This window comes from Anomaloglossus baeobatrachus, chromosome 4, assembly GCF_048569485.1.
Source record: "Anomaloglossus baeobatrachus isolate aAnoBae1 chromosome 4, aAnoBae1.hap1, whole genome shotgun sequence".
Lineage (NCBI taxonomy): Eukaryota > Metazoa > Chordata > Amphibia > Anura > Aromobatidae > Anomaloglossus > Anomaloglossus baeobatrachus.
The window spans coordinates 27833195-27977373 of record NC_134356.1 but is presented as its reverse complement, the minus strand read 5'-3'; the positions used below and the strand labels follow the sequence as shown (position 1 = coordinate 27977373).

General features: G+C 45.5%; 2 protein-coding genes and 1 long non-coding RNA gene across 3 annotated transcripts in view; 1 reads left to right on the top strand and 2 right to left on the bottom strand.

Annotated features, from left to right (window-relative positions):
* Window positions 1-25853: 25853 nt before the first annotated feature.
* On the bottom strand, window positions 25854-27691 carry LOC142301113 (E3 ubiquitin/ISG15 ligase TRIM25-like). The gene has a single exon (XM_075342132.1). It carries the CDS (start codon window positions 27593-27595, stop codon window positions 25997-25999), a length of 1599 nt encoding a protein of 532 aa, XP_075198247.1. The 5' UTR covers window positions 27596-27691; the 3' UTR covers window positions 25854-25996.
* Window positions 27692-65388: 37697 nt separating this feature from the next.
* Window positions 65389-122184, top strand: LOC142301112 (uncharacterized). Its single transcript, XR_012752692.1, has 3 exons — window positions 65389-65474; window positions 83271-83321; window positions 122073-122184. It is a non-coding gene; the product is annotated as an uncharacterized LOC142301112 (long non-coding RNA).
* A 21302-nt stretch (window positions 122185-143486) lies between these two features.
* LOC142303016 (E3 ubiquitin/ISG15 ligase TRIM25-like) overlaps window positions 143487-144179 on the bottom strand; it is a 1145-nt gene continuing 452 nt past the window's right edge. Inside the window, exon 1 of the mRNA XM_075344117.1 lies at window positions 143487-144179. This exon is cut by the window's right edge and continues 452 nt beyond it. Within this exon, the coding sequence (XP_075200232.1) occupies window positions 143687-144179 (493 nt within the window). The 3' untranslated portion in view covers window positions 143487-143686.

The window sequence follows — 144179 nt, the reverse complement described above, 5'->3', positions numbered from 1 at the left end:
GTAATGTCCCATATTGCCCCATCTTGTAGTAATGTGCCGATATTGCCCCCATTTTGCGGTAATGTGCCCATATTGCCCCATCTTGTAGTAATGTGCAACATTGCCCCATCTTGTAGTAATGTGCCCATATTTCCCCCATTTTGCAGTAATGTGCCCATATTGCCCCATCTTGTAGTAATGTGCCCGTATTGTCCACTGTGGTAATGTGCCCATATTGTCCCCTGTGGCAATGTGCCCATATTGTCCCCTTGTAGTAATGTGCCCATATTGTTCCCTTGAGTAATGTGCCCATATTGACACCATCTTGTAGTAATGTGCCCACAGTGTCCTCTTGTATTAATATACCCATCCCATATTGTCCCCTTGTAGTAATGTGCCCATATTGTCCCCTTGTAGTAATGTTCCCATATTGTCCCCTTGAGTAATGTGCCCAAATTGTGCCCTTGTGTAAATGTTCCCATAGTGTGCCCCTGTGGTAATGTCCCCATATTGTTTCCTTGTAGTAATGTGCCCATATTGTCCCCTTGTAGTAATGTGCCCATATTGCCCCATCTTGTAGTAATGTGCACATATTATCCCCTTGTGGTAATGTGTCCATATTGTCCCCTGTGATAATCTGCCCATATTGTCCTCTGTGTTAATGTGCCCATATTGTCCCCAGTGGTAATGTTCCCATATAGTCCCCTGTGGTAATGTGTCCATATTGTCCCCTGTTGTAATATGCCCATGTTGTGTCCTTGTAGTAATGTACCCAAATTATCCCCATGTAGTAATGTGCCCATATTGTGCCCTTGTATTAATGTGCAAATATTGTCCCCTTGTGTAAATGTTCCCATATTGTGCCCTTAAAGTAATATGCCCATATTTTCCTCTGTGATAATGTTCCCATATTGCCCCCATCTTGTAGTAATGTGCCCAAATTGTCCCCTTGTAGTAATGTGTCTATATTGTCCCCTGTAGTAATGTGCCCATATTGTCCCCTGTGGTAATGTGTCCATATTGTCCCCTGTGATAATCTGCCCATATTGTCCTCTGTGTTAATGTGCCCTTATTGTCCCCTGTGGTAATTTGTCCATATTATCCCCTGTTGTAATATGCCCATGTTGTGTCCTTATAGTAATGTACCCATATTATCCCTATGTAGTAATGTGCACATATTGTGCCCTTGTATTAATGTGCAAATATTGTCCCCTTGTGTAAATGTTCCCATATTGTGCCCTTAAAAGTATTGGACTCTGTGGTAATGTTCCCATATTGTCCCATCTTGTAGTAATGTGCCCAAATTGTCCCCTTGTAGTAATGTGTCTATATTGTCCCCTGTAGTAATGTGCCCATATTGTCCCCATCTTGTAATAATGTGATCGTATTGTCCTCTGTGGTAATGTGCCTATATTGTCCCCTGTGGTATTGTGCCCATATTTTCCCCTGTGTTAATGTGCCCATATTGTCCCCGTGTAGTAATGGTGCCCATATTGTCCCCTTGTAGTAATGTGCCCATATTGTGCCCTTGTAGTAATGTGCCCATATTGTCCCCTGTGGTAATGTGCCCATATTGTGCCCTTGTAGTAATGTGCCTATATTGTCCCCTTGTAGTAATGTGTCTATATTGTCCCCTGTGGTAATGTGTCCATATTGTCCCTTGTGATAATCTGCACATATTGTCCTCTGAGTTAATGTGTCCATATTGTCCCCAGTGGTAATATTCCCATATAGTCCCCTGTGGTAATGTGTCCATATTGTCCCCTGGTCAATGTGCCCATGTTGTCTCCTTGTAGTAATGTACCCATATTATCCCTATGTAGTAATGTGTCCATATTGTGCCCTTGTATTAATGTGCCAATATTGTCCCCTTGTGTAAATGTGCCCTTATTGTCCCTTGTGGTAATGTGTCCATATTTTCCCCTGTTGTAATGTGCGCATGTTGTCCCCTTGTAGTAATGTGCCCATATTGTCCCCATCTTGTAGTAATGTGCCCATAATCTTCCCTTGTAGTAATGTGCCTATTTTGTCCCCTTGTAGTAATGTGCCCATAGTGCCCCATTTTGCAGTAATGTGGCCATATTAACACCATCTTGTAGTAATGTCCCATATTGCCCCATCTTGTAGTAATGTGCCGATATTGCCCCCATTTTGCGGTAATGTGCCCATATTGCCCCATCTTGTAGTAATGTGCAACATTGCCCCATCTTGTAGTAATGTGCCCATATTTCCCCCATTTTGCAGTAATGTGCCCATATTGCCCCATCTTGTAGTAATGTGCCCGTATTGTCCACTGTGGTAATGTGCCCATATTGTCCCCTGTGGCAATGTGCCCATATTGTCCCCTTGTAGTAATGTGCCCATATTGTTCCCTTGAGTAATGTGCCCATATTGACACCATCTTGTAGTAATGTGCCCACAGTGTCCTCTTGTATTAATATACCCATCCCATATTGTCCCCTTGTAGTAATGTGCCCATATTGTCCCCTTGTAGTAATGTTCCCATATTGTCCCCTTGAGTAATGTGCCCATATTGTGCCCTTGTGTAAATGTTCCCATAGTGTGCCCCTGTGGTAATGTCCCCATATTGTTTCCTTGTAGTAATGTGCCCATATTGTCCCCTTGTAGTAATGTGCCCATATTGCCCCATCTTGTAGTAATGTGCACATATTATTCCCTTGTAGTAATGTGTCTATATTGTCCCCTGTGATAATCTGCCCATATTGTCCTCTGTGGTAATGTACCCATATTGTCCCCTGTGGTAATGTGTCCATATTGTCCCCTGTTGTAATATGCCCATGTTGTGTCCTTGTAGTAATGTACCCATATTATCCCCATGTAGTAATGTGCCCATATTGTGCATTTGTATTAATGTGCAAATATTGTCCCCTTGTGTAATTGTTCCCATATTGTGCCCTTAAAGTAATGTGCCCATATTGTCCTGTGTGGTAATGTTCCCATATTGCCCCCATCTTGTAGTAATGTGCCCAAATTGTCCCCTTGTAGTAATGTGTCTATATTGTCCCCTGTAGTAATGTGCCCATATTGTCCCCATCTTGTAGTAATATGCCCGTATTGTCCTCTGTGATATTGTGCCCATATTGTCCCCTGTGGTATTGTGCCCATATTGTCCTCTGTGTTAATGTGCCCATATTGTCCCTTTGTAATAATATACCCATATTGTCCCCTTGTAGTAATGTTCCCATATTGTCCCCTTGAAGTAATGTTCCCATATTCTCCCCTTGAGTAATGTGCCCATATTGTGCCCTTGTAGTAATGTCCACATATTGTCCCCTTGTGTAAATATTCCCATATTGTGCCCTTGTAGTAATGTGCCCATATTGTCCCCTTGTAGTAATGTGCCCATTTTGCCCCATCTTGTAGTAATGTGCCTATATTGTCCCCTTGTAGTAATGTGTCCATATTGTCCCTTGTGATAATCTGCACATATTGTCCTCTGAGTTAATGTGTCCATTTTGTCCCCTGTGGTAATGTGCCGATATTGTCCCGTGTGGTAATGTGTCCATATTGTCCCTGGTCAATGTGCCCATGTTGTCCCCTTGTAGTAATGTACCCATATTATCCCCATATAGTAATGTGTCCATATTGTGCCCTTGTATTAATGTGCCAATATTGTCCCCTTGTGTAAATGTTCCCTTATTGTGCCCTTGAAGAAATGTGCCCATATTGTCCCCTGTGGTAATGTGCCCATATTGTCCCTTGTGGTAATGTGTCCATATTTTCCCCTGTTGTAATGTGCCCATGTTGTCCCCTTTTAGTAATGTGCCCATATTGTTCCCATCTTGTAGTAATGTGCCCATAATCTCCCCTTGTAGTAATGTGCCTATATTGTCCCCTTGTAGTAATGTGCCCATATTGCCCCATTTGGCAGTAATGTGCCCATATTGACACCAACTTGTAGTAATGTGCCAACATTGCCCCATCTTGTAGTAATGTGCCCATATTGCCCCCATTTTGCAGTAATGTGCCCATATTGCCCCCATCTTATAGTAATGTGAATGTATTGTTCCCTGTGGTAATGTGCCCATATTGTCCCCTGTGGTATTGTGCCCATATTGTCCCCTGTGGTAATGTGCCCATATTGTCCCCTTGTAGTAATGTGCCCATATTGTCCCCTTGTAGTAATGTTCCCATATTGGTATACTATGCAGAGGCGGTTTCTGCACCTAACCGTGCAATACCTTATAACTGGGTTTATAGGTCAGCTTTTTGTATGTTACACTGTCTCTTTTTTGTAATGCCTGCCCCTTTTCTGGGATTGTAATTTATGCACTCAGCTTGCTTTTAATTAGCGGTGGATGAGATCCGGGTGCACCTCTATTTAGACGGTAAGGTCTCGACCATTGCATTAGACCCGTAGAAGCACAAGGGTGTGCGAAACTGCCGTCGTCCATTAGGGGGCTTACACTCGGCCCTCACCCTGCTACTTTTAACTGCAAATGATGATGGAATAAAGCACTTTGGAAAATTGGATGGTGTCTGGCGTGGATTTCTGCTTCCGGACAAATGTTCCCATATTGTCCCCTTGAGGAATGTTCCCATATTATGCCCTTGTAGAAATGTGCCCATATTGTCCCCTGTAGTAATGTGCCCATATTGTCCCCTTATAGTAATGTGCCCATATTGCCCCATCTTGTAGTGATGTGCCCATATTGTCCCCTTGTAGTAATATTGTCCCCTGTGATAATCTGCCCATATCATCCCCTGTGATAATGTGTCCATATTTTCCCCTATTTTAATGTGTCCATGTTGTCCCCTTGGTGGGATAGCTTTATGCTTTTTTTGATCAAAAACAGTGTTTACTAAGTACCCTATGTTTATATGCACTATGCTTTTATTTAGTTACAGCAGGGTATGTTTTCACAATTTTTTTTTTTTCCTTGGTTTCTCTTAGTCTCATGGCCAGTGTGAACATGGTCTCACAAGTTCCATGTATACCATCTCATACTCCGGCTCACTTTTTTGTTTTTATGTAGTTTTTTTGTATTCAGTACAAACAGGGAGTGGCCCCCTTCTCAGCGAGCTGGACATTTCATTCTGTGAATCCCCCTGACTGTGTGTGTCCTGTTGGGACCCGGTCGCTCTCAGCCCTTAGCCACATTGAGGCCTATTTTAGACCCATGGTAAGGTTTTAATATTAGAGAGTGTAGGTACTATCCCAACTGGGTACACCTTGACGTTTGGTGGGATAGCTTTATGCTTTTTTTGATCAAAAACAGTGTTTACTAAGTACCCTATGTTTATATGCACTATGCTTTTATTTAGTTACAGCAGGGTATGTTTTCACAATTTTTTTTTTTTTTCCTTGGTTTCTCATGTTGTCCCCTTGTAGTAATGTGCCCATATTGTCTCCTTGTAGTAATGTGCCCATATTGTAATCATCTTGTAGTAATGTGCCCATATTGCTCCCATTTTGCAGTAATATGTCTATATTGCCTTCATCTTGTAGTAATGATCCCGTATTGTCCTCTGTGGTAATGTGCCCATTTTGTCCCCTTGTATTACTGTGCCCATATTGTCCCGTGGTAATGTCCCAATCCTGTAGTAATATCCCGTTATGACAGTGTTCACATACAAAAAAAAAAAAGATTTTTCTCACCTTTCCTCCGTTCCCTCGGTGCCCTACTTACCTGCTTCTTGCATCCGCAGACACCTAGACCCCGTGTGGGCCGTGACAATTACTTTCTGGTACACGGGGCCGCCGCTATCAGCGTTTTCCTACTGGGGAACGATTTGCAGCACTGCTCTCTTTACATCCTTACTAATGGCAGCAGTGCCAGACAATTAGGGTACACCAACGGGCCACGTTAGCTGCCGGTCTCTGATTGGCCGGCGGTAGCTGTCATTAGTAAAGCTAGGTACAGGCGTGCTTCTCTGAGCGGTGCCGCAAATTACACTCACCGTAAGACACTGCTGACTGCGGCGGTCCCGTGTATGTACCGAGCCGCAATAGTCATGAGATGTCTGCGGGCCGCAAGAAGCAGTCTCAGGGGCCGCATGCGGCCTGCAGGTTACGTGTTTGAGACCTTTGCTCTACATGATACCCACCCTATTACTTGATGTTTGGTCATCAAGGTAAATTACCAGTGGACCTAGTTCATGGGGAAAAGGTGTCTGCGGGCCTCAAGAAACAGCCTCAGGGGCCGCATGCGACCCGCAGGCTACGTGTTTGAGACCTCTGCTATACAGGATACACACCCTATTACTTGATGTTTGGTCGTCAAGGTAAATTACCAGTGGGCATTCATATATATGACTCAAGGTCTAGGGAATATTTCAATTGTAAACAGACGTTTTTTTCCCATACAAAATATATTTATTAATTTAAAATACAAGTAAATATCACACCGTTTGGTGGAAAGTGATACAGGACTATATCAATTCGTCTCACGGTGTTTTACAGAATCCTACAAACCCAGGCCCTGGATACCAGGGACAAAGCTGACATCGACAAACCGGACAAATTGATACAATATAGGTAGAGTACAGATTCACACATAGGGACAAGGTGTCATATATAGATAGACAGGACAATAGGTAGCCGGACCTAACTTTCAGACTGCAATAAAGGTCTTCAAGCAGTAATGAACATTGCACAAATATAATTATCATTGAAGACGATGCAGTCCTTATAGGTCTATACGATGTCCAAGTCCCTTCAGTAATAGAGTGAACCAGCAGCCATCTACATTGGATGAGATCTGTCGCTGCCATGAAACGCTGTCTTGCAGAGTATCACTCACCTGATTCATCGACTTTTAATGAGATATCCGAGCTGGAAGTATTATCCGAGTTAAAGGGGTGGTTCACCCATTTTTATATTTTTCACTATAAATTCAAATCTCTATTACAAGCTACTTATTAATTACCTTCTATTTCCAGTTCTGGCGCTGAGCGGCGCTGTCCTGCTCGCTCAGTACCGGTCACATGACCCCGGGTGCTGTGACCTCTGGCATCTGCTGATGTCACATCAACTTCCAGGTTCTAAAAGTTGACGTTACATCAGCAGCTGCCTCTGATCCTGAGTGACTGGGCTGTGGGCACCATGAGGAGAAGGAGAGGAGGGTTTACTAACCCATCCTGCAGCTGTGTGCAGGGCTGGCATCTGGAGCGAGAGGAAAGGGAGAGGAGGAGGCATGTCAGGTGAGTATATTATCGCATAGGAGGTGGGAGTGGGAGGATGAGCACAGCGTCCCAGACTATTTTGAGGTAAACGTCTGTGTGTTCTCTAACTTCCCTCATGCTTCCCCCACCTTCCTGATGACTCACTAGTGCTGGGGAAGTCCCGTTGTTATGGTGACCACCTCTAGCCCAGTTCAGTGGCTGGCTACTAAGCTGTGTGTAGTGTAAGTGATGAACACCAGTGGTTAACCTCTTCCTTACCCAGGATAAGGACTGCACCTTGTGAGATGAAATACCCTGTAGCGACTGAAGCCTCAGGGGCGCTACACAGACAAAGGCAGAAACAGAAAACAGAATTTATGCAACGTGTGAACATGGCTTTATAGGCACAAATAAGCAACGTATCATATAGTGTCACTTATATAAATATAAGAAAATTCTGGCTTCTACAACTATGAACGAATAGTCCAGGGCATCTGCTGAATGATCCTTACTGACAAATGGGTGTGGTCAAAATTTGCTGCAGCATGCAGCGCGCCACAGAGTTTGTCCCTCTTTCCTTTCTTCAAAAGTTGGGAGGTATGCAAATAGGGTATTTACAGTGACATACATAAGGGAAACCTAATTAAGGGAAAAGTGTACAATGAAAGGAAAAAGGTAATAGGAGAGGTTGGTGGAAGATAGGAAGTGGGGAGACTGACTAACTTGGTATGCTACCTTTATATCAGTCACACAGTCAAACATGGCCATACAGTGCCCATCCCTGTAACACCTCCACATAATAGTAGCATCCAATTAGGTCACAGTCTTTTGATCTGTCCAGGAACATGTACATGGCTGCTGATGTCAATGCTCTCCTGAAGATGGCTCTCTAAAGTCCAGAATGGGTTAAAGCAGGGGTGGGGAACCTCCGGCCCGCGGGCCGCATGCGGCCCGCCATGACCTTTTATGCGGCCCCTGGGCACATTCCCGGGGGCTGTAGTGCTGGGGCCGCCAGCCCTTTAAATGACCACATGCACTGTTTGGGAGAACCAATGGGCTCTCCCGCTGTCCAGTAGCGTAATCAGCTGTGTGTGCCCGCCCCTCTGTCCCCTCGTGCTGTGTGTGTGCCCGCCCCTCTGCCCTCCGGAGCGATGTGCCCCCCCTCTTTCCCCTCGTGCTGTGTGTGCCCGCCCCTCTGCCCTCCGGAGCGATCTGCCCGCCCCTCTTTCCCCTCGTGTGGTGTGCCCGCCCCTCTGCCCTCCGGAGCGATCTGCCCCCTCTGCCCTCGGCGCGATGTGCCCGCCCCTATGTCCTGTCGTGTGGTGTGACCGCACCTTTCAACTCCAGAGCGATTTGCCCGCCCCTCTGCCCTCCGGCCTGCACTGTCTCCGGCGCTGTGTGTGCGCGCCTGCCCTCTGCTCCCCGTCCAGTACTTTGTGTACCCTCCCCCCAGAGTTGTGTGCAACGATCAGTGCTGTGTCCCTCACCCCATGCTGTCTATCACCTCAGGTTTGTGGTTCCCCGGTAATGTCAGGGCTCTGCAGGTGCTGTGTGCAGAGCCTTGACATTACTGGGGGGCAGTGCTGTGTGCCCTCCCAATGCTGTGCATCACCCCCAGTGTTGTGTTCCCCCAGTGATGTCTGTGCCCCCCTCAGTGATGGCTTTGCCCCCAGCTCCTCTTGTGATGTGTATGTCCCCCAGCCCCTCTTGCGTTCTGTATGCCCCCCAGCACCTCTTGCGTTGTGTATGCCCCCCAGCCCCTCTTGTGTTGTGTATGCCCCCCAGTGTCTCCTGTTGTGTATGCCCCCCAGCCCCTCTTGCGTTGTGTATGCCCCCCAGCCCCTCTTGTGTTGTTTGCCTTCAGCGTCTCCTGTGACTTATACATCACATTGGAGATGCTGGGGGCATATACATCACAGGAGACACTGGGGACATACACAACACAGGAGGGGCTGTGGGTATTTACATCACAGGAGGGGCTGGGAGCATATATAGCTCCTCATGTGATGTATGTGCCTCCAGTGTCTCCTGTGTTGTGTATATACAGCAGTCCCAGCGTTTCCTTTCTGTGGTGTATACGTCAGTCCCAGCGTTTCCTTTCTGTTGTGTATACGTCAGTCCCAGCGTTTTCAATGTGATGTGTATGCCCCCAGCCCCTCCAGTGATGTATGTGCCTTCAGTGACTCCTGTAATGTATGTGGAGCAGTCCCAGTGTCTCCTATGTGCTGTGTGTGCCTCCACTGTCTCCTATGTGTTGTGTGTGCCTCCAGTGTCTCCTATGTGCTGTGTGTGCCTCCAGTGTCTCCTATGTGTTGTGTGTGCCTCATCTGGTTTTTCACCTGGCCCCCTTTTAAGTATTTTCCAACGCTTTTATTATGTTCATTTTATTTATTATTTTTATTCCACTGTACACCCATTTATTTATGTGTATATATATATATCATATTTGTTTTTATCATCTGAATTAGCGATCGGATCGACGGTCTCCTTGCCCGTCGTTTTCTTTCACAAGCAGTACCTTCACATCAAATATGTCTGTTTCATACATTTTATACCCCCTTTTTTTCTCTCTGACCACGATCACACCATTTATTATAGGTTCACCCATGTGCATATGTGTATACACCTTTGGATCCCCTTCAGTATAGAATGCATTTTGTTCTAAATACACCCCATTTCAAATTCACTTTGTTTTTCCCGACAATTCTTTTTTCCCCCAATAATACAATGAGTATATTTAAAAGACAATTTTTTAATATTTCATTTAGCCTTCATGAGTCACAAACCGGAGCATATTTGACTCCTGCACAAGAAATCTATAGAAAAGCAGGAACGCCTTCCCTCCCTACACTTCACTCCAGTGAAACATCCAGTTTTTCACACCCCTGTCTCACTCCAATATGACTCAGCAGGGATGTCTTCCTTTCACTCCACCCCTGTGAAATATCGGGGTCTTCACATCACTGTTTCACTTCAGTATGTCTCCTTTCGAGCTTCACATCCCTTTTGAGCTGACATCTCCTTCCATTTGGGAGAAATCGCTGACTCCCCTCACACCGCGCGTGCGCACTATAATTTTTCCCACGGTCTGAACCCATTTGACCCTTCACTGCAGGGAATCCGCTCTCTGTGCGAGCGCTCCCCTTTGGTTTTTGCCTGCGGGCGCGCTACCCTTGTAGATATCTAACAGTTTATTCACGTTTCTCACATCATCCCCGAATATAATGGGGTTGAAATCCCAGAGCGTTCACTTACATTTATATATTTTGTTCACTACAAAACCGGGTAGATGAAGAATCTTTATGTCATCCCTTGTGAGCCTCTCTGTTCTGGTATGTTTCTAGAGCAGAGTAATGGTGAATGAGGCAGATTCTTTATGTTCTTTTCGATACCTCTCCTGTAGGTTCAAGCCCCTCGTTTCTCTTTTCCAAAAAGTCCCCCCCCCTTCCCCCTTTCTTTCTCCCGAAGAATTACAATTATAGAGCACACATAAATGAATACACAATTTCTGATAAAACAAATTTTATTTTATTTCATTCTATTCTATTTCATCATGTTTCCATTATACATATATATATTTTTTCTCATATGATCATCTCACTGTATCACCATGCTGATCATGAATCTTCTTTCATTCATCAAAGCATGCAAGATTTGCATGCAATAAATAATAAATAAAAAATAAAATTTTTTTCTTTTTCATCCCTCTTCCTTCCCTCCTCCCCCCCCCCCTTTTTTTCTAATCATGACGTAGATCCACTCCTCGTGTCTATGAGTCATGGGGTAATGAGGTCATTTTCAACAGTATGGCCTCTCCGTGCAGTCTCTATTTAAACCCTGTTTTTTTCTGTATTGGTATATTTTTATTCCCTGAAGAAGAAGGCAGTGTGCCTTTGAAACGCGTTGGAATTGACTCAATAAAAATATCTTAAGGAATCTTCAACGGTGTGGTTCATAGCGCGGCTGAAAAAACCCGTCCTCTTTCATCTCCGTCTTTTCAGTTACCACTTCTGACGGGGCCGCAGCTGGAACCAGCTCAGCACTCCCATACGCTATCATAGGGGTTGTGACTGTCACAACCGGACCAGGTGAGTGCATCTCTCTCTTTTTTCTCATACCCTAAATATCGGGTAAGACCCTATTGCGCCCTTGTTTTCCCACTACAGATTGTGTCAAGTCCTTTGGACATCGGGATTTGGACATACGGACCAGACCCCATCCTTCCAGGGGAAGCCGGCAGCAGAGGGATCGCCAGTGCCTATTGCCGGGGAACGGCATGGATTACTACAATAACCGCCTGTCATCCAGAGAGCGCCTAATCCTGCAAACGGTCGGTGCCCCGGATGACCCTAATATGGAGGTACACATGGATTCAGGAATACTCTTTTCGGAGGAAGATACTATCCGTATGAAAAAACTGTTCCATTCCTTGGAGGACCTCATGAAGGAGGAACTACATTACAGCCTTGATGCCAGATTCCTCTCCATTTATATGGATGAAGGACTCTGTCCAAGAGGACTCCAGATCCGGAAGGATTCCCCTTTCCCGCAGGACCCATCTTTTTCAGATAAGTGGAAAAATCTTTTCAAGAACTGTATGCAGGGTATGCTATTATGCTTGCATGAAAAGAGAACCAGTATAGCCATGACTGCAACAGAAAAAATTGCAGATCTTTATAAGGAGCTAGCTCCATTTGTTTTACATTCGGACTATAGAAATCTGAATTCCGCTCTAAATACCCGACTATTACAGTTAGAGCAGGACACAATCATCAGGAAATCTAAAAAACTTCAGAGGGATAGACAGGAGGATGGTCGAGCTGGCCCAATTCACTCCAGGGAGGAATCAGCTCCTAACCCGAGAAAAAATAGTTTTAGGAGGCACAGCTCGTTGTCCAATAATACATACAATAATAAAAGTTTTGTAAACAGCAGGTTTCATAAACCCAACAGAACTCCGTCAATTCATAGCTCCACCCCAGGTAGTAGCATAGCTATATCTGAGAGCATAGCTATATCTGAGAGTGTAACAGCTGTTTCAAATTCCAACCCTGGAAAGCAAGATAAAGTCCCTGACGGGATTGATACATTAGCCGACGAAGTATTCTTAAAACTGAATACCTCCAATAACTATAAAAAAGTTTTGATTGCCCACCCTATTGACTCTAATGGGCCTGCCACTACTTGCTCCACGGACCCGGTCCCCTCAGACCCTGAAGCAACACGAGCACACCTTGCTAGGATCAGACTCCAGATAGATAAAATAAGGAAAGAGAGGGCTCTGATGGAATCAGAGGAGAATATTGCTATTTCCCAGGAGAAGGATTTCATTGACCTCCTTAATTTATCAGTCCATGATGACCCCATTCTCCTGCCTGACACACAGATAGTTGCATGCGCATCCGGCATCCCGGTGGACAAAGAAAGGATCATTATAGATAATACAGGCATGTCTCAACCGTTAGTGCCTTTTTTACCGTCGGCCAAACTTCAAAAAAATCTGATCACGGATTTTTTAATGCCAAAATCATCCACCAAAAAAAGAAAAAGCACAACAGAGGAACTAGAGCGGGATCCAAATTTAAACAAAAGGGAAAAAAAGGCCCCGTGAATAACACCAAGGACAGGGTCATCAAAGACCCCAATGAGCCCAAGGTGACTAATTCTATTTTTAATCTTTCTAACTACAGGCTCCAGAAGGGGGAAACCCAGGTTTTAAATAAAGGGTTATCTTTTTGCCCTTCATATAGTTCCAAGGATTTTGATTTATTTTTGGATGTACAGAATTATATCAGGAAATTAACCCTAAAAAGACATTTCCTCATGAAAGGGGACATTCCCCCCATCACCCCCACGGAGTCAATCCCTTTCTGCCACACCACAGTCAAACCCAAATCAAAGTTCTATCCGACAGAGAGCAAGGGGCACTTTCTCAAGACCTTCTGTGATTTAGTTTTAGCAGACCTTAAGAGGGTTGTGGGTCAAAAAAGACAATTTAAATGTAATCTATCACACAATGAGAGAAAGGCTCTCAAATCCCTAAAAAATAATAAAGACATTGTCATCCGAGCAGCCGATAAGGGAGGTGGTGTAGTCATACAAAATAGGAAAGATTATTTCAAAGAAGCCTACAGAATTCTATCAGACCCGACCTACTATGGGGTGGTGAACATTGATGAATATAACCGAGCTGTTTCAGCCTATAAAGAGCTAATCCAAAAGGCTGCAGATCAGAACATATTAAATACTGCTGAAAAAAGATTTCTATCAGTCAAAAATCCACCCTTGGCATTTTTTTACCACCTGCCCAAAATTCATAAGAACTTAATCAATCCCCCTGGAAGGCCCATTATTTCAGGCATTGGCTCACTGACAGCCAATTTAGCTCATTATATTGATATATTAATACAGCCGTATGTTCTTGGTCTCAATAGTCACCTTAGGGACTCGGCACAACTCATAGAAAACCTGGGGAGTATCCCATGGAAGGAGTCCTATACATTCATAACCATAGACGTGGCCGCATTATATTCAAATATACAACACCATTTGGGTCTGACCTGTCTCTCCTTTTTTTTGGATAGTGACAACAGGATCCCCCAAGTCCAAAAGGAGTTTATCTTAGAAAGCATGAGTTTCATCCTATGCAATAATTTCTTCACCTTTGATGACAAATTGTACCACCAACGCCTTGGCACGGCAATGGGGTCTAAAGCAGCTTGCTCATATGCAAACCTCTTTATGGGTCTATTCGAGCTGGTCTTTGTAAGAAACGACCTGTATGGGAATAGCATTGTTTTATATAAAAGATTCATTGACGACCTGTTCATCATCTGGGACTGTGACCACTCTGATGCCAGGATTTTCCTAGACAACCTGGATAAAAATGACTGGGGTCTAGCTTTTTCATCCACCCTACATAAAGAAGAGATTAATTTCCTAGATTTGACTATCTTTCATTCTAATGACAAGATTTGTACTAAAACTTATTTCAAGAAGGTGGATGCTAATGGGTACATTCACTACAATAGCGAACATTATGACAAATGGTTACAAAACATCCCTTTAAATCAGTACAAAAGGATTAGGAGGAATTGCTCACAGGATGCGGATTTCAGGGAACAAGCAGGGACCCTCAGAAGGCGTTTTTTGGAAAAGGAGTACCCCAAGACTTTGATACAGAAGGCCTTTCAGGGGACTCATAGACTTAAACAGAGTGATCTCATTATACCCAAGATGGACCGGTCTGTTCCAGAGCCTGCCCACAACAAGAAGTCATCAGATCTTACTTTGAATTTTATAACCACATACAGTAGAGACAATGGGGTCATAAGGAATACGTTGTTGAAACATTGGGACATCCTGCAGAATGATCCCATCCTCAAGCCCGTTCTGCCCATCAAACCGGGTGTCACTTTCAGGCGGGCTCCCACAATCAAAAATATTGTAGCACCAAGTCGCCTGGGGACAAAGCCGGTGGGTCCCAAGGTCACCCTCCCAGATGGATCATACAAATGTGGCACAAAAAATTGTTTGTGCTGCAGAAGTATTCAGCATAAGAAAACCACTTTTTGCTCCCTAGGGGGCTCTGAAATTTTTCATATTAAAAACCATCTAACTTGCCAATCCGATCATGTAATCTATTTAGTAGATTGCATGTGCGGTAAACAATATGTGGGGAGGACCAGCCAGGCCCTCCATAATAGATTAAATTCACACCGCCATAACATTAGGATAGGTTTTATGCTGCATGGCCTCTCGAAACATTGTACGGTTCAGCACAATAAATCTTTAGATTTTAAGATCACCCCCATCGAGCAGATTCCTCCGAATATCAGTAATAGGATGGAGGTTTTAAGTAAGAAGGAGACCTTTTGGATCCACAGGCTGAACACTCTGAAGCCCTTTGGACTAAATGAAGTTACTGACCTTTTTTATTAAGTCCTTTTATGAGCTCCTCTTCCTCCAACCTATGTCCAAAAGCTAGTTTTTATTGTATCTTCAGGGATTACTAGATTGTTGAGTTTTTTCAACATTAGGTACATTCTTGGCACCCAATAAGAGTTTTTTCCATCAAAGGGGATAACCCCCCCCTTTTTTAAATATGGAATCAACCCTCAGGTTCTAAAATATCTTTTTATGTAATTTTTATGTATGTATTTACATGCATGTATATGTTTGTATAATTTATACTTGTACGTGCGTCCAATTCAGATCCTTGTAAATATTTCACATACCTTGTTTTTATATACCCAGTTTTATCCTATGGGGCTTATTATTACTATTATTATTATCGTTATCATCATCGTCATCATTATTTTTATAACAGATACTCATCTGGTTTTTCACCTGGCCCCCTTTTAAGTATTTTCCAACGCTTTTATTATGTTCATTTTATTTATTATTTTTATTCCACTGTACACCCATTTATTTATGTGTATATATATATATCATATTTGTTTTTATCATCTGAATTAGCGATCGGATCGACGGTCTCCTTGCCCGTCGTTTTCTTTCACAAGCAGTACCTTCACATCAAATATGTCTGTTTCATACATTTTATACCCCCTTTTTTTCTCTCTGACCACGATCACACCATTTATTATAGGTTCACCCATGTGCATATGTGTATACACCTTTGGATCCCCTTCAGTATAGAATGCATTTTGTTCTAAATACACCCCATTTCAAATTCACTTTGTTTTTCCCGACAATTCTTTTTTCCCCCAATAATACAATGAGTATATTTAAAAGACAATTTTTTAATATTTCATTTAGCCTTCATGAGTCACAAACCGGAGCATATTTGACTCCTGCACAAGAAATCTATAGAAAAGCAGGAACGCCTTCCCTACACTTCACTCCAGTGAAACATCCAGTTTTTCACACCCCTGTCTCACTCCAATATGACTCAGCAGGGATGTCTTCCTTTCACTCCACCCCTGTGAAATATCGGGGTCTTCACATCACTGTTTCACTTCAGTATGTCTCCTTTCGAGCTTCACATCCCTTTTGAGCTGACATCTCCTTCCATTTGGGAGAAATCGCTGACTCCCCTCACACCGCGCGTGCGCACTATAATTTTTCCACGGTCTGAACCCATTTGACCCTTCACTGCAGGGAATCCGCTCTCTGTGCGAGCGCTCCCCTTTGGTTTTTGCCTGCGGGCGCGCTACCCTTGTAGATATCTAACAGTTTATTCACGTTTCTCACATCATCCCCGAATATAATGGGGTTGAAATCCCAGAGCGTTCACTTACATTTATATATTTTGTTCACTACAAAACCGGGTAGATGAAGAATCTTTATGTCATCCCTTGTGAGCCTCTCTGTTCTGGTATGTTTCTAGAGCAGAGTAATGGTGAATGAGGCAGATTCTTTATGTTCTTTTCGATACCTCTCCTGTAGGTTCAAGCCCCTCGTTTCTCTTTTCCAAAAAGTCCCCCCCCCCTTCCCCCTTTCTTTCTCCCGAAGAATTACAATTATAGAGCACACATAAATGAATACACAATTTCTGATAAAACAAATTTTATTTTATTTCATTCTATTCTATTTCATCATGTTTCCATTATACATATATATATTTTTTCTCATATGATCATCTCACTGTATCACCATGCTGATCATGAATCTTCTTTCATTCATCAAAGCATGCAAGATTTGCATGCAATAAATAATAAATAAAAAATAAAATTTTTTTCTTTTTCATCCCTCTTCCTTCCCTCCTCCCCCCCCCCCTTTTTTTCTAATCATGACGTAGATCCACTCCTCGTGTCTATGAGTCATGGGGTAATGAGGTCATTTTCAACAGTATGGCCTCTCCGTGCAGTCTCTATTTAAACCCTGTTTTTTTCTGTATTGGTATATTTTTATTCCCTGAAGAAGAAGGCAGTGTGCCTTTGAAACGCGTTGGAATTGACTCAATAAAAATATCTTAAGGAATCTTCAACGGTGTGGTTCATAGCGCGGCTGAAAAAACCCGTCCTCTTTCATCGCCGTCTTTTCAGTTTCCTATGTGTTGTGTGTGCCTCCAGTGTCTCCTATGTGCTGTGTGTGCCTCCAGTGTCTCCTATGTGTTGTGTGTGCCTCCAGTGTCTCCTATGTGTTGTGCGTGCCTCCAGCGTCTCCTATGTGTTGTGTGTGCCTCCAGCGTCTCCTATGTGTTGTGTGTGCCTCCAGCGTCTCCTATGTGTTGTGTGTGCCTCCAGCGTCTCCTATGTGTTGTGTGTGCCTCCAGCGTCTCCTATGTGTTGTGTGTGCCTCCAGTGTCTCCTATGTGTTGTGTGTGCCTCCAGCGTCTCCTATGTGATGTATATGATTTAGCAAATATTATTATCACAAAGAGTTGACTGTGCTTCAGACCGAGACAGAAAAGCAGTTGTGAGAAGAAACATGATTAGTATCATCCAACATCACAGCCGCACCAAAGAGAAGCCGCTCCGGCCGCCACAGTAGGGGTGAGTTAATTGTTTGACCAAATATAGCCGGGTAATTTTCACATTGATAATTCTGTGCGGCCCCCAAAGGTTGGTAGAAATTTTCAAATGGCCCCCGGCTGAAAAAAGGTTCTCCACCCCTGGGTTAAAGGATCAAGAGACTTGACAAAGCTGTAGATCCTGTGGATGGCATCCTGGTGTTATAGACAAGGTCTTCATGTCACAAGGGTAAGGACAAGTTTACACTTCATTTGGGCTGTGGAAACTTGATGTCCACCTGGACAATGGCTTACCTCCCACATGCCACAGGAGTTATGTACAGATGTAGATTACATGAGGCCACAGGCAAGATGTTCAATTCATATGTAGATGCACTTTTTGCTCAGTCAATAGAACCAAGGAAAATACACTACAGTACATACAATTTCCTTCCTCCCAGGTTTACAGTCCCCCTCATAGGGCATGTTTTTTTTTTTTTCTTCGATGTAGACCTTTGAGCTTTGTTAAAACTTAGAGCTCATGGATTCAATTGTTTAGTTCAGTGATTCATATTACACATATTGTCCATGTTGGCTTCCAACACGATCACTGTGTAGTCCTATGTGACTATATCCTAATGTGTAAACTCGCAGAAACTATTTGTAAACTCGCACCATTTTCCACGACGCTACGGGTAGCGGAAAATGGTGCAAAACGTACGCCACTCTTTTCGGACAAACTTCTGATTATTTTTAACCCCTTAGATAAAAGGTTTGGTGTCTACGAACTTGCACCGACCTGAGGCATCACACAGACATCAGTTTTACCATATAGTGAACACTATGAATAAAATATCTCAAAAACAATAGTGCAATCGCACTTTTTTGTTTTGCAATTTTTGCGCATTTGGATTTTTTTTGCCGTTTCCAGTACACTATATGATAAAACTCTTGGTTTCATTTAAAAGTATACCTCGTTCCGCAAAAAAAGAGCCCTCACATGACCATATTGACTGAAAAATAAAAAGTTTCGTCTCTCAGAAGAAAACTGGCAAAACCCCCAAAAAACAGCGCAAAATTGGCCGGTCGTCAAGGGGTTAATCATTGCCAACATGACCAACGCATTGACATTTCTTTGCTCTGTACCCACTTTAACAATTTTTGTTCTGGGCTTTTTAATTCTGCTTCAATAAACTTTTACACTTTATTTGCTGATGCTGGATTTTTTCAGCTTCTAATTTTTCTGCTTCCAGTACCTCTGCTACCAATCTCCTGTCTGTTTGCAGCTTCCAATATCTCGCCACTGGTCTCCTGTCTGCCTGCAGCTTCAAGTACCTTTGCTACTTGCTTCCCAGCTTCTAGTATACCTGTCGCGGGCAGAGGAGGGGACGCCGCGCTCTCCCACTGCTCGGGTCCGGCTGCCGCTGCAGCTGCTGCGGCCTGCTGCTGCTGCTCGGTGGCTCGAGCGATGGGCCGGATCCCGGGGACTCGAGCGGCGCTCCTCGCCCGTGAGTGAAAGGGGATTGGATTTTTGGGATAGTTTATTGTCCGTGACGCGACCCACGGTTGTGGTGATTGTGTGGACACCACCGCTGCTCTGTATGGGGATCCCGGGAGCGATGACAGGGAGCAGCAAAGATGTTGGTTCTCCCCTCCGTGGGTAGGGGGTAGTTGTCCCGGGGCCCAGTGATGAAGTGGGTGATGCAGGGCTTGGTGGGGTGCAGGGACGCGGGGGCAGCGCTGTGCCTCACGGCACTGTGGTACTCACTCAACCTGAGATGATGACACAGTTCTCGGTAAAACACACGGCTGGAAAGACGGTACCCACGGACGGCTGCAGTTGCTATTCCCCAGTAGTTGACGGTGACGGTCCCTTTTCCTGCACCTAAGTTGATGTTGGTAGCGATGGGTTCCCACCGGTAACCCGCTCCCCGGCTTGGATATGGGACGGAGGAGCCCTACTTTGCCCGCAGGCGCTGGCCCTGAGAAACTGGTGCCCTGGCGGTGGCGGTGTCTCTCTCTAACGGTTGGTCTGTTGCCTTCAATCGGGACTTGGTTGTTGGGAGACCCAGAGGTCCCCTTCACTGACGGATTTGGCAAATTCACGGCGACTCCTAGCCTTGCCGGGATCCGAAAGGCCCCTGCCAATGGTGCTGGCTTCTCTTCGTATACCGTTCCGGTACCGCCGGGCCACCACCCGTCCGCGGTCCTTTCGGCAACCTCCAAGCAGCCTCCCCTGCAGACAGTCACCGCCGTCTGCTGACCTTGCTGTCGCTCAGTCCGGGGCACACACCCGGACCAACTTCAGGCTGTCTTAACTGTCACTTTCTCTGTTACTTCAGCTTCTCTCCTTTGCTCCTCTACCACTTCACTTCCTTCTACTTTCACTTCCCTAACTGAACTGCTGAACTCTTCTCTGACTAGACTCATCTCTAGTCTCACTTCAACTCCAGCTCTCACTAAACTGCCTGGTTTTCCCACCTCCAGGGCTGTGAACTCCTTGGTGGGCGGAGCCAACCGCCTGGCCCACCCCCCCTGGTGTGGACATCAGCCCCTGGAGGAAGGCAACAAGGATTTTTGGTTAGCTTTGGTGTTCCTATCTGGGGTGTAGGGTGTGGTGGTGTTATGACCTGTGACCCCTGGCTTGCCCAGGGCGTCACATACCTACTACCTGTTTCCCGCATGCCTTACCTCTCTTCTGTACCGACGCCCATGGCCTGGGTGACCTTGGAAGATCCATCTCACGAGGTGATCCTAAACAGTATGTTCTACATGAAAAGTGCAATATAGCAAGGACAATCGTGTGCATCTTAAAATAAATCTGCAGAAATTCCTTTAAAGACAACAACCATAAAGCACCACTCTAATGTTTTATTGTAATTCACCTCTGGAGTGGTATCACTGATGTAAGTTCCCTTGCTGTAGTAGAATATTTACCAACTGCCGTCTTCTGCTTTTCTTGGTGCCACTTCAGTCTGCTCGGCGAGCTGTGATTAGCCGGATCACTGCAGTGTTTGCTGAGCGGACCAAAAATCACTTCTCATTGTTAAGTCCACATCCATTCCCTCGCCTCTCCTGTCTCACCAAAATAAGAAACCTTTAGGGCTCATTCAGACGACCGTTCCGTTTGTCCTGTTCACTTCCTGTTTTTTGCGGACCTACTGACAGGACCATCTTTTCAATGTCTTTTGTGTAGGATCGGTTGGTACACGAAAGCACTTCCATGTGCATCCGATCCTACAAAAAAACAAATCGGATGCCGTATGTCCGTTCCATTATTATGGAACATATCCTATTCTGTTCCGTAATAAAGGACCGTGACTCAGTACAAGTCAATGGGCCCGCAAAATCCCTGGAAGCCACACGGAAGCACTGCCATGTGACTTCCGTCAGGTGCTTGTGCAGTCTGTGTCCCGCTCCCTTGCCAGCCCCGAGGCTGCCCGGACTGTAGTGTGTCCGCAGCTGCCCGCACAGCAGTGTCAGCATATGGCCGCACTGCAGTGCGAGCAGCTGCGGGGATGATGAGAGTTGCCGTCAGGAGATTAGTAAACTTCATTACCTGCGGTGATTAAGTCCTGCACTCCTGTTGCCAGCGCTCATCACTAACAGCCGCATTCTCACATCACCTCTTGCGGGCGGCCCGAGACTGACAAGCGGTGATGTTATGGGCCGCTCGCGGGAGGTGATCTGAGAATGCGGCGGGCATAGAAGTCAGTGACCAGCGCCGACATCAGGAGTGCAGTGGCTTCCATCACTGCAGGTAATGCACCTAGTTAAGCTCCTGATGTCAGCGCTGGTCATGCCCTGCAGGGACCTAGGCTGACCTAATGATGTTAGCTCAGGTCACTGCACTGCTCTCCCAGCCAATGTGTAACATTCTGTTCTTCATTGACTGGGACAGTGAGTATGGATCGTCATGGGACCCCTTATTGGATTATGCCGGACCCGGATTGTTGTGTTTTTTTTTTTTTTCAATAAATTGGTGAAAGAGGGACTGTATTGGGGAGTGTGTATTTAAATAAAAAAAAAAAAAAAATAGTCAAACAAATTTTTATTACTGACTGGGTTAGTGATGTCGGGTATCTGATAGATGCCGTGACATTAGTAACCCCAGGGCTTGATGCCAGGTGACATTACACAACTGGTATCAACCCCATTTGCCACCGAACCAGGGCATCAGGATAAGCTGGGGAAAAGCACCAAGATTGGCACATCTAATGGATGTGCCACTTCTGGGGCAGCTGCGGCCTGCTATTCTTAGGCTGGGGAGGGTCCAAGAACTGCAGACCTCACTAGTCTGAGAATACCAGACCACAGCTGTTCGCTTTACCTTTGCTGGTGATCCAATTAGGGGGAAGACAACACGTTTTTTTTTTTAATTATTTATTTCATTTAAAATAACAGCGTGGGGGTGCCCTCAGTTTTGGATTATCAGCCAAGGTGGAGCTGCCAGCTGTGGTCTACAGGCGGCAGCCGTCTGCTTTACCCGAGCTGGCTACAAAAAAAAAGGGGGGACCCCACGTTGTTTTTTTGAATTATTTATGTTTTTGCTAAATACAAGGCTAAGAACCCTTTAGTGCCATATGAAAGGCACTAAAGCCCGCTTTACATGTTACAATGTATCTTACAATGTGTCAGCGGGGTCACGTCGTAAGTGACGCACATCCGGCATCGTAAGGTATGTTGTAGCGTGTGACAGCGACGTGCAATTGCGATTGAACGAAAAAACGTTCATCGCATGCACGTCGTTCATTCCTGACGAATTGAACGTCCGGTTGTTCATCGTACCCGGGGTAGCACACATCGCAGTGTGTGCCCCCCCGGGAACGATGAACAGATCTTACCTGCGTCCTGCAGCTCCCGGCTGGCAATGCGGAAGGATGGAGGTGGGCGAGATGTATACGTTCCGCTCATCTCCGCCCCTCCACTTCTATTGGAAGGCTGCCGCGTGACGTCGCTGTGACGCCGAACGTCCCTCCTACTCCAGGAAGTGGACGTTCGCTGCCCACATCGAGGACGTATGGAAGGTAAGTATGTGTGACGGGGGTTAATAGTTTGTGCGGCACGTTCAACAAATTGAACGTGCTGCACATACGATGAGGGCGTTGCAAATCGCATACGATATCATATGCGAAATTGCAACGTGTAAAGCAGGCTTTAATGGTGCAAGATTACAAAATGCTGGGGAGTGGGATATTATATAGGTCTCTATTGTCTTTCTATCCCTCTATTCATTCATTCATTCCTCTATTTATCCCTCTATCTCTGTCTCTATCTATCCATCCCTCTATCTATATCTATATCTATCTAGCTGCTTCTGTGTTTTGCGGTCTGCAAAAAAAACGGAAGTCACACGGATGCCACACGGATGCATCCGTATAAAAACAGGACCATTTTTGCGGACCGCAAGAACGGGACGGTCGTGTGAGTGTAGCCTTAGAAACATCCAGTTTCTGGGAAGCTCCAGACATGTTATACAGGAAAAGGAAACTTCGCTAACTGAACCTTATGTTAGTCTGGGAGCTCTTCCCTTATTTTCAGGGACCCGGCTGTGATGGCTACCTTTGGCCTCCAAAAGATATACCTGTGACCCCTACAATATCTAAAAAAAACCCATAAGGAGCCACGCAACAAAGATAGAATATTAGGAAAAGAAAATGTCAGTTTATTATCCCGGTAAGTTTTTAGGTAACAAGAGGAAGAAAAACACAAATCACTAAAATAATAGAAAAACAGAAATATCACAGAAGTAATAAACATGGGACATGCAATCAGCAAACTTTGGCCACTTCTCGTTAACTATGTGACCATTTTTGAATATATTTTTTTTAATGTTAGTTGTCAGTAAGTGTGCCAGGGAAAAGATACAACTAAGAAAGGGATTTTTTAAACATGAGTGAGATTTTAACCCCTTTATGACATCCGTCATACATTTGTAGCACATACTGGGTGTGGGTGTGTGGGGCAAGCTGAAAAGCGGAGTCCAATCGATACAGAGAAGTTGCCTACAATATTATAAAGCTGGCATCTATCTGTATCAGCAGCAACTGGACCTAGCTCTGCTCTTTGCTGTTAACCATTTAGATGCTGCTGTCATTTTCTTACAGCAGCATTTAAATGGCTTGGTTCTCCCATCAGGCCTTTCTCATTGCAATCATACAATGGATGACTTAATATGGCAGCCGTCCTCCTGCCCAGCCCCGTATGTATGACGCGTCCTGCGTCAATCACAGAGAGGCCTCCATTGCACTCCTGCACAGACGCACTTTGATCTGCCTGGCTGAGGGCAATGCAAAAGTACTGTAATGTGCAGGCGCGAGAAAAGGTCAGAGACCACCCGTGCATATGCACTACAATACTTTGATCTGCCCTTAGCAGAGTAGATCAAAATGAGGTTTCTCTGTGAATGATGCAGGATGCGTCATGCACACAGGGCTGGGCCGGAGGATGGCGACCGCAAAAGAAGGAGGCTCCGGATCGAGACCAGCGACATCTTCAGACCGGACCAGCCCCTAGGTGAGCATTATAAAGGTGTTTTTTCTACAGAGTGGCCTGGGCTCTTATATACAGTATTCTGGAATGCTTTACATTAGAGCTCACTGGTGGTGGCCACAGCTCATAAGGGAAGATCCTGGTGACAGCTTCCTTTTAATCATTCCACAATACCCCAATTAAAAGTAAAGAAATTTTAAAAAAATTAAATATTCCGTATATCCACGTCTGCAAAGTTCAGTTTATCAAAATATAACCTGTACAGTGAATGTCATAAATAAAAAAAAAATACAAAATCTCCAGAATTCTTTTTTCTATCTCTGCACTTTCCAAAGAAATGAAAACAAAACAATGCGCCCGAGTCCTCAAAGCTTTATACCAGAATTCTGACATAAAAAAAACTTTGAAAAGTCACAAAAATTTGGGACAATGTGAGGCTGCGCTAAAGGTTTGGAGGTCTCACGCCAGCTGAGGTCTGAGCTGGGCAGGATGAGGGAACGTGGCAACCCCCGCTCGTCACACTCCTGACTAGTGGCAGCGTTTCTTATGCCACTAATCGTACTCCACTTTTCAGATACGCTCTAAGTGATTCAAGAGGATCTGACTCCAGCACAGTCCCTCATGAATACTGATGTAAAAAACTCTGGTCTTGAGGAATCGGGCTCATTGGCAGGTGTAATAATAATACTATTTGCGAATATATCCAATTAGAAATGTAGTATAGTTCTCCTGATAGCCATGTCTTTTACCTCATGTACAGGGCATTTTAGCTTAGGTATCCATGTTTATGACAACAAACAACTGTCACTATATGAGTGGACATAAGCATGGATACCTAAGCTGCAATGCCCTGCACATGAGGTAAAATAGCTATATCAGAAGAAGTATACTACTTTTCTAATTGAAGGTATTTACTATTGTTATTACACCTATTACATATTGGGATAGGGTCTTGGAGATGAGAATACCCCTTTAAGTAAGTTACATAATCTAGAAAATTTTACGAAGAAGTGAATCTTCCCACTAAAATGAACAGTAATAATCCTGGGGTAGAGATGAGCGGACCCGTTGAAGTGCGAGTTCGGTGGGTTCAGCCGGACTTTATTTAAAGTTCAGTTCGGGACCCGGACTTGACCTTAGCCCCATTAGAAGTCACTCATTGGGCAGTTCAGGTCTCTGTTCACATACAGCCAGCGATAAACAGAGCACATCCAGGGAGGGAGGGAAAGTGGGTTTTAATATTTTTTTTCCCACACACTGCATCCGATAACGCTGTTTTTACCGCCAGTGAGAGCCATTCAAACACTACAAGAGGCTCACGCTGGGCCGAGCACCGAGCGTACCCGAGTACAGCGATGCTTGATCGAGTGGTTAGCATACGTCAAGCCACCGAACTCCAACACTGATTATTTTTGTAAAGTCCACGTTCAGTACAATCTACGAACACCGAACATTGGGTTTGCTCATTTCTATTCTGGAGAATTTACCAGATTAGATTCCACAAATCACATCATCTGTTTGTTTGAATGTTTATTCCATGAAATAAAAAAAATTGTTTAAAAGAACTGAAGTCCTCAGTGGTTGATACCTTTTAATGGCTAACTGAAAAGATGGTAATAATTGCAAGCTTTCGAGACTACTCAGGTCTCTTCATCAGGCATGGTATAACACAAAATCTGAAGAGTCACATATTTATACACAACAGGACATAGAATGGGGCCATTCTATGTCCTGTTGTGTATAAATATGTGACTCTTCAGATTTTGTGTTATACCATGCCTGATGAAGAGACCTGAGTAGTCTCGAAAGCTTGCAATTATTACCATCTTTTCAGTTAGCCATTAAAAGGTATCAACCACTGAGGACTTCAGTTCTTTTAAACAAATTTTTTTATCTCTACTGGCTAACACGGTACAAAGATATATTTTACTTGTATTCCATGAAATGTCACCAGTTTCTGGGCAAATTTCTAACCACAAATGTTATTTAGGAGCAGATTCTCAGCACACTAGCTTCTATATTAACTCCAGCTACTATGTTATTTACACATAATGCAACATGAAGGGGCTCAGAGAAGGCGGCAGTGAAGGTGTATAAGTGTCCGATGGGGTCACACAACTCATAAAAGGATACCAGCCCGGCCTCATAATCCAGACAGATCCTGACTCTATCACTAGAGATATTGTGAGGTAACCGGATCTCCTTACTGTTATGTATCACTGAATACTGATCATTACACCTCAACAAACTCCACGACTTGTTATTATTTCCAATGTATGAATGATATCCCTTCCTCTCTATACTGGGATAACAAATCCCCACCCTCCAATTCCCTAATCTTCTGCTCTCCACATTCCAGTAATGTCGTCCTGAGGTAAATCCCCTACTGCTCATCACCTGATTACACTGGAATCTCTCTGCTGTTTCTTGACGACGCTGGTTCTTCTGTGTCCAGGTTGCAGTTTTCAGGTCGTCTGATATAATTATATAATTACCAGCTGAGTTTACATCCAGTAATATAGAAGGACCCTCCACATAGATCCCAGTCCTTGTAACTGTTATCACCCCACGTAATGTGTGTAATGTGTGTAAGATCACAGCCACATCCTGGTCATCTCCATCATGGAGCTGTTTATCATGTCTCCCTGTGTCCTCATTACCTTCCTCTTCAGGATCACACAAGTCACCGGTCTCTGGATCGTGTAAGACGGCCAATGGATCAGTCATGTTACTCAGCCTCTCAATATGCCTTATCTTCCAGAACAACTCGTTCTTTTTTATTTCCAGCTGATGGATCAGAGCAGGCCGTGATAGTGACTCTTCCTTTACCTGCCTGGAGATCTCACTCAGGACCTTTTTCTCCAGGTCGTCCACCCGTCTCCTGATGTCTATACACAGGGCAGTGACTCTCTCGGCTTCTCCAGCAGGTTTTTCTTGAGCTTTTCTCCAGTGCTCCTCCAGACTCCGGACTCTTTCATCAGTCTCCACTCTCTTTGTTGTCAGTTTCTGGAGATCATTTCTGAGTTTCTCCTTTTTCTTCTCTGAGGCCTCATCTAGCATCTCGACCAAGTGTCCCCGATGTTCTCCGGCCAAACTGCAGGACACACAGATACAAACACCGTCCTCAGTGCAGTAATATTCCAGGATCTTCTTATGGACAGAACATTTCCTTTTCTCCAGAGAAGTGCTGGGATCAGATAAGACATGTTCTGGTGATTTGCTGTGAACCCTCAGATGTTTATCACACAGAGAAGCCTCACACAGCAGACAAGATTTAACAGCAGGTACCGGAGAGTCCACACAGTAAGTGCAGCAGATCCCGGTGATCTCCTCTTGTTCTTGCTTAATAACCAGGAATCGTTCTGCGACATTATGAAGATTTATGTTCCTCATCAGCGCCGGCCGCTCCTGAAACTCTTCTCTGCAGTCAGGACAGGAATAAACTCCAGACTCGTCCTGTGTATCCAGCACACGATCAATACAGACCCGGCAGAAGTTGTGTCCACATCTCAGCATTACAGGGTCCTTAAAAATAGATGAACAGATGGAGCAGAGCAGCTCGTCTCTCAGATCAGCAGACGCCATGGCTGACAGAAGGAGGAAGAAAGGAAACTGCAACACACCAGAGTATGGTTTAGACTAGAATGTATGGGCTCCTACCAGGTTAGTGGGTGTGACCGGCTTGGTTGGTGGGAGTGGCGATGTTTCCTCCCGTCCACAGTAATCATGCACCTCCTCTCCTCCTGGGGGTCTTATCCCCAGACCCCTGCTTCTATTATAAACAACTATTCTATACAACTATCCTTCTATTATAAACAACTGCATGACCATGAGGAATTAACAGAATAATGATTATTCCATCTGGAAACGTCAGGCTGCATTTTGAACACACCCCTATCACCTGATAGAAATGACATCATACCTGGAAGGAGCCCATACAGTCTATCATCTACCATCAGAGTAGTGATTCATCCATTAACTTAACCCTTTAGTGGAGCATTTTTTAAAAAAACGATAACTTTTTAATTTTCCAAACAACGTAGCCATAAGAGGGGTTGTTTGCTGTTAATGGAAAAGAGCAATTCTTCCATTTTTGGGGGGATTTGTTTTAGGGTATTTAATCTGGTCGAAACATTTGAAACTTACAATTTCCAGCTTTGACAAATATTTTTTAAAAATTTGATGTGCTGCGAATTGATTCACAGTAAATCACAAGTGCTGCTAAGCCTTTAGGCTATGTGCACACGTTGCTTTTTTTTCAGCGCGGAAAAAAACGCACCCTCTGGCAGAGGGGAGAATTGTAAACAATGCTTTTTGAGAAAAACGCATCGAAAACGCATGCGTTTTTCATGCGGTTTTCATGCGTTTTTTTAGGTGCGCTTTTAAGACTTGTCAGTGTAAATAAAGTTGGTTGAACACAGACCTTTGGAAAAAAAAACCTGTGATGTCATTTCCTTCTCCACATTCTGTTTGGATAGATGGGAGGGCTTGGAATGGAAGGAGCACCATTTGAATTTTGGAAAAGTTGAAATAAACTTCGCGCACCATGTCACATTAGCAGGGCCCCTTGGGTACCTATACGTCAGAAAACCCCCACAAGTGACCCCATTTTGGAATCTGCACCCCTCAAGGATTTTATTCAGGAGTATATTAAGCATTTTGAATCCACAGCTACTTCCCCCAAAATGTTGCTGTAGCAACAATATTCTCACTTTTAGGCCCGTTTCACACGTCAGTGAAAAACACTGACGTTTTTCACTGGCGTGTAAAACACGCACATGTCCCTCCGTGTGCCGTGAATCACGGCACACGTGGGTTGTCTAAGTGCAATCCGGGCTCTGTTCTCCGTGGCCCGTGATTGCACTCAGTAATCATCTCACCTGCGCCCGCTCCAGCTCTCCATGGTGCTGATCGCTCCCGCGGTGCAGCATCCGGCCGGTGCTGACCCCCGCAGCAGCTGCTTCCGGGTCGGCTGTGTCGCGCATCATGAATATGCGCGACAATAATGAGCCGGCTCAGAAGCAGCAAGCTGCACGGGCTGCAGAGGACATCGCTGGACGCTGGGTGAGTTAAAATGATTTTTATTTTAAAAGCACGTTTTTTTCTGGCACGTGTTTCACGGACCACACCACTGCGTGGTCCGTGGAACATCAGTGATGCCAGAAAAAAATGGACATGTCTCCGTGCGGCAATCACGCACACGCGGGTATGCCGCACGGAGACACGTGCAGTGAAAAATCACTGACGTGTGAGCAGACCCATTGATTATAATGGGTCTGCGTATGTCAGTGATTCTGGTATGTTTAAAAAAAAGCACAAACGTACCAGAATCACTGACGTGTGAAAGAGGCCTAAGGCTATGTGGCCATGATCCAGCGACACGGCGTCTAGTACACAGTGTCAGCCTTCCTGCAGCTGCCCATGCCCACGATTTGGGTTCAGGCTGCTGTGGAGCTCTATGCTACCTGCAGAGAACACTCTCGTCTCCGCAGCATAAATTGACATGCTGAGGCTCGGGAAGCCACGCCACCGGTCAGTTTATGCTGCGGAGAAAAGAAGCACAGTGGGTATGGGATCTCCAAAAATCCTTCCACTGTGCTTCTACTGCACAACGCAGCGTTATGGACGCAGGGAAAACACTCAGCGCCCATAACACTGCAAACCCTGATTGTGGGCACACAGCCTAAAAAGCGTCAATGGATGAATGGATGTCAAATATATATAACGTCCCACTCCCCTGCATATTCTAAGCTGGCACCTTTAGTACCTTTCATGTGGCACTAAAGGGTGCCTAGCTTAGTATTTATCCAAAAAAAAAAAAAAAAAAACAATGAAAAAAATGGCGTGGGGTCCCCCCTATTTTTGATAGCCAGTCAGGGTAAAGCAGACAGCTGTAGCCTGCAAACCACAGCTGGCAGCTTCATCTTGGCTGGTGATCAATTTGGAGGGCTCCCCAGGCTTTTTTTTTTTATTTATAAATAAAGAATTAAAAAAAAAAAACCGTGAGGTCCCCCCAAATTAGATCACCAGCCAAGGTGAAGCTGACAGCTGGGGTCTGGTATTCTCAGGGTGGGAAGAGCCATGGTTATTGGACTCTCCCCAGCCTAAAAATAGCAGGCCGCAGCCGCCCCAGAAGTGGCGCATCCATTAGATGCGCCAATCCTGGCGCTTCGCCCCTACTCATCCCGCGCCCTGGTGCGTTGGCAAACGGGGTAATAAATGGGGTTGATACCAGATGTGTAATGTCACCTGGCATCAAGCCCAGCAATTAGTGATGTCACGGCGTCTATCAGATACCAGACATAACTAATTGACAGTAAGCAAAAGCAAAAAAAAATGACAAAAAATTTTTTATTAGAAAAAACACTCCCCAAATCATTCCCTTGTTCTCCAATTTAATCAAAAAATTTGAAAAAAAATGGGTCCGCAGAAATCCATTTGGACGTCCCACGTCGCCTCTGGACCTTCTAGAATATGGGGGCACGTTCAGGGAACGTATCCCCCATTTTCTAGGAGGGCAGACCCTCCATTTGAGGAGAGTGGGTGCCAAAAATCTGCACCCACTCTCCAAGGGTCACAGCTGCAGAGTGCGAGCATCCAGCACAGCTCTCTGAACACAGTGCTGGCTGTCAGCTGCTCTGCACATGTCACCGGCCGGCGTCTGCTGTGAAGGAGGAGGGGGCCGCGGGGGATCAGCGCTGCAACCGGACAGGTAAGGGGGAATACCGGGGGAATAGGGGGTGACCTGGCAGGGCCTGGGGGGCATTTTTCTGTCGCATGTCTCAAGGCACATGCGACAGAAATCATAGGAGCAGGGCGGCCGGTGCGCTACTGTGCGCGCGGCCATGTTGGATTTTCGGGAGGGGGGTCGAGGGTCGGGGCGGGCACTTTGGAGACACCGGGGGCTTTCCTGGACTTTGCCAGGAAGTGAGGTCAACACAAAACCTCTTGACCTCACTTCCAGGTAAATGCCTGCGTTCTGGCATGCCGACAAAGCCCGCGGACCGCAACAAAAAAGCAGCTCACTGCGGTGTAGCTGCGTTCTGACCCACATAATTGATTTAATGGGGGAGAGAACGCAGCTACAACGCACAAAAGAAGTGACATGCTGCTTTTCTTTCCGCACCGATTTTTGGCATCCAAAACGCTGCGTTCAGAAACGCAGCGTGTGCACTGATTTTTCGGCTTTCTCATACACTTTCCTGGGAAAGCTGAACGCATGCAATTTGCCACTGAAACGCTGTGGTTCTAAACGCAGCGTTTCCGCGGTAAAAAACGCAACGTGTGCACACAGCCTTACTCAAGCTTTAACCCCTTTACCACAGGCCGATTTTCTGTTTTTGATTTTTGATTTTTGCTTTTTGCGCCCCTTCTTCTGAGAGCCGTAGTTTTTTTTTCCCGTCTATATTGCTATATAAAGGCTTGTTTTTTGCAGGACGAGTTGTACTTGTAAGGCTGCTTTCACACATCAGTTTTTTTGCATCAGGCACAATCCGGCTCAAAAACCTATGCAACGGATGCGGCGACAAAAACGGATCCGTTGCATAAGTTTTTCCATGCGGCCCGTCCGTTTTTTGACGGATGCGGCTTGATACTGAGCATGCGCAGTTCAAAAAACCGCATCCGGTGGCAGGATGCGGTTTTTGCTGCAGGATGCCGCATCCATAGGCTTGCATTGTAAATCGCGCCGGATCCGGCGCGATGCGGTTTTTCACCGCAGACAGAAAACTCTGCATGCAACGTTCTATCCGGCCGCCACATCAGTTAAATATGCCGCATCCGGCAAAAAACGGACGTAACACAAGGCCATGCGCACAATCCACCGCTAATGCAAGTCTATGAGGAAAAAAACGCATCCGGTGGCAAAAAAAAAACGGATGCGTTTTTTCTGCAAAGCGCCGGATTGTGCCTGATTGCAAAAAACTGATGTGTGAAAGCAGTCTAAGTGAAACCATGAGTTTTACCATACACTGTATTGGAGGATGGCAAAAAAATTCCAAGTGAGGAAAAATTGCAAAATAAGTGCGATTGCACGATTGTTTTTGGGATATTTTATTCACGGTATTCACTACTGTATATGTTAAAACTGACTTGTCGGTGTGTTGCTTCAAGTCGGTATGTTAGTAGATACTAAACATGTATAGGTTTACTTTTATCTAAGGGGTTAAAAAAATTCAGAAGTTTGTCCCAAAAAAGTGGTGCACTTTTTGCGTCATTATCAGCTACCCATAGTGTTCTCATTTTTTGGGATACGGGGCTCAGTGACGATTTTAATGGTACCAATTTTGCGCAGATGCTAGATTTTGATCGCCTGTTATTGCATTTTGCGCAAAATTTGTGATGACCAAAAACGTAAGTTTGATGTTTGGAATTTTTTTGCCTCCACGTTGTTTGTCGATCAGGTTAATTTATTTTATATTTTGATACATCTGGCATTTCTGTACGCAGTGATACCAAATGTGTGTACATTTTTTATCCATTGAATGTTCAATGGGGCAAATGGGGGGTGATTTGAACTTTTAGTTTTTTTATTTTTTTAATGTTGTAATACTTTTTTTTTAGATTTTACTAGACCCCTTAGGGGGCTATAAGGATCAGCAGTCTGATCGCTTGTTCATTTTTGTTGATGAGAGCTGCACAGTTCAGATCAGCAGAAATGCTGCGTTCCTGTTACAGGCGCTGCTCTGCTGGCTGTAACAGGAACTACGTCATGATAGCAACAGGAGTCATCACATGATCTGTCGCTACCATGACAACCATCGGCTCACTGGTCCTCCGATGGCGGCAGGGAAAAGGGCATTGCCCCCTGTGGCAATTTAAATCAATTTAAGGGGTTAACAGGCGTGGGTGGATCCGTGATCCACTCACGCCTTATTATCGCACATGTCTGCTGTTCAAATCTGCAGACATGTGCAGAGATCGCCACTGGGTCACCACAGCACCCAGTGGCGATTACCCCTCTATGATTTAGGAAATATCGGTACATCCTTGGTCGTGAAGGGGTTAAAGATGTGTAAAAGTCTTGTTGAGGAGAGCCATTGAATTAAATACTTAATTAACCTCTTGATGGGATTGTAGGAAATATGTCGATTTGCCTTACATAATTCAGTTCTCAGATCATACACATGACACAGATTTAAGGATGGCTGCCATTTCCTGTTTTACACACCTTTCCTGGAATGCAAGGAATGTCCAGATGTAAGAAGACCACCATATAAAGAAAAGACCCACTGGCCAAGCTACAGGACCAACCCACAGATCAGATGACACCATGGATTCATCCACTGACATCAGATTTGCCCTTCAACAGCAACACGGATCTCCCCATTGGCTAGCCCATGAACTGTCCCACTAAATTGGCATATCCGAAGTTGTGTACGCCCCTAGCCTATATCAGAGGCCGCATGCTTCTCGGTCTGTTTGGTGCCATCTTTACTGTGATCAAGAAGAGATTTCACATCCGACTGTGTCTGGCATGATTTCTTTACGCATGCACTTGATCCACACCAATTAGGCCAGGCAGTAGGCAACTAGTGATCTCTGGTTAAGAGTTCACCCTAATGGTCTTAAGTCTTCTAGGATTGTATTCAATCCCTTTTAAACTCTATAAGGCTGGGTTTGCATGTCCTGTAGTCATTTGTTATGAATGATCCGTTAGAGATCTGTTTGCAAAAACGTTGTGCAAAGACAATGTCATGACCATGCTCTGCTGGCCCGCTGTCCTGTAGAGCCAGTTTCTAGTCTTTGCTCTGCGAGACAGTCTCCTGCAGAGCTGGCTTTCCCCTTTTGGTCCCCTCCGGGTTTTTGGCCTCTCTCCAACTTTGTGGGAAGGGTCCTCCGGACCTCGATTTGGACTCCTCTCTGCTTTATTACGGAGCAGACGCTTTATTGCGTCGCCACTGATATTTCTGGTTTCGGCGAGTACTCGGCTCTGATCTGCTCATTTCTTCCCTGATCCTATCCCGCTACCCCTCTCCTCCTCCAACTCTCTCGACTTCCTCCCTCTGCCCGTGTCTGCATTCCCTGATCTTCGTGTGACCCCCTCCGTCTCATCCCCTTATTCCATTCTGCTCATCCCGGTGTTCTGTCCTTCTTCCTCAGTTTACCTCCCTCTGTATTACTCACGTTCTCCACTCGTTCCCATCCCGGTTTACTTAGTTCATCCCTACCTACTGACTGACTCCCTTTGTGTACCGACTTCAGCTTGTGCTTTGACTCTGTCTCGGTTTTCCCTTTTGCCCTGACATTACCTCTGTGCGTATCGACCTCGGCCTGTTTGTTTACTCTCCCCTAGGTTCTGCGCCACTTAGAGTTTTCTTCTATTAGTTCCTGTCAGGTTGTGCTTGGGCAAAACATGGTGGTTTAGCCCAGAACTACATCAGGTTTAGCATCATACACAACTTTTTGTTCATTGTTAGATAACGGATGTCGCCTGGATCCGTTTTTTACATGTGGAGTCTATGGACAACAGATCCATTAACGGATTGCTATTTATTGTGTATTTGTAATGGATCTGTTAAGAAAACAACGGATCCATTAAAAATGCAAGTACAATAAATGTCTAAATAGCCATTTGCTAACTGATCCATTGTCCATAGACTTCACATGTTAAAAAACAGATCCTGCAGAAATCAGTTTCCCATCAGATTTGTTATAACGGATAACTACAGAACATATGAACTTAGCCTAATTCTAACAGAACCTTAGAAATAGAGATGAGCGAACCTCCCGATGTTCGGTTTGGTCCGTGTTCGCCGACTTCACCTTGTGTTTGCTGAACGGTTCGACGAACATATCTGAAATCCATTAAATTCAATGGGATGCAAAACTAAAGGCATAGACAACACCTTTATGGGGGTCCAAAAGCTGTCAAAACAGCTAAAACAGTTTAACAGTCGAACAGCCATTAACTTCCTAGACTATTAATATAAGAAATATTGGATTGACAGGTGACAGGAGTAGGCCTGTTGATCTGAGAACCCTGCCACTACAGACAGATACAACTTGGAGACCCATCTTGGAATCTCCACACATCAAAACATTAGAGGCAGACAGCAGGACAGTTGCATGAATTGCCCCACAGTACCCATAGTGTCTTAGCTCTGCAGTCAAGCATGGGCCATACAAGACACATGGTTTGGACCAGCATTTGCTGTTTTTAAATCAAGAAGTAGATGAGTGCCATGAGTAGGCCTGTTGCTCTGAGGACCCTGCCACTACAGACAAGATACAACTTATATAACCTAAAGGTTACCGGAGCGTAAGTGTGGGTGAAGTGCAGTGCCCAGCACTGCGGAAGTTACTTTCAAAGTGTAGGAGGAGTGCGAGCCATGGCCGTGCCACGCACTACACCTGTACTTTGAAAGTGACGGTGACTATTGTAGTGTAATGTAGCCAGGGCCGGTATACGTGGGCAAAGGATGTAATCCTGCATCGGCCCTGGCATGCTGCTGATAGATGGGAAAGAGTGTATAGTGGAGTGCGTGTGGAGCTATCAACTTGTGGTAATGGGACGTCGCGGCCGTTAGGCAGCCTTTCTGGATTGTGTTCACACCATGTGATGTTATATTCAGCATTGCTACAGATGAGTCCACAACGGTTCCAAACCTTAAATATTTTACTAAACACGTTTTAAAGGAAAGGTGTCATAAAAAAAAAAAATATTTCAATATCTGAAAAAATGTAAAGTATTAATGTTTTGTTTAAATGTTATTTGTTTTTAATTGAGCAAATTATAAAAGAAAAATTAAAAAGTTTGATATTTTCTACTCAAACAGTAGGGGGAGCAGCTGCTGAAATCCTACAAATCCTATAGAAATCCTACTGTAGAACTAGCTCAGATTACAGCTGCAGTAAAAGTGGGCAGAATCTGCTCTCCTGTGTGTGATATCACACCTCCCCCTCCCAATCTGGGTGTTTCCAAAAGGATAACAGAGAATAAAGTTTAGGATCACAGTGCGGAGCCATTTTGTTGGTGACCATAAATTTCTAAGGCTATGTGCCCACAGGAGATTAAACCTGCGGATTTATCTGCGGAAAATCCGTGGATTTTCTGGATTTTCTAGATAAATCCGCAGGTTTCAGCAAGTACAGACACTCCCCATGTTATCCTATGGAACATGGGGAGTGCTGTGCCCATGCTGCGGATATGTGCAGCTGCGGTACATGCTACGGATGTCCCGCAGCTGCACGTAATTGCATGTCAATTATTTCTGCGGAAATACCTACGGAAATACCGGCCCTCCACTATAGAGATAGAGACCGGGACTTCTGCAGGTAAGTCGCACGAATGCCCGCAGGTTTACCGTAGCTATTTCGCTGTACTACCGGCGAGCAGCTGCGGGAAACGTGCTGATGTACCTGCGGATATATCCGCAGGAACAAGCTCCCGTGAGCACATAAAAAGTCACCAAGGACACCTGCATAGTGCTCCCGACATAGCGCTCTGCACGCCCTGGTACAGCAATGCTCTTCCGCATGCACGCCCAACCGCAATATTTTGCCATACGCACGCCCGCATTGCTCTGACACATGCACACACACAATGCTCTGCCACACGCACACCCACAATGCTCTGCCACGCTCACACACATAATGGTCTGCCACACGCACGCCTGCAATGCTCTGCCACATGCACGCACACACACAATGCTCTGCCACACAGTCGCACACTAGCAATGCTCTGCATGCACGCACGCAATGCTCTGCCACATGCATGCCCGCAATGCTCTGCCCCATGCACGCACACAATGCTCTGCCACACACACCAAGTAATGCTCTGCCATACGCATGCACACAATGCTCTGCTACACGCATGCCTGCAGTGTTCTGTCACACGCACGCCCACAGTGCTTCACACACAATGCTCTGCCACATGAACGCCCGCAATGCTCTGCCACACACACGCACACCCGCAATGCTCTGAATGCACGCACGCAATGCTCTGCCACATACATGCACACAATGCTCTGCCACATGCACGCCGCAATGCTCTGCCCCATGCATGCACACAATGCTCTGCCACACACACGCCCGGAATGCTCTACCACACGCACACCCGCAATGCTCTGCCACACGCACGCACACAATGCTCTGCCACACGCATGTCTGCAATGTTATGTCACACGCACGCCACAATGCTCTGCCACACGCACACACACACACAAAATGCTCTGCCACACGCACGCACACAGTGTGTGTGTACAGTGTGTATATACTGTGTGTGTGACCGAGCACCCAGCATGAGGGCGGTGGAGCCAGTGTGTGTATATACTATATACTGTGTATATATACTATATATCTTCTGTATAGTGTGTATATACTGTGTGTGTGACCGAGCAGCATGAGAGCAGCGGAGCCAGTGCATGTATATACTATATACTGTGTGTACAGTATGTATATACTGAGTGTGACCAAGCAGCATGAGGGAGCCGGAGCCAGCGTGTGTATATACTATATACCGTGTGTACAGTGTGTATATACTGTGTGTGTGACCAAGCAGCATGAGGGAGGCAGAGCCAGTGTGTATATACTGTGTGTACAGTGTGTATATACTGTCTGTGTGACCGAGCAGCATGAGCAGGCGGAGCCAGTATGTGTATATACTATATACTGTATGTACTGTGTGTATATACTGGCTGTGTGACCGAGCAGCATGAGGGAGGCGGAGCCAGCATGTGTATATACTATATACCGTGTGTACTGTGTGTATATACTGTGTGTGACCGAGCAGCATGAGGGAGGCAGAGCCAGTGTGTGTATATACTACGGTATATACTGTGTGTACTGTGTGTGTGACCGAGCACGCAGCATGAGGGCCGCTGCGGCAAAGAGAGTGGGGGGGAGGGTAGCGGCGGTACGGGGAGAGCGAGGGGGTGTCATTGGAGATGGTAGCAGCGGCCATAAAGGAGGTGAGTAACTGTCGTTACAAAAATCATATCCATGATGGCAGCCCCCAGTGCTTCAGTAAAACTAGAATTAAATAAAAACTAACTAAACAGTGAGTTTAATTTTGTATTAAAAATACTTGATTTCATAATCACTATTATTAATACAAAAATAAAAAACACGACACCTTCCCTTTAAACATTGTTCTGTTTTGCTGATAGCAAACCTTATCATTAGTACACATATTACATACTGTGTACACTTAACATAAACAATGTGGTCTTCAGGGGGTTGCAGGTCACAGTCCACCTTCTTACATTACTTCCCTCTTTGTCCATGTGGAAATCTGTAACACAATAAAATCATGCAATATAACTAACAAAAAAAATCTCTATCAACTCTTTTCTTCTCCGGGGTCTTGATGATTTCTTTCTTCTGGCAGGACCGACCTAAATCTCTGAAAAAAACAATCTGTGTTCTAAAAAATAGGCCTGTGGACCAGCAATTACCCTTCCAGTGCGAGGTCACAGTCCTTTGCCAGAAGCTGTAATGAAGACCACCATGTGGTTTTGTCCATGTCTCCCACCTGCCGCAATGGTGGTGGTACAGTCCTTAAAACTGTTCATCCATAAAGAATAAAACATGTCCCGACCAGTACATTGGGTCATCCGTCCACCCTCCCTTCACTTACGATTCACGTGACTTGGCACAGTCTCTTACAGCCTACTTTACACGTTGCAATTTCGCATACGATATCATATGCGATTTGCAACGCCCTCATCTTATGTGCGGCACGTTCAATTTGTTGACCATGCCGCACAAACTATTAACCCCCGTTACACGTACTTACCTTCCATACGACCTCGATGTGGGCGGCGAACGTCCACTTCCTGGAGTGGGAGGGACGTTCGGCGTCACAGCGACGTCACGCGGCAGCCGGCCAATCAAAGCGGAGGGGCGGAGCTGAGCGGGACGTAAACATCCCACCCACCTCCTTCCTTCCGCATTGACAGCCGGGAGCTGCAGGACGCAGGTAAGATCTGTTCATCGTTCCAGGGGTGTCACACACAGCGATGTGTGCTACCCCGGGTACGATGAACAACCTTCGTTCATTTTTTGAGAAATGAACGTGCGTGCGATGAACGTTTAAACGTTCAATCGCAATCGCACGTAGCTGTCACACACTACAATGTACCTTACGATGCCGGATGTGCGTCACTTACGACGTGACCCCGCCGACACATCGTAAGATATATTGTAGCGTGTAAAGCGGGGTTTAGAGGTTGTTTAGGGCAAAATCCATAGGGGTAGGGTGTAAATGGGCAAAGTCTATGGGAGCAAACTTCAAACGGCAGTTTGGAGCACACTTCTTGAGAGCTGCGAAGTGCAAGTCCTTCTCTGAGGAGGTATCCTCCTACAGCCCAGATGCCTCAAAGTCCTCCAAATCCAGCCGAGGGGGCGCAACAAGCCCAAATCTGGGAGGGGGGCAAAGAGCACACCCTAAACCCCCCCCCCCCAAAAAAAACAGGCCTAGTCCAACCACAAGGGCAGTATCTCCTGCCCTTTAAAATTTTATCCTCAGGGTCTCTTCCAGCCAATGTGGCATCTTGCCCAACCAAGGGCCCTGACAGCAACTCGACTGGCCCCAGTTCTTTCTTTTTCAAAAGGGAAAGAAACTAGCCCCCTTTCAACTTGGCCATCGGCCAACAGTGGAACAGACAGGGGTCAGCAGTCTGGTTCAGAAGCCCTCTTTTTGCAGAGGAACTAGGGAATGTGGGCTTGGTCCATTTCCACAGCTGATCCGGGTATTCATTCCGCCCATGGTCCTCTCAGGGAATGTTGCTGCTGATATAAAATAGTTGTGTTGTCTGGTGCCAGTAACATTTATGGAAGTATCAGGCACAGTGCTGATAGGGGCGGCACGTTGCTGGTACTCGTGTTTGGCCGCATGGAGATCCGAGCCACAGACACCCCTCGGGGATGGGGTTACAGCAGGCTCTTCTTGGCGACGGGTGTCCCTGCGGCTGACAGACGGGGTCCTCCTGCGCTGCAGGCTTCGCTGTTCCTGCCATCCTTCTCCTCCCACCTCTTGACCTCCTCTTCAGTGGTGGGCTGGGTTACCCCCACCGCAAACCACCCCTTGCAGCACCACAACACTCTTCCCCCACATACAGGGTCTGTAAATAAGTGGAGAGGGTATCAGTTTTCAGGGAGAAACCGAAGACGGGGCACGGGACCGCAACTTATCTGGCTCCAGTGGATTGGAGGGTGGGGGGGTTCTGGATGGCTGACTCACTGGGCAGGGGGAGGACTTCTTACTCTGATTCCTCTTCTTTCTCCTCTGGCTGGCTCCAGAAGACTGGCTCCAAGGGGGGCATTTCAGGGATGTCCTCAGGGGCGTTATCTCTGCCAGCCTTTTGGTGGGGAAATCAGTCCTCGCAGACAGTCCCAGCGCTGGGCCTCAACTGCAGTGAGGTCTGGATCCAGCGCTGGGTCTGGCTATACCACCCCCACATTACATGTATGGAGGACGCGCTGTCTGTGCCCGCTGCTCAGGGAGCATGATGGTCACCTGCTGCCCCAGGGGTCATCAACCGGATGATGTCCACCAGCTCCACCTCACTTCCAGCATAATTAATTTTCTCGTCTCCACTTAGCTGATCAGGGCAGCAAGCTGCTACTTCTGCTTCTGACATCAAAATGACGTCGGCCCCTGATGTGACCCTATGTGTAGTGTAAGTGATGAACACAAGTGATTAACCTCTTCCTTACCCGGGATGAGTACTGCACCTTAAGTGAGATGCAATACCCTGTAGTGACTGAAGCCTCAGGGGCTCTACACAGACAACGGCAGAAACAGAAAACACAGAATTTATGCAACGTGTGAACATGGCTTTATAGGCACAAATAAGCAATGTATCATATAGTGACAATTATATAAATATAAGAAAATTCTACGACTATGAATGGGCATCTGCTGAATGATCCTTACTGTCAAATGGGTGTGGCTCGGGGTGTGGTCAAAATTTGTTGCGGCATGCAGCGCGTCACAGAGTTTTCTTCAAAAGTTGGGAGGTATGCAAATAGGGTATTTACAGTGACATACATAAGGGAAACTTAACTAAAGGAAAAGGGTAAAATGAAAGGAAAAACGTAATAGGACAGGTTGGTGGAATATAGGAAGTGGGGAGACTGACTAGCTTGGTATGCTACCTTTATATCAGCCACACAGTCAAACATGGCCCATACAGTGTCCATCCCTGTAACACCTCCACATAATAGTACCATCCAATCAGGTCACAGTCTTTTGATCTGTCCAAGAACATGTACATGGCTGCTGATGTCAATGCTCTCCTGAAGATGGCTCTCTAAAGTCCAGGATGGGTTAAAGGATCAAGAGTCTTGACAAACCTGTGGATGGGTCATGGTGTTATAGGCAAGGTCTTCATATCATAAGGCCTAAGGACAAGTTTACACTTTATTTGGGCTGTGGAGACTTGATGTCCACCTGGACAATGGCTTATCTTCCAAATGCTATAGGGGTTATGTACAGATGTAGATTATAGCGTCAGCAACGGGGACAGCTTGGTATTTTTCAAGAAATATGTTTTGACACAGTTCTGTAAGGCGCACAGTAGCCATTGTTGTTGACATGTAATCCTGTTCATGACGCCAAAAATGGAGCACCCCACGGGGCCTTGGGAATACTCATCACCGGGCCAGTGAGGGTCAGGGGACATCACGGGTGGCCCTGCCCGGTTTCATGACCCCGAGGTGATCACAAAGGGATGAAGGGGAAGATTGATGGGGATGATAGGGATGAAGGGGTTGAGGATATTGGGAGTTGTCTCGTGACGCCACCTGTGGTGTGTAGCCAGGGATTAGCCACCACTGTATATAGTGACACTTATATAAATATAAGAAAATTCTACGACTATGAAGGGGCATCTGCTGAATGATCCTTACTGTCAAATGGGTGTGGCTCGGGGTGTGGTCAAAATTTGTTGCGGCATGCAGCACGCCACAGAGTTTGTCCCTCTTTCCTTTCTTCAAAAGTTGGGAGGTATGTGTGACGCCCCAGGGGTGATAATCCTTTTCGGGGACGCCACAGGTCTCAACAAATGAGGTAACAGGTAAGGTCAGTTTTTAAATATATGTATCGTGACGCCACTCATGGCTTGCGGTCAGGAATATGGCTGACCGCCGCTGCAGATTTTGTGAGCTTCTGGGGCTGATAGGGTCTGCAGCCAGGTGGTGTGGCCTCCCGTGAGTGAGGCAGGCCCCAGGGGCTCAGGTGTGTAGAACAACAGGTCCCAGAATAACTCAGGCAGAGTCCAAAAGTCTTTAACTGCTTTTTACTCACACTTCTGTTGTTATTGTGAGGTAACTTGGGCGATGCTTCAATAAACCAGGTGAAAACCAGGAGTTATTTCAGGCAGGTCTGAAGGTAACCATTACCTTGCCTTCCTAGCACTTCTCTGTTCGGATAACCACTGACTTGAATTACCGTGGGGTCTATCCAGGGAGTCGCAACTGCCTTTTCTCCCTGTTTGAACCGTTTACAGGCAGCGTGAACCAGGTGAGATGGCTTCTGGCTCTATCCCCTTATGGGTCCCTGCGTTGCTGCTGAGGCTCGGACTCTGTGAAGGTTGGTGAGGTTCTTGTAGTTCCCCTCACTGGCAGGTTTTAGCAGCTAGTTAAACTTGAGGCTACTCTAGGGACCTGTTCCCCGTACATGCCTAGTCACCGGCAGTCCCCGTACTCGACTGACTCTCTCTCCGTCGTTTTTTTGACTGACCGGTAACCCTTCTTCCCCACTAATGGCTACTCCACGCGCGCAGGGTCTGACTAGTGTGTGTGCGTCTGCGTCTCCTAGCAACCGTCGCTCACCACTACCAGACTGGCTCGCTTCACTCCTTTCCTGACAGCCTCTGCACTTTAACCTCCAGCCCCTCCACTACACTCCTTGATAAGAATTGAAGGCCAGACCCCTCTAGGGACTGCCCAAGGGTCCCATCTAATGGTGTGGGAGACCTGGTTGTCATGTGTCTGTGCGTACACACCTCTTTCCGGCCTTTAGAACTACCTGGTAGCACTGCCCAAGCATGAGTGCAGTACTCAGTGGTGCCTGATCAGGTCAGGGGTACCACATATGCAAATAGGGTATTTACAGTAACATACATAAGGGAAACCTAACTAAGGGAAAAGGGTATAATTAAAGGAAACAAGTAATAGGAGAGGTTGGTGGAAGATAGGAAGCGGGGAGACTGACTAGCTTGATATGCTACCTTTATATCAGCCACACAGTGCCCATCCCTGTAGTACCATCCAATTAAGTCACAGTTTTTTTATCTGTCCAGGAACATGTACATGGCTACTGATGTCAATGCTCTCCTGAAGATGGCTCTCTAAAGTCCAGAATGGGTTAAAGGATCAAGAGTCTTGACAAAGCTGTGGATGGCATCCTGGTGTTATAGGTAAGGTCTTCATATCACAAGGCCTAAGGACAAGTTTACACTTCATTTGGGCTGTGGAGTCTTGAGGCCACGTCTCACTAAGCGACATCGCTAGAGACATCGCTGCTGAGTCACGGTTTTTGTGACGCAACAGCAATCTTGCTAGTGATGTCGCTGTGTGTGGCATCCAGCAACGACCTGGCCCCTTCTGTGAGGTCGCCGGTCGTTGCTGAATGTCCTGGACAATTTTTTGGTTGTTGCTCTCCCGCTGTTGAGCACACATCGCTGTGTTTGACAGCGAGAGAGCAACGATCTGAATGTGCAGTGAGCAGGGAGCCGGCTTCTGCGGATGCTGGTAACCAAGGTAAATATCGGGTAACTAAGCAAAGCCTTTGCTTGGTTACCCGATATTTACCTTGGTTACCAGCATCTGCAGCTTCTAGAAGCCGGCTCCCTGCTCCCTGCACACGTAGCCAAGGTACACATCGGGTAACTATAAGCAATGCGCTCTGCTAGTAACCCGATGTGTACCATGGTTACGAAGCACAGCGTCGTTACACGGTTCGCTGGTGGCTGGGGGCTGATCTCTGATCTCTCTGGAGATCTGCCTGTTTGACAGCTCACCAGCGACCCGTGTAGCGACGCTCCAGCGATCCCTGCCAGGTCAGGTCGCTGGTGGGATCGCCGCTTAGTGTGACGGTGCCTTTAATGTCCACCTGGACAATGGCTTATCTTCCAAATGCCACAGGGGTTATGTACAGATATAGATTACGACCACAGGCAAGATGTTCAATTCACATGTAGATGCACTTTTTGCTCAGTCAATAGAACCAAGGGAAATACACTACAGTACATACAATTGCTTTCTTGCCTTCCAGGTTCACAACCCCCCTCATAGGGCATGTTTTTTTCCTCTTTGATGTAGACCTTTGAGCTCTGTTAGAACTTAGAGCTCATGGATTCAATTGTGAGTTATAATAATAAGTTTTATTTCTATAGCGCCAACATATTCCGCAGCGCTTTACAATTCAGAGGGGGCATGTTCAGACAATATGAGACAATACAATGTGTGTCACTTTCGATTTGACCCCACCGACATCGCACCTGCGATGTCGTAGTGTGCAATGTACGCCTTAGATTCATATTACACATTACACATATTGTCCATGTTGGCTTCCAACACAGTCACTGTGTAGTCCTATGTGACTATATCCTAACATGTGTAAACATGCATAAACCATGTGTAAACTTGCACCATTTTCCGCGATGGTACGGGTCGCGCGGGAAAATGGTGCAAAACATACGCCACTCTTTTCGGACAAACTTCTGATATTTTTTTTTAACCCCTTAGATAAAAGTAAACTTATTCATGTTTGGTGTCTACGAACTTGCACTGACCTGAGGCATCACACCAACACATCAGTTTTACCATATAGTGAACACTATGAATAAAATTTCAAAAACAATAGTGCAATCACATTTTATTTTTTTTGCAATTTTACTTCATTTGGAATTTTTTTGCCGTTTTCCAGTATACTGTATACATACTGTATTCCAGTGTATGGTAACACTCTTGGTTTCATTTAAAAGTACAGCTCGTTCCGCAAAAATCAAGCCCTCACGTGACCATATTGACTGAAAAATAAAATGTTACGTCTCTCGGAAGAAGAATGGCGAAAAAGGGGTAATCATTACCAACATGACCAACGCTTGAAACGCATTGACATTTCTTTGCTCTGTACCCACTCTAACAATTTTTGTTCTGGGCTTTTTTATTATGCTTCAATAAAGTTTTACATTTTATTTGCTGGATTTTTCAGCTTCTAATTTTTCTGTTTCCAGTACCTCTGCTACCAGTCTTCTGTCTGACTACAGCATCCAATATCTCGCCACTGGTCTCCTTTCTGCTTCCAGTACCTCTACTACTGGTCTTCCGTCTGCATATGGCTTCCAGTATCTCTGCTAACAGTCTCCTGTCTGCCTGCAGCTTCAAGTACCTTTTGTTACTTGCTTCCCAGCTTCCAGTATACCTATTACCTGTTTCCTGCCTTCCTTACCCTCTGCTGTACCAACGCCCATGGCCTGGGTGACCTTGGAAGATCCATCTCACCAGGTGATCCTAAACAGTATATTCTACATGTAAAGTGCAATGTGGCAAGGACAATCGTGTGCATCTTAAAATATATCTGCAGAAATTCCTTTAAAGACAACAACCATAAAGCACCACTTATTTTATTGTTATTCACCTCTGGAGTGGTATCACTGATGTAAGTTCCCTTGCTGTAGTAGAATATTTACCAACTGCCGTCTTCTCCTTTTCTTGGTGCCTCTTCAGTCCTGCTCTGCGAGCTGTGATTAGCCAGATTACTGCAGTGTTTGCTGAGCGGACCAAAAATCACTTCTCATGGTAAAGTCCACATCCATTCCCTTGTCACTCCACACCCTGTTCCCTGTCTCACCAAAATAAGAGACCTTAAGGCCTAAGCCACACAGCGTGAAAATCAGAGCGAGTGGGATGTGATAAAACATCGCATTCCACTCGGACCAATATTAGCCTATGTGTCAGCACCCATGAGCAATTATTTTCTGAGCCCTAATCGGACCAAGAAAACAATTGCAGCATGTTGCGACTGTAATGCGATCCAGGTTTTTCCTCGCACACATTAAAGTCTATGGGGCGAGAGAAAAATTGCACTGCACCGGTGTAACGTGAGTGCAGGGCGAGAATGACAATAGCCGGCTACGGAGGAGAGAAGGTCCCTTCCTCCCCTTCGCAGTGCCGGCCCGCCCCTCCTCAGCACTGGCCCGCTCCTCCTCAGTGCCGGCCCATCCACCACAGCTGAAGTCTGAGCGCATGATCGGACCTCAGTCGCAGTGACACTTGCATTTTTAGTTAAAAGAAAAAGGTTTTGGTACCGTGTTAGCCAGTTGAAAAATTATTGATTGCTCTCAGTGAGAGAAACAAAATTAAAATTTTGTAGTTGTGATATATTTTATTTTAGTTAGCTATTAAAAGGTATGATGATGTTATAAAGCAAGCTTTCGAGACATCTCAAGTCTCTTCCTCAGGCATGGTATCCATGGTATCCATATACCATGCCTGAGGAAGAGACCTGAGATGTCTCAAAAGCTTGCTTTATAACATCATCATATATTTTATTTTAGTTAGCCATTAAAAGGTATCACAACTACAAAATTTTAATTTTGTTTCTCTGACTGAGAGCAATCAATAGTGACACTTGCATGACACTCGGCTCCTGCTGTGCTGCCAGTGTGAGCCGAGTGTCATGCGAGGATTGCAGTAGATCCCCGTGTGGCCCTGGCCTTAGAAGCATCCAGTTTCTGGGAAGCTCCAGACATGTTCTATGGGAAAAGGGAACTTGGCTAACAACCTTATGTTAGTCTGGGAGGTCTTCCCTTATTTTCAGGGACCCAGTTGTGATGGCTACCTTTTGCCTCCAAAAAAAATATACCTGTGACCCCTACTCTATCTGAAAAAAAAAAAAACCACAAGGAGCCACGCAACAAATATAGAATACTAGTAAAAGAAATGTCAATTTATTATCCCGGTAAGTAACATTAGGTAACAAGAGGAAGAAAAACACAAATCACTAAAATAATAGAAAAGCAGAAATATCACAAAAGTAATCAACATGGGACATGCAATCAATAAACATTGGCCACTTCTCATTAACTATGTGACCGTTTTTTAATGTTAGTTGTCAGTAGGTGTGCCAAGGAAAAGTTACAACTAAGAAAGGGATTTTTTTAACATGACTGAGATTTTAACATCTGTCATACATTTGTAGCACATACTGGGTGTGGGTGTGTGGGGCAAGCTCAAAAGCTGAGTCCACTTGATACAGAGCAGTTACCTACATTATAAAGCTCGCATCTATCTGTATCAGCAGCAACTGGAGCTAGCTCTGCTCTTTACTGTTAACCATTTATATGCTGCTGTCAATCACTTACAGCAGCATTTAAATGGCTTGGTTCTCCCATCAGGCCGTTCTCATTGCAATCATACAATGGATGACTTAATATGGCAGCCGTCCTCCTGCCCAGCCCCGTATGTATGACGCGTCCTGCGTTATTCACAGAGAGGCCTCCATTGCACTTCTGCGCAGACGCATTTTGTTCTGCCTGGCTGAGGGCAAAGCAAAGTACTGTAATGTGCAGGCGCGAGAAAAGGTCAAAGACCGCCCGCGCATATGCACTACAATACTTTGATCTGCCCTCAGCATGGTAGATCAAAATGAGGCATCTCTGTGAATGACGCAGGATGCGTCATGCACACGGGGCTGGGCAGGAGGATGGCGACCGGAAAAGAACGAGGCGCCGGATCAAGACCAGCGACACCATAGGACCAGACCGTCCCCTAGGTGATCATTATAAAGGTGTTTTTTCTACAAAGCAGCCCGGGCTCTTATATACAGTATTCTGGATTGCTTTACATTAGAGCTCACTGGTGGTGGCCGCAGCTCATAAGGGAAAACCTGGTGACAGCTTCCTTTTAATCATTCCACAATACCCCAATTGAAAGTGAAGAAATTAAAAAAAAAAAATATTCCGTATATCCACGTCTGCAAAGTTCAGTCTATCAAAATATAACCTGTACAGTGAATGTCATAAATAAGAAAAATTCAAATCTCCAGAATTTCCATTTTTCGATCTCCGCACTGTCCCAAGAAATTAAAACAAAACATTGCGGCCGAGTCCTCAAAGCTTTATACCAGAATTCTGACATAAACACTTTGAAAAGTCACAAAAATTTGGGACAATGTGAGGCTGCACCAAAGGTTTGTGAGTTTTGGAGGTCTCACGCCAGCTCTGACAAAGAGGTCTGAGCTGGGCAGGATGGAGGCATGTGGCAACGCCCTCTCGTCACACTCCTGACTAGTGGCAGCGTTTTTTATGCCACTAATCGTACTCCACTTTTCAGATACGCTCTAAGCGATTCAAGAGAATCTGACTCCAGCACAGTCCCTCATGAATACCGACGTAAAAATCTCTGGTCTTGAGGAATCGGGCTCATTCATACCGTAGGTGTAATAATAATACTATTCGCAAATATATCCAATTAGAAATGTAGTATAGTTCTCCTGATATAGTCATGTCTTTTACCTCATGTATAGGGCATTTTAGCTTAGGTATCCATGGTTACGACCGCAAACAACTGTCACTATATGAGTGGACATAAGCATGGATACCTAAGCTGCAATGCCCTGCACATGAAGTAAAATAACTATATCAGAAGAAGTATACTACTTTTCTAATTGAAGGTATTTACTATTGTTATTACACCTATTACATATTGGGATAGGGTCTTCGAGATGAGAATACCCCTTTAAGTTACATAATCTAGAAAATTTTATGAAGAAGTGAATCTTCCCACTAAAATGAACAGTAATAATCCTGGGGTAGAGATGAGTGGACCCGTTGAAGTGCGAGTTCAGTGGGTTCAGCCGGACTTTAAATGAAGTTCAGTTTGGGACGTGGACTTGACCTGAGCCCCAGTACAGGTCTCTGTTCACATACAGTCAGCCACAAACAAGAGCACATCCAGGGAGGAAGGGAAGGGGGGTTTAATCTTTTTATTTTGTACACGCTGCATCTGATAATGCTGTTTTTACCCCCAGTGAGAGCCATTCAAACACTGCAAGAGGCTCGCGCTGGGCCGAGCACTGAGCGTCCTCGAGCACTGAGCGTACTCGAGCACAGCGATGCTTGATCGAGTGGTCAGCATACTTTAGTAAAGCCCCTGAACTTCGGACACTGATTATTTTTGTAAAGTCCATGTTCAGTACAATCTACGAACCAGGGCTGTGGAGTCGGAGTCGGAGCTCATTTTGGTGGAGTCGGAGTCGGTATAAAATGCACCGACTCCGACTCCTAAAATATATAATAAATTGGGGACAGTAGTGCAATGCAGAATGTGCTGAATATTTTACTAAATAATATTTAGTATAATGCTTATATTTAAGTTAAAAATTGATTGTAGTACAACGTGAACATCAGACATTTAATCATTTTTATGATACAATAATCAAGATATTTGGATAGAACATAAAATATTTATTGGAATACAACTTTAGAACACAAAAAACTAATAAATTGTAAATATGTAATACAATATGTAATAAATATATATATATATATATATATATATATATATATATATATATACACGCACACAAGATATATATGTAATCTACTGTATATTACATAGTGTATTACATATTTACAATTTTAGTTTTTTGTGTTCTAAAGTTGTATTCCAATAAATATATTTTATGTTCTATCCAAATATCTTGATTATTGTATCATAAAAATTATTAAATGTCTGATGTTCACATACACATGTTCATGTACTATAATACATTTTTCACCTAACTATAAGCAATATATGTAGGAGTCGGAGTCGGAGTCGGTGCAAGAGAAATTGAGGAGTCGGAGTTGAAGGTTTGGCTTACCGACTCCACAGCCTTGCTACGAACACCGAACATTGGGTTTACTCATCTCTATCCTGGAAAATTTACCAGATTAGATTCCACAAATTACATCATCTGTTTTTTTGAAAGTTTATTCCATGAAATGTCTCCAGTTTCTGGGCAAATTTCTAACCACAAATGTTATTTAGGGGCAGATTCTCAGCAAACTAACTTCTACATTAACTCCAGCTACTATGTTATTTACACATAATGCAACATGAAGGGGCTCGGAGAAGAAGGAAATGAAAGTGTATAAGTGTCTGATGGGGTCACACATCTCATAAAAGGACAACCGCCCGCTCTCATAATCTAGACATAACCGGTACTTATCACTGGAGACCTTGTGAGGTAACCGAATCTCCTTACTGTTATGTATCACCGAATACTGATCATTACACCTCAACAGACTCCACGACTTGTTATTATTTCCAATGTATGAATGATATCCCCTCCTGTCTATACGGGGATAACACATCCCCACCATCCAGTTCCCTGATCTACTGCTTTCCATATTCCAATAATGTCGTCCTGAGGTAAATCCCCTCCTGCTCATCACCTGATTATACTGGAATCTCTCTGCTGTTTCTGGACGATGCTGGTTCCTCTGTATCCAGGTTGCAGTTTTCAGGTCGTCTGATACAAGTATATGATTACCAGCTGAGTTTACATCCATTAATATGCTTGCAGGACCCTCCATATAGATCCCGCTCTTTACACCTGTTATTACCTCACATAATGTGTGTAATGTGAGTGAGATCACAGCCACATCCAGGTCATCTCCATCATGGAGCGGTTTATCATGTCCCTTTGTGTCCTCATCACCTCCCTCCTCCTCAGGATCACACAAGTCACCGGTGTCTGGTTCCTGTAAGACGGTCAGTGGATCAGTCATGTTACACAGCTCCTCAATGTGTCTCATCTTCCTGGACAGCTCGTCCTTCTTTATCTCCAGCTGATGGATCAGAGCAGACAGTGACAGTGACTCTTCCTTTTCCTGCCTGGAGATCTCACTCAGGACCTTCTTCTCCAGGTCATCCACCAGTCTCCTTATGTCGGTACACAGGGCAGTGACTTTCTTGGCTTCTCCTGCAGGTTTTTCTTGATCTTTTCTCCAGCGCTCCTCTAGACTCCGGACTCTTTCTTCAGTTTTCTCTCTCTTTGTGGTCAGTTTCTGGAGAACATTTCTCAGTTTCATCTTCTTCTTCCCAGAGGCCTCATGCAGCATCTCCACCCGGTGTCCCCGATGTTCCCCAATCAAACTGCAGGACACACAGATACAAGCAGCGTCCTCAGGGCAGTAATATTCCAGGATCTTCTTATGGACAGAACATTTCCTTTTCTCCAGAGAAGTGCTGAGATCAGATAAGACGTGTTCTGGTGATTTGCTGTGAGCCCTCAGGTGTTTATCACACAGAGAAACCTCACAGTGTAGACAGGATCTAACAGCAGGTACCGGAGAGTCCACACAGTAAGTGCAGCAGATCCCGGTTATCTTCTCTTGTTCTTGCTTAAGAACCAGGAAACGTTCTGCGACATTATGAAGATTTATGTTCCTCATCAGCGCCGGCCGCTCCTGAAACTCTTCTCTGCATTCAGGACAGGAGTAAACTCCAGACTTGTCCTGTGTATCCAGCACACGATCAATACAGACCCGGCAGAAGTTGTGTCCACATCTCAGCATTACAGGATCCTTAAAAATAGATGAACAGATGGAGCAGAGCAGCTCGTCTCTCAGATCAGCAGACGCCATGGCTGACGGATGGAGGCAGTAAGAAAACTGCAACACACCAGAGAAGGGTTTAGCCTAGAATGTATGGGCTCCTACCAGGTTTGTGGGTGTGACCGGCTTGGTTGGTGGGAGTGGCGATATTTCCTTCCGTCCACAGAAATCATGCACCTCCTCTCCTGGGGTCTTATCCCCAGACCCCTGCTTCTATTATAACAACTCCATGACCATGGGGAATTAACAGAATAATGATTATTCCATCTGGAAACGTCAGGCTGCATTTTGAACACACCCCTATTACGTGACAGAAATGACATCATACCTGGAAGGAGCCTATACAGTTTATCATCTACCACCACAGTAGTGATTCCCCTTAACTCAACCCTTTAGTGGAGCATTTTTTCATTTTCTCCTTTCAAAAACCCATAACTTTTTCATTTTGCAAACAAGGTAGCCATAACAGAGGTTGTTTGGTGTTAATAGAACAAAGCAATTCTTCCTTTTATGGGGGGGATTTTTTTTAGGGTATTTAATCTGGTCGAAACATTTGCCATTTACAATTTCCAGCTTTGACAAATTTCTTCAAAAATTTGATGTGCTGCGAATTGATTCCCAGCAAATGACAAGTGCCGCTAAGCCTTTACTCAATCTTTAACCCCTTCACTCCCGGGTGATTTTCAGTTTTTCGTTTTTGTTTTTTTACTCCCGTTCTTCTGAGAGTTGTAGTTTTCTTTATTTATCCGTCTATATTGCCATACGAGGGCTTGTTTTTCGCAGGATGAGCTGTACTTTTAAGTGAAACCATGAATTTTATCACATAGTATACTGGAAGATGGCAAAAAAAATTCCAAGTGAGCAAAAATTGCAAAAAAAGTGTGATTGCATGATTGTTTTTGTGGTATTTTATTCACCATGTTCACTATATAGTAACATTGATGTGTCAATCTGATGCCTCAGGTCGATACGAGTTAGTAGATACCAAACATGTATAGGTGTACTTTTATCTAAAGGGTTAAAAAATTCAGACGTTTGCCCAAAAAAAGTGTTTTTTTTTTTTTTTTTATTCCTCCCCTACTTCCGAGAGCCGTAACTTTTTTATTTTTCCATCAATCTTGCCACATGAATGCTTGTTTTTTTTCAGGACAAGTTGTACTTTGAAATGAGATCATGATTTTTACCATAAAGTGTACTGGAATATGGCAAAAAATTCCAAGTGCAGAAAAATTGCAAACAAAAATGCAATTGCGCAATTGTTTTTGGGGTATTTTATTCATGTGCCGCCCCTGGTAAGCAGCCGAGCTGCTGTGATCCGGGTTCGCTGTGGCTCGAGGGTCTCCGGACCCAGGGTCCTGCGGCAACTCAAATGTGAAGGAGGTATTTACAAGGGATAAAGAGTTTGTGACGCCACCCGTGGTGTGCGGTAAGGGAGTACCGCCGCTGCCGTTGGGAGTACCTGGGGTGATGGAATGGGGGCAGATAGATGACGCGACCCTCCACAGGTAGGAAGGCCCCGGGACTCTAGGAGTGGATTGTTGTGGAGGAGGACAGGCTGGCCGGGGGCAGGGGATGCTCAGATACTCACTCAGACAAGAAATAGACACTGACAATGTGGTAAACCAAGGCTCTGGATGCCGCTGTCCTCTTGGGGGAGCTCGTCCGGGTATCCATCCCCTGCAGCACTGCCTAGTGGTTTTGTCACCTGCCTCCGAGCACAGTATTTTAGAGTGTCCAAGTGGTCCGCAAGCTTGGAGCTTACTGGGCCCCGCTCCCTACTATGGTCAGTAAAGGAACTTGCTCTCAGGAGCTCACGCTTGGGATTTCAGTGGGCTGCTTTTCTTGGAAATCCCTATCCCCTCGTTGCGCTAGTGCTCCCAATCTCTGAGCTTCATGGGAACAGTCCATAGAGGCCCTGTCCTCCGCAGGTTAATTGCCGGGTTGCTTGAAGCTTCTCCCCGACCTAGGGTCCATGTACCCCGACGTGCCTTCGGTCCCGGACCGGTTACTAAGTACTCCTGTGCCGCCTGTTCCCCTAAACTAGGCCGAGCACCCTTTTCCAGTACCCTGCGACAAGGTCTCTGACTCCTTTGCTCCAGAACCACCGTTTGTGACCTAGCCTTTGTCGCTGTAGGGAGCTCCGTCTCCCTCGGCTCCTCACTCACTGAGGGCTTCTCAGAAAACTCCTCCCCGGGAGCCACACGCTCCCCTAGCTCCTCACTACCCGAGAGCTACTCCAGACTGTCCTGTCTGCTTCCTCCTTCTCTCTGACTTCCCCCCTCCCAGCAGCCTGTCTGACCCCTAGGTGGGCGGCCTTATTCCTGCTTAGCAGCCCACTGGTGTGCCTGACAGGGTGTGGTGCAAGGTGTGGCTAGGATTTTGAGTGCTGGTGGAGGCAGTACTGCAAGTTGGGAACCCAGAACCATGGGAGGTTGAGTTCTGCACTAGGAGAGAAAGAGTGTGCAGTACCCTGTGACGCCCTGAATAGTCCAGGGGCGTCACATTCACTGTCTTCACTATATAGCAAAACTGATGTGTCGGTGTGATGCCTCTGGTCGGTATGAGTTAGTAGATACCAAATATGTTTAGGTTTACTTTTATCTAAGGGGTTAAAAAATTCAGAAGTTTGTCCAAAAAAGTGGCGTACTTTTTGCTGCATGGTCTGCTTCCCGTAGTGTTCTCATTTTTTGGGATATGGGGTTCACTAATGTCTTACCTTTTGCGTCTTGAGCTGACAGTTTTAATGGTACCATTTTTGTGCCGATACCGAATGTGTGTATATTTTTTTTTTTTACCGTTAAATTTTCAATGAAAGGTGATTTGAACTTTAAGGGTTTTTTAAATTTTTTAAAACTTTTTTTTTAGATTTTACTAGTCCCCCTAGGGTGCTATAATGATCAGCAGTCTGATCGCTGGTTCATTCCTGAAGGTCAGAGCTGCACAGCTCAGATCAGCAGAAATGCTGCGTTCCTGTTACAGACCCTGTTCTGCCGGCTGTAACAGGAACTACGTCGTGATAGCGACAGGAGTCATCAAATTACCTGTCGCTACCATGACAACCATCGGCTCTTCGTGATCGCGTCACCGGGCCTCTGATAGTGGCAGGGAAAGTTGTGTTCCACCCTGCGGCAATTTAAATCAATTTAAGGGATTAAAAGGCGTGGGTGGATCACGGATCCACCCACGCCTGATTATCGCACATGTCCGCTGTTCAAATCTTCAGACATGTTGTAGGGATCGCTGTTGACTCATGCAGCAGTAGACGGCAATTACCGCTTCATAATTTAAGACATACCAGTACATTCTCAGTTGTGAAGGGGTTAAAGATGTGTAACAGTCTTAAATCTTCTAGGATTGTGTTGAATCCCTTTTAAACTCTATAATGCCTGCCTTACACGACACGACCGATTGTGCGATTTCACAATTGATCGTACCCGCCCCCGTCATTTGTGCGTCACGGGCAAATCGCTGCCCGTGACGCACAAAGATATTAAAGCACCATCACACGTACTTACCTGCTGTGCGACCTCGCTGTGGGCGGCGAACATCCACTTCCTGGAGTGGGAGGGACGTTCGGCGTCACAGCGACGTCACATAGCCGCCGGCCAATAGAAGCGGAGGGGCGGAGATGAGCGGGACGTAAACATCCCGCCCACCTCCTTTCTTTCGCATTGCCGGCGGGACGCAAGAAAGCTCTGTTCATCGTTCCCGTGGTGTCACATGGAGCAACGTGTGCTGCCACGGGAACGATGAACAAGCGGCGCCATGTTTAATAAACAATTTTATGAAACCTAGCGACGAGTACACGACTCACGATTTGTGAGCGATACTGCGTCGCTAGGAGGTGTCACACGAGACGACATCGTGTACGATGCTGGATGTGCGTCACGAAAACCGTGACCCCAACGATGCATCGCACGATCGGTCGTCTCATGTAAACCTCGCATAAGGCTGGGTTCGCATGTCCTGTAGTCATCTATTATCACAGATCCGTTAGAGATACGTTTGCAAACAAGTTGTTCAAACACAACTTTTTTCTCCGTTGTTAAATAACGGATGTCGGTCAGATCCGTTTTAACATGTGGAGTCTATGAACAATGGATCCATTAACAGATTGCTATTTATTATCTATTTCTAAAGGATCTGTTAAGAAAACAATGGATCCATTACAAATGTAAGTACAACAGATGGCTTAATAGCAATTTGTTAACTGATCCATGTTAAAAACCGGATCCTACAGAAATCAGTTTCCCATCTGATCTGTTACAACGGATGACTACAGGACATGTGAACTTAAGCCTATTGCTCTGATGACCCTGCCACTACAGACAATATACAACTTATATAACCTAAAGGTTACCAGAGCTCACAGCTGTGAGGCCTGGAAAACTTAGGGGAGCCTTTAAGAAAGCCTTTCAGAGAGCCTTTAAGTTTCTTGGAGCTCCCAGCTGTTGGAACATCTGTAGACTTTGGACTCTGGTACCAGTGTACAGCCTCCAGATGTCTGAGTAGTTGGGAACTCAAGGAACGTTAAAGGCTCCCTTAAGGCTAGGGCCCCACTTTGCGTTCACCTACTTGCAGTTCTGAACGCACGTTTTTGCCTTAATTGATTTGACCAAAGTTGCCTTTTCCAGAACTTTAGCGCTGAAAACGCATGCGTATTTGCCGCGTATTTGATGCGTTTTCTGCGCTTTTTTCCTGCGTTTTGACCTGCGTTTTGATAGCTGCGTTTTGAACATCAAGACACAGCTTAATAAAGTTTAAGCAGTCAAACATAATGAAAAAAAAAGGAAATATTTATTTCATCAAATTATTGCGGTAATTCAATATTTAACAGAAAAATAGCAATAATTTAATAATTTTCTTTAATTTAATTGTCGGACTATGTGTGTGTGTAAAGGGACATATGAAATCATTATTTTAATGTCCAAAACGCATGTTTTCTGCACTGGAAAAGCAGGTAAAACGCAGGAATTTGAAGGAAGCTTGGTTTTTGCCATTTCTCATTGACTTCAATGATAGCAAAACACACCTAAAATGGCAGAAACAATTGACATGTTGCTTCTTTGAACGCATGGTTTTTGTCACAAAATATGCAAATTAAACGCAGCGTTTTAAAACGCAAAGTGTGGTCGGAAAATCCACATTTTCCATAGACTATCAAGGAAACGCAAAACGCATGCCATTTTGCATGAAAACACTGCAGCACAAAACGCTGCAGGTAAAAACGCAAAGTGGGGCCCTAGCCTAAAGGCTCCCTTAATGTTACCGGGTTGAAAGCTGCAGCGAGACCCGATGGCTGTGAGCTCTGGAAAAGGTTACCGAAGCTCACAGCCACCTGGCAGCTGTGAGGCCCTTTAAAGTCCCTTGAGTTTCCAGCTGCTAAGACATCTGGAGGGAGACACTTCTGCACCAAATCTGCATTTTTTTAAGTTTTTTTTTGTCAGGGGATGCAGATTTGTTGCTGAAATTTATACTAGAAATTCCTGCACCTTCTGGAAAATGTCATATGACTTAGGATATATAAGCCAACCAGAATCCTAATTTGCTGACACTATGTTTTGGGGTGTTGCCCCTCATAAGTGCAAAGTATGAGATCTGATTAGGGTAGGTGAGAGGCTAAGACTGGGATCTAAGGGGTATGACTTAGGATATATACTTTTAGTATGGCTACTTCCAATAGGTGGCACTAGAGTTCAAGTCCTCTCCCTCTCTGAAGAGGCAATTTGCATGGTGGATCTAGAGATGTGAGATGACGTCTCTGGTATTTGTGCATTTCTTGCCTCTGTCATAGACTTAATATCATGTACTGTGCGGTCTCTCTCAAAATTAAGTTGCTGGAAACTTTGCAGTTCCTCTAGAGAATCCTGTGTGTTAAGCTTTTCCAAATTGCAATGTATTTTTTACATGCCGCTGTATAGGAAAGATAAACTGTGCACAGTTGTCCTGGGGCTCCCTCTAGTGGTAGCTCATGAGAAGCTGTCTGGGAAGTAGTAGTGCTAGGACTCGGCATTTTTTGCCGTACGTCTGATACATTACAGGAGAGCTCGTATTTTACAGACTCCAATTCTCCATAACTTTCCATGTGGGTTTGGTAGAGCCTTTATCTCTTTCACTGGGATATGGATAAAGTGGATAAAGATCTATGTCTTGTTCATCTGTTTGTACGTCTTGCAAGGAGCGTGGAGGCTTCTCCTCAGACATGATACGTCACAGGTGGAGCGACTCTGTGTAGTGATGTGCGTACTTGATTACTAGCAGGGTCAGTGCGGAGGGATTGGGGGCTGTGGTGCCTCACACACACTGATACTTTGTGTGCTGTGCAGATGCTGCGCCTCCTGGTGCTGAGTCTCGGTGGAAGCTGTAATCTGGGTTTACAGTTTATCTGGCTGATGTCTTTTTGTTATTCTGACTCCACAACTAAGCTGTACTTTTCTGGCCCTTGAGCCACCATTCTGTGGGCGCTCGTATGTACCGTTCCTCACACGTAGAAATGTCCTCAGATAGCTTATACCGACTGCAGACTTGAGTATGGAGATTCCAGAAGAAGAAGAGGTTTATTTTCCAACTGAATTCTTGTATCACGCGCAGTACAGAAGGTGAAAAGACAATTCTTAGCCAGAGCTGCAGAGATATGCCCTTACCAAGATGGCTGACAGACATAAAATGGGGAAAGAGCGCGGGGTTACTGACATCAGAGCAGCTACAGGGAGAGAGGGAGGACAACCTGCAGAAGAAGGCAAACCTATTGCATAGCAACACAATGAAGATAATACAATAGTGTAAGATTCCCAAGTCGTGGGACAGGACAAGAACTGTGAGCTCTTTACCAACTGATGCGTCTGCTGGCAGTTATGGGGTTAGGCAAATTTAGTTGTGATCAGAGGTAATCTTTGTATATCTATACTATTTATATACACTACAATATAATTATATATTTTTTGGTGTTTTTCATACTACGTCACATATTAGGGCCTGAGCTGCAGCACCAGAGAACGACCCTTACACAGTGTATGAAGCTGCGCTGTTCTGTGCTCTGTACGCTGCGCACATCTGGCTGCAGTAACCAGCTAACCAATGGAGGGGCCACCGGATGTTGGACCATCAATCTGGACAACCCCTTTAGTCCAAGTTCTGGGAACTCTTTTTCCCAGTCAAAATTACAGAGCAATATCGTACCCCTGACATTGTTCAGCTCCATTTTTCTGCAATGAAAGGTGTCAATGTTTAGAATATAAGTGAAAACGAAGGTCATGTCCCTTCACCCATCACAAATGAATAACATTGGTGACTTTTATCAAAACTAATACAATAGAAAAGTAGAGCAGAGTACCCCTGTAAAATGCTAGTTTCACAGAAGAAATTAAAAAAATGTGCTCCCCTCCGAACCATTCCAGTGATGTGCGCACTGTGTCTACCGGCGGTCATGTGACATTGTTATGAGATAAGTGTGTGGCGCCCCAGACCTGGTCAGGCACCACTGAGTACTGCACCCACGCTGGGTGAGTGCAAACAGGTAATCCTAAAGGCTGGAATAGGGTGTGTACACACAGACACATAGTGACCAGGTCTCACACATACCCTTGAGGGGACCCCTGGGTAGTCCCAAGAGGGGGCGTAGCCTCCACATCCAATCATGGGGTGCGGTAGAGAAGCTGGTTGCTAGGTTGCAGAGACAGGCACAGTGGGGAGGAAGTAGTGAGTCAGTCTGAAGTGAGGAAGCAAAGCGTGCAGTCACTAGTCAGACCCTGCACGTGTAGTGGCTGTTGGCGGGGGAGAACGGTGACCCACTAGTCAGCCTGAAAGACACCTAGTGAAGAGGTGATTGAGTACGGGGACTACCGGTGACCAGGCCCGCACGGGGAAACAGGTCCCTAGAGCAGAAACCCATTTACTCGGTCTGCTAAACCTGCCGGTGAGGGTGCTGGATGTGCCTCACCAACCATACAGAGTCCGAGCCTCAGCAGCAATGACGGGGCCCATAAGGGAGATCGAGCCTGGAGCCATCTTACCTTGGTCCACGCTGCCGGCAAACGGGCCAGAAAGGGGAGAAAAGGCAGTTGCAACTTCCCTGGATGATTCCCGCAGTACTTCAGGTCAGGGGTCATCCCAAACAAGAAGGGCTAGGAAGGCGAGTTGACAGTCACCCCTGGACCAGCCTGAAGGATACATGGTTCACCCTGGTCTATCTCAGCATCGCCCGGGTTACCTCACAGAAAACAACTGAAAGTGTGTAAAAGCCGTGAAAAGACATTCTGGACTCTGTCTGAATCATTCTGCGACCTGTGGTTCTACACACACACCCGAGCCCCTGGGGCCAGACTCAGTCTCTCGGGAGGCCATACCACCTAACTGCAAAATCCCTCAGCCCCAGACACTTGTTAAACTGCAGTGGTGGTCACCCATCCTCCTGACCGCAAATACCGAAAGTGGCGTCACGACTAAGATAGTAAAACCTAACCTACCTGTTGTCCTGCTGAAGGAGCACTGTGGCGTCCCCGAACAGGATCAGCGCTCCTGGAGCGTCACAAGTGCTGCAGTTAGTTAGTCCATTATTATTATTATTATTTATTATCCATAGCTGGATCTTACAGAAACGTGAAAACTGCAGACGATGACCGCCGGGAGACATTTCACTGACATCGCTTGAGTCATATTACTCCAGGAGGTAAAGAAATTTTTTTATGTTATCTGGGGAATTCAGCACTTAAAAAAGGGTTGTCCACTTGTGCTTAACCGATTGTCAAGGGCCGCATTCCCTCTCACTGCCTAGCCAGAATGACCTGTTAACCTGACCCTATATGCCATAAATACAGTATCAGGATCAAGTTTATTACATGCATAAAGTCAGGTTTTCCCCTACAATAGAAGTGTTCACTATGAGAAACTACAGCTTTTAAAATGCCCTGAACAAGAGTTATTATTCCTATCACTGTGTGCCAAATTTGGGAATGTGGAGGGCAACCAAAACATAATGTAGGTAGAAGCATAAAGAAACCTATCACAAGCAGGAGGCACAGACAACTCTATATTGTGAGTCAGGAGATTACAATCACAAAGGGACACAAGATCTATCACTGTCACTGATCTATAACTGACAGCCCCTAGATGACTACATCAGGGGATGAAGAACCAAGATGCAGACCATTGAGCAGCCATATATCGCACATCGCCTCACGCAGCTATTCACAGGGCATGTAGAAAAGCCTCTACAATATTTTTTAATACGATCCTGTCCTCTACTATGTAGGCACAATAGGCAAAACATGGCAAGAGTACATTTATGTGTCACTATGCTTTAAAATTTTTATTTTAAGGGTTTTGTACAAATCGTTATATGCAAACCAAGGCCTCATTCAGTTGCCTGTAATAGAAGCGCGTTTTAGAATCCATATAACAAGAACAAGGCCCATTTTATGACCCAAACTAAGAGGATCATACGTATCTGTGATACTGTTAGTTCGGCTCAGCACATTAGCAATCAGATCTGTTATCTGTCATAGAGATTGAATAGGGAATGAATGGAGCGGTCACCGAGCGTACATACTGCCGCTTTATTGTAAAAGCTGGTGGTGCTGATGGTTCGAGTCTCTGCAGTTGGGCTCCACTAATTAATAAATTATCACATATCCTGTGGATAACTGATATATTTTTTTCACCAGATAAACCCTTAATGATTTATTGGTGTAAGAAATGCGGCTTCATGTTCAGTGATCTCCACTTTATAGCCAGTGCTTGGCCCAAATGTAAAATGGATCCTCCATATATTGTTGTTCTGCTGCTTTAGGACATTGGTGTCACATTTGCAGTGGAGATACCATGTGGTGAACTAAGTTGGCTCATCTGTATTCAAACTATTACTATACTAAAAATATATACAGTATACCTCATATATATTTTGTATATGTATTTTTTTGCACATAACATTTTATACAGGGTGCAGCCAGGCCCTTTTATGTTGGAGTTGCATAACGGAGTCCCCGTCCCTGCATGATGCACATAAATAACGGGCAGCCCGCCTGGTCGAATAGTATGGGCGTGTAATAGGCTGCTGACTAGGTTACAATGCACCTGCAAGTGTGAACGACGCCCTATGCAAGTTACTAGCATGCAATTTTATCATCCAGCGATCGCCCCTCCATGCATCATTCCCAAGAAGACTCATGGCTGTACTAGCTCAAAAAGATGCTTCTACTAAACACTGAGCAAAGGGCCTGAATACTTATGACCATGTGATATTTCAGTTTTTCTTGTTTAATACATTTCCAAAATATTCTACATTTCTGTTATTTTTTTCTGTCAAGATGGGGGAAGGGGTGCAGAGTGTACATTAATGAGAAAAAAAAAAAAGAACTTTTTTGAATTTACCAAGAGGGTGCAATGAAACAAAGAGTGAAAAATTTAAAGGGGTCTGAATACTTTTCCGTACCCACTGTATGTGCTGGTATTTGCCCCTTTATATGCTAGTACATGCCTAGTCATGTGATATATCACGGTATACTTGTTAATGGGTTATAGTGATCTTAGTAACAATACATACACGTGAAAAATGTGATAGATCTAAATATGCTCTTGCATGGCGCTAATGACCATCAGTAATGAGGTCTGAGCTGCCACTCAATAAGGAACGGTGGTTATACTGTGCCCAGTTAATATACTGGATTTCTGATAACATGGTGGTCATGAGAAACAGTGGGGTGCCCATGCCACCTGATAGTATAGGGAGCATAAAAAGTTCCCATTTCCTGGCAGTAGACACATGCAGATAGGCAGAGGAGCAAAAAGCTGTGGAGTCTAGGAGAAAAGGCTGCTTTCACACATCAGTTTTTTGGCATCAGGCACGATCCGGCGAAAAAATTGATGCGACGGATGCGGCGAAAAAACGGATCAGTTGCACCAGTTTTTTCCATCAGTTCCTTCAGTTTTTTGACAGATGCGGTGTGATACTGAGCATGCTCAGTTCAAAAAAACGGATCTGGCTGCCGGATCCGTTTTTGCAGCATTACGCCGGATCTGGCATCCATAGGCTTCCAGTATAAAACACGCCATACGGCGCCGGATCTGGCGCGATCCATTTTTTTTGCCAGACACAAAAACGTTCACTTCAACGTTTCATACGGCCGCCTGACAAGTAAATTTTGCCGGATCTGGCAAAAATCGGATGAAACGCAAAGTCATCCTGCACAATCCAGTGCTAATGAAAGTCTATGGGGGACTGCAGTGGTGACACCATGACTGCAACGCATATCGCTGCGGCCTGATGCTGGACCGGGGGCGGGGGGAGTACTGTCTACGTTTGTGATTTTACGTGCTGGGAAAGGTTTAGGGATCACTTTTCTATAAGTGGAAAACTCCTTTAATGACAGCTGTATAAATCTTTATACCGTGATCTACCCTTCGTAATGGCTGAAAGTAGCGGCTGTTACAGTCATATAGCTATCAGGGTACAGGCAGGAGCCGGTGGCGGTGACTCCGGCCTCATAGTACTCGGCTATGCTACTAGTGATTTTTAATATTCAGAAAATGCCACCTTCATGTGCTCAATGTGCTGACTACACAGGATGAAAATAACAGGATCTGTCACCAGCAACTCATGTCATCATAACAGCAAATGGATCCAATTGTCAGAGTCAAGACAACAATCATTTACTAAATGGAAGCAGAAGCAGCAATCGGCTGATCATCAGGAGATCTCGCCTAGGGGGAATATACTGTATCTATATCTTCTAATAATTAAAACCAAAGCTGAGCCTGTTGTACACAGGGGATATGTTGGCTGTTTTCTGTAGCAACTGCCTTTCACCCCTCCACGACCAGCCGATTTTGCGCTTTCCGTTTTTATTTCGCCATTCTTCAGAGAGACGTTACTTTTTATTTTTCAAGCAATATGGTCATGTGAAGGCTCGTTTTTTACGGAACGAGCTGTACTTTTAAATTAATTCATGAGTTTTACTATATAGTGTACTGGAAAAATGGCAAAAAAATTCCAAATGCGGAAAAATTGCAAAAACTATTGTTTTTGAGATATTTTTTATTTTCTGTGTTCACTCTATGATAAAACTAATGTATCAGTGGGATGCCTGAGGTCAGTGTGCATTAGTAGACACCAAACATGTATAGGTTTACTTTTATTTAAGGCGTTACAAAAATCAGAAGTTTGTCAGAAAAAAGTGGCGTACGTTTTGCGCCATTTTCCGTGACTCGTAGAATTCTCATTTTTTGGGATCTATGGCTTAGTGATGGTTTATTGTTTGTGTCTCGAGCTGAGGTTTGTAAACGTTTTTAACGTAACAGATGCTACGTTTTGTTCGCCTGGTATTGCATTTTGCGCAAAATTTGTGACGACCAAAAAACGTAATTTTGGCGTTTGGATTTTTTGACGCTACGCCGTATTCCGATCAGAGTAATTGATTTTATATTTTGATAAATCAGGCGTTTCTGAACGCGGCAAAACCAAATGTGTGTATATTTTTAGCCCTTTAATTTTCAATGGGGGGGGGGGGGTGATTTAAACTTTAAGGTTTTCTCTTTTTTTTTTAATTTTTCAAAACGTTTTTTTAAACTTTTTTATTATTATTATCTTACTTGCCCCCATAGGGAACTATAAGGATCAGCAGTATGATCGCTCATTCAGTTGTACCACAATCTCCAACGTGTCCGTCACATCAGTCACAAAACAGATTGTGACTGATGGAAAAAGACGGAAGTGTGAAAGCAACCTTATGCTGGTTTCACATCAGCGTTTTTCTGCTGCACTGCCAGATCCGGCACAAGTACAGTACAGTTCAATACACTTCACAGACAGTGCGGCAAGCCCCGGTCACATGCTGTCACATGCTCCGGTCACATGACCGCATGTGCCCGGAGCTTGCCAGTGAACTGTTTTGAACTGTACTACACTTATGACGGATCTGGCAGTGCGGCAGGAAAACGCTGATGTGAAACCAGCCTTAGGCCTCCTTCACACGTCCGTGAAAATCACACACGTTTTTCATGGACGTGTCAAAGGTGTGTATTGCCCTCCGTATGCCGTGTTTATGGCACACGTGTATTCTCCGTGTGTTATCCATGATAACACACGGAGAACGGGAGTTTTCTGCTCACCTGTCCCTGGCGTTGCTGTCCATGGTGCTGATCTTCGGTCTCCAGTCCTGCCGACTCCCCGCTGCTGCTGCTTCCGGCCCGCAGTGGAGAAAATATGCAATGAGCATAATGAGCGGGGGTTGGAAGCAAGTGCCAGCAGCGCTGGAGAATGTGAGTACAGAAATTCTTTTTATTTCACAGGCACGTGTGTTTTCTCCGGTGCGTGTCACACGGATCACATCCATTTGGTCCGTGTGACACCCGTGATGTTGGAGAAAAACGGACATGTCTATGTGTGGAGCACACGGGGACACGTATGCTCCACCTGTACACACGGTCCATGGCAATCATTATTATATTATGGCAAAACACGCACGTGTGCGCAGACCCATTGATTTTAATGGGTCTATGTGTGCCCGTGTCTTTGGCTCGTGAGGAAACGGACCAAACACGGACCAAACACGGACCAGAAACACAGACGTGTGAAGGAGGCCTTAGGCAGTTTGTGATTAAGTGTGTTATTCTCTGCGTCCTCTGAGGATTGTTAAGTGTACTTTGCTGCCATCTACTGGTCCTTGTGTGCATTTGAAAGTCAGGTGTTCATTCTCCTCACAACCAGCTGCCATGGAAACGTCTGGGAGGAGTCTGCCACCTCAGAGCTGACACATCCAGTAAACTGGATCAAACAAGTCTAGTCAGGAGAGAGGGAAGAAGCTCCCACAATCTCTATTCCAGCCCATGCTGAGGGGACATATTTTTTTTTTCCATAAAATGGCCTCCACAAAGGAGTGAAGAGTCCTACAGCCAGGAGAGATAAGGCCGAACATGTATGTACCCTCCTCCACACTGGTTTTCTATGTGCTTCCAGCCATTACCAGTGTAATGTGAACTCTATGCCATTAAGGCTATGTGCGCACGTTGCATCGGAGTACCTGCAGTTTATTCTGCACGTTTTCCTTCCCTTGGTTTTTGACCAAATGGCTTTTGACCATTTTTTAGCGCTAAAAACGCATGCGTTTTTACCGCGTTTTTAGTGCGTTTTTAGCGCTTTTTACCTGCGTTTTCACCTGCGTTTCTGCAGATGCGTTTTTGAGATCAAGACACTGAGAAATAAAGTTGAATTAGTCAAAAAGAATGAAAAAAGAGAAAGAAAGTATAAAATTAACTTTTAATAAAATTATATGGTAAATTATCAATTTTAATGTAATAATAGTGGTTATGCACATTTTAACAGAAAAATAGGTAAAGTTTATTATTTTTTTACATTTAAATTTTCGGTTATTGTGTGTGTGTAAAGGAACATTAGAACCCATTAATTTTTGATCAGAAAAGCATGCGTTTTTGGAGCCAAAAACGCAGTTGAAAAGCAGGTAAAAAGCATGAAAAACGCAGGAATTGTGATTTTGGTTGCTTTTTGCCATTTCTCATTGACTCCAATGTTAAGGAAACGCTGCAGAAATGGCAAAAACAACTGACATGCTGCTTCTTTTTCAGCATAGTTTTTGACCACAAATATGCAAATTAAACGCTGCAGAAAAAAAAGCAAAGTGCAGACAGGATTTCTGCTTTTCCCATAGACTTTGCTGGAAATCAAAAACGCATGCGTTTTTGCCCAAAAACGCTGCTGCCAAAAACGCTGCAGAAACGCGGTAAAAAACGCAACGTGCGAACATAGCCAAACTCTGTCTGCCCTACCCCCTGCAATAGGGAACGGTAGCGCCAAAACCGTGAGTAGTTAGATACCACAAGTGTGTGACTACGGGGAAACCGACCCATGAAGGTCCCTCCATCAAAGAAATATTACCCGGACTGTGCAGAGTATTATCTCCAACAGCATGTGAGGGGAACTGTACTCCAACCACCCTGAGAGACCCAAACTTGCTTGTATAAGGGAATGTGCCCACGATCAGTACCTGCTGCGTCCTGGACGCTTCGGGTCCTGACCTACGGGGCCACTAGTCTCCTCTGCAGGAGAACGCAGGTAATCGCAGCTGCTCTGCTTGTACTCATGAACAGGCTTTGGCGAGCTGCGTTCTCTCGCTTGTGTTCTTCCTATGGAAGCAAAGAATTGAAATGATGCGGCCTTGGAAAGGCACATGTCAGTTTTCGCGGCAGGCCACACGCACAGTGGGCATGGGATTTCTAGAACTCTCATCCACTGCTTGTACTGTACATCACAGCGTTTTGGATGCAGCGAAAACACGCTACATCCAAAACGCTGCAAATACTGATCGTGGGCACGCACCCGAAGAAGGCACTGATACTTTGTGTATCCTATAGAGTGAACTGCTGCCTATTTGCCTTTAACCCCCTTCACCCCATGGCAATTTTTTTTTGTTTTTCTCTTTTGCCCTCCTTCTTCTGAGAGCTGTAACTTTTTTTATTTTTCCATCAATCTTGCCATATAAGGGCTTTTGTTTTGCGGAATGAGTTGTACTTTTAAGAGAAACCATAAGTGTTACCATACATTGTACTGGAAAACAGCAAAAAAATTCCAAGTGTGGGAAATTTGCGATTGCACGATTGTTTTTGGGCTATTTTATTTACCATGTTCACTATATGGTAAAATGGAAGTGTCATTGTGATGCCTCAGGTTGGTACGAGTTCATAGACACCAAACATAAATAGGTTTACTGTTATCTAAGGGGTTAAACAAAATTCTGACTTTTTGCCCTCTTATTGCGCCATTTTTCAAAAACTGCAGCGCTCTCATTTTTCGGGATCTATAGCTCAGTGACAGCTTATTTTTTGCGTCTCAAGCTGACATTTTTAATGGTACAATTTTTGCGCAGATGATATGTTTTAATCGCCTGTTATTGCATTTAGCGCAAAATTTGCAGCGACCAAAAACCGTAATTTTGCCATTTGGAATTTTTTTGCCGCCATGCCGTTTACTGATCAGATTATACAGCCAGCAGAGGGCTGTCTCTAAGGCCGGAGTCACACTTGCAAGGGACTCGCGTGAGTCTCGCATCGGCATCACCTGGCACGGCCCTACACTCTCCAGACAGGAGCATCTCAGCTGCATAGAAATACATGCAGCCGACCCACTCTTGTCAGGAGAGTGTGCAGCCCTGCCGGGTGATACCAGTGTGAGACTTGCGCGAGTCTCTCGCAAGTGTGACTCCGGCCTAAGAGGAGAGGAGCTTTTCTGCAGATCAGAGCAATGCTGCTCTGCTCTATAGAATGGAACAAGCGATCAGACTGCTGATCCTTATAGTCCCCTAGGGGGACTAGGAAAATAAAGTTGAAAAAAGTTTTAAAAAAAACCCCAAAAACCTAAAAGTTCAAATGACCCCACATTTGCCCCATTGAACATTAGATGGTTAAAAAATATACACATATTTGGTATTGCCGCGTTCAGAAACACCCAATCTATCAAAATATAAAATCAATCTGATTTGTAAATGGGAAAGCATCTAAAAAATGCCAAATACCAAAATTATGTTTTTTGTTTGACACAAATTTTACGCAAAATGCAATAACAGGCGATCAAAAGGTAGCATCTGTGCAAAAATTATATAATTAAAAATGTCAACTCGAGATGCAAAAAAGAAGCCGTCACTGTGGCCCATATATAAAAAAATAAAAACACTACGATTTTCGGAAATGGCGCAAGAAGTACACCACTTTTTTTTTGGGAAAAAGTCTGAATTTTTTTTTAACTCCTCAGATAAAAGTAAACCTATACATCTTTGATGTCTACGAACTCATACCAACCTGAAGCATCACACCGATATGTCAGTTTTACCATATAGTGAACATGGCGAATAAAATACCCCCACAAGAATTTTGCACTTTCACTCTTTTTGAAATTTTTCCGCACTTGGAATTTTTTTTGCTATTTTCCAGTACACTATCTGGTACAACTCATGGTTTCACTTAAAAATACTACTCCTCCAGCAAAAAATAAGCCCTTATATGGCAAGATTGACGGAAAAATAAAAAAAACTACGGCTCTCGGAAGAAGGGGAGCAAAAAACAAACAGGAAATTGGAAAATCGCCCGGGGGTACCCTGTTTTCTCCTTCAGTAAAGTGTTATCTTTGCAAGATCACCTGTGTGTCTGGCTGCTTAGAATTGCGCAAATATCACAGGCGATCCAACTTCTGCACCCAGACACCATCTCCATAGGAGCACCCCCGGGTACATTATGAAACGTTGATGCAAATATGGAAAAAAAAAAAATGTATGTTTGTATTTTTTAACTGCTTATGTTTCACATGAAGTAACCTGTTGAATGATATCTCTACTTTATTAGAATATCTTTTCTTGGGTTATATGTATGTAAAAAAACAACAACAAAAAGAGGAATAAAAAACCTCCATAAGGCTAGTTTCACACTTGCGTTGAACGGTATCCGTTGCATTGCGTTGTGTGACGGATGCAACGGAAGTGTTGCATATAGTGGCACAACGGATGCAACGGATGCTGCAAAACAACGCAATTCGTTTTGTTTTGTTTTTTTACAGTTTTACCGTCTGCAGACTACTGTGAACGATCAGCTGATCACTCACAGTAGCCGGCCGCCGGGTGATCAGCCGATCACTCACAGTAGCCGGCCGCCGGGTGATCAGCTGATCGTTCGGTTGCCGACAATGTGTGCGGGGGGCGGAGTGCGAAGTGGGTGGAGCCGAGCGGGGCCATGGCTGAGGACGTCAGTGCCGCGGGGACTGCATAGCTGGGGGACAGGTGAGAGTGTGTGTGTGTGTGTTTTGTGTGTGAGGGAGGGAGCGGAGCCGAGCGGGGAAGTGTCGGGCTCCCGGCACACGTAACCAGGGTTCCTTGGTTACCCGATGTGTACCCTGGTTACGGGTGGAGGGAGCCAGAGAGCATGCGCAGTGAAATCCAAAGGATTCCGCTGTTCAAAAAAAGTTACATGGTGCGTTCCTTCCGCCCGACGCAGCGTCAAAATAACGACGCTGCGTCGTCCGGCGGATGCAACGCTGACACTTGCGTTACAGTGCGTCATCCATACAAGTCTATGGAGAATAGCGCAGTGCGTTACCGGACTGCGCTATTCTCCATAGTGACGGACTCCGCTGAACGCAAGTGTGAAACTAGCCTAAGCTAAGCAAAAACTCACAGACTAATGGCAGAAGATGTAAACTGCCCAAGGCCAAAAAGACTAATGCACTGCCAGGATGCAGCAAGACCTCCATTAAATGGAGACATCACAGTTGCAAAGGGAGATGGTAAAATTGCACACTTGTGGCTTGCATAGGTCACTGTTCACACATGCAGACACACAGTATCTGGTATGCAGCCTATTAGTTACGCCCATCACTGTAGATGCAAGCGGGCTGCGCCAGTACTATATATGTGCACCATGCAGGGACAGTGACTGTAATATGCAAGGTCTAACATAAAGAGGCCTGGCTGCTTCCTGTATAAAATATTCTGTGCAAAAGAATAAATATGAGGTATTGGTAGGTAATATGGCCATAGTACGGTAAGCCCACAATCCACGTCACGGATCCTCATTTTTGTGGGTTCCTACACTAATATATCGTGTATATATAGATATAGATATATATATATATATATATATATATATATATATATATATATATATATAAACAACAAAAAGAGGAATAAAAATCCTCCATAAGCTAAGCAAAAACTAACAGACTAATGGCACTATTTAGTACTTGCGCAGCCCGCTTGCATCTACTGTGATGGCGTAACTAATAGGCTGCATACCAGATACTGTGTGTGAACAGTGACCTATGCAAGCCACAAGTGTGCAATTTTATCATCTACCTTTGCACCTGTGATGTCTCCATTTAATGGAGGTCTTGCTGCATCCTGGTAGTGCATTAGTCTTTTTGGCCTTGGGCAGTTGACATCTTCTGCCATTAGTCTGTGAGTTATATGTATGTAATATAATGTATTTTATATGAGATTTATTTATTTTTAATAGTTGAGGACATTGTTATATACCATGGGTGAAATAAGTACTGAACACATCACATATAGTATTTTTAAAGTACTAACTATTTCTAAAGCTGCTATTGACATACATTTCTTACCAGATGTTGGTAACAACCCATCCAATCTAGAAAAAAAAAAAGGGACCAAAAAAACGGACCCAAAAAAATACAACGGTAATTATTAGTAATGCGGGCGTCACACGGTACGATCTATCGTGTAATCGTACCCGCCCCCATCGTTTGTGCGTCAAAAGCAATTAGTTGCCTGTGGCGCACATAGTCGTTAATCCCCCATCACACGTACTTACCTCCCGGGCGACGTCGTTGTGGGCGGCAAAAATCCACTTCCTGTATGGGAGAGACGTTAGGCGTCACAGCGACGTCACATGGCCGCCGGCCAATAGAAGCGAAGGGGTGGAGATGAGCGGGACGTAAATATCCCGCCCACCTCCTTCCTTCCGCATTGCCGGCGGGACGCAGGTAAGCGGTGTTCATCGTTCCTGGGGTGTCACACGAAGCGATGTGCTGCCTCGGGAACGATGAACAACCTGACGGTCGATTTTTTTTTTTTTTTTTTTTTTTTTTTTAAACTGAGCGACGTGTCAACGATAAACGAGAAGGTGGGTATTTCTGCTCGTTCACCGTCGCACGTAGCTGTCACACGCTACGATATATCAGACGATGCCGGATGTGTGTCACTACCCGACGGCATATCGCCTGATATATCGTACCGTGTGACGCCCGCATTAGACGAAGACAAAATCACCAATCAATAATAAATGCAAAGTATCATTATTATTATAACACCATTAATTTTATGGCGCTTTACAAATGAAAAAGGGTATACATAAAAACTAGTACAACAATTATTAACAGTACAAAACAGACTGGTATAGGGGGAGAGAGGACCCTGCCCGCGAGGGCTCACAGTCTACAGGGAATGGGTGAGGGTACAATAGGTGAGGACAGAGCTGGTTGCGCAGTGGTGTACTGGACTGAGGGTTATTGTAGGTTGTAGGCTTGACGGAAGGGGTGGGTCTTCAGGTTCCTCTTGAAGCTTTTCACGGTAGGAGAGAGTCTGATATGCTGAGGTAGAGCGTTCCAGAGTATGGGGGAGGCACGGGAGAAATCTTGGATGCGATGGTGGGAAGAGGAGAGAGAGGAGCAGAGAAGGACATCTTGTGAGGATCTGAGGTTGCGTGCAGGTAGGTACCGGGAGACTAATAATGAATACATAATTGTAAAACCACTACATGTAAAAAGATATACGTAGAAATGTATATAAAGCTACCAATAAATCCAACTGTAGCAAGTGTAAGCAGGTAACTGGTAAGGGACATGCATCAATTAAATAACATTAATAATATACCATGTAATGTCACATATACAGCACATGAGGTAGAATATTTATTTTATTTATTTATTATATATGTTGAAAAAGTATGCACAAGTGAGGTACTATATTTCATTTATGTAAATAATGCCATATTCACAAGGTGTAATACCCAAGGAGTGCAGTAGATGGCATTGCAATATAGTATATTGTGTGGCCGCAGACAAAGACACCAACCTCTATAATCAATGTATTATAGTTTGTTTTTTAAATGTCAACAAGAGTCCAAAAGGGTCATATACATCATAGAAAGCTCTCAATAATTACACTGTGTTCCAAATTATTATGCAAAAAGAGTTTTGGAGTGATAAGGTTAGAAATTTTTTGTTTGTCATTTAAACTCATTGATGGTGATGTGTGTCAGGGCTCTATATATCACTGAAAACAATTGCAGATACCTGTGCAAATTAGTTTGGCAAGTGTGTCCAAATAAAGGCAATACTACTTAAAGGGAAGGTGTCGTGCCCAAAAAAAAAATTGCAATAACTGAACAAAATGTAAAGTATTAATGTTTTAATGTTTTGTTTAAATATTATTTGTTCTTAATTGAGCAAAATATAAAAAAAATAAAAAAGTTTGATTATTTTCCACTGTTAAACACTAGGGGGAGAAGCTGCTGAAATCCTACAGAAATCCCACTGTAGAATTCTCATTACAGTTGCAGTAAAGTGGGCGGAGTCTGCTCTCCTGTGTGTGATGTCACCTCCCCCTCCTAATCTGAGTGTTTACAACAGATAAGAGAGAATGACATGTAGGGACACAATGCAGAGCTATTTTGTTGGTGACCACAAATGTCTAAAGCTGGTGTCACACATAACGACGACGACAACGACGTCGCTGCTACGTCACCATTTTCTGTGACGTTGCAGCGACGTCCCGTCGCTGTCGCTGTGTGTGACATCCAGCAACGACCTGGCCCCTGCTGTGAGGTCGCCGGTCGTTGCTGAATGTCCAGCTTCATTTTTTGGTCGTCACTCTCCCGCTGTGACACACACATCGCTGTGTGTGACAGCGAGAGAGCGACGAAATGAAGCGATCAGGAGCCGGCACTGGCAGCTGCGGTAAGCTGTAACCAGCGTAAACATCGGGTAACCAAGGGAAGACCTTTCCCTAGTTACCCGATGTTTACGCTGGTTACCAGCCTCCGCTCTTGCTGCCAGTGCCGGCTCCTGCACTGTGACATGTGGCTGCAGTATGCATCGGGTAATTAACCCGATGCATACTGTAGCAAGGAGAGCAAGGAGCCAGCGCTAAGCAGTGCGCGCGGCTCCTTGCTCTCTGCACTGTGACATGTAGCTGCAGTACACATCGGGTTAATTAACCCGATGTGTACTGTACCTAGGAGAGCAAGGAGCCAGCGCTAAGCGCGGCTCCCTGCTCTCTGCACATGTAGCACAGCGACGTTATGATCGCTGCTTCTGCTGTGTTTGACAGCTAAGCAGCGATCATAACAGCGACTTACAAGGTCGCTGTTACGTCACCGAAAATGGTGACGTAACAGCGACGTCGTTGTCGCTGTCGCTTAGTGTGACACCAGCTTAAAGTGTCACCACATAACGCTCTGCACGCCCCGGTCCAGCAATTCTCCGCTGCATGCACACACACCTGCAATGTTCTGCCACATGCACGCCCGCAATGCCCTGCCACACGGATGCACACAGTGTCTGTGTGTACACTGTGTATATACTGTGTGTGTGACAGCACCCAGCATGAGGGCAGCGGAGCCAGCATGTGTATATACTATATACCATGTACTGTGTGTATATACTACATACTGTGTGTATACACTATATACAGTATGAACGCTGTGTATATACTGCATGTGTGACCGAGCAGCATTAAGGAGGCAGAGCCAGCGTGTGTATATACTATATACCATGTACTATGTGTATATACTATATACTGTGTGTACACTGTGTATATACTGTGTGTGTGATCAAGCAGCATGAAGGAGGCAGCGCCAGCGTGTATATACTATATACTGTGTACATATACTATTCACTGAGTGCATATACTGTATACCGTGTATACATTGTGTATATACTGTGTGTGTGACCGAGCAGCATAAAGGAGGCGGAGCCAGCGTGTGTATATACTATATACCATATACTGTGTGTATATACTATATACCGTGTGTATATATTGTGTGTGACCGAGCAGCATGAAGGAGTCGGAGCCAGCATGTGTATATGCTATACCATATACTGTGTATATATACAACATACCATGTGTACAGTGTGTATATACGGTGTGTGTGACTGACCAGCATGAAGGAGGCGGAGCCAGCGTGTGTACATACTATATACCGTGTATTGTGTGTATATACCTTGTGTATATACTATATACCGTGTGAACACTGTGTATATACTGTGTTTGTTACCGAGCAGCATAACGGTGCAATGCTCTGCATCCACGACCACCCGAAATGCTCTGCCACACGCCCGCAATGCTCTGCTGAACACTCACCCACAATGCTCTGCCACATGCACACACGCACAAAATGCTCTGCCACATGCACGCACGCACAAAATGCTCTGCCACATGCACGCACGCACGCACACAATGCTCTGCCACATGCACGCACACAGTGCTCTGCCACATGCACGCTGACACAGTGCTCTGCCACATGCATGCTGACACAGTGCTCTGCCACATGCACGCTGACACAGTGCTCTGCCACGCGCACGCTGACACAGTGCTCTGCCACGCGCACGCTGACACAGTGCTCTGCCACGCGCACGCTGACACAGTGCTCTGCCACGCGCACGCTGACACAGTGCTCTGCCACGCGCACGCTGACACAGTGCTCTGCCACGCGCACGCTGACACAGTGCTCTGCCACGCGCACGCTGACACAGTGCTCTGCCACGCGCACGCTGACACAGTGCTCTGCCACGCGCACGCTGACACAGTGCTCTGCCACGCGCACGCTGACACAGTGCTCTGCCACGCGCACGCTGACACAGTGCTCTGCCAGCACACACACAAAATGCTCTGCCACATGCACACATGCTTTGCCAGCACACACAAGCACGCACACACATTGCTCTGCCACCGCACACACATTGCTCTGCCACCGCACACACAATGCTCTGCCAGCGCACACACAATGCTCTGCCAGCGCACACACAATGCTCTGCCAGCGCACACACAAAATGCTCTGCCACACGCACACACACAAAAGCATACACATGGACACACAATGCTCTGCCAGCACGCACACACAATGCTCTGCCAGCACACACACACAGTGCTCTGCCATACGCACACACAATGCTCTGCCATACGCACACACAATGCTCTGCCAGCACACACACAAAATGCTCTGCCACACGCACACACAATGCTCTGCCAGCACACACACAAAATGCTCTGCCACACGCACACACAATGCTCTGCCAGCACACACACACAATGCTCTGCCACATGCACGCACGCACAAAATGCTCTGCCACATGCACGCACACAATGCTCTGCCACATGCACGCTGACAGTGCTCTGCCACATGCACGCTGACACAGTGCTCTGCCACATGCACGCTGACACAGTGCTCTGCCACATGCACGCTGACACAGTGCTCTGCCACATGCACGCTGACACAGTGCTCTGCCACGCGCACGCACACAGTGCTCTGCCACGCGCACGCACACAATGCTCTGCCACGCGCACGCACACAATGCTCTGCCACGCGCACGCACACACAATGCTCTGCCAGCACATACACACAATGCTCTGTCACACACACACAAGCACGCACACACATTGCTCTGCCAGCACACACACAAAATGCTCTGCCAAATGCACACATGCTTTGCCAGCACACACATTGCTCTGCCACCGCACACACATTGCTCTGCCACCGCACACACAATGCTCTGCCAGCGCACACACAAAATGCTCTGCCACACGCACACACACAAAAGCACACACATGGACACACAATGCTCTGCCAGCACGCACACACAATGCTCTGCCAGCACGCACACACAGTGCTCTTCCAGCACACACACACAATGCTCTGCCACACACACAAGCGCACACACACAAAATGCTCTGCCACACGCACACACAATGCTCTGCCAGCACACACACACAATGCTCTGCCACACACACAAGCACGCACACACATTGCTCTGCCAGCACACACACACAAAAAGCTCTTCCACACGCGCACACAATGCTCTGCCAGCACACACACAAAATGCTCTGCCACACGCACAAGCACACCCGCTGCGGCCGGGGAGGGAGGGGGGCCGTACACTACTCACACACAGGCAGACAGGTGACAGGCCATGGGGGGAGAGCGTGGGGGTATTATCAGAGACGGTAGCATCGGCGGCAGGGGGAGGGGCACCGGTACACTACTCCCCACGGGCCGAACGGGTGACGGGGAAAAGTTCAGCACACAGCATGACCGCGGTGAGCTGCAAAAAGATGGCGCTGATCTCCTCCCTCTGCTGTGATCTGGACAGCCCAGGGGGCGCGTCCATTTCACAGCAGGGAGCTCTCCTGTAATAAGCCTAGGGGTTGGATTCCGACTATCAGAGTCTATGCACAGGGGCTGCCATAAAGCAGTGAGTAACTGTTGTTACAAACACAGCAAATCCAGCATTGCAGCCCCCAGTGCCTCCAGTAAAATTAGAATTAAATAAAAACTAAGCAGTGATTTTAATTTTGTATTAAAAATTCTTTGATACCATAATCACTATTTTTAATACAAAAATAAAAAACCACGACACCTTCCCTTTAAGAAGGCTGTTCCACATTATTAAGCAGCCTACATTTTTTGCCAAAATGGGAAAGAAAAAGGATGTGTCGGCTGCTGAGAAGCAACAAATTGTGGAGTATTTAGGTCAAGGCATAACTACAATCAACATTGCCAAGACACTTCATCGTGATCATCGCACAATCAAGAAGTATGTAGCTGATTCACAGCACACACGTGTGCGTGCTGATAAAGAAAAATGGAGGACTCTTTCCAACAGGCAACTGCGTCAGGTTAAAAGAGCAGCTGCTAAAATGCCTTGTCATAGCAGCAGACAAGTGAAGCTGCTGGTGCCTCCAACGTCCCCCGAACAACAAGATGCAGGGTCCTTCAGAGGTTTGCAGCTGTGCGTAAGCCATCCTGTCGACCACCTCTATCCACTGATCACAAGCAGAAACTGCTCGAGTGGGCCAAACGATACATGAAGACTGACTTCCAAACTGTTTTGTTCACCGATGAGTGCCGGGCAACGCTCGATGGTCCAGATGGATGGAGTGGAGGATGGCTGGTTGATGGACACCCAATGAAAACACGGCTAAGGCGCCAACAAGGAGGAGGTGGAGTAATGTTTTGGGCTGGAATCATGGGGATTGAGATTGTCGGCCCCTTTAGAATCCCTGAAGGGGTAAAGATGAACTCCATAATCTATGTGGAGTTTCTAAAACCGCACTTCCTGCCATGGTTCAGGAGGAAGAACCGTGCATTCCGCAGCAAGATCATTTTCATGCATGATAATGCACCGTCTCATGCTGCAAATAACACATCTGCATCTCTGGCTGCTATGGGCATAAAAGAGGACAAAGTTATGGTGTGGCCACCATCTCCCCCTGACCTCAACCCCATTGAGAACCTCTGGAGCATCATCAAAAGGAGTGTCTATGATGGCTGGAGTCAGTTCACATCTAAGCAGCAGCTCTGGGAGGGTATTCTGTCCACATGCAAAACAATTGAAGCACAAACCATCCAAAACTGACAAATTCAATGGATGAGAGAGGTTCAGAAGCTTCTTTCGAACAAGGGGTCCTATGTGCAAATGTAACATCACCTAGAATTAAGTTTTGACTTGAAAACTGTTTGATTTCATTTTGTAATAAGCTGATAATGCTTATAATTTCACAAGTGACCATTTTGGTTTTCAAAATAAAAATAAAAAGGTTGAAAACTCTGCTGTGCATAATAATTTGGAACATGCATTTTGAGTGCATTTTGAGTGTTTATTATTTTTAAAAATATACTGTTTTCATAGGCTGTTTGATCAAAAACATTTCAATTATACTCGAATAGTAGATGACTGGAAAATAACAATGACTGCAATTCATATAGTTAATTTAGGAAAATCTGAGAAAATATTTTTTGCATAATAATTTGGAACACAGTGTAATTCATATACCCCATAATAATTAGAATCATAAATTTTATGTGGTATATAAAGTTTTTTTTTTTTTGTAGATGCTGATTTACCTAATTGGTGGTTCAGTAGTGTCCGTGTATAGTGATAGACGGTGGTCCCTCCACCCCGACGCACATTTTGCCCTGCTTCTTTATGGGGTGTGTCGGGGTGGAGGAATTCATGGTTTAAACATAAGTGCGAACTAATAGAATTATGCAGTGATCAGCTGTAATCCATAAGGGGTACGGTGCCTGATATTCCCATCTGGAGGTGACGTCATTTGCAAAGTGACTTCTAGCTGTGGCGACTGTTATGATTCAGTGACCGAGGAGGATCAAAAAGAGGGCAAAAACTAGGAAATCCAGAGAGTCACCAGAGTGGTTGGAAACTCAGCTGACTGCAGACCTCACACTGATGACACAACTAGAAGTAGCCATGGGACGAGCCTACAAAGACCTACTCGCCTTGACACAGCCGGAGAACTAATTTTTCCTAAAGGGCTGTCTGCAGCCGCGCAAATCCCTAAAAAAACCAACACACCTGATAGGAAAAAAGCTGAGACCAAACGCCCCTCCCCCACTATATCAGTACTCTGGTGTTACTGGGATCCGAGCAAAATACTTATATATAGAGGAAGGACTAATATTAATCCCAAACATGACAAAACACAGATACATTGCAGAATATGGAGCAAGGTACACAGACATTCCCAGCAGGGAATGATCCAACTCCACCCAAAACTCCACAAGCAAAATCAGGAAACAAGCCTTAGGCTGGGTTCACACATAGCGACAGCGATAACGACATCGCTGTTACGTCACCTTTTTCTGTGACGTAACAGCGAACTAGTAAGTCGCTGTTATGATCGCTGCTTAGCTGTCAAACACAGGACGCAGCAGCGATCATAACGTCGCTACATGTGCAGGGAGCCGCGCACACTGCTTAGCGCTGGGTCCCTGCTCTCCTAGCTACAGTACACATCAGGTTAATTAACCCGATGTGTACTGCAGCTACATGTGCAGAGAGCAGGAGCGGGCACTGGCAGCGAGAGCGGCGGAGGCTGGTAACGAAGGTAAATATCGGGTAACCACCTTGGTTACCCGATGTTTACCCTGGTTACAGCTTACCGCAGCTGCCAGATGCCAGCTCCTGCTCTCTGCTCGCTTCATTTCGTCGCTCTCCCGCTGTCACACACAGCGATGTGTGCGTCACAGCGGGGAGAGCGACAATAAAAAAACGAACCAGGGCTGTGTGTAACGAGCAGCGATCTCACAGCAGGGTCCAGATCGCTGCTCAGTGTCACACACAGCGAGATCGCTAATGAGGTCACTGTTGCGTCACCAAAACCGTGACGTAGGAGCGATTTCGGTAGCGATCTCGCTATGTGTGAAGCACCCCTTGGTACCTCCAAAATAAACAACAGGAAAATGGAAACAAAACCAGCAGAGGTACAAAGACCAACTTATCTGTTAAGGGTTCAGTAGAAACAGAAGATAGGGCAGCCTTCAGAATGTCCACAGCACCACAGGAAGCAACATTGATCACTAGCCCAGACCAAGAGAAAACTAGTTATATAGACCAACTCCACTACCAGCACTGGCCACAAGAGGGAGTCCCAAACCAGAACTCAGTCCAAATGTGTTCACAACAAGCGACCATGGAACACAAGGTGCGTGTGAGCCACCCAGATGTGGGCACACACTCATGTCATGTGCCCAAAATGCACCTGACAGATGCACTTTCAGGTTGCGATCAGACTGGGCTTTTGCCACATATGCCGTCCATTGTGGCAAAATGCTCCCAAAATTTCCACAACAGTTTGCTGCACAGCCACTATTTAGCCCCTATTGCTTGTAGTCTTACAATATCTACATCTGATATGGGCTTTTTTCCTTGCGGACTGTGTAAGGCCTGAGCAAGCATGGTCAAATTAAAAAAAAATTGTTAATCGAGATGGTACAAAAACATTCACAATAAGGAAGCATCTTTCTTGCACTTCCAAGGGAGTGGTATATTATGGACAATGTCCATGTAAGAAAATCATATTGGACTAACAACTCATGAATTCAAGGTTCATGTACATGAACATTGTAGGGACGTTGCAAAAGTGAAGACAGTTGAGGAACTTACCTCACTCAAGACGCTACCCCACCATTTTAGTTTTTCATAACTGTAATCCGAATTTTTAAAAAAATCAAAGCCATTGATCAGATTTCTTTAGGCATCAGAGGGAGAGATTTGGGTAAAGTTCTTGCCAGGATAGAGAGCCAATGCATGTATCAGCTAGGTACACTAGCCCCTCGAGGCCTTAATGAAACGTTAAGGTTTAGCGCACTCTTATAGTTTTATGTGAATTGTCTTTGGTTTCATAACATGGGTGGGACGGGACTCCATTGTGCTTCATTGGTTTTAATTTTTAATTTTTAACTTTTCTTCTTTTTTTATCTTTATATTTCATCTTGGTATTTTGTATATATTAACAGTAAATATTTACACATACAGTATATTTTCATGCTTGTTTAGCATACATTATTTATGCACCGTATAACATTATTATTTTTGTTTGTAAATGTATTTATGCACGGTATACCATCACGTTTTGTGATTGGCACTTACCCTATTTTCGGTTTATGAGACACACCGGATTATAAGCCGCACCCCACATTTAGAGAAAAAAAGGGTGAAAAAAATGGTGTCTGTTTTATAATCTGGTGGTGTCTTACCGGAGAGAGGCGGCAGCGGTGGTGGAGCGGGGGTCACAGGAGGCAGGGGCAATGGTGGAGCAGGGCGATGCTGCAGGTGGTGCAGCCAGCGGGTGACACAGATGCTGTCCCAGAAACTGGTGGCGGCTGTGCTGGTGCTGAGGCAGCTGTGCTGGGGCAGCTGTGCTGGTGCTGTGGTGGCTGTGCTAGGGCGGATGGGCCAGGGCTGCTGCAGCTGCGGGCGGTGAGGTCTTCGAAGAAATGGTTCCCGGAGCTGGCGCATGCACAGATTCAACTCTCGGGTCAATGACAAGCCAAGATCTCATCTGCGCACGCGCCACCTCCGGTCGACATTTTCCTTAAGTCTGCTACTGAGAGCTTAATGGGCTGGAGGCAGCATGTGCGCAGATGAGATCTTGAGCTGAGAGCTCCATCTGTGCACGTGCCGGCTCCAGGCGCCATTATTTGAAGCCCTCACTGCCGCACACCCAGGCACAGCTGCCACAGACCCTGACAAGGCCGCCGCAACATTGCTCCTGACTTCTGCTACCCATTTCCACCTCCCCCTGATAAGCTACATTCAGATTTTAAGACACACCCCTCACTTTCCTGCCAAATTTTTGGGAGGAAAAGTGTGTCTTATAATCCAAAAAATATAGTATATATTTTTATTCTATTTAACACATGAAATAATAGATTATTTATCATCTAATATAATATTTGCATCGTACTCTATTTATTTTGGTTGTCACATCACTCAGGATAGTACCTGTCTCTCTCTGTCACTCTCCCAGTTTCTTTCTGTCTGTCTCTCTCTCTGTTTGTCTGTCTCTCTGTCTCTTTCATTGTCTGTCTCTGTATCACTTTGTCTCTCTGTCTCTTTCCCTGTCTGTCTCTGTCTCTATCCGTGTCTGTCTCTGTCTGTCTATCTCTGTCTGTCTCTATGTCTATCTCTCTGTCTGTGTGTCTGTCTCTTTCCCTGTCTGTCTATTTCTCTATCTATGTCTGTCTGCCTATTTGTTTTCCTGTCTGTTTCTCTCTCTCTTTCTCTGTCTTTCTGTCTCTTTCCCTGTCTGTCTCTTTATCTGCCTATATTGTTCCCTGTCTGTCTCTTTCCCTGTCTGTCTCTTTCCCTGTCTGTCTCTTTCCCTGTCTGTCTCTTTCCCTGTCTGTCTCTTTCCCCGTCTGTCTCTTTCCCCGTCTGTCTCTTTCCCCGTCTGTCTCTTTCCCCGTCTGTCTCTTTCCCCGTCTGCCTCTTTCCTCGTCTGCCTCTTTCCTCGTCTGCCTCTTTCCTCGTCTGCCTCTTTCCTCGTCTGCCTCTTTCCTCGTCTGCCTCTTTCCTCGTCTGCCTCTTTCCTCGTCTGCCTCTTTCCTCGTCTGCCTCTTTCCTCGTCTGCCTCTTTCCTCGTCTGCCTCTTTCCTCGTCTGCCTCTTTCCTCGTCTGCCTCTTTCCTCGTCTGCCTCTTTCCTCGTCTGTCTGTCTCTTTCCCTGTGTGTCTTTCCCTGTCTGTCTCTGCCTGTCTTTCCCTGTCTGTGTCTCTGTCTGTCTCTGTCTATTTCTGTCTCTCTTTACCTGTGTGTCTTTCCCTGTCTGTCTCTGCCTGTCTTTTTCCCTGTCTGTCTTTTTCCCTGTCTGTCTTTTTCCCTGTCTGTCTCTTTCCCTGTCTGTCTCTTTCCCTGTCTGTCTCTTTCCCTGTCTGTCTCTTTCCCTGTCTGTCTCTTTCCCTGTCTGTCTCTTTCCCTGTCTGTCTCTTTCCCTGTCTGTCTCTTTTCCTGCCTCTGTCTCTTTCCCTGCCTCTGTCTCTTTCCCTGCCTCTGTCTCTTTCCCTGCCTCTGTCTCTTTCCCTGCCTCTGTCTGTCTCTTTACTCTTTACCTGTGTGTCTTTCCCTGTATTTTTTCCCTGTCTGTCTCTGCCTGTTTGTCTCGCAGTCTGTCTCTGTGTCCATCTCTCCACAGAAATCACATTACTTCACACATAAGCTTCTTATACTAACAATTTATTTTCTTCCTATAGCAACCACTCACAGCTGCTATTAATAACCTATAGCTCGCAGCTCCATTGACTTTATTGTTTTTTTGGAGAGTAACTGTAAAGCGCGGAGGATAAATTTTTCTGTCAAAACATAGTCTATGACGTTCCCTGAGTCACATGAGGTGTCTGTGCAAAATTTTGTGATTGTAAATGCGACGGTGTAGATTCCTTTAGCGGACATACATACATTCCACTCAGCTTTATATATTAGATTATGATACTTTGCATTTATTATTTATTGGTGGTTTTGTCTCAGTCTTACTAATACTTACTGTGGTATTATTTTTCTGGGGTTTTTTTGGTCCTTTTTTTCTTACTGTGGTATTATTTTCTCATATTTTGTCATTTTAATGAATTTTTTCAATAAAAATAAATGATTTTATCTCTTTATTTTGGCTTCCTGCATAGATTTTCCACACATTTATTTCCCACGTGCATTTGATGAGTTTTTGAAGCTTGGTGAGTCAGGGATCTTTCCCTTTAAATATTTGGACATATTGATATTTATTTAAGATGATAAAGATGGTAATTTTTATTGTCGACGCGTTTCTGAGAACAATTTCTCCTTCAGGACAAAAATCACATGTCCTGAAGAAGTCGAGCAGGTCAGACACTCGGACGTGTTCAACTTGAGTATGGAGTATGGAAGTCAATGACTGGGCAGTTCGGGGGAGGGAGAGTACGTTTTTGGTTTTTTTGGACACACTATATTTCAAAAGTTTTATTAGCTTCCAGTGAGAGCCATTCAGAGGCTGCAATTAGCTCTCACTTTGGTGCCGACATCCATCATTCAGTGACACGAGCCTGTGCTTTGTGTGCAATGTTTTCCGAATGGTCGATCGAGAAACGAGTAGTGCCAAGCACCCTCACCCATCACTACTCAGTACTAATGATAGGCAAGCAGTACAGTGTTCATAACGATGAATGAACACTATGATTGTTCTGCCTTCTGCATTTAATCTTCTTTTTTTATTATTTGCTATACATCTGTGTTTTCTTTACTAGGCTGTACTTTAGCTTCCTCTAGTGACCAAACTTTTATCTTTGCGGTGTATCTTGGGTAGGAAGCCTCCATTTTGTAATGACTCACATACTGAAAACATTCTCCATTTTATTCCCCCTTGTGATAGCATCACTAGTAAGGAAATCTATGTTTTGTTGCCATCAGAAGCTCTGGACTCTTACCATGTTTAGATAGCTGCATCTACTAGCTAAATTCAAGCTTCTTGTACATTTGTAAGTACAGTCATATGAAAAAGTTTGGGCACCCCTATTAATGTTAACCTTTTTTCTTTACAACATTTTGTTTTTTGCAGCAGCTATTTCAGTTTCATATATCTAATAACTGATGTAATATTCTAGATTGAAATGAGGTTTATTGTACTAACAGAAAATGTGCAATCCGCATTTAAACAAAATTTGACCGGTGCAAAAGTATGGGCACCTCAACATAAAAGTGACATTAATATTTTGTAGATCCTCCTTTTGCAAAAATCACAACCTCTAGTCTCTTCCTGTAGCTTTTAATGAGTTCCTGGATCCTGGATGAAGGTAGATTTGACCATTCCTGTTTACAAAACAATTCCAGTTCAGTTAAGTTTGATGGTTGCCGAGCATGGACAGCACGCTTCACATCATCCCACAGATGTTCAATGATATTCAGGTCTGGGGACTGGGATGGCCATTCCAGAACATTGTAATTGTTCCTCTGCATGAATGCCTGAGTAGATTTGGAGCGGTGTTTTGCATCATTGTCTTGCTGAAATATCCATCCCCTGCGTAACTTCAACTTTGTCACTGATTCTTGCACAGTATTGTCAAGAATCTGCTGATACTGAGTTGAATCCATGCGACCCTCAAATTTAACAAGATTCCCGGTGCCGGCACAATAAACCTCATTTCAATCTAGAAATATTACTCAGTCCATCAGTTATTAGATATATGAAACTGAAATAGCTGTTGCAAAAACTTAAAATGTTGTAAAGAAAAAAGGTTAACATTAATAGGGGTGCCCAAACGTTTTCATATGACTGTATATTGTCAGGCTTCTGTATGTTCCCTGTTGTGTTTTGGTCTCAGTAATTCATTTGTAATTTGCCTGAAGAAGGAGCCTTGGTGCTCTGAAAGCTTGCTAATATAATTGTTCTGGTTAGCTTATAAAGGTATCACTCCTAAAATACTTTTGTCATTCTTGGGACATAGTATTTCAATTGAATATGTTCCCTGTTGTATTACACACATGCTGATTGGTGAAATTAGGAACAATGAGATATGCACAAACACATCGACTAATGTTCAATAAATACAGACTTCCTTCAAGCAACATTCTCCTTATTGGGCTATAGTGTGCCTGTCAAACTTCATACACCTCAGGGCCTGTGTAGGGGGGGCAGAACATTGATGCACGAGTGCTCATTATGGGGAGAACATGTTGTCCTTGGTGGGATTTGAAGCAAGAGTGCTAACCACTGAGCCACAATACAGCGCTAACCACTGAGCCACCGTACAGTGCTAACCGCTCAGCCACCGTGCTACCAATCAAATACTTTTTCAAAGCACTGTAGATGGCATAGAGGCCATTGAACCCCACACAGCCCTGGTGCGACAGCGCCATATCTGATCATCCATCAATACGTTACCAGCCACCACTATACCACAGTGCACACAAGGAGACACATGACAAAGTAGTAAGATTACAGAATTATATCTTAGTTTATTATCCCACCTGTAACATTAGATATAAGACAATGTGAGGATTACAAGAAAAGCAAAAAACAAAATCACCAAAATGATAGAAACTCAGAATTAATAAACATGAAACACAACTACAATCCTTGTCCTATAAGAAAGAAATTACATTTTACCCCTTAATGACGGAGCCAATATTTATAAATCTGACCAGTGTCACTTTATGATGTAATAATTCCTGAACGCTTCAACGAATCCCATTGATTCTGAGACTGTTTTTCATGACACATTATACTTTACGTTAGTGGTAAATTTAGGTTGATATTTTTTGCGTTTATTTGTAAAAATATCTGAATTTTGGCCAAATTTTGAAAATTTCACAATTTTTAAACTTTCAGTTTTTATATCCTCAAATCAGTTCGTCATGCTGCACAAAATAATTAATATAACATTTCCCACACGTCTACTTTACATCTGCATCATTTTTGAAACGTCTTTTTATTTTGTTGGTATTTTAAAACTGTTAAAAGTTTAACAGCAATTTGTCAATTTTCAAGAAATTGACGAAACCTGTTTCTGTAGGGACCTATTCAGATTTAAATGGACTTTGAGGGTCCTATATACCGTATTTTTCAGATTATAAGATGCACTTTTCCTCACAAAAATTTGAGAAAAATGAAGGATGCGTTTTATAATCCGAATGTAGCTTACCAGGAGGTGGTGGAGAGGGGTAGCAGGAAGCAGGGGCAATGCTGCTGGCGCTGTGCTGCGAGCTGCTGTGCTGCGAGTGGTGAGGTAGGGGCCATACTAAAAATGTTGACGATGCGGGCTTCAACTAAATGGCGCCCGGAGTCGGTGCATGCACAGACGGAACTCTCGGATCAAGATCTCATATGCGCACATGCCGCCTCTGGCCCATTGATCTCCCAGCAGCAGACTTAAGGAAAATGGTGCCTGGAGGTTGCACTTGAGATCTCAGCTTGTCATTGAGCCGATAGCTCAATCCACGCATGCGCCGACTCCTGGTGCCATTTCTTTGAAGTCTGCACTACTGACAGTTTCACAGCGCCTGCAGCGAGCACCTGGAACACCGTACACACCATCGCCCTACTCCAGCACCACCCATGCCTCCAGTGACCTTGCTCCACCACCGCTACTCCCCGTAAGACACCACTGGATTGTAAAACGAACCCATTTTTTTATCTCTAAATTTGGGGTGAGTTTTATAAACGGATGCGTCTTGTAAACCGAAAAATACGGTAGATAGTGATGCCATTTTAAAAACCGCACCCCTCTAATACTTCAAAACTGCTGTCAGGAATTATTTTTAACCCTTCAGATGCATCTCTTGCCCCTGATGAAGCCAATATGCATGGGGTTGTACCCCATTCTGCTGCATATATTTTTCTTTTTCGCTCCTAATTGGGAGACCCAGACAATTGGGTGTATAGCTACTGCCTCCGGAGGCCGCACAAAGTACTACACTTAAAAGTGTAAGGCCCCTCCCCTTCTGGCTATACACCCTCCCGTAGGAGCACGGGTCCCTCAGTTTTTTGCTTTGTGCGAAGGAGGTCAGACACGCACGCATAGCTCCACTGTTTAGTCAGCAGCAGCTGCTGACTATGTCGGATGGAAGAAAAGAGGGCCCATACAGGGCCCCCAGCATGCTCCCTTCTCACCCCACTTTCTGTCGGCGGTGTTTAAGGTTGAGATACCCATTGTGGGTACGGAGGCTGGAGCCCACATGCTGATTCCTTCCCCATCCCCATTAGGGCTCTGGGCGAAGTGGGACTTTACCGGTCTCCAGGCACTGAGACCGTGCTCCATCCGCAGCCCCTGAGAAGACGCTGGATATGGAGCTGAGTATCGTCAGGGACAGGGCCCTGCTCCGTCAAGGTACTCTGTGTCCCCGTGCATACGCGCGCACACCGCAGCATTGCTGGGTGTGTTAGTGCGCCGGGGACATCAGCGCTGCTGCGCTTGTGCCATTTCCTCACTACAGCTCAGCTGAGTGGGTAGACTAGGGCAAACGGTCGCGCCGGACCGCTAGGGTCAGTCGCACTGCGACACTGCTGTGACTTGTGGTGCGCCGGGGACTTCCGCGCTGACCGTGCATATATCACGGCCGCGCTTATTACTACAGTCCCCGGCTTTTGCGGCCTTGTTTGTCTCGTTCCCGCCTCCGCACCTGCCAGTCAGGAGGAGGGCGGGACGCAGTACAGAGCATCAGCGCTGAGGGCTGGAGTCTTTTTTTTTACATACTCCAGCCCTCACACTAGGCACAGGGGGACGCAGTTTCCCGCACTTTTGTTTGGGCACGCCCACGGACCGCCCCTCTTCACACAACGCCGGCAGCCATTACTGCCTGCACGCTGAGCTGCAGAGGGGAGACAGGGAGACCCAGACACGGGATTCTGCAGCCTCATACCCGCTGTTCAGCGGGCGGTAAGCAGCCCTCAAGGGCTCTCCCCCACTTGTGCCGTTTTGTGTACTTAGTATTTTGTTTGCAAATACTTTGCACTGTACAGTCGCTGGTGTTTTCTCGGCTATATACCCTCCTTGATTAAAGGAGGCAACAGCATGTCGTCCGCAAAACGCAAGGGTGCCAAGGCACAGACGTTATATGCTGCCTGTACCGCATGTGGGGCTGCTCTGCCGGCAGGTTCCACTGACCCCCATTGTGTGCAGTGCTCGGCCCCTGTGGCACTTGCACAGCCGGGGCCTCTGCTAGACGTGACCCAGGGTGTACCACCTGTGAATGCTGTCCAGGTGACAGGAACAGAGTTTTCAGCTTTTGCTGACAGGTTGTCTATGACTATGTCTCAGATTCTTGAAACATTACAGTCTAGACCAGTTACTCAGACCATGGACACTGTTCAATCATTGCTCCCTGGTCCCCCTCAGCTGGAACACTTCTGTGCTCCAGGAGTGTCACACGCACCCCAGGGTGACGACTCTGACTCGGACGACAGTCCCAGACAACCTAAACGGGCTCGCTATGAGAGGCCCTCAACTTCGTCTCACTGGTCAGGATCCCAGAGGGATGAATCTATGGGTGATGAGGCGGATGTAACTGATCAGGATTCTGATCCTGAGACCGCTCTCAATCTAGATACACCGGATGGTGACGCCATAGTGAATGATCTTATAGCGTCCATCAATAAGATGTTAGATATTTCTCCGCCAGCTCCTTCTGCGGAAGAGTCAGCTTCACAGCATGAGAAATTCCATTTCAGATACCCCAAGCGTAAATTAAGCTCTTTTCTGGACCACGCTGACTTCAGAGACGCAATCCAGAAACACCACGCTTATCCTGATAAGCGGTTTTCCAAAAGGCTTAAAGATACACGCTATCCTTTCCCCCCTGAAGTTGTCAAGGGCTGGACCCAGTGTCCAAAGGTGGATCCTCCAATCTCCAGGCTTGCAGCTAGATCCTTAGTTGCAGTAGAAGATGGAGCGGCACTTAAAGATGCCACTGATAGACAGATGGAGCTCTGGTTGAAATCCATCTATGAAGCTATTGGAGCGTCGTTGGCGCCAGCATTCGCTGCCGTATGGGCACTCCAAGCTATTTCAGCTGGGCTTACACAAGTCGACTCAGTCACACGTACATCTGCTCCGCAGGTGGCACCATTGACCTCTCAGATGTCTGCATTCGCGTCTTACGCGATTAATGCTGTCCTAGACTCTACGAGCCGTACGGCGGTGGCGTCAGCCAACTCCGTGGTTTTACGCAGAGCCCTGTGGTTGAGAGAATGGAAGGCAGATTCTGCTTCCAAGAAGTGCTTAACCAGTTTGCCTTTTTCTCGTGACCGACTGGTGAGCGTTTGGATGAAATCATTAAACACTCCAAGGGTAAGGATTCATCCTTACCTCAACACAGACAAAACAAACCCCAACAAAGGAGGGGTCAGTCTGGTTTTCGGTCCTTTCGAGGCTCAGGTAGGTCCCAATTCTCCTCGTCCAAGAGGACTCAAAAGGATCAGAGAGGCTCAGATTCTTGGCGGACTCAATCACGCCCAAAAAAGCCAGCAGGAAGAACCGTTACCAAGACGGCTTCCTCATGACTCTCAGTCTCCGCTTCCCGCATCCTCGGTCGGTGGCAGGCTCTCCCGCTTTGGCGACATTTGGCTGTCACAGGTCAAAGACCGTTGGGTGACGGACATTCTGTCTCACGGGTACAGGATAGAGTTCTGCTCTCGTCCTCCAACTCGTTTCTTCAGAACTTCTCCACCGCCCGACCGGGCCGATGCTCTGCTGCAGGCGGTGGCCGCTCTAAAGGCGGAAGGCGTGGTGACTTCCGTTCCTCTTCAGGAACAAGGTCACGGTTTTTACTCCAATTTGTTTGTGGTGCCAAAAAAGGACGGATCGTTTCGTCCCGTCCTGGATCTAAAGTTGCTCAACAAACACGTAAAAACCAGGAGATTCCGGATGGAATCTCTCCGCTCCGTCATCGCCTCAATGTCTCAAGGAGATTTCCTAGCATCAATAGACATCAAAGATGCTTATCTCCACGTGCCAATTGCGCCAGAGCATCAGCGTTTTCTACGCTTCGTTATAGGAAGCGAACACCTGCAGTTCGTAGCGCTACCTTTCGGGCTGGCAACAGCCCCTCGGGTCTTCACCAAGGTCATGGCAGCAGTAGTAGCAGTCCTGCACTCGCAGGGCCACTCTGTGATCCCGTATCTGGACGATCTGCTGATAAAGGCACCCTCTCAAGAGGCATGCCAACACAGTCTGAACGTGGCACTGGAGACTCTCCAGAGGTTCGGGTGGGTTATCAACTTTTCAAAGTCAAATCTAACCCCGACCCAATCACTAACATATCTTGGCATGGAGTTTCATACTCTCTCAGCGATAGTGAAACTTCCACTGGACAAGCAGTGCTCGCTGCAGACAGGAGTGCAATCTCTCCTTCAGAGCCAGTCGCACTCCTTGAGGCGCCTCATGCATTTCCTAGGGAAAATGGTGGCAGCAATGGAAGCAGTCCCTTTCGCGCAGTTTCATCTGCGCCCCCTACAATGGGACATTCTCCGCCAATGGGACGGGAAGTCGACGTCCCTCGACAGAGACGTCTCCCTCTCTCAGACAGCCAAGGACTCTCTCCGGTGGTGGCTTCTTCCCACCTCATTGTCAAAAGGAAGGTCGTTTCTACCCCCATCCTGGGCAGTGGTCACGACAGATGCGAGCCTATCAGGGTGGGGAGCAGTGTTTCTTCACCACAGGGCTCAGTGTACGTGGACTCAGAGTCCACCCTTCAGATCAATGTTCTAGAAATCAGAGCAGTCTATCTTGCCCTGCGAGCCTTCCAACAGTGGCTGGAAGGCAAGCAGATCCGGATTCAGTCGGACAATTCCACAACCACCAAGGGGGAACACGCAGTCGGCAAGCCTTCCAGGAAGTCCGGCGGATTCTATCGTGGGTGGAGAACACAGCATCCACCATATCCGCAGTTCACATCCCAGGCGTGGAAAACTGGGAAGCAGACTTTCTCAGTCGCCAGGGCATGGACGCAGGGGAATGGTCCCTCCACCCGGACGTGTTTCAGGAGATCTGTCGCCGCTGGGGGACGCCGGACGTCGACCTGATGGCGTCACGGCACAACAGCAAAGCTCCGGTTTTCATGGCACGGTCTCACGATCACCGAGCTCTGGCAGCAGACGCCCTAGTTCAAGATTGGTCGCAGTTCCGGCTACCTTACGTTTTCCCACCTCTGGCATTGTTGCCCAGAGTGCTCCGCAAAATCAGGTCCGACTGCCGCCGCGCCATTCTCGTCGCTCCAGACTGGCCAAGGAGGTCGTGGTACCCGGATCTGTGGCATCTCACGGTAGGCCAACCGTGAACGCTACCAGACCGTCCAGACTTACTGTCTCAAGGGCCGTTTTTCCATCTGAATTCTGCGGCCCTGAACCTGACTGTGTGGCCATTGAGTCCTGGATCCTAAGGACCTCAGGTTTATCTCATGAAGTTGTTGCCACCATGAGACAGGCTAGGAAACCATCCTCCGCCAAAATCTACCACAGGACGTGGAAGATATTCCTATCGTGGTGCTCTGCTCAGGGAGTTTCTCCCTGGCCATTTGCATTGCCTATTTTTCTTTCCTTCCTGCAGTCTGGGTTGGAAAAAGGTTTGTCGCTTAGCTCTCTTAAAGGTCAAGTCTCCGCGCTATCAGTATTTTTTCAGAAACGCCTAGCGCGACTTCCTAAAGTACGCACGTTCATGCAAGGGGTTTGTCATATTGTTCCCCCTTACAAGCGACCATTGGAACCCTGGGATCTGAACAAGGTTCTAATTACTCTCCAAAAGCCGCCTTTCGAGCCTATGAAAGAGATTTCCTTTTCTCGGCTTTCTCAGAAAGTGGCTTTTCTAGTGGCGGTCACGTCTCTTCGGAGAGTGTCAGAGCTGGCGGCGTTATCTTGCAAATCTCCCTTCCTGGTGTTTCACCAAGACAAGGTAGTTCTGCGTCCAATTCCAGAGTTTCTTCCCAAGGTGGTATCTTCCTTTCATCTCAATCAGGATATCACTTTACCATCTTTGTGTCCGCATCCAGTTCACCAATTTGAAAAAGGTTTACATCTGTTGGACCTGGTGAGGGCACTCAGGATCTACATTTCCCGCACGGCGCCTCTGCGCCGTTCGGATGCACTCTTTATCCTGGTCGCTGGTCAGCATAAAGGGTCGCAAGCTTCCAAATCCACCCTTGCGCGGTGGATCAAGGAACCAATTCTTCACGCCTACCGTTCTGCTGGCCTTCCGATTCCTTCTGGACTGAAGGCCCATTCTACCAGAGCCGTAGGTGCGTCCTGGGCATTACGGCATCAGGCTACGGCTCAGCAGGTGTGCCAGGCAGCTACCTGGTCGAGTCTGCACACTTTTACCAAGCATTATCAGGTGCATACCTACGCTTCGGCGGATGCCAGCCTAGGTAGACAAGTCCTTCAGGCGGCGGTGGCTCACCTGTAAGAACGGGCTGCTTGACAGCCCTATCACGAGGTATTCTTTTACCCACCCAGGGACTGCTTTTGGACGTCCCAATTGTCTGGGTCTCCCAATTAGGAGCGAAAAAGAAGGGAATTTTGTTTACTTACCGTAAATTCCTTTTCTTCTAGCTCCAATTGGGAGACCCAGCACCCGCCCTGTTTTTCTTAGGGTATTGGTTTTTCGGGTGCACATGTTGTTCATGTTGATAAGTTCTGTTCTCCGATATTGTCTATCGGATTGAATTTGTTTTTGAAACAGTTATTGGCTTTCCTCCTTCTTGCTTTTGCACTAAAACTGAGGGACCCGTGCTCCCACGGGAGGGTGTATAGCCAGAAGGGGAGGGGCCTTACACTTTTAAGTGTAGTACTTTGTGCGGCCTCCGGAGGCAGTAGCTATACACCCAATTGTCTGGGTCTCCCAATTGGAGCTAGAAGAAAAGGAATTTACGGTAAGTAAACAAAATTCCCTTCTTTTCCTGATCATCTCATACTTAGACTGGTTGTGCTAGTGAATTTTTACTGCTCCTATTTTTGCACTTTTTCATTTAAATATTTGGCCCTTTATATGCTATTGTGTATCTTTATTTACCATATATGCCATTTGTAATGGTTTGTTATAGCTTTTTTTGCAGTTTCTCTGTAAGGCTATGTGCGCACTTTGCCATTTTTTGTGACTACAAAGATGCAGCGTTTTTGGCCGCTAAAAACGCACCCGCCGCAAAAACGCATCGGTAAAAACGTATGCGTTTTTGACACGTTTTGGTGCGTTTTTGGTTGCGTTTTTGATCTCTGCGTTTTGCTGCATTTTTCCAATGCATTGCATGGCTGGAAAATGCAGTAAAACGCAGAAAAGAATTGACATGACCATTTTTTTTTCAGCTCAAAAACACAGCTAAAAAAAAAAGTTGTGTGCGGACAGCAAAAATGACAACTCATAGGCTTTGCTGGGGAAGCAAAGTCATGCAGTTTTGAGCACAAAAACGCACCTGAAAAACGCACAAAAACGCTGCGAAAAACGCACTGTGCGCACATAGCCTAATAGTATATTGGAACCATTTAGAGCAACTCCAACATAGTGACTGTTACATATTATCTGAGATTTTCTGGGATCGCTTGTTTTGCCGTAGCCAGGACATATCTGGACTTGACATGACCCGATCATGGCTTTTTTTCATAAGCCTTTAAGTATTTTTAAGGGTACATCCGCACTATTCAGAGACTGCATTTTAGACGAGTGTCATCCCAACTGTGGAGAACGCAGAGGTCTGTGCCCACGATCAGGTGTCTGGGCGCTGCGGACATTCACTGTGTTCTCCTCGCTGAGAACACTCTCGTCTCCACAAGCATAAATTGACATGCTGCTTCTCAGAAAGCCACACCGCAGGTCAGTTTACGCTGCGGAAAAAAGAATCACAGTGGGCAGGAGATTTCTATAAATCTATCCACTGTGCTTGTATTGTACAATGCAGGGTTTTGGATTCAGCGAAAACACACTACATCCAAAACGCTGCAAATACTGATTGTGTCGACGCATCCTAGCCCCTTGATTTTGGCTTGCTATATTTATAATAAAAGATTTGTTGGGTGATCTTTTTCAATATGCATCACTTTTTTTTCTCCCTTTTACCATATTCTGTAACTTGTTTTCTTGGGGGCGAAAAAAGCTGTATGAGGACTTATTTTCTGCGTGGCAAGTTGAACATTTTTTTTTCGTACCGTTTTGGGATATACAACATTTTTTCATCGCTTTTAGTTAAAATTTTTCAGATGCAGAAAGAATATAAACCAACTATTCAGTTATTGTTTTTATTTTTATTTTTCGTGTAGTTCAAATCAGTTTTTATTCACATTTTTATGTGTCAGTATGATGAAAAAACGTGTTGTTGTTTTTTGATGATGTGGGATGTATGGAATAAATAACCTGGCAATTTTATAATTCGGGTCATTCCAGACTCGGTAATAACAAGTAAGGTTTTTTAGCATATTTTTGTTTTAACACAAAGGCTACGATTTTAATGGCAAAATTAGTTTTTGTGATTTGTGTGCACTTTTTTTCTGAGTTTTTTTTTTTATTTTTTTTACATATTTTGTTAACCTTTTTTTTTTACTTTTTCACTTTGACCCACTCTGGGACATGAATATTTTTTAGTTTGATCACTGGTTTCATACACCGCTGTACTCGTGTAAAGCCATGCAGGAGGCCTGTTAGTTGTTCACTGACAGAGCCTGTTAGACCCTGCAAGATCTAACAGGCCACTATACCCTGGGCAACGATCGGCATTCACAATTACGATCGCAGGGGCGATCATTTCAAAGGGGGACTTTTACCCCTTTTTAACTGGTATGCTCGCGGGTGTCAGTTGTCATGTACAGTTATCGCCAACAGTATTTTTGGCCACAGAGGGGCATTGTACACTTATTCCAGATCGCCGTTTTAAAATGAAGATCAGGGAATGAGGCCCCTTTTAATGCGTATTGATGGTCATTAAGGGGTTAAAGGTGTATTACGATAGTAATTAAATCTTATTGTATTATGGAAAGTTACACATTCTGCTTTTAATCATTCTTTTAATTTCTTGCCATTTACAATATCTCAGTTTGCTGACACTGAATATGAACCTCCATTGTTTACTACCACAAAATTAATATCAGTCCTGTTCATGTGATGGACACACGGCTCGTTACAGACCATTTATCTGATGTGTCCCATCAGGATGGTGTTAAAAAAGGGGAAAAATGGAAATTAAGTAATTTACATCATCAGCAAAATGCTACAAGTGAATTCTCACAAAAAATAATAATAATCCTGGAGCGTTGTCCATAACCACATTATTATTATTATTTATTATTATAGCGCCATTTATTCCATGGCGCTTTACAAGTGAAAGGGTATACGTACAACAATCATTAACAGTACATAACAGACTGGTACAGGAGGAGAGAGGACCCTGCCCGCGAGGGCTCACAGTCTACAGGGAATGGATGATGGTACAATAGGTGAGGACAGAGCTGGTTGCGCAGTGGTCTACTGGACTTAGGGCTATTGTACGTTGTAGGCTTGTTGGAAGAGGTGGGTCTTGAGGTTCCTCTTGAAGCTTTCCACGGTAGGGGAGAGTCTGATGTGCTGAGGTAGAGCGTTCCAGAGTATGGGGGATGCACGGGAGAAATCTTGTATGCGATTGTGGGAAGAGGAGATAAGGGAGGAGCAGAGAAGGAGATCTTGTGAGGATCTGAGGTTGCGTGCAGGTAAGTACCGGGAGACTAGGTCACAGATGTAGGGAGGAGACAGGTTGTGCATGGCTTTGTATGTCATGGTTAGTGTTTTGAACTGGAGTCGTTGGGTGATGGGAAGCCAGTGAAGTGATTGGCAGAGTGGCGAGGCTGGGGAGTAGCGAGGGGAGAGGTTGATTAAGCGGGCCGCAGAGTTTAGGATAGATTGGAGGGGTGCAAGAGTGTTGGAAGGGAGGCCAGAGAGCAGGAGGTTGCAGTAGTCGAGGCGGGGGATGATGAGGGCATGCACTAATGTTTTTGCTGATTCTTGGTTAAGGAAAGCACGGATCCGGGAGATGTTTTTGAGTTGTAGTCTGCATGAGGTGAAGAGGGCTTGGATGTGTGGCTTGAAGTATAGAGCAGAGTCGAGGGTTACTCCAAGGCAACGAGCTTGTGAGACTGGGGAGAGTGAGCAACCATCGAGTTTGATGGAAAGGGTTGTTGGAGGAGATGAGTGAGGAGGAAAGACAATGAACTCTGTTTTGTCCATGTTCAGTTTTAGGAATTGAGCAGAGAAGAAGGATGAAATAGCAGACAGACATTGTGGGATTCTGGTTAGTAGAGAGGTAATGTCAGGTCCAGAGAGGTAGATCTGTGTGTCATCGGCATAGAGATGATACTGGAAGCCGTGGGACTCTATGAGCTGTCCCAGGCCGAAGGTGTAGATGGAGAACATGATCTGATTTATTATTGAGTGCTCAGTCAATCAGATCTTCCTCCCCCTGTGATGTCACCAGTAGCTGGGTTTCTTACAAAATGTTATTCTTCAGCTGCAGATTCTAATCCAGGTACCACCATTTAAGTCCAAAGAGTTACCTACACATAATACAGCATGAAGGGGCTCGGAGAAGGTGTCAGTGAAGGTGTATAAGGCTATGTGCGCACTTACCGGATTTTGACGCGGATTTTTTGCGGTTTTGCTGCATGTTTCGCTGCAGAAAATGTTCATAACATCTCTGCAGTGAATCACCAGCAAAACCTATGGGCAAAAAAAATCCTGTGCGCACTAGGCGGAATTTGACAGCTGCATGTTTTGCTGCGGGATTCCCGCAGCAAAAACAATTGCATGTCAATTCTTTTCCGCACGTCGCTGCGGGATTTCACTCCATTGACTGCAATGTTAATCGTGAAATCCCGCAGGGAATAACGCAGGAAGCAAATTCTGTGCGGTTCACTGCGTTTTCCTGCGTTATTCCCTGCGGTATTTCGCGGTTTACCTCCGGTAATGTTCATCGCCTGTCTGCGGTTTTGCAGGGAAGTGATGTCATTACAGGAAGAGGAAGCCGTGCAGAGAGAAAACACACACACAGATCACACACACATAGACATCACAAACATCACAGACACAGACACATCACACACATAGAAAGAAAACGGAAATATAGAAAACAAAGAACGTGGGCTCCGCTGCATATTTACCGTCCAGCCGAGGTAAGCACACAGCGGCGGCCCGGTATTCTCAGGCTGGGGAGGGAGAGGGGCAGGTTTAATGTCCCCCGCCTCACTCCCCCTACCGCAGCCGAGAATATCAGCTGCAGCTGCCCCGGGACTGTCGCATGCATTATGCGACAGCACCGGCGTGTCCTCGGCTCTTCCTGCCGCCGTGTAGCAGTGGCAGCAGGGTAATACAAGGGGTTAATGGTGGTGGATCACCGCCATTAACTCCAGGCTTGATCATGGCAGCGTCTATGAGACAGCTGACATGATCAACCCGTAAGTAAAGTGAATAAAACACAGACACCGAAAAATCCTTATTTTAAATAAAACAAACAAGCCTCATTCACCATTTTATTAACCCCTCCCGAAACAAAGCTCCGGCGTAATCCACAGCTCCGACGTCCTGCGCTGCTTACATCCAGCCGCGACTGTCACAGACACAGCGCTGAATGAATGCAGCAGACAGCAGAGGTAATTACCGGTCATTTCCCACGGCCGGTAATGTGAACTCACTGCCGACCGTGGGAAATGCAGCGATCTGTCCTCTATCCATCTATCCCTCTATCTATCTATCTATCCCTCTATCTATCTATCTCTCTATCTAGCCCTCTATCTAGCCCTCTATCTATCTATCTATCTATCCCTCTGTCTGTCTATCTATCTATCTATCCCTCTATCTGTCTGTCTATCTATCTATCTATCTATCCCTCTATCTGTCTGTCTATCTATCCCTCTATCTATCCCTCTATCTATCTATCTATCTATCTATCTATCCCTCTATCTGTCTGTCTATCTATCCCTCTATCTATCCCTCTATCTATCTATCCCTCTATCTATCTATCCCTCTATCTATCTATCCCTCTATCTATCTATCCCTCTATCTATCTACCCCTCTATCTGTCTGTCTATCTATCTATCTATCTATCCCTCTATCTATTCTTCTGTCTATCTATCTACTATCTCAGAATTAAATGACTTTTTTTTTTTTTTCAATGTGCTTTATTGCATTGAATGCAATAAAGCACATCCCAACCCGCACGCGGCAAAACCGCGGCAATACCGCGAACAATACCGCGGTGAAACCGCGGCAAACCGCATGCGGTTTTCGGGTGCGGTTTGCCGCGTTTTTTTACCGCGGGTGCGGTAATCTTTGAGAGCATGCGGAATTTTCTCAAGAAAATTCCATTTCCCAGTGTGCACATAGCCTTAAGCAGCGGTACATTGAAAGGAGAAAAATAGTAGCATATATAGTTGATATAGTCTATAGCAAATAAAAAGAATACAGGATAACCTCAAGAAGTGGTTTAGTGAAAAGATGACAAATGGCTAAACCTAAATATATCCTATATTAAAATGCACCCACAGGGCACAACAATGTCACAATATAACACCATAACAGGATAATGTATAGAATGACCCCTGTGGAATGGCCATACAAAATACAAGAAGTAGTTACAACTGTAATGGCTGTTTCAGCATGCACAATAAGGAGGCACTTGAAGAAAAATAGGCTGCATGGTCGAGTCGCCAGAAGAAAACCATTACTGTGCAAATGCCACAAAGTATCTCACCTACAATAGGCCAAACAGCACAGAAACAAGCCTCCAAACTTCTGGAACAAGGTAATATGGAGTGACGAGACCAAAATCAAACTTCTTGGCCACAACCATAAACGTTACATTTGGAGAGGTGTCAACAAGGCCTATGATGAAAGGAACACCATTCCTACTGTAAAGAATGGAGGTGGATCGCTGATAATGTGGGGCTGTGTGAGCTACAAAGGCACAGGAAACTTGGTCAAAGTTGAAGAAAAGATGAATGCAGCACCTTATCAGCAAATACTGGAGGCAAATTTGCACTCATCAGCTCAGAAGCTGCGCATGGGACGTACTTCTATGTTCCAATATGACAACGATCCAAAACACAAGGCCAAATCGACCTGTCATTGGCTACAGCAGAACAAAGTGGAGGTTCTGGAGTGGCCATCTCAGTCTTCTGACCTCAATATCATTGAGCCACTCTGGGGAGAACTCAAGAGCACAGTTCATGCAAGAAAGTCCAGGAATTTACAGGAACTGGAGGCTTTTTGCCAAGAAGAATGGGCAGCTTTACCATCTGAAAAAATAATGAACCTCATCCACAACTACCACAAAGGACTTCAAGCTGTCATTGATGTTAGAGGGGGCAATACACGGTATTAAGAACTGGGGTGTGTGAACTTTTGATCAGGGTCATTTGGATGTTTTTGGTTGTCATTATGATTTAGAAAGAGAAAACACAGCAGTTTGACAATAAATGGCTTCACCCAACCACTAACCATAAGTGGAAAAAACTTTGTGTTATCATTCATATTCTCTCTAAAAAGGCCAAAAATGCAAAAAATCTACCGGGGTACGGAAACTTTTGAGCACAACTCTATATACTTTTCTGTAGAGTATATATCTGTGTTGTCCACTCTCCTATTGCATTTTATCACTGATACTGTTATTTTGTGTATATGCTGCCAATCACCATTGTTCTCTCCTACCGTGTTTACAAAATTTTCCTTTTATGGTCATATTTTGAATTGTAGAGAATAAGTTTCACTTTGTTTAGTTTCTCTTTTTCACCTCGGCTCTGTGTGAAAAGTTTCAGGAAACCACAAATATTGTTTCACTTCTCTTATCTCTAACGGAACATTTTGTTCTGTACTTTCTGTTCAGTGCAGCTGGGCCAAAGGTCCTGTGACAGGCAGCGAAATTCCCCGAACTTTCCAGAGGAGGGGCTGAGTGGGCAGAGAACTACATAGCAGTAAGGTCTTAACTATTTGCATTGATTATAACCAGTGTCGGTTCCAGGGTTTGTGGGCCCTGGGCGAAAGAGTCTCAGTGGGTCCCATGCACACAGAGACACGCACATACACGGATACATATACATACACGCGCATATATATATATATATATATATATAAATATATATATACATACACACACACTGTGTTTGTGTATATGTATATAAATATACAGTACAAAGTTTGGACACACCTTCCCATTCAAAGAGTTTTCTTTATTTTCCTGACTCTAAAAATTGTAGATTCACATTGAAGGCATCAAAACTATGAATTAACACATAAAAAAAGTGTGAAACAACTGAAAATATGTCTTATATTCTAGGTTCTTCACAGTAGCCACCTTTTGCTTTGATTACTGCTTTGCACACTCTTGGCATTCTCTTGATGGGCTTCAAGAGGTAGTCACTGGAAATGATCTTCCAACAGTCTTGAAGGAGTTCCCAGAGATGCTTAGCACTTGTTGGCCCTTTTGCCTTCACTCTGCGGTCCAGCTCTCCCCAAACCATCTCAATTGGGTTCAGGCCTGATGACTGTGGAGACTAGGTCATCTGGCGTAGCACCCAGTCACTCTCCATTAGTCAAATAGCCCTTACACAGCCTGGAGGTGTGTTTGGGGTCATTGTCCTGTTGAAAAATAAATGATGGTCCAACTAAACGCAAACCGGATGGAATAGCACGCCGGTACAAGATGCTGTGGTAGCCATGCTGGTTCTGTATGCCTTCAACTTTGAATAAATCCCCAACAGTGTAACCAGCAAAGCATCCCCACACCATCACACCTCCTCCATGCTTCACGGTGGGAACCAGCCATGATGTAGAGTCCATCCGTTCACCTTTTCTACAAAGACACGGTGGTTGGATCCAAAGATCTCAAATTTGGACTCATCAGGCCAAAGCACAGATTTCCACTGGTCTAATGTCAATTCCTTGTGTTCTTTAGCCCAAAAAAGTCTCTTCTGCTTGTTGCCTGTCCTTAGCAGTGATTTCCTAGCAGCTATTTTATACCATGAAGGCTGCTGTACAAAGTCTCCTCTTAATAGTTGTTCTAGAGATGAGAAGGTGTGTCCAAACTTTTGGTCTGTACTGTGTGTGTGTGTGTGTGTGTGTGTGTGTGTGTGTGTGTGTGTGTGTGTGTGTGTGTGTTTTTATATATAAATGTTATATATATGATTTACATATTTAAAGTGAACCTGTCATCAGAAATTTAGCTATAAACCTAAAAGTTTCCCCCTCTGCAGCTCCTGGGCTGCATTCTAGGAAGCTTCCTATAGTTTTTGTGGCCCCTTTTATTCCAAAATAAATACTTTACAAACTTGTACCTTTTCGTATGCAAATTTCTTAAATCTTCCATGGGGGCGGGCTGCCTGATGTACGTTGCTGTCCTCCTGCCGATTTTACGCCGCCCCCGAACGCTGAATTTCAAACCTCAGGACGCTGCCCCTGGGCGCCCGTGGTCCCGCGCCTGTGCTGTGCTACTGTAGTGGTGCCGTGCACTGCGTGCACGTGTGACCACTGGTGACGCTTTTGCGCGGGCACCGACTGCTCCGTCCGCTCCTCCCATCTATTTCCTGCTGCTGAGCAGGATGGGAAGGAGGTGACGTCCGGTCATCTAGCCAGCGAGCGTTTGCGCAGAACGCTGGAGGAAGAGGGGAAAGTGCGGTCACGAGGTTATGGGTGGCACTTGCTGATGACACTCACAGCGCCGCCCATAACCTCGTGCCCGCGCAAAGTGTCACTAGCGGTCACACGTGCACACAGTGCATGGCACCGCTACAGTAGCACAGCGCATGCGCGGGACCACGGGCGCCCAGGGGCGGCGTCCTGAGGTTTGAAATTCAGCGTTCGGGGGCGGCGTAAATCGGCAGGAGGACAGCAACGTACATCAGGCAGCCCGCCCCATGGAAGATTTAAGAAATTTGCATACGAAAAGGTACAAGTTTGTAAAGTATTTATTTTGGAATAAAAGGGGCCACAAAAACTATAGGAAGCTTCCAAGAATGCAGCCCAGGAGCTGCAGAGGGGGAAACTTTTAGCTTTATAGCTAAATTTCTAATGACAGGTTCCCTTTAAGGACAAATTCACAACAATACCTATAAACAGTCACAAATCTATACACAGTCATATACACTGACATACATGGATACACACACAGACGCATTAGAGATATTATCAATATGGGGAAGCCGGCAGCCTCACTCACCTCCCCTGCTTGTCTCCATTCAGCTCCTCCTGGGCATGTGCCTGTGCCGCGCTGCATGATGGCTGTCACTAATAGACATGGTCGTACACTGCTATATATACATCACAAGAGAGGCTGAGGGTAAATACATCCCTGGCGCATAGACAGCACTGAGAGGGGGGCATACACGTTACTGGGGTCACTAGGGGGTATGCACATTACTGGGGGATGCTGGGGGCCATACACATTACTGGGGGACGCTAGATGCCTGTGGGATATACACATTATTGAGAGATGTTGGGGACCTGTGGAGGCATACACATTACTGGGGGGCATGCACATTACTGGGGGACGCTGGGAACCTGGGGGATTTACACATTACTGGTGGATTGCTGGAGACCTGGGGGGGCATACACATTACTGGAGGGCATACACATTACTGGGGGACACGGGGGCCCTTGGGGATATACACATTACTGGGGGACACTGGTGACCATATGCATCACTGTGGGACATATACATTACTGGGGGGACACTGTGGACCAGTGGGATATACACATTACTGAGGGATGCTGGGGACCTGGGGGGGCATACGCATACTGGCCCTGGGGATGTTGGGGGCCCATTGGGCATACACATACTGGCCCTGAGGGCATGTGGGGTGCACACATACTGGTTCTGGGGGCATATGCAGGTAGGCAGCAGCAGTGTAGGATGCTGGAGGCCGGCAGCCTCTCCTCTTCATCTGTGAGACAGGAGCGCATTGCATGCCAGCTCCGTCCACAGATGGACCCCGGCCTGCAATGCTCTACTGGTTTCAAGTGCCAGGGTCATATGCATTACTGAAGGTCGCTGGGGGATATACACATTACTAGGGGATGCTGGGGACCTTTGGAACATATACATTACTGGGGGGACACTGTGGGTCAGTTTGATATACACATTACTGAGGGATGCTGGGGATTTTGGGGGTATACACACAGTGGCCCTGGGGATTCTGGGGGCCCATTGTGCATAAACACACTGGCCCTGAGGGCCTGTGGGGTGCACACATACTGACTCTGGGGGCATGACAGCAAAGTGAGGCTGCCGGTCGAAGCACTGTCTGCGGTCCCCAGAAATCTGCGCAGGAGCTGCAGAAAAGCTATTGACGACCTGCTCCTGCCGACTGCGAGTGGGCCCCCAACTGTCCTGGGCTCCGGCACTTTCCCGGGTGCGCCGAGTGCTGATGCCGGCCTTGATTATAACATTGCTTAGAAGTATAAGAACAGATATAAGTATTTAGATAATACTGTTTATATAGTTAAAGTAGAAAAATTAACACTTGATATACATAGCAGGTTTACATACAGTACATAAAGATAAGCGAGAGCTGCATGTTGTAAACTCATGCGTTGGGCTGATGAGACCCGCCCTTGTTTTCTTAAATAATTATCTCTCGACAAAGTATGGGGAACGTGAGTAGTAGTTGTGATAAGAAAGACTCATCCCCTAAGAGGGAAAATAATTCTGTACAATATACAGAAGGGAGAAGGGAGTCTGAAGATGCAAATGATTGACACATATGGGCAACCTGCATATGCCATATGGAGCATGTGGAGATCTGCTTTACCTAATCTCCCTATGGAGGGCACCCTAGATATAGCTCGCCTAAAAGCCATATTCCCTTGTATCAATGAGGAAGAAAGAAACATGTATTGTGCCTGGATAGAAAGGGCTGCAGCTGTATCAATAATTTACCCAATACCTGTAGAATCAGCCCCTCCCTTGCCATTAACACCACCCATGCCTAGGACCCCGACCCCTCCATCATATTATATTGAAAAGCCTAAACTCTCGAATATGATGGATTGTGATGATGAAGAGATGATGGGTTGTATTGCCAAAAGCATATTAAATCAAGCCTGTAGAGCATGTACTGCCCAGCAAACACAAGGTGAACAAGCCCCTACAGCCTCAGGCCTCGTCTACATTTGTAACATAATCAAGTGACACACAGAAAGTGACACACAGATAGTGACACACAGAAAGTGACACACAGTGACACACAGATAGTGACACACAAAGTAACACACAGATAGTGACACACAGATAGTGACACACAGATAGTGACACACAGATAGTGACACACAGAAAGTGACACACAGTGACACACAGAAAGTGACACACAAAGTAACACACAGATAGTGACACACAGATAGTGACACACAGATAGTGACACACAGATAGTGACACACAAAGTAACACACAGATAGTGACACATAGAAAGTGACACACAGAAAGTGACACACAGTGACACACAGATAGTGACACACAGAAAGTGACACACAAAGTAACACACAGATAGTGACACACAGATAGTGACACACAAAGTAACACACAGAAAGTGACACACAGAAAGTGACACACAGATAGTGACACAGGAACTTTCCCTGACGAAGCTACTAGTCAGCGTAACGCGTGGGGCTCTCCCCACGGCCTCTTTTACAGCATAACCTTGCTCCCCTGCTCCCGTGCTGGTATTTTTTCTCCACATCCACCGCATGCGATTATTTTTATCCATCCATATCGGGCCCGGTTGGTAAACATAGTGTTGTGACAGATTCACAAACAGAATTTGGTTATCAGCTCTATAGGGCAGCACACCCAGCAATGCTGATTTTCTTCATTCATCTCCACAAGCCTTGGTTTATCGTTGCATGCTTTAGTAACCAAGAGATAAATGCAACTGTCTATACAAACATATGTTAGCATTGTTATTGTTATACCATCCCTTTATTGGTCAGACTATTATCCCGGAGTCATTTCTGATAATTTCCCTATATATGGTTGCTTTATATCTGTTTCTTAGCTCCATAGGGCAGCACATAGCAGTGCTAATACTATTTCTCATTGACCGATATAGGTTTTGGTTTATCTCCTGCTGGCATCAGCAACCTTGGATATTGCAATTGTTTATTTACATATATGATGTGGATATTTTTGCATGTTAGCATTTTATCCTGAGCACTTTGTACCATTCCTTATATATGTGCTTGGTCTACACCTGGTTATCAGCTCTATAGGGTAGCACACCTAGAAGTGCAACATTCTTTATTCTCTTTTACTAATTCTGGTTATTATTGCTGCCTCAGCAATTATTGGATAAATGTAACTGTCTATTCAAATTTATGATACGGATATTTTTGCATGCTAGCAATTGATATTGTTACACCAATTTTTTATTGATCGGATCGTTATCCCGGAGTCAATGTTGATAATTTCCCAATATATGGTTGCTTTATACCTGGTTGTCAGCTCTATAGGGCAGCACACTTAGTAGTGCTGATACTCTTTACTGACTGATACAGATTTTGGTTCATCTCCTGCAGGCATTAGCAATTTTTGGATATTGCAATTGTTTATTCAAACATATGATATAGATATTTTCACATGTCAATATTGATATTGTTATACCAACCTTATATTGATTGGATTATTTTCCTGGAGCTAATTATGACAATTTCAGACGCCGTGTTATGCACTTGTGTTTGTTTCTAATGTTTTTAAACTGTGTGTTTCTCATTGACCCAATAAAATTGTTATTGAATTGTTATTTTCTGCCTATAATTTTTTGATGTGCGCCTAAATTGTGTGTGCCCTTTTTTCCTCCTCTTCGTACATTATTACTTTCACACATAAGGCTGCACTCATTATCCTATTTTAGGCTGTGCACCCCTCCATCTTGTTTACGCTTCTCATTCCTGGTGATTTCTCTACTTCACTAGGAAGCATGTTAGCTCAGGACGCCGCCAATCATACTTCCTTTTTACAGTAGTTTTGTTGGCTCCCGTGGTTCTCAGTGTTCAGATCTTTGTCTCTCGACTCCGGACTGCTGTTTTCCCCGTCTCGGCCTGTCCTCCTCTGTTTCTGTTGTGACTTCCCGGATTCTGACCTCGGACTTCCTCCTGACCACGTCCCCGCTTGCTCCTTGTATTTTGTACATACACTCCTGGAACCCTGACCTTCGGCTTGTATCTGGACCTAGTCTCTGTCTGCCCCATGTATACTATATAGAGAGAAGGTATGCACACCAGTGACTATGTAAGGAGAATACATGTAAAGCAGAAACTGCTGTGTGAATACTGGCCTGAAACATAAAATAGCTATATGTGAAAATGAAAGTATGACAATGGAATCTGCATAACTGCCATGAACATAGGAATAAAGAGAAATTTAGCTATTGAATTGATCAATGCAACAGAGCCCCAAAACCTCGTCACAGTATTCTCTTACATTGGGGTCCCTAACTAATGTGTGTCCTCTCATGCAGTTAAAAAACTTGGGAATCTGAGACCCAGGCTATATATGTATAATGTGGAGCGGCAATAGGTATGAGCGGGGTTACACCCCCCCAATTGGTTCAAAGGTGCAGAAGGATGGGTCATATGATCCTACAATTCTTTCTAATAGCCATCATTGTCCTCTTCATAATCATGATCACTAAATGAGTAATCTTAAAGATTCGTAAGCCCAAACACATTCCAAACATTGATCTTCCGACTACTAAAGACTCACACATCCCTCTCATTGCGCCCCCTTACCAGCATCCTCCCCTTCATTCTCAATGTTGCCGATATTATTACTTTGATGTGGAAGTGTAAGTGATAATATCATTATCAGAGAGAGGAAAATGATGAGAATTTAATGTACTGTATGTAGCTAATTCCTAATCATCCAGTATCCCTTTAAATATCCCTTTAAGCATAGCTCTAAAGTAGAAAATAAGCGGAATGTTCTTCTACTTTATGTTCCACTGATTAATAAGTAATCACTAGGTAAAGAGACGGCATTTACAGAAGCCGATTACCATGGTCCCTCTGACATTAGGGCAATATAGTCTTGGGTAAAACATTGGACTATAACTTCACTCGAATCATCTCATCTGTAGCTGCACTTAATTATCACATGTAACCGCCTGATTGATAAGAATTGGTTGTTATCGTGTTATAATATTATTGCCATTGCGTTGATTTTCCTATGTCGTTCCTACATGTACATCCTACTGTAATGTTACTGTAATAATGAATCTCTGCATAATGCAGTTAGTTCTTTCTAGTTTTGCTCAGAGCTCATGTATCTAATATAAATATTTCTTTACTCCATTAACCCCTTCACCCCCGGGCGATTTTCCCTTTTTTAGAGTTGTTTTTTGCTCCCCTTCTTCCGAGAGCCATAACTTTTTTATTTTTCCTCACTATTGTCATATGAGAGCTTATTTTTTTTGCGGGATGAGTTGAACTTTTAAATGATACCATGAGTTTAACATATAGTGTACTAGAAAATGGCAACAAATTCCAAGTGCGAAAAATTGCAATAAAAGCAAAATTGTTTTTGGGATATTTTATTCACCATGTTCACTCTATGGCAAAACTGATGTGTCAGTGTGATGTCTCAGGTCGGTACAAGTTTGTAGACACCAAACATGTAAAGAATTTCTCCAAAGGGTTAAAAAAATTCAGAAGCTTGTCCCAAAAAAGTGGCACACTTTTTATGTCATTTTCTGTATAGTATTCTCATTTTTCGTAACATGTGGCTCAGTGACTGCTTATTTTTTGTGTCTTGAGCTTATGTTTTTAATGGTAGCATTTTTAATCTTTTTGCGCAAAATTTGCGGCAATCAAAAAACATAATTTTGGCAGTTGGATTGTTTTTGCTGCTACGCCATTTATCAATCTGGTTACTTGATTTTATATTTTGATCGGGCATTTCTGAACTCGGCGATACCAAATGTATGTCTATTTTTTATTTTATTAATCCTTTAATTTTCAAAGGGGGCAAAACGGGGGATTTGAACTTTAGGCTTTTTAATTTTTAAATTTTTTTTTTAAAACTTTTTTTTCTTTTTACTTTTTTATTTTACTAGTCCGCCTAGGGGACTATAAAGGACTACAAGGACTAGTAAAGGATCAGCAGTCTGATCACTTGTTCATTTCTGTTGATCACAGCTACACAGCTTAGATCATTAGAAATGCTCGTCTACTGTTACAGAGAGCGCTCTGCTGGCTGTTACAGGAAGTGAGTCATGATAGTGACAGTATTATTATTATTATTATTGTTTATTTATAGAGCACCATTGATTCCATGGTGCTGTACATGAGGGGGTTACATACAGAATACATATACAAGTTACAATAGACAGACTAGCACAGAGGGAAGAGGACCCTGCCCTTGCGGGCTTACATTCTAAAGGATTTTGGGGAGGAGACAGTAGGTGGGGTGTAGGTTGGGCGGCAGCTCCGCACGGTCATCACATGACCCTGTGCTACCATGACAACCATCGGCTCCAAGTGATTACGCCATGGGGCTTCCGATGGCAGCGGGTAAGTGCTCATTATCTGCTGCGGGTATTTAAATTGTGCTGTCACATTTTGACAGTGCGACTTAAGGGGTTAACAGTCACAGCTGGATCATGGATCTACCTGCGCCTGTAAGACATATATGTCAGCTGTTCAAATCAGCAGACTTGTGAAGGTCTCACCGCCAGCTCACCGCAGCAGCCGTCGGTGATTACCCCTTGATGATTTAGGGGTGCTTCACACACAGCGAGCTCGCTGCTGAGTCACTGTTTTTGTGATGCAGCAGTGACCTCATTAGCGATCTCGCTGTGTGTGACACTGAGCAGCGATCTGGCCCCTGCTGCGAGATCGCTGCTCGTTACACACAGCCCTGGTTCGTTTTTTTATTGTTGCTCTCCCGCTGTGACGCACAGATCGCTGTGTGTTACAGCGAGAGAGCGACGAAATGAAGCGAGCAGAGAGCAGGAGCCGGCATCTGACAGCCTGTGGTAAGCTGTAACCAAGATAAACATCGGGTAACCAAGGTGGTTACCCGATATTTAGCTTCGTTACCAGTAGAGATGAGCGAACTGGTCCCGGTTTGGCTCGAGGTCGGTTCGCCGAACGGAGGTCCCGTTCGAGTTCGGTTCGTCGAACGTTCGACGAACCGAACTCTAACCAATAGGCTATAATGGGAGGCAATCACAAACACATAAAAATGCATGATAAATGTACACAAACAGTTAATAAACATTGCCATAACACTTACCGGTCCCCGCGATCCCTTCTGCACTCTGTCTCCTGCCGCTATTCCATCCGATGATCGCTGAATCCTCCCGGCGACCGGCACTGCCAGCAGAGATGCAGGACCTATCGTGACGTCAAAATAGCCATGTGACCAGTCACGTGGCTATTATCTCATTGGCTACAGATTGGTCACATGACTATGACGCGTCATGTAGGACCTGCGAGTGCATCTCTCCGGTACACGGTGCACATATGTGTATCGCCGTGTACCGGCGACATGCTCTAGCACACGGTCGACTCCCCGTTCTGTTAGGGACCGGCTGACACAGCCGGTCATTAACGGAGATCACCGTTGCTATAGCAACGCAGTTAGCGGTGACGTCACCGCTAACCACGGCTCCGAGAGCACCGTTGCTATGGTAACGCGTCTGTCAGCGTTACCGCTGTTACCGCTGACAGCCAGCACTGATCACTCACGGAGTGAAGGCTGCACGCTGCTTCCCGATTGTAGTGAGGATTGTAGTGAGGATGAGGTTCCCCAGCCCATGATGGGCTGGTGCACCTCATCCTCACTACAATCGTCACTACTACTACACTAGAAAGAAAGAAGACAGAAGAGCAGGATCGTGGAGGGCTGACAGGGGGTAATAAAGATGGAGTCTCTAATGTGTCTGTGTATTTATTTCTATTAAAGTATTTTTTCTCTGTGTGGTGTTTTTTTTTAACCCTTTATTGGAGATTCTTAATGGCCGGGTCAAACGTGCCTGACATTAAGAATCTCTGGCTTAATACTGGCTAGTAAAACAAAGCCAGTATTAACTCATGATTACCCAACAAGCCACCCGGCTCCAGGGCTGTTGGAAGAGTTGGATACAGCGCCAGATGATGGCGCTTCTATGAGAGCGCCATTTTCTGGGACGGCTGCGGACTGAAATCCGCAGCAGAGGCGCCCAGAAACCTCGGGCTAACCTGTGCTGCGGATTCCAATCCCCAGCTGCCTAGTTGTACCCGGCTGGACACAAAAATGGGACGAAGCCCACGTCATTTGTTTTTTAATTATTTCATGAAATAAGTGAAATAATTAAAAAAAAAAACGGGCTTCCCTATATTTTTGGTTCCCAGCCAGGTACAAATAGGCAACTGGGGGTTGGAGGCAGCCCGTGGCTGCCTGCTGTACCTGGCTAGCATACAAAAATATGGCGAAGCCCACGTCATTTTTTTGGTGGGCAAAAAAATTCTGCATACAGTCCTGGATGGAGTATGCTGAGCCTTGTAGTTCTGCAGCTGCTGTCTGCTCTTCTCCATACAGACAGACAGCAGCTGCAGAACTACAAGGCTCAGCATACTCCATCCAGGACTGTATGCAGAAGTTTTTTGCCCCCTGAAAAAATTATGTGGGCTTCGCCATATTTTTGTATGCTAGCCAGGTACAGCAGGCAGGTACGGCTGCCCCCAACCCCCAGTTGCCTATTTGTACCCGGCTGGGAACCAAAAATAAAGGGAAGCCCTTTTTTTATTATTTCATGAATTTCATGAAATAATTAGAAAAGAAATGACGTAGGCTTCGCCCCATTTTTGTGTCCAGCCAGGTACAACTAGGCAGCTGGAGATTGGAATCCGCAGCACAGGTTGGCCTGAGCTTTCTGGGCCCCACTGCTGCGAATTGCAGTCTGCAGCCGCCTCAGAAAATGGCATTTTCATAGAAGCGCCATCTTCTGGCGCTGTATCCAACTCTTCCAGCACCTGCCTGCTATACCTGGCTAGCATACAAAAATATGGCGAAGCTCACGTCCTTTTTTTGTAGTTTTTTGGCAAAAAAAATAAAAAATGCTCCCCTGGATTTTCCATTGCCAGTGAAGGTAACACCAAGCAGGGGGGGTTAGCAGCCAGTAGCTGCTTGGATTACCCTTAGCTAGCAATACAAAAAATGCAGCGGGAGCCCATATATATTTTTTTTAATTATTTATTTAAATAACTAAAAATAAAATGGGCTTCCCTGTATTTTGATTGCTGGACATCACAGTGCTGTAAAAATAAATCTTTAAAAAAATGACGTAGCGCTCCGCGGTATTTTTGATTCTCAGCGCAGATAAAGCAGACAGCTATGGATTGCCACCCCCATCTGCCTGCCGTTACCTTGGTTGGCAATCAAAATACAGGGAAGCCCATTAATTTTTTTCTATTTAAAAAATAGTTAAAAAAAAAAATGACGTTGGGTCCCCCCATTTTTGATAGCCAGCTAGGGTAAAGCAGACGGCTGTAGCCTGAAAACCACAGCTGGCAGCTTTACCGTGGTTGGGGATCCAATGTGGAGGTCCCCTCAGGCTCTTTTTTATAATTATTTTATAAATATTAATAATTACACAATAAAAGTAGGGTCCCCCCAAATTGGATCACCAGCCAAGGTAAAGCGGACAGCTGTGGTCTGGTATTCTCAGGGTGGGAAGGTCCATAGTTATTGGGCCTTCACAGCCTAAAAATAGCAGGCCGCAGGCACCCCAGACGTGGCGCATCCACTAGATGCGCCAATCCTGGCGCTTCACCCCAGCTCATCCCGTGCCCTGGTGCAGTGGCAAACGGGGTAATAAATCGGGTTGATACTAGCTGTAAAGTAACCTGAGATCAAGCCCAGCAGTTTGTGATGTCATGGCTTCTATTAGATACCCAACATCATAAACTGTCAGTACTAACAAAAAAAAAAAAAAATCGACAAAAGAAATTTATTTGAAAAAACAGTCCCCAAAACATTTCCTCTTTCACCAATTTATTGTAAGAAAAAAAATAAAGGGGTCCCACGACGACTCTGGACCGTCTAGAATATGGGGGGGAGACACTCAGGGAACGTATCCCCCATTTTCTAGGAGTGCGGACCCTTCATGTGAGGAGTGTGGGTGCAATGAATCTGCACTCACTATTCTCGGGTCCACAGCAGCAGAGTCCATGTCGTAATAGTTGCTACCAAAGCTGCAATGCCCTGCTCATGAGGTAAGGGCATGCCTAATCAGGAGAACTACTGTAGAGGAAGCTCTGCTCACTGGTATATAGGTGCTCAGAGGTAATAATAGATAAAATTAGTGAGTAACCTCGGCATTCTAAATCTCCCAGACTAAGTCAGTAAGTCACAACGGATAGTAATGCAAAATCACTCTTTATTGGTCCGTATTAAGAAAAAAAAATTTTCATAAGCATATATGTTTTTGTCCAAAACAAGTTACAAATGACGTTTCGGCCAGAGCCTTCGTCAGATTGGACTTATCTGCATGTAATCATGAAAAATGACAATAATCAGTATCACATAAGAGTGAGAGAACAATAACATAAACTCGAACAATGTAGAGGTACAATTGGGATGCAGCAAAAAAATTGCAACACAGCAAGAAATGAAACACATGATACAAATGTCATAATACAGTACAAGGACAATATAGTAATGACAAATATGGGGTCAGAGTAGGCTTAGACAGCTCTGGTACGAAAGAGATGTCAATCATAAAGTAACATGTGCAGTAGGTGTAGAGCTACAGTATGCATGGCAGAGCTAATGGGTAGACCGACCATAGAAAAAGAACGGAGAAAAAGTGGAGAAAAAGTGGAGAAAAAAGTGGAGAAAAAAGTGGAGGAAAAGTGGAGGAAAAGTGGAGGAAAAGTGGAGGAAAAGTGGAGGACCCTTTGGTGCCTTTCATGTGGCACTAAGGGGTGCTTAGCTTTGTATTTAGCCAAAAAAATGAAAAAAAAATGACGTAGGGTTCCCCCTAGTTTTGTAGCCAGCTAGGGTAAAGCAGACGGCTGCAGCCTGCAGATCACAGCTGGCAACCTCACCTTGGCTGGTAATCCAAAACTGAGGGCACCCCACGCTGTTATTTTAAATTAAATAAATAATTAAAAAAAAAAACACGTAGGGGTCCCCCAAAATTGGATCACCAGCCAAGGTAAAGCAGACAGCTGGGGCCTGATATTCTCAGACTAGGGAGGTTCATGGTTATTGGACTCTCCCCAGCCTAAAAATAGCAGGCCGCAGCCGCCCCAGAAGTGGCGCATCCATTAGATGCGCCAATCCTGGTGCTTCGCCCCAGCTCATCCCGCGCCCTGGTGCGGTGGCAAACGGGGTAATATATGGGGTTAATACCAGATGTGTAATGTCACCTGGCATCAAGCCCTGGGGTTGGTGAGGTCAGGCGTCTATCCGATACCCGACATCACCAACCCAGTCAGTAATAAAAAAAATAGACGACAAACACATTTTTATTTGAAAAAACACTCCCCAAAACATTCCCTCTTTAACCAATTTATTAGAATGAAAAACAAATCCAGGTCTGGTGTAATCCAAGGGGTTGCCATGACGATCCACACTGTCCCAGTCAATGAAGAGCAGGATGTTCCCCATTGGCTGGGAGAGCAGTGCAGTGACCTGAGCTAACATCAATGGGTCAGCCCAGGTCACTGCAGGGCATGACAAGTGCTGCTGTCAGCGAGGTACATTACCTGCGCTGATCTCCAGCACACTGACAGCCCCTGTCACTGAGTTCAATGACCGGCGCCTTCACACCAAGGATCGCGAGAGGCCCGTGACGTCACCGCTAGTCAGTCTCGGGTCGGAAGCGAGAGAAGGTGATGTGACAAGCGGCGGCCATGGAGGACAGTGACAGCGCTGAGGTCGGGATGGCGGGACTTCATCACCGCAGGTAAGCCGAGCGGGACCATGTGTGCAGAGTGTGTGTGTGTGTGTGTGTGTGTGTGTGTGTGTGTGTGTATGTATGTGTGTGTGTACAATACATGCCGCGGGCAGGAGGGGGCGGAGTGAGCTGAGCGGGGAAGTGTGGGCTTCCTGCACGTAACTAGGATAAACATCGGGTTACTAACCAAAGCGCTTTGCTTGGATACCCGATGGTTATTTTGGTTACCAGCTTCTGGCAGGCTGCCAGCGATGGCTCCTGCACACTGTAGCTGTAAAAAGCCCTGCTTTTTGCTGCTAGAACCGTTCTCGAACGTATCTAGAACTATCGAGCTTTTGCAAAAAGCTCGAGTTCTAGTTCAATCTCGAACAGCCCCCAAAATCACTCGAGCCTAGAATTGGAGAACCTCGAACCTAGAACCGCGCTCAACTCTAGTTACCAGCCTCCGCCGCTCTCACGCTGCCAATGCCGACTCCCAGCTCTCTGCACATGTAGCTGCAGTACACATTGTGTAATTAAGCCGATGTGTACTGTAGCTAGGAGAGCAGGGAGCCAGCACTAAGCAGTGTGCGCGGCTCCCTGCTCTCTGCACATGTGGCGACGTTATGATCGCTGCTGCATCGCTGTGTTTGACAGCTAAGCAGCGATCATAACAGCGACTTACTAGGTCGCTGTTACGGCACAGAAAATGGTGACGTAACAGCGACGTCGTTATCACTGTCGCTATGTGTGAACCCAGCCTTAGGACGTACCAGTACGGCCTGCGGTCATTAAGGGTTTAAATGAAGTGGTTACGTAATCCTTGGGAGACTGAAAAGTTATTCCTTATCAGACTTGGGTTGTGACACTCTGTCTTTAACTGGCTGGGTTGTCTCTTCCATGTAGAACAGTCCACATGGGCATTTTATACTGTAAATCACAAACGAGAATCGCATGTAAAAAAACTATTGATGGGGAAACCACGGTCACTATGCGGCTTTAGGACTCTGTCACCTGTTTAGTACATTACTGCATTGTGGGCAGTCCAAACAAGGGAAAGTACCCCTCCTAGGAGTAAGTAAGTGAGTTTGTACCATTTTAATGGAGGCTGTGACCATGTCCGCCCTAAAAAATGTATTTCCCAGTTTTGGGGCCTGCCGGAAGCAGGGTGAAAATGGTGTTCCGAATTCTGGAATATTAGGGTTATCCTTGCTAAGAATATGCCAGTAATAAAAAGAAACTGTCTGGGACACCAATACGTGTGAACTAGGGGCTAGTTTAAAAAAACACATAACTATAATAAAGTGAAAAAGCTGCACACTAAACACTATGTTATAGGAATTATAGGAAAAGCATTACTGCTATAAGAATATAAGAACAATGAAAAATACTGTTGACTAACTGGAAAAATGGAAAACATGAAAAATGGAAATTGCATAACTGCTGAGAATATTTGATTTTATAATAGTTATGTGTGTTTTTTAAGCTAGCACCTAGTTCACACATATTGGTGTTCCTGACAGTCTTTTCTTATTAGTGTTCAGTTATTTCTGTCTTAGATCCCCGCCCGACTGCCATATTCTATTCACCACCATATATAGCTAGGGGCCTATCTGCCCAGACCTGCAGATTTTAATCACACATAGAGAGGAATTTATGGTTAGGTTCCCAGATAAGAGATTACCTTGTCGTGGTGCCCGGGCACAATTGCATTGATTAATAATTTTGCTAAATATCTATTTTATTTCAAATATTCTCAGCAGTTATTCAATTTCCATTTTTTATGTTTTCCATTTTTCCAGTTAGTCAAAAGTATTTTTCATTGTTCTTATATTCTTATAGCAGTAATGCTTTTCCTATAATTCCTTATAACATAGCGTTTAGTGTGCAGCTTTTTCACTTTATTATAAGAATATGCCAGTGACCCCTAATGACTTTATGAATCTTATAGCTATAGGGATGAACATTCAAAATGGAATAGAGAAGGGCTTAACGCCGCGCATCAGCCAAATGAAAATGAAGAAATGTTGATGGTAAATAACTTTCTTTTTATTCCATAGGTCTACGCGTTTCGAGGTGAAAACCTGTTCCTCAGGATCAGTACATCAACAAAACCAAGGTTTTTGTTGATGTTCTGGTCCTGAGGAAGAGGTTTTAACCTCGAGACGCGTAGACCTATGGAATAAAAAGAAAGTTATTTCTCATCAACATTTCTACATCTTTATTTGGCTGATGTGCGGCGTTAACCCCTTCTCTACTCCAGTTTCAATGTTCATCCACGTGGGGCTGCAGCAGACGCCAGTATCTCATGCGTACTAGTGGTTGTGACTTTCACAACTGAATTAGTGAGAGTATATGAGTGAGTGTATATTTCCTATATACTACACTTTCCATCTGGTATTACACTATTAGCGCTGCTTATTTTTAGATTTGCATAGATATAGGGATGGAATATGTGAACGAAAGCAAGGCGATCTCCATTGTCCGTCTTAGTGCATGAACCCACGATATCCAAGTTGTTTCTCAAGACTTCCGTGGGATATCCTCTAACCTGAATTTAAACGCCATCTGTTTCCGTCTTTTGTGTTTTAATTTCTGGCTGACTAACAATCCTATCTATCCTCAGGAATTGTGATCTGGGAATTGAATATTTAGTGGTTGTGGGTTGACAAACTGTAAAGAAGCAAATTATTCTTGTCTGTGGGTTTCACAAACAGATCCGTATGGATCTTGCCCTCAGAATCTTTTGAAACTGTGGTGTTTAGGAAATCCATTTTATAGAGATCAAAATGTAGAACAAATTGCAGTTCGGACCACGCCCCATTCAGATGTTGATAAAAGTCCATCTTTGAATCTAATGGGCCCCCTCATATGCAAAAAATGTCCTCAATAAATCATTTCCAATAGAGGCAATGTTTCTGATAACTGCACTGGGTATAAATGAACTCTTCCTCAAAGGATGACATACAGTTATTAGCGTATGGGGCGCCCATCGCGGTCCCTTGTATTTGCATATAAAATGTGTCCTGAAACAGAAAGAAACAATTATTGTTTATTTGGTCCATAGTATGCATCTGATGAATGTCCAAGGGACCAAAACTTTATTATTTAATATCACACAGATATCTTGCCTGTAAATAAACTTTCACAGAATCCAATTTTAAGTGCCATATTAATATTTTACATTGCATAAACAAGGTTGGACCCTATCTAGGCACAAATTTATATGACCAAGAGTGCCACATTACCATTATATATATTATACACCCCACATCAGATGTACTGGTAAATATGTTCCTCATCCTGGTAAATGTTTCCCATCCTGGTAAATATGCCTTCATTCTGGTATATATGTCCCCATTGTGGTATATATGTCCCCATCCTGGGCCACATTCTGGTATATACCCACCCTGGTATATATGTCCCCATCTTAGACCCCATCTTAGCATATATCCCCTTCCTGGTATATATATTCCCTCCTGGTATATACGTCCCCATCCTGGTATATATATGTCCCCATTCTGGGCCTCATCCTGATATATATGTCCCTATTCTGGTATATATGTCCCCTCCCGGGTACATTCTGGTATATATCTCTCCATCTTGGTATATATGTCCCTACCCTGGTATATATGTCCCCATCCTAGTACATATTTCCCCTTCCTGATATATATGTCCCAATCCTGGGCTCCATCTTCGTGTATATATATCTATATATATATATATATATATATATATATATATATATATATATATATATATATATATATATATATATATATATATATATATATATATATATATATATATATATATATAATCACCTTCCTAGTAAATATGTTCCCAGCCTGAGCCCCTCTTGGTATATATGTCCCTATTCTGGTAAATATGTCCTCTTCCTGGTATATATGTCTCCAATCTGTCTCTAATGCAAGAAAAAAAAGACATTGTAGTCACCTTCCCTCTGCTCCCACGTCTCGTGGCGTCCTCCTCTGTAGCCAGCATGCAGTGGGTGGCAGCTCACATCAGTGTTTGTGCTATTGTGCTATATAATAATATTTTTTATTTATATAGCGCCAACATATTCCGCAGTGCTTTAGATATCAATGCCATGCTCCCTCAGTCACGGGAAAGTCGACTTCAGCGGTTTGGCTGGCAGCATGTGTTGCAGTGCAGGGACACTACGGGTGTCTGTGTCGCGATGCATTTCAGCTGGATGTGCGCTGGAGAGTGACCATCCAGCTGAAGTAGGTACTGGAGTGGGCGGGCCCCACACTACACCCATGGTCGCGATGCTTGTGACCGCAATAGTTCCATCCTTGATGGAAAGTCATATATATAAATTCCGTGTAAGTTATGAAATTTTTTGCCAGTGGTGCAAATATGGAAAAAAGCTTTTTTATGTTTAACTGCTGATCAGTTGAATTATTTCTCTACGTTATTAGAATATTTTTTCTTGTCTTATATGTATGTAATATAATGTATTTTATATGAAAAAAACTTTTTTTTTTTTTTAATAGTTGGGGACATTTTTATATAGCACGGGTGAAATAAGTATTGAACACATCACAGATGTTTTTAAAGTGAACCTGTCAGTTTAAATCTAGGTGCATATTGTTAATCCCTGCCTAAAGGTACCGTCACACTAAACAACTTACCAGCGATCCCAACAACGATACAACCTGATAGGGATCACTGGTAAGTTGCTAGGAGGTCGCTGGTGAGATGTCACACAGTCAGACCTAAGCGACGCTTCAGCGATCCCACCAGCAACCTGACCTGGCAGGGATCGCTGGAGCGTCGCTACACGGGTTGCTGGTGAGCTGTCATACAGGCAGATCTCACCAGCAAGTGACCAGCCCCCAGCCAGCAGCGACGTGGAAGCGATGCTGCGCTTGGTAACTAAAGTAAATATCGGGTAACCAACCCGATATTTACCTTGGTTACCAGCGCACGCCGCCTAGTGCTGGCTCCCTGCACTCCTAGCCACAGTACACATCGGGTTAATTACGGCAGGGATTAGCAATATGCACCCAGAACTGACCGCGATTCTGGCTGCATACTGGACCTGACAGGTTCACTTTAAGTAAATGTATTTCTAAAGATGCTATTAACATGAATTTCCACCAAATGTTGGTAATAACTCATCCAATCTACACAGGTAATGAATTGAAACCATAGATGTCCATAAATTTAGTCATGTGTAATAGTGAGAGATGGGCAAAAATATTGAACACACTTTCTGAAATATATTTAATACCTTTAACAAAAGCCGTTAATGACGATGAAGCTTCAAGATGCCTCCTGTATGGAGAAACGAGTTGCCTGCATTGCTCAGGTGTGATTTTGGCCAATTCTTCCATATAAGCACGCTATATTCTGCATTCGTTGCGGCCATTCTAGCAGCTTTATTTTCTTCCTCTGAAACCAGTTGTGAGTCTCCTTGGCTGTGTGTTTGGGCAGAGGTGTATCTAGGCTTTCCAGCGCCCGGGGAAAGTATTCATTTTGGCACCCCCCACCAAGCAGTTTGGGTGGTCGTCGTGTGACCAATCACTCATATGTGATTTGCACACTTACAGTCACGTGATGACGAACTTCTCCTAATAATTCTTTCAGTGTTCAATGAGAAACGTAGGAAGAAAAGCTAATTGTCACATGCAAGTATGAAAATCACATATGAGTGGAGTGGCCATGTGGTGAATGCTGGAACCAGAGAGCAGAGCTCAATTGTGGCAGTGGGTATATTACACGCTGTCAGAGCTGAGAATATTACACTGCTTAATTTTGTACAGTAATTAAAGGGGTTGTCCAGATTAGAGATGAAAGTCTGCAGTGACTATTCGTGACTTCAGGCTTCTTAATTATTTAAATGCATATTCTGCACACTTTTAGGAGTCTCCGGTGCCAGTGACGTGAGTGGACAATCATGTAAGCACAAGTATGCGATTTGTATACTTCTGGACACATTCTGATTTGATGTGTCCAGCCTCAGTCAATTCATTTTCACTGAGCATGACTGTTTAGCACATGACCACATCTATGTAAATCGCATACTTGTAGCTTCAAGCTTCATAACCTCCCACTCTCACAGCCGGCACCAAAGAATCCTGACAGCGTGCAGTGTGCGCATTGTGAGAATTCCGAAGTCTGCAGTCACATAGAGTGACACATGGAGTGACTGCAGGCTCATCACAAACTTGGACAATCCCTTTAATGCTCCTAACAACATAAATAAAAACATAGTAACCCTTAACTTGTCAGACGCACAAGACTTAATTAAAGGGATTGTCCACTACTTTAACATTAATGGCCTTTTCTTAGGATACGTCACCAATGTCTGATTGGTCGGGGTCCGGCCCCTGGCACCCCCACCAAACCTGTTCTAGGTGCCGTGCTGGTGGTGGCAAGTGGCCGGAAGTGCTCAGTTCTGGATCTGCTCCATCTTCTGATAGTGGCAGCAGGTTACTATTAAAATCAATGACACAGATGTGCAGTACCCGGCCGCAGACACCATCAGAGGATGGTGCATATCCAAAAATAACAATTTCCAGCCACCTGCACCAAGAGCAGCTGATCAGTGGGGGCCACATTAAACTCACATCAGAAGCAATGCGCAAGTGGAACCGAGGCCTAATGATGGCACATTGTCAGTATCACAAATAAACATTTATATTCAGGTACCCTATAGATGTTGTCTCTGAGTCGTTTCTTTCTATTCCTCATCTTGTCCTGACGTCATGATTATTTTTCATATTCACATCCCGTCTCTGCAGATTTCCATCTTCTCCGGTCTTCTGCAGCACATCCCAACATGATGCACCTAAAAATAGCAGAATGATTATAATATTTCTATTTAAAAATATCTGCTCTACGCAGTGCCCCAGAATAAATAATGACCCCTCACTGTGTTCTTTGCACATAATATGACCCCACACTGTCCCTCTTGTGGTACATGCCCTCTACACTGCCTCTCCTTTCCATTCTGAGCCTACTCTTCACACTGTCCTTTACACTGTGTCCACTTATACTACCCAGTCTTTATACTGTGCTCTCTCATCACACACCCATCCTCACTATGGCATCACACTGTCTTCTCATTCTGCCCCCTCTCCATACCGCCCCCTCTACTACCCAGTCTCTATTCTGTGCCCCCTCACATTTTTCTCACCCCTTACTTTATCCTCACTACCTCCTGTTTGTCCATATACTTTTCCCCATCCTGCCCACTGGCTCCTCATTGCATGTCATTCTTTATTCTGTGTTCTCAAAATTTCTTTCTCGTTTGCTCCCTATACTATGTCCGTATACATTCCCCCAATCGCTCCACCTTCTATGTCTGTATACATTCCCCCCTCACCCTATACTATGTCTGTATACATTACGTCTCACTCTCTCTCCCCATACATCACTCCTCACCCTCACTCCGTATACTATGTCTGTATACATCACCCCTCATCCTGATACTATGTCTGTATTCATTACCCGTCACCCTTACTCCCTATACTATGTCTGTATACATCACCATCGCCTCTCTCTTCCCATACATCACCCCTCAGCCTCTCTCTCCCCATACATCACCCCTCAGCCTCTCTCTTCCCATACATCACCCCTCAGCCTCTCTCTTCCCATACATCACCCCTCAGCCTCTCTTCCCATACATCACCCCTCAGCCTCTCAAACCCATACATCCTCTCATCCTCTCCTCATACATCACCCCTCACCCTCTCTCCCCCCATACATCACCTCTCATCCTCTCTCCTCATACATCCCCCCCTCACCCTCTCTCTCCCCATACATCACCTCTCAGCTTCTCTCCCCATTCATCACCCTTCATCCTCTCTCTCCCCATACATCACACCTCATTGTCTCTCCCCATACACCACCTCTCATCCTCTCTCCTCATACATCACCCTCCACCCTCTATCTCCCCATACATCAACCCTCACCCTCTCTCCCCATCCATACATCACCCCTCACCCTTTGTCCCCCCATACATCACCTCTCATCCTCTCTCCTCATGCATCACCCCTCATCCTCTCTCTCCCCACAGCCACGCTGTCACCACATCAGAAGTTATTAATAATTTATGTCTTTATTCTTTCATGCAAAGGTCAACGCGTTTCAGTAGTCACAGCTCCCTTCATTAGGACAACAAGCAAGAAAAACAAATGAAATGCTCTCACCAGGACGGGTCAAGCTATATACATGCTCCAGTGACGTCACAGGATTGCTCACCTTTCAGGTCTTGGCAGGATCCTCCACAATTAATTAAAAACAAAGTACAGGATCACAAAGGAATCTTCAATTTACCATGAACTTTCGGATGGTGGTGTCTTACCGCTTCCGGTGGTGTCTTACCGCTGTGCTGGAGCTGCAGGCTCTCCTCCGCATTGGCTCTGCTCAGTTCTGTCCTGGCTCTGCTCCGTGCTGGCTCTGCTATGTTCTGGGCTGGCTCTGCTTTGCCCCATGCTGGCTCTGCCCCATGCTGGCTCTAATCTGCCCCATGGTGGTTCTGCTTTCTGCAGGGTCTGCCCCGTGCTAGCTCTGTTCTTTGAGGGGGCGGTGAGGTACGGGTTATTCTGAACAGGTCGGCTGTGAGGGCTTCAAACAAATGGCGCCCAGAGGCAGCGCGTGCGCAGAAGGAGCTATTGAGCCAAGAGCTCCATCTGCACACTCGCAGACTCTGGGCGCCATTATTTGAAGTCCTTACCATTGACATTGTCAGAATGGCTTGTACCTCGCCGGCCGCCGCCGACCACAGCAGCTGCGCCGGCCGCCGCGCACCGACCACAGCAGGTGCCCCGGCCGCCGCCGACAACCACATCAGATGCCCCGGCCGCCACCGCTGACTACAACAGGTGCCCCGGCCGCCGCTGCCGACCACAGCAGGTGCCCCAGCCGCTGACACTGCAGACCACAGCAGGTGCCAACCTCAGTAGCTTCGCCGGCCACCGACGACGACCACAGCAGCTTCACCGGCAACCACACAGAGCCCCTGCATCCTGTGACCCCTCTCAATCACCACCTGGTAAGCTACATTCGGATTTTAAGACTCACCCCTCATTTTCCTCTTACTTATTCAAAACATTTTGTGAAAAAAAATGATTTTTAGAAGCATGGAACGAAAAAATAAATAAATAAAAATGTGACAATTGACATGGTGCATAAAAACATGTGTTAAAGGTAAAATTCAATAAAACCATGTTCAGTGAAAAAGCAGTCTGTGTAGTGCATTATTTAGACAGCATACTAATTTAGGGGTAAAAAGGAATTATTTTTCAAATAATATGAATTAAAAATAGTGTATTTAAATTAGAAAAATTATATAAATATGATTTGAAAGAACAGATAATACATTTATCTGACAAAAAGGGAAAAAAAACAATGAAACAAATGTTTGCTGTATTACCGGGATTTAGTATAAATAAAAATCAAATGAAAAAGAAGCGAGTGCATTCACTCTGGTACTCGCTTCTTTTCATTGATTTTTTATCGCTAGCGTGCGTACCCGCCCCCGTCAGTTGTGCGTCACGGGCAAATCGCTGCCCGTGGCGCACAACATCGCTAACACCCGTCACACATACTTACCTGCCTAGCGACGTCGCTGTGGTCGGCAAACCGCCTCCTTTCTAAGGGGGCGGTTCGTGCGGCGTCACTAAGCGGCCACCGAATAGAAGCGGAGGGACGGAGATAAGCGGCTGTAACATCCTGCCCACCTCCTTTCTTCCTCATTGGCGGCGGCCACAGGTACAATGTTGTTCCTCGTTCCTGCGGTGTCACACGTAGCGATGTGTGCTGCCTCAGGAACGATGAACAACATTGTACCTGCAGCAGCAACGATATTTGAGATCAGAACGACCTGTCAACGATCAATGACATAGTGAGTATTTTTGATCGTTAATGGTCGTTCCTGCGTTTCATACGCAACAACGTTGCTAATGAGGCCGGATGTGCGTCAAAAATTCCGGGACCCCAACAACATCTTGTTAGCGATGTCGTTGCGTGTAAAGTGGCCTTTAGTCCTGGTAATACACAAAATACATTTTTTTCATTGTTTGGCATTTGCATCTTCATCATCCTGGTAGATGGCAGCAGATTTTTATCAGGAATGTCTCAGTACTAATGATAGGTGAGCAGTACAATGTTCAAATGCTTTTTACTAGAGTCGAGCAGGTCAGACGCTCAGACGGGCTCAACTCGAGTAACAAGTACAATGGAACTCAATCATTGGGGAGTTTGGCTCTCCACCCACATACAGCCAGCCATATACAGAACATTTCTGGTGGGAGCATTTTTTTTTTTTTTACACACTACATCTGAAAACGTTGTTTTTACCCACAGTGAGAGCCATTTAGAGGCTGCAGGTGGCTCTCATTGCGGTGCCGGCTCCCATCATTCAGTGAAGCGAGCCTGTGCTTTGTGTTCAGTGTTTCATGAATGACACATCCGATCACCCGTGATATTTGGCCGAGCACCGAGCGTACCCGAGCACCCCGATGCTTTATCGAGTACTGAGCAGTGCTGAGCACGTTGGCCTATCATTGCTCAGTACTAATGACAGGCGAGAAGCACAATACTCAGTGCTCTGTACTCATAATGATGAGTGAACACTATGATTCTCGAGTGCTCGTTCTGGGCAGAACATGTAAACTCCTTGCAGATCTTGTCATTGGTGGGATTTGAACAACAGTGCTAACCTTTGAGCCACCGTACAGTGCTTACCACTGAGCTACCATACTGTGCTAACCATTGAGCCACCGTGCTACCAATCAAATACTTTTTCAAAGCACTGTAGATGGCATAGTGGCCATTGAACCCCACACAGCCCTGGTGCGACAGCCCCATATCTGATCATCCATCAATACGTTACCAGCCACCACTATACCACAGTGCACACAAGGAGACACATGACAAAGTAGTAAGATTACAGGATTATATCTCAGTTTATTATCCCACCTGTTACTTTAGATATAATACAGTGTGAAGATTACATGAGAAGCAAAAAACATAATCAACAAAATGATAGAAACTCAATAATCAGCATGAAACACAACTACAATCCTTGTCCTATAAGAAAGAAATTACATTATACCCCTTAATGACGGAGCCAATATTTATAAATCTGACCAGTGTCACTTTATGATGTAATAATTCCTGAACGCTTCAACGAATCCCATTGATCCTGAGACTGTTTTTCGTGGCACTTTGTACGTTATGTTATGGTAAATCTTGATCAATATGTTTTGCGTTTATTTCTGAAAATATCCGAATTTTGGCCAAATTGTGTAAATGTCGCAATTTTCAAACTTTCAATTTTTATATCCTCAATCCAGTTCGTCACGCTGCACAAAATCATATATATAACATTTCCCACACGTCTGCTTTACATCTGCATCATTTTTGAAACGTCATTTTATTTTGTTGGGATGTTAGAACTGTTAAATGTTTAGCAGGAATTTGTAAATTTTTCAAGAAATTTACAAAACTTGTTTCTTTAGGGACCTATTCAGATTAAATGGACTTTGAGGGGTCTATATAGTGATGCCATTTTAAAATCGCGCCCCTCAAATACTTCAAAACTACTGTCAGGAATTTATTTAACCCTTCAGATGCATCTCTTGCCCCTGATGAAGCCGATATGAATGGGGTTGTACCCCATTCTGCCGCATACATTTTTTCCTGACCACCTCACTACGGTATTTTTTTCAGATTCAGAAAGAATAAAAACCAGCAATTCAGTTATTGTTTTTATTTTCATTTTTTGCTCTGTTCACCGTGTGGTAAAAGTAATAAGACCGATTTATTCTCCAGGTCAGTACGATAAAATCGCTGCCATATTTATATCACTTTTTTATGCTTTGCTATTTTTACACACGAAAAACAATATTTTCCAAAAATTAATTTGTTTTTGCATCGCTATATTCTGAGAGCTGTAATTTTTTTATTCTTTTGGGGAATGAGCTATATTAGGCTTTTTTGCCATATTCATTTATACCATTTTGTTTAAATCACTTTTTATTCCATTTTTTATGTCAGTATGATGAAAATGCGTGATGATGTTGTTGTCTTTTTTACAGTGTGGCCTGTATGGAATAAATAACCTGACAGTTTTATAATTTGAGTTGTTCCAGACTCGGTAATACCAATTGTGTGGGGGTTTTTTTTTTTTTTTTTTAAACATCTTTTTATTAAATTTTAACCGAATTTCTTTTACAATCTGCTCTTATACAAAGAGCATTCCATTGATGACATTATAATCAAAACAGTCCCGCCCACCCCTCCCCCCGCTCTGCGTGCGACCAGAAGCAACTTAAAATGGTAACTTATGTAATTGGTATGTGTCCATTGAGCAGTTCAAGAAGGTACCAAGAGGTCTGTCCAAACTGAGATTTAAGTCTATCCTTAAGCACTGTAGCCAAGTTAGGTATAAATAAAGACCATGTTTCAAAGAAACGCTTAGTCAACTTCTCCTTATTCGACAGTGCATCCAGCCAGTCCATTTTGAATATGAACATTAGTTTTGTTTGGATAAACGCTAGAGAGGGTGCTTCAGGATTTACCCAGAGATGTAGGATACTTTTCCTAGTGGCCGAGGCCCAAATAGTTAACATTGCCCTGGTACCTCTCGGAAGACTTTGTTGAGCCTCCTCCAACATGTTAAAAATCACCCACTGTGGTGTCAGAGCAAACTGAATATTGTATGTGTTTTGTAAGACTGAGTGAACGCTTCTCCATACTCCCTGTATCTGAACACAGTCCCATAAGTGGTGAAACAGGTCAGTGTCTCTTATGCCACATTTAGAACAAGAGTATAAGGCATTTGTGTCCATTTTTGATTGAATTTTTGGAGTAATATATGCTCTATGTAGAATCATCAAGGCCATATCTGTGTGGCTACTGGACGACAGAAATTTACGTTGCAACAGCGTGGCTTGTAAAAAAATCCTTTACCTCGAACTCTGGCATGTCTACCTTCCATTTTGCTGGACCTGTTGTTTTCCCCTCCCATGTCCAAACTGTACGAAACATTGAATAAACCTGACTAGTCGAGGATGCCTGGCTTCTTGCCCTCCTAAGAAAGTTATCCACACTTCCTCCAAGATCTCCCTTTGGCTTGTCAACAAGATATTTTTGTGCCAAGCTACGCGCCTGAAGAAAAAGAAAAGGCTGACCCACAAAAGCTGGAAATCGGTGTGCCGCCTTCTCGTAAGAAAGCAACGACCAATCAGGCTCCATTAGATATGCAGCATAAACACAACCCTGCATTGACAATGTTTCATAAATCCTCGGAGGGCGACCCTGGAGGAATCTCGGATTTCCAATAAAGGGTTGAAATGGGGAACTTGAAGTGTTAGTTTTACCAAGTTTCCTCACCTTCCTCCACGTTTGTATAGTATGCCATAGTGTTGGATGATCCCTAACCTCACTCGGTAGTTCCTCGTTCCCTAAATGCAGCAATGCTGTTAACGAGACTTGTGAACATAGCTGTTGTTCCAATTGTACATTGGCAAAGTGAGATACTTCTCGCACCCAGTCCACCACATATCTAAAATTTGCTGCTAGATTATATCTGCCCAGATCTGGAAGATTTATGCCCCCTGCCCCTTTTGGTAATTGAAGCTTGATTAAGCTGATCCTAGTACGCCCCTTGTGCCCCCAAATGAATTTTCCAAAGGATGAATTTAGTAGCTTAATATCTGATTTGCGTAGAAGCAACGGGAGAGTCTGAAATAAGAACATTATTTTGGGGAATGCTACCATTTAAATTAGGTGACATCGGCCCGAAAAGGATATTTTCAGATGTTTCCAAGATTGGAGTAGATGTATTAATGAATTTATAAGAGGCTTATAATTAATTTGATATAGTAACAAGGGGTTTGCTGGGAGCTGAATCCCCAAATATTTAATGGACCTGGTACACCACTGGAAGGGAAATAAGTTATCAATTTTACCTGATTTGTACATTGCCAATGCCTCAGTTTTTTTGTAATTTACCCTGAAGCCTGAGGCCTTTCCAAAATTATTCAATGTGTTCATTATCTCTGGAATCGCTTGAGAGGGATTGGCAATAAACAATAAAATATCATCGGCAAAAGCCAAAAGTTTAATTGTTGTTCTACCGACTCTCATGCCCTGAAATATTGCTAAATTATGTAGGGTCCTCAACATTGGGTCCAGAGCCAAATTAAACAATAAAGGTGACAAGGGACACCCCTGCCTCGTTCCCCTCTGTACCTCAAATGGCTCAGAGAATGTATTATTTATAGATAGTCTGGATTTGGGTTCTGTGTATATCATCTTGACTGCTTTGCAAAACCAGGATCCCACCTGGCGACATGCCAAAAATTATGTAAATAGGCCCAAGAGACCCTGGCAAAGGCCTTGTCCGCATCAAGGCTAACCACTATATGTTTGGTACATCTATGCTTCCTGCTATAAGAGATAGCCCTAATAGCCGTCCTGATGTTATAGGTGATGGATTTCCCGTGCACAAATCCCGTTTGGAAGGGCAGAATAAGATCTGGAATCACTTGTTGTAATCTACCAGCTAGTATTTTAGTAAAGATTTTAAAATCAGAGTTGAGTAATGAGATGGGTCTGTATCCCTCCACCTGTAGTGAGTCTTTTCCTGGCTTAGGTAATACTATAATGTTTGCCTCATTGAACCTGTCGGGAATTATTCTATCTGTGACTATCTTATTATACACTGCACATAGATGAGGACCGATAGAGGCTCCCAAGATCTTATAATATTCGTTACTAAATCTGTCGGGCCCTGGGCTTTTGGCTAGTTTGAGTGCCAATAGTTTTTACTATTTCTGAAATATTTATAGGGGCGTTTAGTACTACTCTTTGTTCCTCTTTCAAGATGGGCGCTACGGTACCATGGATAAAATCAGCTTCCCCATCAACCTCCCTCGGTTCCGCCTCATACAGCGAGCCAAAGAATGCCCTGAACTCCTCCACTATTTCCTCATCTTTTGTTACCATGGTACCATCTTTCTTTTTAATTTTGTGGATTCTAGTGGTGGTTATAAAGGGTTTGGTTAAAGAAGCTAGTAATTTCCCAGGTTTGTTGCCCCATTTAAAGTATTTATGTTTCTGGTAGTCCAGGTTACTAAGTGCCATCTCATGGCCCAAGGTGTCCGCCGCCTCCTTGGCCTCCAAGAAATGTTGTTTTGTCGTATCCGTGTTGTTATTTTTAAAATCTTTATATGCCTGCGTGAGAAGTTTTTGTGCTGATATAGTTTGTTCCAGGAGCTTTTTTCTCTTATGGCTGACATATGATATTATCTGACCTCTTACTACTGCCTTGGAGGCAGCCCAATACAAACCAGCGTCCCCACTATGCTCGTGATTATCATTCTCATAAAAGCTCCAGTAGTTTTGTAAAGAAGCTTTGAAATCCTCAGATTGATATAAATATGAAGGAAACCTCCACCTTCTTTCCCATAGTATTGTGGTAGATAATAAATTAAAAGTAACCGGTGCATGATCCGAAATACAGATGTCTAGGATGTTGGAGGAAAGTAAATGTGGCATCAGTGCTGGGCTTAGTAGCCAATAGTCAATCCGTGTATGTAAGTCATGGACATGTGAATAAAATGTATAGTCTTTATCTATTGGGTGCTGCATGCGCCATGTGTCTATTAGTCCCAATTGATTGACGAGATATTGCAAACCACTATGGAGCGCCAATAGAGGTGATGGCTGGGGACTTGACCTGTCTAAATTTCCATCATGAGCCTCATTGAAATCTCCGCCTACAATTAAATTAGTCATATCCCAACCTGTGATACTTTCGATCAATCTGGCTCTGAACTGTGGATCAGGAATATTTGGTGCATATATGTTTGCTAAGTTGTAGATAGTGCCCTCTATCTTCACTTTCACCAATAATAATCTCCCCATAGGGTCCTCTGAAACCTACAGAACTTCATGACTAATATGCTTATTGATCAATATAGCTACCCCTCTTTGTTTTCTCGTAAATGACGCTTCTGCGCATACAGCATATTTTCTGCTGTGAAGAAATGGGTGATTGCCCTTCATCCAGTGTGTTTCCTGTAAGAAGACAATATGGCAATTTAAACGATGTAGATAATTTAAAACTTTTTTCCTCTTAATAGGAGAGTTTAACCCGTTAACATTCCAGGAGCACCAATACAGCGATTTAATCGTGGACACATTTGTGCTCTCTGTGTTAGTCATTTATCCTATTCCAGAAGGAGGAATTAATTGTAAAATTATAAACAACCTATTTGGGTTCCCTTGTCCATCCCAGCGAGTAAACGCGACAACCCATATGAGAGCTAAACTAAAGGTACGCACGCAGAGCCCCCTAACCCCTTCCTATCTAAACAAAAACCTTAATCTAATGGCAATGTCACCTGCCTCTCTGGCAATCCTGACACTGAAAAAAAAAAAAGGAAAAACAGAATGAACATCAGAACTGTAGCACAGTGACGTCTCCGATTTAAGTGTCTGTGTTGACTGCTGGCAAAGCTCCATTGTCCTGAAGAAGGTAATTTAAAGCCAACTTAGGATCTTCAAAAGTCCAATTCTTTCCCCCTGTAGTGTAGCGTAGAACAGCAGGATACTGTAGACTGAAGCGAATATTTTTTTCCGCCAATAGTTTGCATACTGGATTGAAGGCTTTGCGTCTTGTTGTCAAGGCTGCTGAGTAATCTTGGAACAAAAGCAGTTTAGAGTTATTGTAGGTAAGTCAGCGATTTTTTCTAAATGCTGTCAGCAATCTGATCTTGTCTTGGAAGTCCAGGACCTTAAAAATTACTTGTCTGGGTCTGACCTCTCCATCATTTTGAGGTGGGCCCACTCTGTGGGCCCTTTCAATAGCAATTGGGCCCCGACTTTAGATCCAATTTCAAAGCTCCTGGTAGCCATTCTGAAGTGAGTTTCAGTAGATCAGCTTGCCGAACCGATTCAGGGACGCCCACCAACCTTAAATTATTGCGTCTGGACCTGTTCTCAAGATCATCTACCTTGTCCAGCAATACAGCAATGTCCTTATTCCTGCTCTCCAGCATCTCTGAAATTTCCTTTACAGAATCCTCCATGTCAGAGACCCTCTGCTCCACATCTGTTAGCCTTGAACCCTGGGCATTAACTTGGGTGACTATAACGTCTAATGAAGACTGGAAGGCTGCCAGCCGCCCATCAATCACCGGCATCAAAAGATCCGTGATGGCCTTAGCAGTGACCTGGGGTGCGTCTGTAGTTGCCTCAGGGGAAGCCCCTGGTGATGGGGGTGCATTTTGGTTTCGTCTTTGCGGTCTAATTCCTTTACTTGGTTGTGTGGCATTGCTCTTACCCACAAATTTATCCATAGAAAGAGCTGTAAATATGGAGCTTCTTTAGAGACTGTGGTGACGTCACAATAACATAAGCTTAATTACATCTGTGTGGTAAACTTGGCTGTTTCACAATTATTTCCACGCTGTGTATGAGAGTGTATAGATGTTACTTGAAAAAGACCAGTCAGAAGGGCAGGAGGCAGGCCAGATGACTGATCCCACTTCTTTTTGTTTTTCACCCTCTTCTATACTGTCAGTGCTCGTGAAGTGGTGAAGTAGGGGTTAATCAAGTTGAGCTGTGATGCACTTCAGGCTTATCTGCCTCTGTTTACTGTTGCAGATTACAGGCCTTGTGCAGCAGCCATTTAAGATGAGACCTGCAGGGATGTATCTGCCTCCTTCACAGCCCCCTGTTTATCTCCTGACCTGCTCTCACAGCCGAATGTCTCCAGGGGCTCTCAGCTCCCTCCTCACTCACAGTATCTCAGACGGTGGGCCTGTCCACGGAGCTCTGTGTGACAGGTAAACACAGCGTGCAGTCCTGTTTGCTGAGCTTGCTGCTGCTTGGTGTGACGAGCTTCTAGGACCCCCGGGGACACAGGAGAGCCGGGCTAACGCTGCACTGCCCTTGTCCTGGCCTTATCCCCACTGCCTGGTTTTCGGTAAGCCATCTGCTGATTTTCTATTTGGGCTTTTCTCAGGCTGTAACAGGGAGCTCTCTTAAGAAGCAGCCATTCCAAAGCTCCGCCTCCCGGAAGTCACTCTTGTGGGGTTTTTTTGTATATTTTTGTTTTAACACACAGGCTGCATTTTTAGAGGCAGAATGAGTTTTTGTATTTTGTGTGCGCTTTTTTCTGTGTTTTTTTTTTAATTTATTTTTTTGCATATTTTCTTAACCATTCTTTACTTTTTTACTTAGTCTCACTCTGGGACATGAATATTTTTTAATTTGATCACTGATCTCATGCACAGCTGTACTCATTCATGTAAAGCCGTGGTGGAGGCCTGTTAGTTGTACACTGACTGACAGAGCCTGTTAGACCCTGCAAGATCTAACAGGCCACCATACCCTGGGCAACGATCAGCACCCGCAATTACGATCCGAGGGGGAGATCATGTCAAAGCCGGGCCTTTAACCCCCTTTTAACCGGGATACCTGTGGGTGTCAGCTGCCACAAAGAACATTGTACACTTATCCCAGATCGCTGTGTTAAAATGGCGAAGAGGGAATAAGGCCCCTTTTAATACAAATTGATGGTCATTAAGGGGCCCCTTAGCAACCTATGACGTACTGGGTACATCATGGCTCCCTGGTACTTAAGGACCCATGACGTACCCAGTAGGTCATGGCAAAATTGCAACCCCGGAGCCCCAGTGACTGCGATCGGTATATACAAACCTTAGATTCGGGAAGGAGGGGACCTCTGCCTGACCTCAGGAGAGGTGGTGTCTCCCACTGGACCTACGGAGGTTGTGATTGGCTGACGAACACCGCTCAGCCAATCACAGCCACTATAATGTTTAGCCATTGAAAATGGCTGAAACATTGAAATCCAGCCATGAGCAGTGCAGCTATAGCACTGCTCATTGGTTGGAGCTGGGTGAACTTTGTTTTACCCACCCCCAGCTCTGATAGGAGAGATCGGTCACAAGGCAAGTCTCTCCTATCACTGTGGATCTGGGGCCGATGACCTGTAGGTGACCACTCCCCTCAGCTTCACTCCATCCATGCAAGCTGAGGAGAGTGATCCCTGCGTGTGCCATTTGGTAAGTGCTCCCTTTCAGCCACCGCAGCAGCAGTCACCGCCCTCCTCTCCATCCGCCACCGCTCTCCCCATCAGCCGCTGCTCCCCTCACCGATCCGCTGCATCTGCTGCCCCCTCTCCCACCTCCCACCCTCCTCCATCCACTGCTCCCTCTCCCACCGCTAACTCTCCTCCATCTGCTGCCCCCTCTCCCACCTCTTACCCTCCCTGATCTGCTGCACCCTCTCCCACCTCTTACCCTCCCCGATCTGCTGCATCTGCTGCCCCCTCGCTCACCTCTCACTCTCTTCCATCTGCTGCCCCCTCTCCCACCTCTCACTTTACTCCATCTGCTGCCCCCTCTCCCACCTCTCACTTTACTCCATCTGCTGCATCTTCTGCCCCCTTTCCCACCTCTCACTTTCCTCTATCTGCTGCATCTGCTGCCCCCTCTTCCACCTCTCACCCTCCCTGATCTGCTGCATCTACTGCCCCCTCTCCCACCTCTCACTTTCCTCCATCTGCTGCCCCCTCTTCCACCTCTCACCCTCTTTGATCGGCTGCATCTGCTGCCCCCTCTCCCACCTCTCACCCACCTCCATCTGCTGCATCTGCTGCTCCCTCTCCCACCTCTCACCCTCCTCCATCTGCTGCTCCCTCTTCCACCTCTCACCCTCCTCCATCTGCTGCCCCCTCTTCCACCTCTCACCCTCCTCTATCTGCTGCATATGCTGCTCCCTCTCCCACCTCTCACCATCCTCCATCTGCTGCATCTTTTGCGCCCTCCCCCACTTCTTACCCTCCTGTATCTGCTGCATCTGCTGCCTAGATCCATCCTGTAAGGTATCTTCCTCCCCCTTTCCCCCCATCCTCCGCCGCTCCTCCATCCGCCGCGCCCTCTCCCATCCGCCGCTCCTCCATCCGCCGCTCCTCCATCCGCTGCGCCCTCTCCCATGTGCCGCTCCTCCATCCGCTGCCGCGCCCTCTCACATCCACCGCTGCTCCACCCATCTGCCGCTGCCCTTGATCTGCCGCTGCCCTTGATCTGCCGCTGCCCTTGATCTGCCGCTGCCCTTGATCTGCCGCTGCCCTTGATCTGCCGCTGCCCTTGATCTGCCGCTGCCCTTGATCTGCCGCTGCCCTTGATCTGCCGCTGCCCTTCATCTGCTGGTGCCCCCCCATCAGCTGCCTAATCGATCTTTCTCCATCTCTCCTGTGATCCTGCTGCTGTTCTGATACATATTGTAAGTATTGTTCGTGCCTCTTTTCTAACTGTCCCCAATCCCACTCCCTCCCACCCCCCATCCCCCCCCCCGCCAGCTTGTCGCCAAACGCTGACCAGCTACGTGATTGGCTGATCAGGTACGTAATTGCTCTAGTTTTTGCTTTTTTTGTGCACCCCAAATAAAAAAAAAAGACTAAACTTGAACAATTAGGTACCTGATCAGCAAGGGTCCTGCAGCCGTACTCGACTTTGGACAGGACTTCTTTTTTACATCCCACCTAGTTCCCCCCTTTTTGCAGTACATCTGTGCGTGCGTCCTAATTTTTTTTTATGCCATGGGGGGTCTAGTTTCCAAAATGGGGTCACATGCGGGGGAGCTCCACTGTTTCGGCACATCAGGGGCTCTCCAAACGCAACATAGTGCAGATATAACGATTCCAGCTAATTTTCTGTTCAAAAAGTCAAATGACGCTCCTTCCCTTCGAAGCTCAGCCGTGCGCCCAAACAGTGGTTTTTCACCACATATGAGGTATCTGCGTGCTCAGAAGAAATTACCCAACAAATTTTGGGGTCCATTTAATCCTGCTACCCTTGTGAAAATGCAATATTTGAGGCTAAATTAACATTTTTGTTGCAAAAAGTAAAATGTTCATTTTTTCCTTCCACATTGCTTTAGTCCTGTGAAGCACCTGAAGGGTTGATAACCTTCGTAAATGTGGTTTTGAGTAGCCTGAGGGGTGCCGTTTTTCGAATGGTTTCACTTTTGGGTGTTTTGGGTCATGTAGACCTCTCAAAATCACTTCAAATGTGATGTGGTCCCTAAAAAAAAGTGGCTTTGTAAATTCTGTTGTAAAAATGAGAAATTGTTCATAAACTTTGAACCCCTATAAGTTCCTTATAATTTTTTCCCCCAAAATTGCGCTGATGTAAAGTAGACATGTGGTAAATGTTGTTTATTAATTATTATGTGTCATATGTCTCGCTGGTTTAAGAGCATAAAAATTTAAACTTTGAAAATTACATAATTTGCTAAATTTTTGTCAAATTTCTGATTTTGTTCAGAAATAAACGCAAAAAAGATTGTCCTAAATTTACCACTAACATGAAGCCCAATATGTCACACGATGCTGAAGTTGGTTTCTTACTCATCCAGTTTCTTAGGCTAGCTTCACACTTGCATTGGACGGCTTCCGTAGCATTGCGTTGTGTTACGGATGCAACGGATGCGTTGCATATAGTGGCACAACGGATGCTACGGATCGTACAAAACAACGGAAAGCTTTTTTTTTATTTATTTATTTTTTCTTCTTAACAGTTTTACCGGCAGCAGACTATTGTGAACGATCAGCTGATCGCTCTCAATAGCCGGCGGCCATGCATGCCGGCGGGCGAGCGCTCAGCTGAGCGCTGTCACTTGCCGGCGGGCGGGCGCTCAGCTGAGCGCTGTCACTTGCCGGCGGCCGAGCATGCCGGCGGGCGAGCGCTCAGCTGAGCGCTGTCACTTGCCGGTGGCCGAGCATGCCGGCGGGCGAGCGCTCAGCTAAGTGCTGTCACTTGCCGGCGGCCGAGCATGCCGGCGGGCGAGCGCTCAGCTGTCACATGCCAGCAGGCGGGCGCTCAGCTGAACGTTCGGCCAGAGCGACACAAAATAAAGTTTGTGATTTTAAAAAAAAAAAAAAGAGCATGCGCAGTGAAATCCTGAGGATTCCGCTGCTCAAAACAACGTTACATGCTGCGTTCCTTCCGCTGGGCGGAAGCAACGGAGCGTCGCCCAGCGGAAGCAGCGCAGGTCCTTTTGGCACAATCCGTCACCCATACAAGTCTATGGGAAACAGCGGAATACGTTAACGGATTCCGCTGTTTTCCAAAAGGGCGGATTGTAACGGAAGGAAAACAACGCAAGTGTGAAAGTACCCTTATTCGGGGCTGAAGTTGGTTCCTTATTCGTCAGTTTCTTATTCGGCAATTTAGTATTTTCAGTTTTTTATGCTTTTAACAACAAAAATAACACAACACAATAATACAATACAATGCACTGATGTGCCCTCATATAAATACACTCAAAATCAGCTGCGAAAATTTTAAAACTGGTAAAAAAATGGGCATCAAAGTATGTTAGTGAAAGGGTTAAATGGCTTTGGGCCACTGAACTAACACAACATTTACATATAATGTGATGTCCCTAATCAAACTCAAGTGACTCCACCCTGGCCCAAAGGGGTTCTGGGCATCAAAAATGGCATCAAAGTGGGCACACAGCCAATTTTCACAGATTTGAATAAGTAACTGGTGTTTTTGAGGGGTTAAATGGCTTTGGCCCACTGATCTCACACCACGTTTACATACCTAGTGATGCCACACATCAAATTCAGATCACTCCAGCCTGGCCCAAACAGGTTCTGAGCAACAGTACTGGCATCAAAGTGGGCAAAACCCCATCTTTCACTGATTTGAATAAGTATTTCGTGTATTTGAGGGGTTAAATGGCTTTGGGCCACTGATCTCACACCATAAATACAAACCTATTAGGATTCTCATTCACTTTGGTGCAACCAAATCACCTTCATAATTTTGTACAAATCTGCACAAGTCAAAATCTTTACAATATCCCAGTCATGTAAGACAGACTGGAGTTACTTGACTTTGATGCCAGTTCTGATGCCCAGAACCTGTTTGGGCCAGGCTGGAGTGATCTGAATTTGATGTACGGCATTACTAGGTATGTAAATAATGTGTGAGATCAGTGGCCCAAAGCCAGTTAACCCCTCAAAAACACCAGTTACTTAATCAAATTTGTGAAAATTGGCTGTGTGCCCACTTTGATGCCAGTTTTGATGCCCAGAACCCTTTTCGGCCAGGTTGGAGTCACTTTAGTTTGATTAGGGGCATCACGATATATGTAAATGTTGTGTTAGATCAGTGGCCCAAAGCCATTTAACCCTTTCACTAGCATACTTCGGTGCCCACTTTGATGCCCATTTTTTTGCCAGTTTAAAAATTTTTGCAGCTGATTTTGAGTGTATTTATTTTAGGGCACATCAGTGCATTGTATTTTGTTATTGTGTTGTGTTATTTTTGTTGTTAAACGCATAAAAAACTGAAAATACTAAATTGCCGAATAAGAAACTGAGGAATAAGAAACCAACTTCAGCATCGTGTATGTCACGAGAAAACAATATCAAAAATCAGAATCCCTGGGTTCTGCTGAAGCTCCAGAGTTATAACCTCATAAAGTGACACTGGTCAGAATTGCAAAAAATGGCCGGGTCATCAAGATGAAAACAGGTTGGGGGCTAAAGGGGTTAATCATTCTGTATTCATTCCTTGCCATTTATAATATCTCTGCTTGCTGACACTGAATATGAGCCTCCATTGTTTACTGCTATGAGATAAATATCAGTCCTGTTTATGTGATGGACACACGGCTTGTTACAGACCGATTATCAGATTTGCGACCCATCAGGATGGTTTTAAAAATGGAAATGAAGTAACTTACATTATCTGCAAAATGTTACAAGTGAATTCTCACAAAAAAAAATAATAATAATCATGGAAAGTTGTCCATAATCACATGATTTGGTTTATTATTGAACGCTCAGCCAATCAGATCTCCCTCCCCCTGTGATGTCACCAGTAGCTGGGCAAATTTCTGACAAAATGTTATTCTTCAACTGCAGATTCTAATCCAGGTACCAGATGAAAACATGTCATATATAAATAACGCAGCATGAAGGGGCTCGGAGAAGGCGGCAGTGAAGGTGTGTAAGTGTCTGATGGGGTCACACAGCTCATAAAAGGACAACTGCCCGGCCCCATAATCCAGACAGATCCTGAATCTATCACTGGAGATCTTGTCAGGTAATCGGATCTCTTCACTGTCATGTCTCACTAAATACTGATTATTATATCTCCTCAAACACCAGGACTTGTTATTCTCTCCAATCAGTGACTGATCTCCCCTCCTGCCTATACTGGGATAACACATCCCCACACTCCACCCCCCTAATCTTCTGCTCTCCACATCCCAGTAATGTCGTCCTGAGGTAAATCCCCTCCTGCTCATCACCTGATTATACTGGAATCTCTCTGCTGTTTCTGGACGATTCTGCTCCTCTCGTGTCCAGGTCGCAGTTTTCAGGTTGTCTGATATAAGGACCATACCTCCCAACATTCAAAGATGAGAAAGAGGGACATAGTAAGTGGCGCACATAGCGCACCGCGGCAATTTTAAGCCACGCCCCTAACCACACCCATTTTGCAATATGTCACGCCCACATCCAATCCTTTTCAGCACTGCTGATCACATTGTATAAGGCTGCGTGAGCACGATCAGTATTTGCAGCATTTTGGATGTAGCGTGTTTTTGCTGTGTCCGCATTGTACAGTACAAGCACAGTGGAGGGATTTCTAGCAACCCCGTGCCCACTGTGCTTGTTTTTTCTGCAGCAAACACTGACCTGCGGAGCGTCTTTCCAGACTGCAGCATATCAATTGTTTGCTGCAGTTGCATGCGTCCTCCGTAGGGAGAACACAGCAGGAGATCGCAGCGCACTGAACCCTGATCGTGGGCAGAGGCAGCTGCGTTCTCCTGCGGAGGAGAGGTGCAGCCCCGCAGGTCAGGACCCGCTGCCTCCAGGACACAGCGAGTCCTGATCGTGGGCACAGGCAGCTGTGGTCTCCTGCGGAGGAGACGTGCAGCTCAGGACCCGCTGCCTCCAGGATACAGCGAGTCCTGATCGTGGGCACAGGCAGCTGTGGTCTCCTGCGGAGGAGACGTGCAGCCCCGCAGATCAGGACGCGCTGCCTCCAGGATACAGCGAGTCCTGATCGTGGGCACAGGCAGCTGTGGTCTCCTGCGGAGGAGACGTGCAGCCCCGCAGATCAGGACGCGCTGCCTCCAGGATACAGCGAGTCCTGATCATGGGCACAGGCAGCTGTGGTCTCCTGCGGAGGAGACGTGCAGCCCCGCAGATCAGGACGCGCTGCCTCCAGGATACAGCGAGTCCTGATCGTGGGCGCAGGCAGCTGTGGTCTCCTGCGGAGGAGACGTGCAGCCCCGCAGATCAGTACGCGCTGCCTCCAGGATACAGCGAGTCCTGATCGTGGGCACAGGCAGCTGTGGTCTCCTGCGGAGGAGACGTGCAGCCCCGCAGATCAGGACGCGCTGCCTCCAGGATACAGCGAGTCCTGATCGTGGGCACAGGCAGCTGTGGTCTCCTGCGGAGGAGACATGCAGCCCCGCAGATCAGGACGCGCTCCCTCCAGGATACAGCGAGTCCTGATCGTGGGCACAGGCAGCTGTGGTCTCCTGCGGAGGAGACGTGCAGCCCCGCAGATCAGGACGCGCTGCCTCCAGGACACAGCGAGTCCTGATCGTGGGCACAGGCATACGCACATATACGGTACATATTTGAAGACAATTTCCCTAAAATAAATATAAACAGACAAATCTATACACAGTCATCTGCACTGACATACATAGATATATACATCATACATATACACACATTGGAGGTAATAATATGGGGAAGCCGGCAGCAGCCGCACTCACCTACCCCGCTTGTCTCTATCCAGCTCCTCCTTGGCATGTGATCACTTGGCAACACTTTAACAGACCTAGCCACGCACAGTACACACTGACACCGCTGTGTATGTATCACAAGGGAGGATGGGTGTTTTATATACTATAATTATATATATATATATATATATATATACATACACACACACACACTGTATATATACAGTATATACAGCACAGGAGGGGCTGGGGGCTACAGTACATACAGCACAGCACAGGAGGGGCTGGGGGCTACAGTATACAGCACAGGAGGGGCTGGGGGTTACAGTATATACAGCACAGGAGGGGCTGGGGGCTACAGTATATACAGCACAGGAGGGGCTGGGGGCTACAGTATATACAGCACAGGAGGGGCTGGGGGCTACAGTATATACAGCACAGGAGGGGCTGGGGGCTACAGTATATACAGCACAGGAGGGTCTTGGGGCATAGACAGTACTTGAGGGGCATACCTATTAGGCCTGTTTCAGATGTCAGTGATTCTGGTATGTATGTGCTACTTTTTATACGTACCAGAATCACTGACCTATGCAGACCAATCATAATCAATGGGTCTGCACACACATCAGTGATTTTTCACTGACAGTGTCTCCGTGCGGCGTACATGCGTATCCCTGATTGCCGCACAGAAACATGTCTGCTTTTTTTCTGGCGTCACTGATGTCCCACAGACCACACTATGGTGTGATCCGTGAAACATGTACCAGAAAAACACGGACATTTAAAATAAAAATCTTTTTCAACTCACCTTCTCCAGCGATGCTGAGTTCGGCAGCTGCCCTCTGCTTCTTCCTGCCTGGCTCATTATGGCATGCATATTCATTTATGCAGCCAGAGCCGACCCGGAAGCAGCTGCAGAGGTGATAGAGCGGTGGCTGGATGCTGAATCGCGGGACTCTTCAGCACCACGGAGAGCAGGAGCGGGGGCAGGTGAGTATATGTCCATGTGCAATCACGGAGTACGGATCACGTATCATGGATTGCACATGGACAACCACTGTGTGCCGTGAATCACGGAGTATGAAGGAACATATGCGTGTTTAACACGTCAGTGAAGAACGTCTGTGTTTTTCACTGAGGGGCATACACATTACTAAGGGGTACACACATTACTGGGGGAAATACACTTTACTGTGGGGCATACAAATTACTGGTAGCATAGATATTACTAAGGCTACTTTCACACATCCGGTTTGAGCTCTGCGGCTCAATCCGGCTGTGAAACCTATGCAACGGATGCGGCGAAAACACCGCATCCTTTGCATAAGTTTTTACATGCGGCCGGTCCTTTTTTTCCGGTTGCGGCACGCTACTGAGCATGCGCAGTGGAAGAAACCGCATGCGGCGGCCGGATGCGTTTTTTTCCGCATCGCGCCGCATCCGGCGTCCATAGGCATGCATTGAAAATGCGCCGCAGCGGCCAGATGCGGCTTTTTTTGCCGGAGCAGGCAACGTTCCATCCGGCCGCGGCATCGGCTAAATCTGCCACATGCGGCAAAAACCGGACCGAACGCAAGCCCATGCGGCACAATACGGCACTAATGTAAGTCTATGCAAAAAAAACCCGCAACCGGCGGCAAAAAAAACGGTTGCGGTTTTTCTTCAGAGTGCCGTATTGTGCCGCAGAGCAAAAACCGGATGTGTGAAAGTAGCCTAAGGGGCATATAGCTCTGGTGTTGGGGCTTATACAAATCTGGGGGCACATACAGCTCTGATGGGGTGGCTGGGGGCATACAAATCTGGTGTTGGGGCTGGGGGGCAAACAGATCTGGTGAGGGGGGGGGTGGCTGGAGGCATATAGCTCTGGTGAGGAGAGGGCTGCTGGGGCATACATATCTGGTGAGGGGGGGGCTGGGATATAATATCTGGTGGGAGGGGGCTGGAGGCATACAGAGCTGCGGGGTGCTGGGGGGCATATAGATCTGGTGGGGTGGCTGGGGGGTATACAAATCTGGTGTGGGGGCTGGGGGACATACAAATCTGGTGAGGGGGGTGGCTGGAGGCATATAGCTCTGGTGAGGAGAGGGCTGCTGGGGCATACAGATCTGGTGGGAGGGGGCTGGAGGCATACAGAGCTGGGGGGTATATAGATCTGGTGGGGAGACATACAAATTTGGTGAGGGGGCCATACAGATGTGGTGAGGGGGGTGACTGGAGGCATATAGCTCTGATGAGGAGGGGGTTGGGGCATACAGCTTTGGGTAGGTGGGGGGGGGGGGGGTTACATACAGCGTTCCTTGGTGTTAGCTGCTCTTCCTGCAGTCTCTTCATCTGTGGACAGAGCTCAGCATGTTGCTCGGTAGCTCCGCCCACAGATGCACTTCCGTACACAAACAGCCCAGCAGTGAGCAGTGAGTGCACGCTGAGCTGCAGATTTAAAGTGCCGGCAGCCAGAGTGCTGCTGCCCCCACCCATAACAGCGGCAGCACAGAACCAAGCAGTGAAGCAGCGCTCGGCTCTGCTCTGCTCTGCTCATGTGCATTAGGAGGGGGAGAAAGTCAGACGGGGAGAGAGCGGGTGGACGGAGCCACGGGCGGGACAAAAAGCCTCACCATCGTGACACCGGGACACCCGCTGAAATCCGGTACAGTCCCGCTGTATCCGGGACGGTTGGGAAGTATGTAAGGAAATAATCATCCAGTAATATGTCTGCAGGACCCTCCACATAGATCCCGCTCCTTATACCTGTTATTACCTCACATAATGTGTCTAATGTGTGTGAGATCACAGCCACATCCAGGTCATCTCCATCATGGAGCGGTTTATCATGTCCCTCTGTGTCCTCATCACCTCCCTCCTCCTCAGGATCACACAAGTCCCCGGTGTCTGGTTCCTGTAAGGGTACTTTCACACTTGCGTTATTTTCCTTCCGTTACAATCCGCCCTTTTGGGAAACAGCGGAATCCGTTAACGGATTCCGCTGTTTCCCATAGACTTGTATGGGTGACGGATTGTACCAAAAGGAGCTGCGTTGCTTCCGCTGGGCGACGCTCCGTTGCTTCCGCCCAGCGGGAGCAACGCAGCATGTAACGTTATTTTGAGCAGCGGAATCCTCTGGATTTCACTGCGCATGCTCTTTTTTTTTTTTTTTTTTTTTTTTTTAAATCAAACTTTATTTTGGCTCGCGGTGGCCGAACGTTCAGCTGAGCGCCCGGCCGTCGGCAAGCAACAGCGCTCAGCTGAATGACCGGCCACCAGCATGCCCGGCCGCCGGCAAGTCACAGCGCTCAGCTGAGCGCCCCGCCCGCCGGCATGCCCGGGCGCCGGCAAGTGACAGCGATCAGCTGATCACCCGGCGGCCGGCTGCAGGGAGCGATCAGCTGATCACCCGGCGGCCGGCTGCAGGGAGCGATCAGCTGATCACCCGGCGGCCGGCTGCAGGGAGCGATCAGCTGATCACCCGGCGGCCGGCTGCAGGGAGCGATCAGCTGATCACCCGGCGGCCGGGAGCGATCAGCTGATCACCCGGCGGCCGGCTACAGGGAGCGATCAGCTGATCACCCGGCGGCCGGCTGCAGGGAGCGATCAGCTGATCACCCGGCGGCCGGGAGCGATCAGCTGATCACCCGGCGGCCGGGAGCGATCAGCTGATCACCCGGCAGCCGGCTGCAGGGAGCGATCAGCTGATCACCCCGGCAGCCGGGAGCGATCAGCTGATCACCCGGCGGCCGGCTACTGGGAGCAATCAGCTGATCACCCAGCGGCCGGCTGCAGGGAACGATCAGCTGATCGTTCACTATAGTCTGCCGCTGGTAAAACCGGGAAAAAAAAAAAAAAAAAAATCAAAACGAATTGCGTTGTTTTGCAGCATCCGTTGCATCCGTTGTGTCACTATATGCAACACATCCGTTGCATCCGTTACACAACGCAATGCAACGGATACCGTTCAACGCAAGTGTGAAAGTAGCCTAATAAGACGGTCAGTGGATCAGTCATGTTACACAGCTCCTCAATGTGCCTCATCTTCCTGGACAGCTCGTCCTTCTTTATCTCCAGCTGATGGATCAGAGCAGACAGTGGCAGTGACTCTTCCTTTTCCTGCCTGGAGATCTCACTCAGGACCTTCTTCTCCAGGTCGTCCACCCGTCTCCTGATGTCTGTACACAGGGCAGTGACTCTCTCGGCTTCTTCAGCTGCTTTCTCTTGAGCTTTTCTCCTCTGCTCCTCCAGACTCCGGAATCTTTCCTCAGTCTTCTCTCTCTTTGTGGTCAGTTTCTGGAGAACATTTCTCAGTTTATTTTTTTTAGTCTCTGAGGCATCATCCAGTGACTCCACCCGGTGTCCCCGATGTTCTTCAGCTGATCTGCAGGACACACAGATATATGTATCATGACTATGGCAATAATATTCC

What these genes read in the sequence shown, in the direction of transcription:
- LOC142301113 (XM_075342132.1), bottom strand. Translation starts at nt 27,595, where the DNA reads ATGGCGTCTGCTGATCTGAGAGACGAGCTGCTCTGCTCCATCTGTTCA.